General features: G+C 42.4%; 1 protein-coding gene and 1 pseudogene across 7 annotated transcripts; one reads left to right on the top strand and one right to left on the bottom strand.

Annotated features, from left to right (window-relative positions):
• The first annotated feature begins 29,979 nt into the window (after positions 1–29,979).
• LOC106738217 (von Willebrand factor D and EGF domain-containing protein-like) lies at positions 29,980–43,474 on the top strand (annotated as a pseudogene).
• A 5,207-nt stretch (positions 43,475–48,681) lies between these two features.
• VWDE (von Willebrand factor D and EGF domains) lies at positions 48,682–117,790 on the bottom strand. 7 transcript variants are annotated; one of them, XM_019497987.2, is made up of 31 exons: positions 117,645–117,790; positions 108,942–109,126; positions 104,243–104,474; positions 98,767–98,832; positions 97,354–97,613; positions 95,804–95,893; positions 94,487–94,631; positions 92,346–92,560; positions 91,782–91,855; positions 88,814–89,087; positions 83,917–84,125; positions 82,495–83,471; positions 80,330–80,466; positions 74,433–74,588; positions 74,192–74,296; positions 72,459–72,573; positions 69,280–69,530; positions 68,951–69,170; positions 67,749–67,886; positions 66,476–66,604; positions 60,987–61,667; positions 60,550–60,645; positions 60,345–60,467; positions 59,039–59,134; positions 57,502–57,597; positions 57,047–57,142; positions 56,276–56,371; positions 56,090–56,185; positions 54,214–54,309; positions 53,697–53,800; positions 48,682–51,510 (listed from the first exon to the last, which is right to left on the bottom strand). In XM_019497987.2, the coding sequence occupies exons 1-31, from the start codon at positions 117,724–117,726 to the stop codon at positions 51,490–51,492; spliced, it is 5,661 nt and encodes a 1,886-aa protein (XP_019353532.1). In that variant the 5' UTR covers positions 117,727–117,790; the 3' UTR covers positions 48,682–51,489. The 7 variants fall into 7 exon arrangements, with proteins under 7 accessions (XP_019353532.1, XP_019353534.1, XP_019353533.1 ...); XM_019497989.2 differs by having other exon boundaries at positions 66,542–66,604; positions 117,645–117,788; XM_019497988.2 differs by having other exon boundaries at positions 60,372–60,467; positions 117,645–117,787.
• Positions 117,791–144,179: the final 26,389 nt, after the last annotated feature.

Below are 144,179 nucleotides of genomic sequence, written 5' to 3'. Positions count from 1 at the left end.
AGCATGGGAATGCACTGAGTTAAAGTGCCTTTAAAAAAAAATTGTCTGTAAGTACCCACCAGCAAAAAACAAAGTTGGTGCCTATGGAAGGCATGCCCCACTGAGAACTTAAAACTTCATGAGAGAAGCAGAAGAGGAAGCAAGCTGTGGGCTGAACAAACTGGTAAGTGAATGGAGAGGCTAGGCTGTTGTACTGAGGCCAGAGCCAAAGGGGTCCCCCTCCCAGTGTTTGGGACAGGATAGCTGGATTTTCTTTTGCTTGTTTAAAAGACTGTGTCTTATTTGGATAGGCTAGCTGAGATGCTTCTCAGGGAACAAAGCTCATTTGCAGATGCCAGCAGACTAAACAACCTGCTTATCCATGGTAGAGAATGCAGGCCATCCCAGCTAGCAACTGAAATGGATACCCAAGACTTGTTGAAATGTTATAAAATCCCTGTTGAGGCTATACCAGAAACAAGTTGTCCAGCACCTCCACCTTAAACAGCAACATTTTCAACAGAAAGTTCAAGAGCACAGCAGCACTTTGTTTCAGCTACTGAACTAGGTGAAGCCCGGTATGCAGGTGAGTACTACTCTCCTAGCCCAAACAGAAGGGGACAGAGCTGTTATGAAAATGGGGCCAGAAAATTATCTCGAGGCTTTTCTGGAGACTTTTGGGTGGGTGGCCAAAATGTACTACTGGCCCTGAAAGCTGCAGGCCACTAAACTGGCACCTTACATGATGAGGCAACTCAGGCAGCATACCGGGCCCTGGGAAATGAGCCTGCATGGGAGTATGACATCCTCAAGGCCACTGTCTTAAACCATGTGGGTCATATACAAGTGGTATACTGGCACCATGTCAGGGAAGAGGGGTTTAAGTTGGGTTCCTGGCCCCAACAGGTTGGCCAGCAGGTCAAGGGTACGTGTATGAAATGGCTGAAACCTGAATCTTGCTCAGCCAGAGGCAATGAAGTTGGTAGTCCTGGACCAATTTTGCCAGCTATCGCCTGCAGGACCCTGGGAGTAGGTTTGCAGACACTGGGTTGGTGATCTCAAGGAGGCAGTCAGCCTTGTTGAGAACTTTCTTGAGGCCAAATTAGATTATGGGATGTACCTTGCTGGACCAAATGGACATATATAGCAGAGCATGAACTCGAAATGAGAAGGGGCTCCTCCAGCTAGAAGGTGTTTGGATGGAGATTTTGCACCCGAATTGGGAGTCCTGCCCTAATATCCAAAGAAACAAGGGTGGGCTCAACAGTATCAGATCATAGATTTGACAATAGAAGAGAATCCCCTTGTGGAAAGGTGAACTCTTGGTTTGCTTTATGTGTGGATATCCAGGCTACTGGCACAGGGATTGCCCAGAAGGATTGCAACTATATGCAGACCTGGGGTCTTTGATGTATACATAGAGGCCTCAGAGGCAGAGAAGCTGATGTCCCAGTCAAGGTGAGGGATACCCACATCCAGGGTTTAGTGGATTCCAGTCTATGTAAGCATTCATTTGTGAGACGCTTGTGGACCCTGCTCAATTACTGATCATGGAATGCGTATATGTGACCTGCATCCATAGGAACATTAGCCCCTATCTGAACATGAAGGTACAGCTGTTGGCTGGGTGCCAGACTGCAGAGCTGACAGCGGCAGTGGCTAGCTACTTCTTCTACTTGGTAGTGATGGGTTGGCAAGATGCTGACCAAGTTGTTCCACCTGGTAGTGAAACATAGGCAAGCTCTAGGCACTCAAGATCAGTCTGAGGACTAGCTAGAGGAAATATTTGCCTGAGGTGGAAATTGTGCCCATGGAAGAGATGCCTGACTTCATGCAAAGACAGAGGGAGGACCCATTTTTTGCCCCACTGTGGCTGGCCAGCCCAGGTGAATGACTCTGTGATACATCTTTAACTAGCTTCCCAGGATCCCCACTTTGAACAGTAAGGGGTGTCCTGATAACAGTCTCTTGAGACAAGATGGCCAGAACCTGTAAGTTTCAATTATTGGTGCCAAAATTACACCACAATCAGGTCTTGAAATTTTGTCCATGACATACCACTTGGGCAGACCATCTGGGAGTAAAAACAAACAAACAAACAAAAAGAAACCAAAGTGTATTCACCAGGACCTTTTGGCTTGGGCTTTATCAAAACATTAAAGACTATTGTGCCAGGTACCCTGAGTATTAATTGGTGACTCCACACACAAGGCATCAGGAGCCCCTGTTGCTTTGGCCCTTGGCAGGGATTCTTTTTGAATAGGATCAGATAAACGTAGTCAGGCCCTTAGAACTGAGCATAAGTGGGTACCATTTAATCTTTGTGCTCATGGATTATGCCACCTAGTACCCAGAGGCAGTAGCAATTCTAAAAGCCTCAGCCCAAAAAGTGGCCACAGAACTATTAAAAAGTCTTCTCACGTGTGGGCTGTTGAAAAATATTAACAGACCAGGGCATGGTCTTTATGTCCCAATTCCTACTAGAAGCATGAGTGCTTTTGAAAATCCACCGAGTCATATTCTAAATCTACCTCCCCCAAACAGGTGTTCTGGGAAATAGATTCAGTCAGACTCTGAAAGGGATGTTGAAAGAGTTTGTGGCAGGTGAACACCAGAAATGCAACATGCTTCTACTGTCTGATCCAGTTCTCCATGGGATTCTATTTGAATTTCTATAGGGGCGGCAACCCTAAAGTATAGTACACCTCCTTCATGAGACATGGCAGGCTCAGGGCTTTAAGTCACAGAATGTCATCTGGTATGTTTTTAGCCTACAGAAATGCCAGAGTCTCTAGTGGGAGAATTCACCAAGGATAATTTCAGGGCTGCTTATCAGACCCAAGAACAGCATTATAATAAAAATGTATGACTCCAGGTCCATTGACCTAGGGATAGGGTCCTGTTGTTCCTCCGCTCAGCAGAGAGCAAATTGGTGGCTAAGTGGCAGGGACCCATTGAGATCCTAAGGTGAACTGGGGATGTATACACAACCCAGCCAGAAAAGACCACCCTAATTAATCATGGGATAATCCTGAAACTAGGGTGCCCTGGCCAAATGACATTCTCCCAAACACCTGAGCCACTACAGGAAACAGCAAAGAGGGAAGTGTGGATTATACTAGTCACAGAAGTAATTGAGGAGTCATCAAGTGAATGGTGAATCCCAAGTTTGCATTGAACACAGTGTTGAAGTTTGACACCTACCTGATACTCCCGGTCAATTAATTATTGCGACAGCTGAGGAAGGCCAAATTTATATATTAACCTTGGATTTAACAAAAGGATACTGGCAAATCCCCCTTGCTCTCTAGTCCAGAGAGCTAATAGTGTTCACAATGCCTTGGGAGCTTTACCAGGTTAGAACAGTCACCTTCAGTCTTCATGGTGCTCCTGCCACATCCTGGTGGCTGATGGATAAGGTATTGGCAGGTGCATGGACAATGTGGTAGTGTTTAGAAGTACCTGGAAGGAACATCTTCATTGGGTCAGGGCAGTGCTACAGTCACTTTGAGCTGCAGGCACAACCACATATCCAGCAAAATGCCAGCTTAGTTGTCAGAAAACCAAGGACAGTACTTGGGGTTTGCACCAAGCAATGGAGGGATCAGACCCCTCATGGACAAAGTAAAGAGTGATAGAGTTGAAGTAAAGAGTGATTGATATCCAAGACAAAATGAAAGCTAAAATCCTTCCTGGGTTGACAAGTTATTAGCAGAACTTTATACCATAGGTCTCATCAATGACCACCCCACTAAAATATAAATTGTGGAGGTTGGCACCCAGAGCAATGAAGCATATTCTGAGGCCTTTGAAAAGAGAAAAAAAATGCTGTGCATTATCTCAGTGCTGTGCAGCCCAAACTTTAGCCTCAATTTTATTTTACAAACAGATCTTTCAGAGTGGAAGGAAAGTACCCAGTTCTGTATATGAGGTGAAAGCTCCTTCTCTGAGAGCAGAAATACTCTGTAATCAAGGAGGACTACCTCATCGTTAAAGTGAGTGATTGAGGCCCTATAACCCTACTCCTTGGACATCCACGACAGGCTGGTAGCTGCACATGCCAATGCTGACTTCTCACAGGAAGGAGTGGGGTTAGATTTGAAAGACTGCATCACAGATTCCACTCTTGGGGGTCAGAGGGCAAGATGTGTAACCAGGTAGACTGTCCTTTTAAGAGGGAACCATCAACCCTGTTGAGAGAGACTAGTTGCAAGGTCTCATTAGGGAGTCTCCTAATGGGTGCTTTTTACCCTATGGGAGAAAACAGAAGAGGAAGCAAGTTGTGGGCTGAAGGGGAGGGGCCAGACTGCTGTGCTGGGGCCAGAGCCAAAAGGGTTCCCCTCATTGTCTGGGGCAGGACAGCAGAATTTTGTTTTATTTGTTTAAAAGTCTGTGTTTTACTTGGGAGAACTCCCTGAGGAGCTCCTGAAGGAGTAAATCCTGCCTGCAGAAGCCAGCAGGCTAGATAATGCATTTACACCATGCTTTCATCCAACACATTTTCCACCCCTGTATTCAGGGCTCTGTGTGTGTGTGTGTGCATTTCCAAACTAATCTTGCTGGTGGCAGGTTACATTAATTGCTTAGTATGAAGGGCATCCCAGTCTCTGGATTTTATCTAAAGATCATTTCAGGCTTAGACCTTGTATCCTTAAAGGAAATTAAAATGGTTCAACATCCTTTTGTTTGATCATGTTTAATCTAAACGAATCTCTGGTTTCCACTCAGGAATGCATATGCACAAAGACTGCATATGCTAAGACTACAAAGACCATTTAATTGATCCTATTCACAAATCAGAACATAAAAACTGAGACTCATAAGGATTGACATACGATTTGACATGATGATTAAATATGCTCCTTTTGTTTTAGAATGACTTTTTCCTCCTCTCAAATTTAACTGAAAATATAATAGTCTTTCAGTTCAACACAGATTCACAAGCTGCCTTTGTCCCTTCACAGTCATCCACTGACTCTTTGTAAAGCCCAACAACGAATCACAGTCTTAATGGATAGTCCCCCTGTGCTGTGGGGTAAGAGAAAAGGAATAACATGAATTACTTATAAAGTTCACTGAGATACAGCCACTGACAAAAAGACTGATGACTAGCTCCTAGGCTGAACTACTCTATTTTTTCCCCCTCACATACAGGCTTTCATTATCAAACCACAAAGGTGTAAATGGGCTGAAAGTGTTTCCGATGTTCCCAAATTCAAAGTGATGGAAAAGCTATCAAATGATGTGGGACATTGTACATTTTTCATAGCACCATGCTTTATTTTTAAAATCAGAAATATCATCTACTGTAGAAGATTGACCTATAGTGTGCCATAACAGAGCTGTCTGCTTGCATTTGTTTTGACAAGCCCGCTGTTTTATAAGGTTAGGCCTGCTTGTGTTGAAATTAGGGGCAAAATATCCATGGCAAACATTACCAGATCCAGTCTTAATAACTTGGTAAAAGTTTTTTCATATAATAAAAACAAATGGTGGTAGACTTACTGGTAGATAAGGGTGAGAGTCTGTGCTGAGATTTTGAGACATTACAGAGCTTGCAGCCTAGAGAAAGAGAAGCCATGGTAGAGGTAAGAAACATTGGCCCCTTGAGCAATTCAGGATTGGGAAGGCATAAGGGAGCTCGGACACAATGTTGACAGATCTGAGAACCCCTGTAAATCGTGGTAGTTTGACCCCCAGGCTGCCATGTGGGTAGTCATGTGTCCCAGAATCTCTGCAGTGCTCCTTGTTAGGACTTTACCACTGATTCTCCTCTTTTGCACTCTTAACCACACTCCTGTGAACTCTTCTGTTCAGAATATAACCTGGGGGCAGCATTATACATAGACTCCTGGCAGCCCTGGGCAAACTTTTAGTATTGGGCCCCCCTTTTCCAGAGATGATGATGATGATGATGATGATTAAAATTTTGGGGCCCCTTGATGTCTTGGCCCTCTGCGGCCACCTGGTTTGTCCATGCCTGTGTCAGGCCCTGCCTGGGGGGATGGGTAAGCAGGGCACCATCCCCTGGTTCCAACATAGCAAGGTTGCCAGAATCGTCCCTATCCTCTGAGCCCTTTCAGGAGAATCAGCCCCATGGTATTCCTCTTGCAGCAGCAGCCAGGTGCATAGACACCATGCTGCTGGTGTAGGAGAAACAACCATTGCAGGCAGACCACGCTGCAGCTGCAGTGATGGCAATAGCTGGAGACTGTTTTTGAGCTCTTGGTGTAGGTAAGACTGCCAAACCTTACCCCTCTGATGCTCATGATCACCTCCCCGCTCATTACACCTCTGCTTCTGTCCTTCTGAGAGCAGTTTGCTGCTGTGATTTTTCTAAATAGTCCCTAACCTGTTCTTCTACCACTGCTGGCTGCTCACCTCCTCCCCAAACTGTGCTGCCAGGTGCAGTAGTCTGGGACCTGACCTTGCCTGTGAAGACTGATGAGTATGTGTAGATGAAATGGGGGCCCTAAACTGAAGCAGTGGGTTTTAAAAAACACCGCTTCAATTCAGAACTGATTAGACCTCCCTCCCCCATGTCATGCACACACCCTGCTGACTTACCTACCCCTCTGGTGGGGAGGGGAGGGCGACCTGCCAGTGGGCAGAGTGGTCCCTGGGCTGCAGGGGTGGGGGCTGGTGCTTTCCTCCATGGCAGTAGTGCAAGCCCCCCCACCGGGCAGCACGCACCCGCAGGCACCTGGCTTGGGCGGTCCTGGGGGGGGGGAACCACAGCTGCGGAGGGAAGCACCAGGTCCCCACACATCTCAGGAAGGCAGGCAGGCTCCAATGTGGGGGTGGCGGGGAATCAGGCTTCCCACTTTTCTTGGATAGAACCTGCTTTCCTGGGCTGTTGCTAGGCTGCCTGCAGGGCTTCCTGCAGAGCCCCTCAGCTGCATAGAGCCTGGTGCTTCACTCCACAGCTGTAGGGGCAGCAAACTAAAACTCCTCAAAGAAGTTTTAGTTTGCTGAGCCTCAAGTCATTTAAGGTACATTATGCTGCTGAATTTTCTACAGTGGCTGGAATTAATGTGCAATACACATGGAAACACTGACACCATTAAAGCAGTGCAAAGCATTTAGCCTGCTTTAAAGTGTCATGTACACATGCCTCCCTTTCCATCTACACACGGCCACATGAGGTGAACAAGGCATGGAGTACTTCAGTCTTTTCTGCATCCTCTGTCACAAGGTTCTCTTCCCATTCAGTAAGGGACCCACACTTTCTCTGAGCTTCCTCTTGCTACCAACATACTTATAGAAACCCTCCTTTTGCTACCCTTCAGATCCCTTGCTTGCTGCAACTCCAATTGTGCTTTGGCTTTCCTGACTTCATCCTTGCATGCCCGGGCAATGCTCTTATATTCTTCCCTAGTTATTTGTCCACATTTCTTCTTCTTATAAGTTTCCTTTTTGTGATTTACTTTACTAAACAGTTCCCTGCTAAGCCAAGATGGTCTTCCACCATACTTGCTAGTCTTCCTGCACATCAGGATGGCTTGTTTCTGTACTCTCAGTAAGGCTTCTTTAAAGGACAGCCTCTCCCACTCAGACTGACTTCCCAGGGGATCCTGCCCATGAGTTTCCTGAGCAAGTCAAAGTCTGTTTTTCTGAAGTCCAGGGTCCTTACACTGCTGGTCTCTATGCTTCCTTTCCTCAGGATCCTGAACTCAATCATCTCATGGTTACTGCTGCCCAAGTTGCCATCTGCATTCTCCACCAATTCTTCCCTGTTTGTGAACAGTAGGTCAAGAAGAGCATGGCTCCTAGTTGACCACTTCAGCATATGCACCAGGAAGTTGTCCCCAACACTCTCCAAAAACTTTCTGGATTGTCTGTGTACTGCTGTATTGCCCTCTCTGCAGATGTCAGGGTGATTGGGTGAGAACCATGGCTTGTGATTGGGGAAATTCTACTAGCTGTTTGAAGAAAGCCTCATCCACCACTTCCTCCTGGTCTGGTGGTCTATAGCAGACCCCCACCAGGACATCACCTTTATTGTTCTCTCCTCTGACCCTAACCCAGAGACTTTCGAAAGGCCTATCTCCAGTTTCATACTTACCTCATGGCTTTGGTCTTCATCTCCTGGTGATCCTAGTTTAAAGCTCTTCTTCACTAGTTATGGAAAGCTGTAATTGGAGGTAGGGCATGTGTGTATATGTCTGTGTCTGAGTCTGTTGCAGATGGTGAGTAAGAAGGGAAGTTATTCATAGAGCTTAAAAGCTAAGGAGACCATTATGATCATTTCATTTAACTTCTGCATCATTCAGGCACAGAATTTTTCCCAATGTTTACTGTAAATCAGCCAAGTAACTTTGAGCTAAATAAGAGAATATGTCTTAAAAAACAATATAATCTTGATGTAGTTTACAAGTTCTCTGGGGAAGACGTGCTGTCTTTTTGCTCTCTATAACAAGTAGTTCAGTGAAGAGCCTTGTCTATGACTAGGGCTGCTATGTGCTATGGAAATAGGGTGGCCATCATAGAGCACAGTCCGGTTGTCCTCTGTCCTCTATTGAGAAAAATAGATGACATAAAGGCATTGGGTTTTGTATCAATAGAGGACCAAGGATAGAGTAGCAAAAAACTGGAATGTCCTCTATGACGGCCACCCTACATGGAAATAAGATAATTCATATATGCAGGCAGTAGCTGGAGATGATTGACTTGAAGACTTATTGCAATGGAGAATCCATAGCTTCCCTTTGTAAGTTATTCAGTACTTAATTATTACACAGTTAAAAACTTGCACTTTATTTCTTGCAGATGTTTGAACGTGTTTAAACTGAACTTGCTTAAATTTCCTGTGGTTGGGTCCTTTTCATGTCTTTTCCCTATTATGTTTAAAGATAATTGATTATCTGGACATTATTCTCAGTGAAGGGGAAATTTTTTTTTATCAATAAAAAGATAACTTTGAAGCATTTATTAAAAGTGGTCAAACTCTGGGGTTTGTGTAACATTTTCTGAGTTTCACAGCCAGGTCCTCTTAACTGAGAATGGCTTGTCTTTAGCATTTTGCATGCCTTATTCTGAGTTTCTCACACAAGAACAGCTATTTACCACAACTCTTTGGGTCTGCTGTATAGGAGTAATTTAACTCAATGAATTATTGCTCCAGCTTGGTGGTCAAGAAGTACAAAATGATGTACTGTGTTGAAAGCTGACAAATATTTTATATGTTGAACTGAAGCCAATGACTCATGTGTACATTAGAAAAAGCTGGAGAGCCCATATCTCTGAGTCAGTGAGCACTATTAACTCTAGTTTTCTTCAGCAGGATTTGATATTGCTCCAGGCATCCTTTGATGTACAGGATTGGGCTCTTGTTAAGATTTTGCTTGTTCTCTTTTCAGATCTTGTTATCCTGAATAATGTGTGCTTAAAACAATCTGAAAGTTATCTATTGCATATAAAATTACTATATTTTAACTTGTCTTTGTGGAAGGCAAATAGTTTACATTTTCATATGCTAGGTATCAATGAAGAACAATCTTGAGGTGGATAGTTTACAAATTTGTTGAATTGTTGCCTCCAAAACATCATATGAAGTGTTTGAAGCTGTTTCTATTTTAGCTTATAAATGCTTGTTATGACTTTATTCCTCATTTCTCTGTTTCTTATTCAGGTTTTATTTTAATGATTAGTGTCTTTGTGATGGCTTACCCACTGTAAAACATGTAACAATTGATTAATGTGATGTTCTTCTAAAAAGGTTATAACTATATCTGCTGTCTGGATGAGGTTACAGATTGTAACCCTGATTTTAGGGAGGGGGCTTAAGTGGAATATTTGTCATTATGTACATATGTTGAGAATTGAAGGGAGGGATATATACTGCAACAAGGCTTTCTGTCTTGCCTTTATTATCAGACTTATTGCTTAGACAATAAAGCTGAGATATTTGATTCTTCTCCTGGCTAGTATACTCTCTCCCTTTTCCAAATGATGTCAAACCACAGGGTGCTTCTCATATTTGTCAGAATAATAAAGAAAAATGTGCTTTGAACATACTTGCCTCCTATTTAATCTGAAGTAAAGTGCACAGTCTGAACTATAACATTTTAAAACTGGACAGTAGTATTTGGAGAAAAGCATATTGCCCTCACTGACATAGAAAAAATACAAATATCCATATAAATTCTAAATCTAATGCAAATGATTCAAGGTGTTCCCCTATTGTGATTCTCTTTCTTATATCCTATTAATTTGAATTGATTAATAGGAGATAACCTTATGTGCATATTATTGTGATATCCTTACATGTATAGATATTACTGTCTATATAGCCATAAAAAGTAGAATGTACATATACTTATTAAAATAAATCCAATATTGTTTTTATGTATTTTATTATAAAAGTGCAATATACTTTGAAGTATAATTACACTGTTGGCTGCCCACTCTTTCTTGTTTTTATTTTGAAAAATTTCTGGGTTAGTAATGGGTCCAAACTGGAACCTATTATCTGTATTCTCTTCCTTGCCCAAATCCTGAATTTGGTAGCCTGGGTAAAGTAGAACTTAAATCTTAACTATTTGCATTACGCAGCCCCAAATTCACTTTCATTTATTTAATTTTGAATAATTAAGGGTGTTGCTTTCCTATGGGAAGTTTGAAGTAAAAGGTGGTGGAGGAGGAGTTGAATCTCCTTACCCTTGTCTTGGAAGATAAGTATTAGACTCTTGTTAGAAGGTTGCTCATACTTTTGTATGCCAACCTGCATTGAAATAGGAGGAGATAAAGCTTCTGACTGATGTGGAGAGAACAGCAACAGATGGCAGACAGTTCTTTGCTTGCAGCAATTTGGAAAGTGGAGATAATGGAGTCAGAAATGGGAAATAATGGGGATTACAGGTATCCCCAGATCACTTCATAGCAGATTTGTCCTTTACCCTCTCCTTATGAACTGGGCTCTAATTCCCACTCTTGCACACCCCAACCAGAGCCTCCTCATGGTTCCCCCCCCCAAGTCCTGACTGAGAATAGTTTCTCACAACATAGACATGGAGCCTTTCTCTCTGCAAACTCCATGTTGAGGGAGCTTGAGCTGATAAATTCACAAAGTTTTCATTTAATTTTAGTAATGAAAAGGAGGGAGGATATTTTTTTTTAAGCCCCTGTTGCATTTTGTTCAGAATTTTTGCACCTGATAAGTCTAATAATTTTCCTACAGGTGCTTTAATTGTTGCAGTCAATTTTCTGGTTACTAACTAAACATGAAGAATCCAAAGAAGTTGATAAATGAAGACATTGCATTTCAGAGGGGAAAATCGCTTTTTGGAAAAAGCAAGTCACCATTAATAAATAAATGGCAGGAAGTTATACTTCACATAGAACTATAATAACAGTAATGACACAGTAAAACAAAAGCTAATAGCTGTGTAGGCATTCTGCTGGGAGCAAGTAATTGAGAGACACAGAAAGCAGTTTGGGAATGCCATAAAATGCATCACAGTTGACTACATGATGAGACATGTCAAAATGCTATAGTTAGCTGAAACCTAGCCAACATTTTAACAATAAAATATTGTAGCAGCTTGGCCAATATTCCACAAGTGACCCTGAAGACCTGGGCCCTGGAATGGCATTCACAAGGTAGATTTTTAGGCATTTAGACTGCATCATGAATCTGTTGTCAGCAGTTCAGATCTGAAAATATATTGCACTCAAGTGATAAAAAGTGATATACTAAATGAGCTATTTGCTGTGTTTCACAACCTGCTGTACTACAAATGTTTTGTAATAGCCAGGCACCAAATGTTATGGTTGCAAAGGAGACCAAAAACTCTAAGAGTCTCATAATGATTCCACTTGCTGCCTTGGTTTTTATTTGTTAGTGACTTTTTTATATTCTACTAGCTGTCTAGAAAGGAAATAGAGGAAAATGACTGTGAATTATGGTGACCCTTTATAGGGTTTCTCATTCTGGAATTTGGAAGTGTAAAATTTCCTCCTTCATTATTTTTCCTCCTACTGTAAGACAAGACAAAAGAACAAAATTAACCCTTTAAAATATATACTTTTAGAAGTTTATTTTGTCCCTTTAGAATAATTTTTTCCTTGCTTTTGGCCAAATCCTGTTCATTTCTGCTACATACATAGGCCCCATTGCAATTAACAGCTCAAGAAAGTAAGTTGCATAACCAGGCCTAATGTTAGTAATAGGACAAATACTTATTGTTTGGGGGTTAGTGATTTTATATAGGAAAGGTGAGGATGATTTGGCTTTTTACAGTTGTTAGCTTTCTAAATAAACTATCCTTCAAAAGTGCAACAGAAATAACCCTCTGAATAGTCAATAAAGCTCCACTGAAAGAAAATGTGACATAAATCATTCTTGTAGAGCTATTTATAGATGAAGCAATGGCTGTGTTTTTTGGAATCCTCCAGATTATTTTATATTATCCTAGTAGTGCCACAAAGAAGAGAGAGAAATGGAAGGTTGTATGATCTTCAGATGGAGCAGAAATGTTTTGCTACTCTCTTCCTTGGAAAGATCTATTGATTTCTATCTGTCTGGCAGTTGGCAGTCATTTTCTTACCATAAGCATACAAGGTCAAATGCCAAATTTATCAATGCTGATACTCAAAGTGAAGATTTGGGGGGGAAGGAAGGAATGGGAAGTATGCCCCTCACTTCCTCCCATTACTTTGAGAAGCCCTGTGTTTAAAACAAAACAAAAAACCTGCAAACATTTGTGACAGTGCAAAGCGTGAACGTGTCACCCACAAAAAAAACAACAGTTGATCATCTGCCTACAAGGAGTTTTTTTTAAATAGTGTCATGGAATATTTGTTTATACAGAATGGTTCTGTAAAAAAAAAAATTGCCAAGTATATTTCAAATAAAATATTTTTTTAAACTACTTTCACCACTTAACACAGGATATTTTAAAGTAAACTATAGGCTGCCAAGACAGGCAAATAAATGTAACGGAGAAATGCGGCAAAGCAGTTCTTACATACACCAGTATATAGTGCCTTGAAAGTTTCTGGTGCTAAATATTATGAATGGTATGTTTGTTATTAGTTGTCACTACAGTGCAATACAATTATTGATTGGAGGTGATTTTTATAAATTGAATCTGTTGCCAGTGGGAATAACTTTAAAGTGAGAAAAAAATCAGGTGCTATAATCTGACAGCATTAAATAAATCAAATTTGTGGTGTTTCTCTAAGTGTTGGCTTAGAAAAATTGCTGAATTCAAGTTTTGTGGAAGGACTATATTAAAAAAACTGGGTTGTGGTGGGGGGGAGTTTCCAAATGAGTTAGGGGGGAGATGATCTGGCATTGCATGCACACCCTAAATGCACAATTAAGTGAAAAGTGACATTTGATAATACAGGGTCTTGACTTTTGTTTTGTTTTTTAATTGAACTCACTAAAATTGAAAGTGTTCAACATAAAGCTAATGTCAAGAAAGGCATATTGCTATTATCACTTGATGTGTAGATGATGTCTTCATAGTGTTCTTTCCCAGTATTTATACTTTCTTTTCTACAGGCTAGTCTACATTACACACCATTAGCCCTCAGAAGTTCATTTGGAAACAAGAAACAATTTTGTAAGTAATGAGTGCAAGCTGAGCATCTGAAGCTGCTAAGCATCTGGATTTTTTATTACACTTAGTTTTTATCAAGTGTATGCAGTCAAGTTCATTTTGTCAAACTTTTTGTTTTTAATTGTCTGAAACATTTGTTGCAGGGCTGAAATCTTGTATGCCAAGTTTGACCCAGAACGATTTTTACACAAAACTCATGAAGCCACATAAAGCAGGATTTGAAGTTCTGTATAAGTGATACTTCAATTATAACAGTAAAATTGGGCTCTATATATGAAACATGCATCCAATACTAGGCCACTTACTTTTTTGCCTGCATATGGATAATTCATAATTCAGTTATAAGGTTACTTTCTGTTGGAGGCTATTGCTTCATAAAAGGGGTTACCCCAAGACAGAACCTTATAGTATAAGCCTAGAGATAATGGCACTGGGGTAACTGCATGAACAGCTGGCTTGGGAAGAAACTATACTGGATTGAATTAAGGCAAAATTTCTTGAGTTTGGGCAGAATTACCCTGGTGTAAGGAGCTGCATTACACAGTTGCAGCTTCCTTTCTCCAGACAGCCGAGTGATTTCTCTGCGCACAGGAAGTACGCTTCCTTGTGTGACTAGCTTTGTGATACTTTTCGTCCCAGGTTCTGCGTACTTGAGCCCCATAGAAGCACATCATTCTTGTTTAGATTTAGAGGACAATGAACTGCATTAGATGTACTAGTCTAGAGATTACTTGAATGTTTCCTGGCGTTTTTGTTACTGTGGTTTAAATCGGCTTTGAGAGATTTTTTTTCAGTGCGATCATGGCAGAGGTCTACATGTGCTAGTACTTCCAAATGTTGATTGCACTTGTATTGTAACAGCAGGAAACTTTTCAGTGCAGACTGCATCAGGGAAGGTTGGTAAAACATTAATTTCAATGCTAGAACAGGGGCCGGCAATGTTTTTGGGCCGAGTGCCAAAAACACCCACAACCTCAACTTTTAAGATGTTGGCATGCCAGAGGCAGACGATGGAGGAGTCTCAAGGGCCTGATCCTTGTTGTGGCAACACAGCCTGACCCCTTGCCTGCTGTCCACCTCGAGGCACACGTGCCAAGCAAAATGTCTTCACGTGCCATGCTCTGGCACCTGTTCTGGGGCTTGCCTAGCCCTGTGCTAGAAGGTATTTACTCAGGTTTTTCCCTTCAGATGGGATATTTGATTTGGGAAATAGAGTTGTTATGGTTTGGAAAGTATTATTCTCCATTCTTTTGGATTTACATTATGCATATACAGATTGCCTTCATCTTTGAGGTCCTTGAAGGAGAGTTGGGTTTTTTGCTTGGTTTTTTAATAAATACATTCATATGCTCAAAGGTTATAATAAGTAAACTTTATAAAATATAACATTTCCAACTCTGTCTCATGAGTTGGAATCTAAAAACTTAAAATTAACATAAAGTTACTTTTTAAATAGTTGGACTCCTTATCTGCTTCCTTATCTGGATGTACTGTTTGTAAGTAAAGCCATTAAGGTATAAAACTTTTTTTAAAGAATGAGAACTGAAGTTTTTAATGCAATCACAAGACTTTGGGAGTTTGACAAGCACAGATACGTGAAAATCACAGGAGATGGCAACACTGTAAATATTTAATATTTAGCAGATGGCGCTTAAATGCCAAGGTGATGATTCTTAGAAATCCAGATTATAGGCAGGAGAAACACTTTTTAAAGTCCACCCCAATCAAGGGGTTACACTTAAATTAAAACATAGAGTATAAAAGCAGATTGAGAGCTGCAATGACCCACTAGAGATGGGACATTTAATCAGAAACAGATGACTGAATAGGTACTGCCTTTTCTGCAAATTTTAACATCTTTACTCCTGTAGTTATTAATTTCCTTCACCTGTTATCCAAATAATATGCGATTCAGAGGCCTGCAGATCAAATTGGTGTCTAACTACCAAATAATGCTTTTAGCAAGTCTGTGTGTTTGTGGTTCTGGAACCTGTAGAGGCACTAATCTTATGTTACTGGAAAAGGGCCATTAGCATTCTGTTATTGGCAGGCTGTGATATTAATGGTTTCTGTTTGGTCATGTACAGTATTGTATTTGTGTTAATTTATTTTCATGGTACTAAAGTAATTGTTCAAAGGTTGCTTTGTTTTTAGCTGCCAACATGAGTTTGAATTCAATGATGACTCATTGCAATTTAAGCCTTATACCTGACATTTCATCTTCAGTGTCTTGGATTTAGCTTTCTATAGATATGTATATATGTTTTTTATAATGTGCTTGTGCCTTATTCGCATGCAGTTCAGCAAGACAATGTCTAAGCAATGAACATTAGGATGACTTTTCTTAGTGGTGTCCCACAAAGAATTGGCACCTGAGACAAACCCTGCAGGGGAGTGGGGAGAGGGTGCACAGAGTTTTGAAAGCAGGAGGGAGAGCGTGTGGGGAGTGAGAGGGGAAGGCAGGGGGGGGCCCAGCAGTCTTCTGTGTGCCAGGTACTCTTAAATAGTACCTGTCTGAACAATTCCTGCAATCACTTCATGCTCTTTGTGCCCCAGCTATTGGTTTTAAAACAGTGGTGACAGCAGCTGGGGACTGTTTTGGAGCTCCTGGCTTGGCAAAACTGCCAGGGTGCAAGGGCTGCATAGATGAGGGGCAGTTTTGGCACCCCTCCTATCTTGACACCCGGGGTGGGTGCCCATCTTGCCCACATTTAGTTAAGCTACTGATTTTTCTGCAGTAATTTGATTTACCCACTAGAATTCTCTCTTATTTTTCAACCATAATATAGTCTTATCCCTGACCAGATCATTCAGATCCTTTTATTGCCCAAACTCTTATTGACTTCAGTGTGACTCAGATTAAGACTTATTTATTTAAGGGTAGTTTTTAAAAGATAAGCATGGGTCCAGATACTCAAGAATACGTCCTTGAGACTGAGAACATGTGTATTTGGTAATTGTGTTGGTCTGCATTTCTTTATGTTCTCAGTCTGGCTCTCACATGAACTCTAGTTCTGCTGTAAGCACAGAGAAGTCAGTTGCCTCAGTTACCCTGTCCATAAAATGGAGATGATGATTATCTCTCTAAAAGCCCAGAAAGATAACTAAGGCAATGTTTATATTAAAAAACTATAATTTGAAAAGTGCTACATATATGCAAATTTGTATTTGCTATGAATTTGATCCATCTTCCTTCCTAAAATTGGACACGCACTTTTCAATTTTGTGAGATGGTATGTAGAAAATTTGATTTGATAGATTTGAAAAAGATCACGAAAAATAAAATAATTTTTCAGATTGCCAAATAAAAGCCTTCATTACTTGTGAATAGTAAATTTATGGATAGCGATCAAGCCTTGTGTAAGAGGACCACTTCTGCTACTGCTGCTGAAATTCCAGCATGAGTAAGGCCTTCTGATCATTATTAGATATGACATTTTTCTTCTTTTTTTGTCTTAGACTGCTTTATAGTGTTGCTGTCCACTGCTAAACAATCACAACATTCATCCTAAAGTTTACAACATTTTTGTGATAGGCCAAGTGGCTCTTAAATGTAGCACTTATATAGGATGGTTCTACACACACATTCATATACAGGCACATGTTCTCACATACCCCTGGACACCAGTTTTACTTTGGGGCAACTTAAGTGACTTCAGGGGAGTAACTCCTGATTTACATCAGTATGAGTGAGTAGCATATGTGGCCTAGAGTCTCTAATTCATTTGAGATTAAATTAGCTGCATACGCTATTAAGAATGTGGTAGTATTTACTGGGTGATGGGAATGGATTTAACTAACAGAACAATAGGAATTGACTATCTGATCCTGAAAAACTATAGTCACAAAAGCAGTTTTTACTCTCTTGAATGTTCCCCTGGAATTTATGCAATGAATAATGTGAATATGGACTTTTTGCTTGAGTAAATTTATACAGGATTAGACTGTAGGTATTTATGCTATGTTCATCTCTGTGTTATCTGAGTGCTCCACAAAAATTACATCAAGTGCTATTTAATTATTCTTTTCATTGTTTATTATGCCAAACTTCTTTGAGGACAAAAGATAAGATTCAGTGACCAAAGAAAATGGTTTATTTATGAGGGACACAGTTGAGAGCCCTCGAGTAGTGAGATTAAATTCTTTTCAGCTGTTTGCATGCCAACTTCTGCAGCTCAGCAGTGTGATGTACAAAAAGAAAAGCGAGAAAGATAAGAGACCTCAGGTGGGTCTTGGTGATTCTGAGCAATCTGAATTCGCATTTAAATCAGATTACTTGGCACCGCACAAAGTCCTGCCCTTGAGTTGCAGGGAATTATGGCCTGATACTGCACCCTTTAAATCGGTCATAGTTTTTCCAGCCCTTTAAGCGGAGCAGGATTCAGTTCGTCATTCAGTTCTTCAAAGGTATGTAGGCACCTATTACTATCTGAACCCTAGTTCTTGGGAGTTCTGCCCGGATAAATGGTACAGAATTGGATTCTGCTGAAACTGAAGGGGCCACAGGGAACTCTGGACATCTTACAAAGTGCTCAGGAAATTCTCAATGTTGGGGTTGACCATAAGGGCAGTAAGGTCAGTGCAAAACTGCTGTTGGCTTCAGGTCAAGTTGCTAGGCACAATTATGTCAAACAATGCTTGCTCACTTTTGGTCCTATCCTATTCCCAGTGGCCAAGCATAGCGGTTTCAGAAGTGCAGGCATCAGGGCCTTTCTTTACACTATACCAAAATGAATTACACAGTTTCACAACTTTAAAGCTAGAATAAGAGTCTGTTTTCTACCTGGAAATTGAAGGGTTTTTAATTTGGTTGTTACCAAATGCTTCTGAAAGAGTAGAGCCTAGAACCTGAATTACTAGCTGTTTAGAATCACCAGAAAATAACTTGTGCTTCAGCCTTTAGTACATTAATCTTTTAATATTTAAAATAAACATTTAGATCTTTCATTTAAATTATCAGAATTCAGAAGCATTTCTGAAGTCATTTTGATTGGCTGGACTGTGACGTGCAAAAAACAGAAGCAGCATCAGAAGGCACTGAATTTTTTTCCATGGAGCTTTGTTGTTATGCATTAGTTGTATTGTGGTGGTACCTACGGGCTCCCCCAAGCACAGATCAATATCCCATTGTGTGAGCAATGTATACACATCTAACAATACACTGTATCTAACTACAGTGATTATTAACACCTTCAAGGGGTGAGTGAGTATTTTCCTTTTTTTTTTTTTTTAAAAGGCTAATTCTGAAATACATAACTAACACATTATTTGGTTAACATTATATGGGACAGGTAGCAAAGAAAATACTATATTGCTCTTGCATCTGAATCAAGAGGTACAGGAAGAGTTGTCTGAAACCTACCCACCTCTGTATGCTTTTTGCAGCTCTGACTGTGTCAGGAAAGAAGTGAGCTGGATAGGCCAAGGGTCACAAAATATTCATTTTGCTGGACCTAGTGTTATGTAGCATAACAAAAATGTACAAGACTGACTCTATCTAGTAACTAAAATAAATCCTGTGAATAGTAGATATTCAGATAACATTAGTCTTACTAACCTAACACCCAGGACAAACTGTTTGTTAGGATGTTCACAAAGATTTCCATTTCACAATTGTAGTCTAAGAGTTACAAAGTCTGACCTTGTCTTTCTTTCTGTCTGATATTTCTGCCACAGAGAAATTTAACAGCAAAGAGTACAAAATCTGATGTGTTTGAGTTGGGCTGTGTATGTAAATATAACTATGAGGGTATAAATATCCTTCTTCTGAACATGTGCATAAATGGTTTGAGTACACTTAACATTGTTACATCTGGGATATATATATATATACACACACACACACACACACACACACACACACACACACACACACACACACAAATTGGTTGCACATGTTATATTTGTAGTTGCTTACTTAAGTCTCATGTGAAAATATGGGCCCAAGAGCAGATCTAAGATTTTGAAAAAGGGGCTGTGGCAGATACAATTGGTGGTGGAGACTGGCAGTGGAAAGCTCACTGTGCATGCAGTAAGACAGTTGAAGGAGGATGCAACTGCACCACCACAGCCATTCTCTTGGATCTGCCCCATATAGGCCTATATTTCATTTTAGTTACTTTAGTAGAATAGCAGTAACATTATTTAATATATTTCAAGTGAAGTTTCTGTCTAGTTGCATTAAAAATTCAACTGTTTTAGATTGTTGCCAATCTAGACTGATATTAGCCCTAACTCCATAGTGTCTGAAAGCCTTGTCATGGTCTTCATTTGGAAAATGATCATGATCAGGCCTGCTGAACTGCATAATTTCCCATTGAGTGACATGATATATCATGGGTAAAGCAGTAATCAGACTCAGTTGCCAAGTATTTAAACATATGACTTCTAGTCTGAACAGGTTGTATAGTTCTGTTAATAGGTTAGACAATGGATTTGTTATAGGATGGCTTGGAGAGGAATGATCCTGCCTCATGCAGAAGGTTTGACTAGAAGAGGCTTGGAGGTCTCTTCAGCCCTGCTTATCTATTATTCCAGTCTGACTGCGGGCTGATTTACAAAAAAAAATGATAAGAAGATGCTCCAATTTGTTTGTTTTTAAGCAAGATCACTTTGTAACTTCCTTTTGTTACTCTGTTTTTACATTTTCTATAGAAGTTTAACATTTCCTGAAAACCAGCATTTTGCCCTTGGGGACCAGTACCATGGTCTGTTGTCTTGAGAGCCTGTAGAGGCTGTACAGCATTGGGGCTGGCCAGAAAGTATGAATTCTATTACTTACGACATTTTGAGGTTTTAATATTCGGTTTTGTTTCATATCTGAATGTAACCTAGGTATTTTGAAATGTGAGAGACACCTGTACACATGGGCATGCTCCCCAGAACGGTTAATAACGAGTGGTTTGTGGATTCACTTGGCATGTGTGGAGGGCCAAGTTCAAGTCCTCTGATGTGAAGCAATGCCTTGAACATAGGTCTTACTTATCTCAAGTATTATGAATGTCCTCTTTACTGCCATATAAGGTGCAGACAGAAATGACAGTTTCTCCCAATCTGGCCCCTGAAAGCACTCTACAGTCATGACCAAACATATGTGCACAGCTACAGAGCACTTTAAATGGGCCCAGTCCCATGACAATCTGAACTGTCATTGCTTGAGGGTCCCGATGAAGACGCTACAAAATAGAGAACCTTCAGTAACTTGTATCTGCGCATGCCAGGCTGGACTGATGCAGCTCAGCCCTGCACCTGGCACTGTCTTCAGAATGGAAGGAGGGGAAGGGAGTGGAGGGAGTTTGGTCTAGGGTTTTTCAGCTGGTGCTGGAGGGGTGGGGTGGGTGGATTGGAGCTCACCCTCCACCACTGGCTGGGCAACCCCCAGAATGAGCTCCCCCCATTCCCTTTCCCCTGTTCCATTCTGAGAACAGCACCAGGGCTGGGAGGTGGAAGTGGGGTTGGTAGGGGAGAGCAGTTGCAGGCTTGTGGCTGCTCTAAACAGCAGCTCAATTCCTCAACCCCAGGACCCAACAGTGAACATCTGTTGGGTCCAAGGGAACGTTGTAACTCATGGCACTTCCTGCAAAGCACCACAAATTGCAATGGGGACCTGCTTTTCTGTCTGCGCCTATAGAATCAATTGTCTTTCTCTGACCCTAGTACAGTTTACTTTCTACAGTTGGTGGTGTTGGGTAGGGAGTTGGGATGAAGTAGTGTTGATGTTTCACCTCCTCACCTCTACCCACCTATTCAGTATGAGAACATACAGACGATGCATGTAGCCAGCACCATGTAGTAAAAGGTTGACTTGCACTGATATATTACACTGTATTGGAGCATTAGTGGGCTAAAATCAGGCTTCGAGTAACCTGGGTCACATGACTGGTAATGAAACACTGTTTTTATTTCACAATTCGCAAATAAATGCCAAATGTAACTACTGGTACAAAAATGTGCAAGTTTTCTCTCTCTGCTTACACAACCCTGTTCAGCAGCTCCCAGTAACTGTCATTTGTTGTTCAGTCAGAGGTGTAATGTGAGAAGAGTGTACCCAGGATAGTCTTCTCTTGCCCTTCCCTGATTGTACAGCATGCAAGAGCAGCAGCAAACAGAGGGGCAGGCAATGTGGGTCATGGATTGCAAGGTATTTTGGTAATTGTAGGTCTCTAGAGTGGCAGCAGACTTTGCTGCTGCTGGGTGGAACTTTCATCCCATTTTTTTTTTTTTTTTGCTGCCAAAGCGCGTGTCAAAAGGGCAAATAAATTGCTGATTTCAGCAACAAAAATGCAATCAATTCTCCCCCCCAGCAGCAGCGAACTCCATTGTCTCTCTATAAAGCTATGCTTTCATACCTTGCACCCTGTGTGACAGCTGAAAATTGTGTCTAAGGTGCTTGCTGAATGCTGTGAAAATTAGACTAAATGTTTTTCTGTCATTTGTTCAGATATTAACCTATATGTTGTTGTTAAGAGCCTAATTAAAGTCAAAGAGTAATGAGGCCTAGTAAATTTAGCAAGACCTTGTAGAAGTAGTGATAGGCCCTCTGGTGTAGTAAAAAATTAACCTTATCAAAAGAATGCAAGGCTTGTACTGCTATTGGTCAGTCCTAAGGAAAGTTTGCAGTGGGAGAATCTGGATGGCTGTGAGTTATCAGCATAGCTCAGATGGTATAAATTGGCTAGCACATCCAGAAATCATTTAGAAGGAAGACGCAGATCTGTAAAAGAAACTACTGATTTAAAATTAGCTGCTAACCTGGATTTGTGGACTAGTAGATCTTGAGGAGCCCAAGGACTAAATACCAGGGTCCTTCCCAGTACCCCGTGGACAGCGCTGATCGGGGACACCTGACTTCACTGAGCTTTGAGGTGAGAAACTTGTCATATATCAGGCATCAGAGGGCGCTGCCGATAAGTTGCCAATGCAAATTATTATTGTCTGTCATTGTAGCATTATTTTTTATGCGTAGTTGTGTGTTTGTTAAGTCAATACACCTTTCTTCCCTTTCTACCCCCAATCACACTCTCAATCCCGAACCCTCTTCAGGCAGCTAGGACAACCCTGTAACACAAATTGTCTGTACTGCTGCAGTGCACAACTAGGAAGTGCATGCTGAGTAGTTAATGGAAAAGTGAGACACCCCCTTTCTTTCTAGCACCCCTCCTCTTAGGTAGTACCTGGAGCAGGTGCCTCACTTGCCTACCCCGCATTAAGTGTTCATAGATTCATAGAAGTAGGGCCAGAGGGAACCTGAGCAGATCATCTAGTCAGACCCCCTGCCCTGGGCAGGAATGAATACAGGGCTCTCATGAACCCTACTTATTTTCAGCTCAAATGATTCCAGCTAGGGAGTTATCAAGCCTCCTTTTAAAGACCCCTAAAGTAGGAGCCAGCACCACTTCCCTTGGAAGCTGGTTCCAGATCCCAGCTGCTTTGACTGTGAAGTAGTGTCTCCTGATGTTTAGCCTGTACCTACTCTCAATCAACTTGTGGCCGTTGTTCCTTGTTACTCCAGGAGGTGCTCGGGGGAACAGGGTGTCACCCAATCCCCTCTGGTCCCCCCTAGTAAGTTTATAGACAGCCACTAGATCCCCTTTCAGCCTTCTCTTGTGAAGGGGTGGGATCCTCTGGACCCTTCTCTGGACCCTCTCGATGCTGGCCTCATCCCTCCTGAAGTGTGGCGCCTAGAACTAGGCACAGTACTCCAACTGTGGCCTGATCAGCGTCGCATAGAGGGGGAGGATCACCTCCTTGGACCTGCTCATGATGCATCTGTGGATACATGACAAGGTGCGGTTAGCCTTGCTGTCCGTATCCTCACATTGGTGGCCCATGTTCAGTTTTAATTTTTCAGACAAAAGTGTCTTGTTATGTATTTCTGTTTTAAATGATCACGTATAACCTCTGTGCAGTTTGATATAAGTCACTTGATATGCAGAAATGCACTCTACAAATTTGATAAATTCTTCTGTGAATTTAAACAGAGATGTTGAGGCATTGTAATTCCCCAATATTGAATATAATGTTAAAACAATTTATTTCATTCACTTAGTCAAACTTAATTAATACACTCATTGCATCTAATTAGACCCACTGAAGGAATATTTGCTATATTTCAAGATTACTGTCTTTCATATAAATTCTTTCCAGTTCCTCAAAAGAAACTCAGGGAAGTAAGAAAAGCTGCTTGATTAGCCTAGACCAGCCTAGACCTTTTGGCCCTGCAGAGCTGGGCCAATCCACAGGCCAATCAAGTCCTGTGTACCAGGATTGGGTCCTGGGGTTTGGCACCACCCCCTCCCACTCCAGCATGCCAGGATTGAGTTTCAGGAGCCTAGTGCTGCCCTTACCCAGTCCTTCATGTGGGGATCAGGTGCCCAATTTAGCATGCAGAGGCTGGAAATTTAGCAGTGGGGGAGCAGTGCCACCACCCTCCCACCATCACATTTCTAAACCTACGTGGGGAGCCCTGTGGACTGGATAGGGCTGCAAGCTTGATCTGGCCCGCAGCCTGGGGTTTGAACACCCGTGGCCTAGACTGCCAGAAATTCTCTTTCTAAGAGAGGTAAAAATCACTGCATGAAAAATACATAAAAATTTAGAAACTAGAATTTGTAAAGGAATTATTTACAATAAATGTGTTGGTAGAGCCATTAAAACTTACAAAGAATAAGTCATGACTGAGTTGCTTCAAGGTGGTATGGTGTCATAAAGATGGATGGTTATATATTAAGTTCTGTTACTGTATAGTGTGTCATGAGGAGGGGACAAAATGGAAGAATGAAAAATTAGTTCTGTGATGATTGAATTTGGCCATATAAATTTGACAATAGCCAAAGAATTACAAAATTACAATCTACCTTTTGCAAGGGCTGGCACAAAGCCCAGAGAACAGAGACTGAATCCGTGCTGTGCTCTTTTTGCTGTAGGTGAGTATCGAGGGGGGGGGAGGGAAGTACTTAATTCCTTTTTGTGATGCAGCTTATTGTGATATGCCTAGCCAACAGCTCTGGTCGCTAAACAGGGCACTGTGCCAGCATTCCCCTCACTTCTCATTCTTGTTTTCTTGCTTGCAGGAGGGGATAATACATTCTCTCCGGAACAGTCAGAATCACAACAGAAGCAGAACTGAGTAAGGTAAAGTGTACTGTACTGCACAAAAAAATAAGGGCTGTGACAATACACTGCAAAGAATTCAGCCATCACTTTCCTGTGGCATTCATGTTTCAAACTTCCAGTGCACTATACAGCTAGGAACTCGCATAGATGTACACGTGATGGAGTTACATAACAACCTATACTGAAATGGGTGCATGAGGAAGGGAGAATTTTACCCATTATATGCACAAAATTACAGGTGCACCAATATATCAGTCACATATTGGATCAGCACTGATGAAAGGAACATTAACATTATTGGCAATTGGCTTTTTTGGCTGGTGTAGCCAGTAATTTTATTGATAAATCCTTGCGTGCATGCACATAGCCAGGAACACAGCCTTGGAGAGCAGCTTCCTGCTGGTAAGTCTGTGGAGGGGGAAGGGGCAGGGCTGGGCAGGGCAAGGGGCAGATCAAAGCTCCCATAGTGAGGGAGGGAGTGGGGCAGGGGCAAGGGCAGGTTCTGCCCAGCCAGGACATGGCACAAGACACTCGCAGGTGGCTCGGGGATGAGGGGAGGCACAGAGGGGGGGTCACTCCTCACCACTGCGCACACCTCCAGGGCATGTGCCCCTCTGGATTTGTGAGCGCAGTGAGAGTGGTCTACAGGGTTGGGGCCAGGGGCTACGCCAGCCTCTTCCTGGTGGGGGTGCTGGGTAGAGGTGGGGCAGGCAGTGCTGGGAGGGCTGGCTGCAGGGTGGGAAAATTCGCCACAGCCACCCCTCCCAGCACCAGCACTGCCACCTGCCCCACCCAAAGCACAGCCCCAGCCCAGCCCCACCACCCACCAGGAAGAGACTGGCAGCACATGCCCCTCATGCCTCCCCTGGGCGTGTGCGCAGCTGAGGGGAGCTGCCCCCCCCAACCTCTCCTGCAGACCCCTGGATGTGCCACCCATGGGTCCATCTCATGACCTGCACTGGCTGGGAAGCACCTGCCCTTGCCCCTCCCCCACCCCATCCCTCACCATGGGAGCCTTGATTTGCCTCTTCTGCCCCTTCCCTCCTCCATGTCCCTCCCCCCCCCACAGACTTATAATTTTTTAAGCATTTGTTAGCAAATTTATAAAAATTTAGAAGCCAACCTCTTAAAAAAATAGAATGAATCTTAGCCTTGAAACCATAAACCTGAACCTGCCCTGTGAAATATTTTAAATGGTAGAAAATTATCTATTAAAAATGTAGGAATAATAATAAAAAAGTGAGATGTTTTCTGATCACCTATTTTTGTTCTCCTGTAACTGAAAATATTTAAATCTTTCTGAACGAAATTGAGTCCTATAATATAGCTTGTTTAGAGCAGCGTTTATCTACCTGTGGGTCATGACCCCAAAGTGGGTCACAATAATATGAAAGGGTCACAAACTTTAAAAATGGATTTTCCTTTAAAGGAGGAAAACGGCAAGTTTCCCCTTGCAGGCCAGCAGAGTTCCAGGCAGCATGGAGAACAGCTCCTGCAGCTCCCCAAAGGTAAATCTATGGGGTAGGAGGGCATAGAAAATACAGCAGGAGTGTGGGGGGGGGCACAGGTGACATGTTAGGAGAGTATGGGGTGACACCTGCCCCCCCCAGATTTGTGTACCCACGATGGGCATGGGGCTGCAGCCTGGCCAGACTAGTGTGGGCAGAAGTCACCTCTGTGGCCCAGCAGGCAGAACCCAACATTGGAGGGCAGAGTGGGACAGTGAAACTTGCTGCTGTTGCCAGGACCCCTGTGCCAGCTGCACCATGAACAGTGAGAGGAGTAATGACTGGGGGGATGAGGCGGCCATACTGTTCTTACTTCCTCCACTGCTGGCCACTTGTACTCTAGAGCCACTGTGTCTCTACCCTGCCATCATGGCCTGGCCACTGCTGCCACTCCCCTCAGACTGTGGCTCTATCCCAGAAGAGAGGTGGCAGTGCGAGCGGCCTGGGAGGAGCGGCAGCAGTGGCTGGGCCATGGTAGTGGAGTAGAGCTGTGGCCCAGAGCCTGAGTGACTGGCAGCAGGAGGAGGTGAAGGCAGCGCAGCCCTCCCCCATCTGTTACTCTTTGTGCTGCTGGTGCCTGGGGTGGGGGGCAGCAGGTTGGGAGTGAGTGAGTGGCACCAGCAGGTCTGGGAGGGCTGCGGGTTGGGAGTGAGGGGCACTGGTAGGGCCAGGGGGATGTTTTCTACTTAAACTATTTATTGGTTCGGGACTGCCCAACTATGTTTACAAATGGTACAAAAAAGCTTGAGAACCATTTCTTTAGAGTATTATCCCAGTGCATTAGGCTAAGAAACAGTGTGCTTTTTTAGATACATCACTTAATTTCTCTGCTTGTTTTCCCATTTGCAAAATGGTAATAATGATAATTGCTTTCTTTGGAAAGGCACATTAAAAACTGGATGAAGAAGTGATAATCAGTGAAAGCATTTAATTATTAACACCTTTGGGTAGAAGAAATGACCATGCTGTGGGTTGGGCAGGCACCACATGGAGACTGGTGGTTTTAACTGGTGCATTTAATTTGTAAGGGGTCATGAGAGTTGGCTGTATTGGTTGGTCATGGAGAGGTCATTATGGAAGTTGGCTGTATTTTCTTTGGCTAGAGATTGACTTTTTCTCAGTAATACCAGTATAAATGCGTATGATGTTAGCCAAAAATTGTTCTGCTAAAAACTTTGTCCAGCCCTATTGATGTTAGTGGTTCAACACAGAATATAATTCCAGACAGAATTTACTCTGTGCAGCTCTGAAACACGCAAACAGCATTTTACCAACATCTTTATCACTGTTGATTTATTCAAAGCAAGGTCTGTCACTCTGAAAAACTGCCATTATCCAAACTGCCATGGGAATTTCCTGCACATTGGGTTTTCATTATAGGGTTTCTTTTTACCCATTCCTCTCCCATATGAAGTACATTATTAGTTTGATTCAAGAAGCACAACATTTCATGTCACATTGCTAAGGAAGCAGTTTAATCTTTGTCTCTTTCTCAAACTCTGCAAATAGTAAGTCTCATAACACCCATCTGTGATTATTCAAACTACTTTACAAATTAAAGCAAAGAGAAATTAAGCACCCTTTCAAAATCATGGAGAGTCAGTATAATAAATGATTTGGGAAAAGGTATAAAATCATTTGTAAAGTATGCAAATAAAGCAAAAAATGGTGTGCGGTAAATGGTAAGGAAATATCAATTATATATAGGCTGACCATATGGAAATCCCAGAAATCTGGGACATTGCTGCCCTGCCCCCTGTACTCTCACAAGTCAGTGGCTGTAAGGCTGCGGGCCAGTCAGGCAGCGGTGTCTGCATGCCCACCTGCAAGGCACTGTGCTGCTTCAACTTCTGGCCAGACTATACCCCATCCCCCTGCATTTCTGGGGTGCACATTATAATCCCCAACAACCAGCTGGGACCAGCCGTTGAAATTCAAGACTGTCCCTGCTAAACTAGGACATATGGTCATCCTACTTGTATCGTGCCCTGGATTGCATTATAAACTAGGTTCACTTGACCAACATGCAAATTAGTACAGATTCAAGTTAATAAGCACAGACATCCTGGAACAAAGAATGTAGTTCAGTTATAGGAAAGGGAGAATGGTGATTTGAGGGTCATGTGCTTAAATAACTGAACATGAGCTCCCAGGGTGATGTGTTGGCAGAACAAACCATTTAATGCAGGAGAATAACAAGAAGTAGGAAGGGATTTATTCTCGTATATACTGCAATTAATACTAGAATGCACATGGGAGAGGATCCAGAGAAGAGCTACAAGAATGATTCAAGATCTAGAAAACCTGTTACACAATCACAGACTAGAAAAGATGACTAGAGGCAATGTAAGAGGTAATTTGCTCACTCTATAAATCCCTTTATAAGGAGAAGGATTTTGGCGTTGAGGTCTGTATAACATAAAAAGACGAAGCTTGAATAAAAATGCTAGATCAATTCAGACTAGAAATAATGTGCATATTTTTAACTCTCTGTTAAAAGTATGCACTTTATTTCTAGTCTGAATTAAGCATTAAAACAATTTGCCTAGTGTGATAATAGATTCTCTCACTTGAAGTCTTTATACTATGAATAGATATGTCTGTAAAGTAGTCCTAGTTGAGATTAAAACATTTAGGGCCTGTTAGTAACCAATTAGTGAAATCCTGTGGTCTGATTTATGCAGGTCAGACTAGATAGCCCAGACTACAAATTTAGGAGCCCTGCAGTTTCTTATCCCTGTAAACCTAATTCACCACTAATTTCCTGGAAATTTTCCTTAGGCTTTAAGTGACAGACAGGTTCAGATGGGAGGCATATAGAACCATGTTACCTGTCTGCTGAAGTAATTCCTCTTCCCTAGCTGGAGTTTGGTTCCTACTCTTTACAATTGTTCATATTTGTTGTTTTTTGTTTGTTTGTTTGTTTGGTTTTTTACAAAGGCTAAATTGAGGTGGGGGGAAGAGTGCAGATTGCATGTAGTGACAGGCTCAACTAACTGCAATTGGGATGATCAGAGCCTGTGCACAGGCAGCTTTACCCCACCATTTTAAGTCAGGAGTTCTTGTAGGACCTTGGCTAAACCACTGGTCCAAAGCCCACTGAAGAGAAGCGCTTCAATGAGTTCTGGATGAGGGTTAGGGTTGCCAACCCTCTAGGCTTGCCCTGGAGTCTCCAGGAATTAGACATAAATCTCCAGGAGCCTGTTGAGAGTCACCTGGCAGATAAATGATAGGACATTCATTAAAATAAATATTAAATATTGAATCCAATATATATAGTAGTCCAGCGGGTTTTTAAAATGCACCAGTGACGTGCATTTGCCTTCCTGGCATAAAGTCTATGCACCATTATCCATAACTGATGCACGTGGGCACGTTCAGTGTTGTGTGTCGTGGGCACATTGGCATTCCCAAAACCTCATGGAATAGACTCAGAGTTGGCAACCCTAATGTGAGGCAGCACAGTCACTTGTGCAGGCTTCCTTGTTTTCTACCCAGTTGAGTAGGCTTCCCAGATTCCTATAAAATGAGGCTGGAAACTTGAACTAATTCTGTGTCAGTAAATCTAGAATTCAAGATGTGAAGCAGGGAGCACTGGCATTTCCAAACAGAGGTTCCCTTGTCTTTACCTTGGCACAGGCTTGAAACGCATCAGCCAGGGCTGGGGTGGAGTCATTTACTCCCTGGTGTTGGAGCTCTGAAGGTGAAGGTGGGGGGCAGGCTTTGTCTCGTGTTTTGCAGGGAGGCAGAAAGGGGGTGGCTGAGCTGGGGGTGGCATGGAGAGAGGCTGAGGGGGAGCACAGGTCGTGATGCAGATGCTGGGGTGGCTGGTGCTGGTACTGGGGGCAGCCAGCTCAGAACTGGGCACAGGGCAGCCCGAGGCGGCATGGGGGGTGGCAGTGCCATTCATCTTTGACCCACACACCACATGCTGCCCAGCCTGCCACTACAGCAGCCTCTGCATCTGCAACAGCACCTGCTTCTATGCCATGGGTTATGAGGGCCAGCTGTGCCAGTAGGATAAAGGGCTCTAGCAGTATGGCCCTGCTGCGGGCACGGGCCGCAGCTGCAGGGCGTGGCGCCCTTCACTGGAGGGGGTTGGCACCATCACCCCAGGAGGGCTCAGCCATCAGCAGGTACCATGCAGAAGATGTCCAGCCCCTGCAGGAGGAAAGGGCCCTACCCAGGTGCTCTCTACAATGCGGGGATCAGGGCTTCCAGGTTTGGTCACCTGTGGGGAGCCACAAGTTTGAGTTCCCTGCCAAGGCCTGGGTGCTGGGGAGCTAACAGTGCAGGGATGGATGATCAATCTCCATTGGCAACACATAGGGGGTGCATGTGCACCCTCTGAGATTGGCAGCACCGCCGCTGCTGTTATGGGCGGTTGCTGATTGCTGCTGGCCACTGCTGACACTGCTGGCAGCATCTGCAGGTGGTTGCCGACTGCTGGTCAGCACTCAACACCCCACCGCCGCCACTGCCACCAGTGGGCAGTCGCCGTGCCTCCCCCCCACCCCTCCAGCCTCTGGGGGAATGTGTCGTTCATGTCCATCCCTATTTAGTAGTAAGCTCAAATGCCTTTAGATCAGTGGTCTCCAACCTCTTTAAGAAGGAGATCACTTTTGGCATTTAAAAGGAACCCAAGATCTACTATGTGCTGCTGCCACCCCCTCTTCCCTCCTCCCAGCAGGTAAGTCTGTGGGGAGGGAGGGGGGGTGGGCAGATCAAGGCAGAGGGAGAAAAAATTATTTGGGGGAGCACCTCCCTGGCAGGTAAGTCCCACCTGGCGGAGGCCCCTGCTACTGCCTCTGCATCGCTGTGGGGCCTTGATCTAGCCCCCCCGCTTCCCTCCCTCACAGACCAACCTGCTGGGCCAGAGCATGTGTGCGCATGCACGCAGGCACTCGGCCTCCCACCTCAGCCTCGGATCTACTCCATGAGGCTCCGAGATCTACTGGTGGATCAAGATCCACTGGTCGGTGATCACTGCTTTAGAAAGAGACTCCTCTGGTGGTCACAGTAATAATTAGGCTTCTTTGGCGATTTGAGAAGTATGGGGGGTATTCTTTCTTTACTTGTTCATAGGGACAAAACTGCCTAGAATTTTGAAGGAGAATCAATGCAGCCTTCTCTGAGAAAGTTATCTGTGCAGATGAAGTTCTAGATAAGTAAATTCCTTCATATCATGTCCCATCAAAAAGACTCATTGAGATCAGTTACTTTTCTCCTTTTCCAGACAAGAGCTGTTTAAGGGTATGCCTATTATTTTGTCTCCTTTTCACCTGAGGCATCATTGTCATGGTCTAGTCAATAAAAAGATTCTTCTTTGGCATTCCTAGCATTTTCAGGGTGCTGGAAAGGTTGAATGTAGAGGAAGAAATTGTGCTTGGTAGTGAAAGGAGACAACAAACCTGTCATGTTACTTGTGACTACTATGAAAACTTTTGTTATGAATGTAATTAGATGTTTGTATGAGCCGTTGATTGATTTTTCCACCCTTCTTCCTCCCTCCCCCCCCCCCCATATTACATCTATTCAATTTCCAACCAGAATAGGCCCGAGAGTGCTTGCTGGAGTAAACTGGTGGACTGAATAAATGCTATCTGTTTCCACTGTCTTGTGCTAAAAACTGATGTGACAGGGTGATGAAGTCTGGAGAGTTTTTGTTGTATACCATGAAGTGAACCCCTTTTTCCCTGATGGAAACTATTCACAGAATGGCATTTTCAACCTCTTCCTCTTTGTGTTAATTGCTCTGAGAGAAGCATCAACCCTGCTTGTCTCCAAGGGTATGTGACATTCAGGAGATTGAATTTATGAGCTGTTTCCCAAGGCCAGTGTCACAAAGGGAATGCTGATCAGTTGAAAGAATTTCTTTTAAAAATGTTTTTTTTGTTCAAATTGAGAGAGGATTGCTTGCAGTTAGAGCAACACTCCATAACATCTGAACCCTAAGTAGCCTGTAAATATTGTTGTAGTGGTATTACAAAATGCTTAAGCAATTGCCTAAGGTATTGTTATTAATTGTGGCTTTTAAAACGGGGTTTACTTTTTAGTCAGATAATTTAAGCTGCAGACAGCTACTTTCCAGCTAGCTGGAACTATTGTATTTCTTGCTTAAGAAAAAACAAAAAATCCAGGGGCACACATTTTGACAAAGAGGATGGCAAGAAGCTGGACTTCAATCTGGAGTTGCCTATAGTCTTCGAAATAGAAAGGCAAAGGTCTTCCTTAAAAAATGTTTGGAGTCTTTTCTATGCTTTGTTTCTCTCCATTAACATTGGTTTCTAATCCCAATGTTATAAAAGTTCTTTAAATATTCTAAAGCATTGCTTCCTTCAGGGACCTCCTTATAATCCATCCACTTCTATCACAGGAAACTGGCCAAGCAATAATAGATAAATGCAACAGGCTGAGAGTAGTTGCTATTACTTGTTGTAAAACAAAACCTTTTAAGTAATTGGGATCAAAGTATCAAGTTCCCAACAAACCTGTCCTTGGGGATCTCATTGCTGTTCTCTTGGTTTTCTTTACCGTTTTCCCTGCTACCTATTTGATATACTCATTTCATGCATTCTCTGGCATGTTTTACTATATATGGTCTTCAAGGTGGATTCTCTTAGAATATGTGTGTAGTGTCTAGCTAAATACATTCCTATTTTGGATACTGCTGCAGTACAAAACTTAGTATAAATAAGGAAAATTTAAAAATGTGTGGAACTGGTACTATAACTTTCTTTAAATTTACCACTTTGGGTCTGATTCTGCAGAGTATGAATGGAGTGGAGCTGATCAAATACCTTGCTTGTGTGACCCTGGGCACGACACTACACGTGTCCTCACCTAAATTGTGGGATCCTGGGGTACCCAGTAGCCCTGCCCAGCCCCCCTGGGAAGCTGCTGCAGTGCCCCCGAGCGGAGAGCCTCCCCTTACAATCACGCACCCTCGCAGACAGTTCTCAAACTATTTACAAGGTTTAATTATTTACAAAATAACAAGTAACCAATAAATAAACACATTGATATACCAACTAATAAACCCTCAAGAACTTATTTACAGTCTCTCACTTGCACATGGTGTACTGGGGATCCTGTGTGCACTGCCCTGGCAGGGTGTCTCAGGAAGCAGCACTGTCTGTGTCCCTGCATGTGGTCTGTGGGCGCTCCCTGGTGCTGGTGTCCCTCTCTGTGCTCCAGAGGTCTCTGGGCAGCAGGTGGTGGCTTCTCCTCTGCAGTCCCTGCAAGACAGCCTCCCCCTGCTTCTGCCCCCGCTTCCCTGGCTCAGCAGGGAGCAGTGTCTGGGCTGCAGGCTGTAGCAGCTCTCATGACCCGCACAGCCTCACAGCCCCGGCAAACGCAGCCCCTCCCAGGGCCTTGCCTGCCCCGGGGCCCCTCACCCACCAGGGAAAACAGGGCAGTCTCCAGCAGTCTCCCCCTGGCTACGCTGTGCTCGTCCAGCCACACCAGGCTGCAGGCGGGTCTTCCCAGGCTCGGAGTCTCCACACAAGCAGCCCCTCTCTGGTCCTGCCACTGCAGTGCTCCCCAGCAGAGAGAGAAACTAGATACTGTATCACTCCCGGTGCAGCCTCTGCTGCTGCTTCTGCAGGGCTCTGCCAGGGGCTCTCCGAGGGACCACTGTGCTGAGACTCTCTCCCGTCTCCAGCCTGCCCCTCTCTCTCTCTCTCTCATTCCCCTCCCCTGGCAGGAAAACTGCTTCCCCTTTTATCCAAGCCTCTCAGCCTATCCCAGGCCAGGGCCCTTCCGGGGCTTTTGCTAAGGGCTCTATTTCAAAACTTTGCTGGGGTTACGTCGCCCCTCCCACTTCCAACAGGGCTGCCTCCAAACAGCTTCACTTGCCCTCAGAGCCTACAGTGTCCCTGCTGGGACAAATTCTGTCTCTCTGCAGGGCAGCCCTTCCCATTCTTTCAGGTGGGTCCATTTTTTTAATGCTGCTACACTTGCATAGCTGAATTCTTAATAGCTCTTTGGTTTACTTTTTGCTAAATGTGAACAGTTGTAGAAATAAGGTTTTGCTCACATCAGTATTTGGGAAGTGGCCATTCTTATATTGAATACCTGTTTTCACAGTGACTGAGTGTATTTAGGTGTAAACATGAAATTATTAAGGGATTGTTTGCTTTTCCATTTCAGATTTCTCAGCCATTCAAACAGAGGGTAGAAACAATAGCATGTGATTTAGGAGAACCAATCCTACACAAGCACCAATGAATTGCAAAGAGCAAAAATGAAAACCGCACATGCTATAGTCTGAATCTGGTGAATGGCAAATATATTAATAGACATCTATATTAATAGACATCAGGATCAATTCATGAAAGATTTATAAGTAAAGACAAGAGCTAAATTTGTCAAATAATTTATTTGCAGTGAATAATCTAACCAGCTATACTCAGACCCTTGCAAGATAGGGGGTTTTCATTTGTCTCATGCTGCACATATTTTGGCTGTCAGCAAAAAAAAAAGAGCCAATGAAATACAGGAAGAGTCTCCTGAACAGATGCATCAAAAGTTTTATCATAAACCACTTTAATCTAAAATGCAGCTAAGATGGAACAATCCCATGCACTGGTACAGGCTGGGGACTGACTGGCTAAGCAGCAGCTCTGCAGAAAAGGCTTAAGCTGAATATGAGCTGACAGTGTGAACCTGTTGCCAAGAAGGCTAGTGGCATACTGGGCGGCATTAGTAGGAGCGTTGCTGGCAGATCGAAGGAAGAGCTTATTCCCCTCTATTTCACACTGGTAAAGCTACACGTGTGTTCAGTTTTGGGTGCCCCACTACAAAAGATAGGCAGCCAAATTGGAGATAGTCCAGTGAAGGGCAATGAAAATAGTTTGAGGACTGTGGAACATGACTTATGAGGAGAGGTTGAGGGAACTGGGCTTATTTAGTCTGGAGAAGAGTAGATTGAGAGGGCATTTAATAGCAGCCTTCAAGGACCTGAAGGGTGCTTACAAAGAAGATGGAGCTAGATTGTTCTCAGTGGTGGCAGATGAGAGAACAAGAAGCAATGGTCTCAAGTTGCAGCAAAAGGAGGTTTAGGTTAGATATTAGGAAACACTCTCTCACAAGGAGGGTAGTAAAGCACTGGAACAGGATACCCAGAGAGGTTGTGGAATCTCCTTCCTTGGTGGTTTTTAAGACCCCAGGATGATCCTACTTTGAGCAGGAGGTTGGGCTAGATGACTTCCTGAGGTCTTTTCCAAACGTAATTGCATTTTAAGAAGGCCATTTGAGAAGAAAATTGAGGATGGAGCGGGAAATGAGAGGGTGGCAAGAGAACCAGAAGGTGCTAATGATGTCAATACATGTCTTAACCACACCCACCCTACTCTCTTCTGTTTCCTGAACTTACTTTTTTCTTTTCCTCTATCTTTGACCTAAATTGTCAAAAGCATCTATTGAGGTTTAGTACATTGCTAGACATCTGTTTTGTGACACTCTTGCATCTGTCTTGCATGTAGATCTAAAATATTCTCTATCCCTTTTCTTACTATGAAGTTTGAAAATATAAAATCTTATCTGTGATGTTTTACATTTTCTGTGCTGTGAACCTCCTTCCACCTACTCACACTCCATCCATTTGGTAATATAGGATAGCAAGCTGTTTGTGATCATGATTCTTGTTCATGAACTCCTGATTTGACAAATTCTGGTTTAAGTCAGCTTTGTGAATTCCTCCCTAGCCTTCTCTGATCTTATATACCTGGTTTATTTTATTAGAAAATATTAAAAAGCATGCCTGTTGACATGGCTTTGTAGAACTAGAAGAAAATATATAACTCCATCGTAATCTGTTCCATGGGTTACAGGCCTATATCAATTGCTAGTTTTTTGTCAATAGTTCTGGGTTGGAAGCACAAAAAAATAAAGTAAATTGAAAAAAATCTAAAGTTAAAAGTTTGTGGAAGGTATCTGCACTTATACAAGAATTTAAAAATACAATAGCATCCTTTTTGCTTTCTTGGGTTTAATCTTAAGAATGAATTAGTGTGTATTTATAGGCCTCCTACTCAGAAGTATTTTTCAGAAGTGTCTGTGAACATAGGGGTATTTAATTAGGCCATGTCCCTTGTCTTGCTGCAACTTGTTATCCAAAATGTAAAAATGGCAGGGAGTGTCTCTGACCTGGCAAATGCAGAGGCCCACCTGGCTCTGGAGGAAGATACTGTCATAAAGGTGAGTTAAATCAAGAAATATTTCAGATTAGAAAAACAGCTGGCGTTTGGGAAATAGGAATAGGGAGAATGTAGTTGAGACTTATCTAGGGCCTGCTCTAATACCCATTAAAATAATTGGGAAATCTGCATTGATTTCACTGGGAGTTGGATCTGCCCCTAATTCCTTTACCATCTGTTCTTGTTTAAGATCCATATCCATAGCAATTTTGCACATGCAGGGGGAAATGGAATATCTGAGCTGAGATCTGTCATGTGGATTTAAGACAATTTTGCCCTCAGGATAGACACAAATATATTCTGTACTTTGGGGTCGTTGAGCTAAATGAAGATGTTTTCTCAGCTATTTCTTAATGAGTTGACTTCTTGCTGTTCTCAGATAGATGTGTGTGTGTGTGTGTGTGTGTGTGTGTGTATATATATATATATATATATATATATATAGGGATCCAATTAATAATTTTGCATTCATTTGTGGAACCTCTATAAATTATTTATATGAATAGTAATGCTTTGGAAAACAGCTTACAAATGTTTTCAGCTGTTAAGCCATTGATAAGTTTTTGGAGATTTATGAAGAAGAAAGATGCATCTTTACTACTGGCTTAGTATTAAGCCTTATGATCATCCATGCAGGAGTGGCAGGAGAAATAAAAAAAAAATTACATATTCTAATTTTCAGATAAAATATTTGTCTAGGGCAGCCCCCAAACTGGTGAGGATGGGATAGGCAGCATGGTCCCCCACAGCCTTGGGTGAGAGAGAAGAGGACAAAGCAATTTAATTTTTCTGTAGAGAGAAATAACTCAGCTTGGTAAAGCAGACCTCCCAGGTCTGGACACACACCTTTCCATGATGCTGAAAGATAGGCTGTTAGCAGTTTGCTGAGACAAAGAACTTCCCAGCGCATTAGGCTTTCATCTCCCTTAATCAGTATTCTCTGTAATTCAGCTCAGACCCTAGCTAGTTATGCTTCATAGGAATTAATCTGTACTTATACTCTGCTTGATATTCGCCTTGTGGATTTTTCTACCCTGTGTCAAGTGCATGCACGGCTTGAATTTAACCTAGTCTTTCTCAAAACCTAGGATATGTTCTGCGGAAGGGACAGGTCTGGACAGATTTGCAATCATTAAAAAATGTATGTAATGATCTAGATGATGTTTTGTAATGAAAACATGATCTGAATGTAATTGATGTAGTAACATTTGCTTGAGTTTGCAGAGAACTTGAAAAGTTGGCCAGAGGGTGTGCATTAACTTAGCCATTCTAAAGGATGCTTAATTCAAATGTCAATGATAATACATTAATGTTGACTATGATTATTTTTTTATTCTCATCAAAAATATAAGAATAAAGAAGAGCCACAGAATGCAGGTTTACTACATGATTGGAATATGTATCTTTGCAATGTATTCAGAATGAGTATATCACAAGAGATGGCTGAGGGGGGACTCCTGTGGCACTATACAAATTCATTGGGGGGTGGCGGGAGGGAGACTCAGTTTTCCAACATTTGGGAGACGTCTTGATGGAAGGTGCTAAGCCAGGCTGGGGCATCTTGGGATGGAGGACCAGGAATCTATTGAGAACAGGCTGTCTTTGGTAATTGTGTCTTAAACTACGATAGTATCTGAGCAATTATCGTTCATATTTATTCTCACATTACTCCTGTGAGCCAGGGAAATACGACTCTCACCATGCAACAGAAGGACTGGGGACATGCCTATGCTGCAAGCATACCATGCGGGACAGTCATGTCCTGATATATGCTGCCGTGTTCCAGGTGGGTGTCCTGAACTGGAAATGGTATAGCTGTGTTGGAGTTGTGCAGCAGGCAGGCTAATTAACATTGTTTATTAGCTCATCTGTGGCAATGCACAAATGTGAGTATACTGTTTCTGATTTAGGAGGCAGCCCAGAAGAAACAGCATAGTGTGTCTGACTGTCTGTACAGTATGCTTGCAGTGTACACATATCATAAGTGACTTTCTGAACATCATCCAGGCATCTGAAACAGAGCAAAGATCTGAACCTCTCTCTTCCATGTTCCAACTAATTGTCTAACAACTGGAATATCCTTCTTTTCTATAGCAAAGCTGTTGAGTGGAGTAATCACCACTGTTATGTTAGGATGTTCATGTGGCTGCACAGATTGCATGTCACCCCACATTTGAAAAGTGGTTTTGGGGAGCACAGGTTGCTTTAGCAGTCAGCTGTGCAGAAGCTGGTTTAGGCTCCACTGAACCAAGATTTAATAAGTGTAGTCAATGTTGTCTGAAAGTAGTACCTCAGAATCCTTGAGATCCTGTTTAAGCAAACAGTTAAACATATAGATTTCATAGACATTAGGGCTGGAAGGGACCTGGCAAAATCATCAGGTCCAGCCCCCTGCCCAAGGGGCAGGAAGTCAGCTGGGGTCAAATGATCCCAGCAAGATAGGCATCCAAGTGTTTCTTGAAAGTGTCCAGGGTAGGTTCATGTACCACCTCTGGGGGGAGTTTATTCCAGGCCCTGAGGACTCAGACAGTGAAGAAGTTTCTTCCTTATGTCCAGCCTAAAACGGTCTTCCAGGAGTTTGTGACCATTGTCTTCCGTTGGGGTGCCCTGGTGAACAGATGTTCTCCCAGTTCCTGATGCACACCCCTTATGTACTTATAGGCTGACACCAAGTCACCCCTGAGCCTATGCTTTTCCAGGCTGAAGAGTCCCATGTCTCTGAGTCTCTCCTCCTAAAACCTGCTCTTTCGTCCTCTAATCATGTGCGGGGCTCTCCTCTGGATTCTTTCAAGCTTCTCCACATCCTTTCTGAATTGTGGAGCCCAGAACTGAATGCAGTACTCCAGCTGCGGCCTCACCAAGGCCAAGTACAACCAGAGGATGATCTCCTGGGTCTTGCTTGAAATGTATCGGTAGATGCAAGCCACAATTTTGTTTTCTTTCGCAGCTGCAGCATCACATTGGTGGTTTATGTTCATATTGTGGTCAATCATGACCCCCAAATCTCTTTCAGTCGTGGTGCTAGTGAGTGTAGCACTGCTGAGCCTATAAGTGTGATGCAAGTTTTTTCTTCCAAGGTGGAGCATCTTCCATTTCTCTGTGTTGAATGCCATCAGGTTTTGATCCACCCACCTTGCAAACCTGTCAAGGTCAGCCTGGATCACCAGCCTATCCTCTAGGGTGACCACACTTTCCCATCGTTTGGTGTTGTCAGTGAGCATAACCAGTCTGCTTCTGACACCAGAGTCCAGATCATTTATAAATAAACTATAGAGTACAGGTCTGAGAACGAAGCCTCAGGGGATGCCACTGGTCACCATGCACCATGTTGATTCGGTTTCATCGACTATCATATGTCAAGCAAGGTAGATAGATGCACACTTGACTAGGGTGCTTTTGGCAGGGATGATCCTGCCTTGAGAAGTGGTTGGACTAGATTGGCCTCTGGGCCCTACCAAACCTGCTTTTCTGTGATTTCCTGACATGTAAGATTATGCTTAATATTAAGTACCTGCTTAAGCATTTTGCTATGTCAGGATCTAAGGACTTGATTATCTTTACTCATGCTGTTTTTCTGTGTCTGCTACATGTAAAGAGAGCAGGATTAGACCCTGCACTAAATTGCATACAACATTTACAACAGTTGAGAGAAATTAGTGTTAAAACATAATAACAGCCTCTATTTTACTAATAGGTTGCAGTCAGAAACTTTATTAATAATGAAGTTGACTAAAATGGCAGTCTATCAACCGCTTCAGACTTGTTCTATCATGTGTAGTTGAGGGCAGATGAACGATTCATGACTTTTATCTGTTGCATGTGTACTACACTTTTGCAGTAAGCTGTGAAGGAGGGTGTCAGAATGGTGGGAGTGCATCTCTGTCAATGGGATTGTGAAGTGTCTTTGTGCTTCTGGCTGGACTGGGCTAAGGTGCCAGGAAGGTAAGTGCTGATATCTGTACTTTGTTTGTACCCACGGTAACTCAAATGCTAACAGTGCCTGGGGACTGTAAACATGTCCAGATGGCAGCCTAATGAGAGATCTGTGGAAACAACATCTTTTGCCAGATATGTGACTGCAGTCTGCTCCGTTTTTCATTACTATTTGCTGAATGTATAAAACCAAGTTGGGAGCAGACTTCCCATTCATGTGCCAGAAAAGCTATTTAATTTGAGGAAACTGTCTTTCGCTTCATTGAAATGGCAGCTTTGCTCTTCTATTAGGATAATAAAGTAGAAGTACATTATATATACAGTATATAGTGGCTGAAAAAATAAGATATTTTGCATGGATTTGAAGCATTTGCAATACTAACAAAAGCATTTAAAAAGGATTAAGAACTGATAATTATGCAGAGTTTACAGAACTGCTATGAAAGTGGGGGAGTCATTCAATCACTAGTGATGTTAATTTCAAAGTAAATGCAGTGAAATTACTTTTGAGCTAAAGTGTTATAAATCTATTAAGAATTTCATTGTGATCCTTTATCCAGTAAGGGTAGCTTACTGAAAATTTAAGTGAATGGTAGCTATAGGAATGCACTTATCTTTTAAGTGAAGCTGATAAGCATGCAGGCCAGAACATTGATTGATAGAAATGGGCATAACTATATTATGGGCCTATGCTGTTTTACACCAGCTAACAATCTGACTCAATCTCGTCTGTTTATAGCCTGCATAAGTGTAGTAGGGAACTGCTTATTTTATCTACTCTTTTTTTCTTTCCAGCAATTTATCCTCAGGGATGTCAGAACAATGGAGCTTGTGTGGCCCCTGGAATCTGCAGCTGCTGAGCTGGAGGCATTGGTGGAGATTGCCATCTAGGTAAACTACACTGATATTTATTTTTCATTATTGTATGTGCATATTTGAATAACTAATTGATGGTTCAAATCACCAATGCCTGGCTAAGCTCCAAATAAAGGACCTCATACTAGTATTTGTCATGGTTACATTTGGTAGGGACTGGCTTATGAGTACAGGGAGATAGAGCCATCGTGCACCTCTGAATATCTAGTTACATTCCAAGCTTTGGGTGGTCACCAAAACTATTATTTAATGCCGTTTGTGAATCTATGTGAAACAAGTTTTGTGGATTCAGGTCAGCAGTTAGTATGAAGATATTTGTCGCCCAAAACCTCGTCAAGGTTGGCACTAGTTGGTAGTCTTAGAGAGCCTAAGGACTTTATGGGCATGATAAATGAAATTCCCTCTCACTTCGGAAGCGTTCCCTCTGGAAGTTTCACAGGATGGTTGCCTGTTTCCTTTGTCTAGAGAGTAAATAAAAGGCTGTAGTAAACAGCTGTCTTAATCCTGCTAAGTAAGATAAGAGCCACACACTTCCAAAACACTGATACCCAGTTAGGAGAGGAAGGAGCATATCATTTTTGATCCAAACATGCCTTTCCCCTTTTTGCATTACCTTTCCTTCCCATACAGCTACCCCATGTGTTACCACAATGCTGTTTCATTTCTGGAAGCAGAGGCATTATATTAGGAAGAGCAGACTTTCTTCCTGCCATCCTGGAGACTGAAGATTGCTTTCTGGAGATTGCCCTTGAACTGGGTCTCCTCAATGCTGCTGCTCTAGACTCTGGATTAATCCCCTGGACTAATCCTTTTGAAATGAATAATTTGGTGGAAAAGGACTATCTTTGAAATACCAGTCATATGGACCTTGGATTCCAAGCACTGTAGAAACATTAATGCAGCTGATGATGTCAAGCAGCCCTTGCAAATAAATGCTATAATCTACTCTCTTGTAGCAGCAACACCACAAATCACATCTCTGATGAAACAGCTTATCCCTTGTTCTTTCTAATGCAAAAAGACAGGAGTGCAGGGGTTGCCCTGAGGTTCAAGGGTAGATGTCAGAAGAAATTAGAAAGCCCCAGGTCCCACAGTGTTTAGTTAATGAAAATCTTGTGGAACAGTGATTGAAGCGTTTGGGGTCTTCACATCCCGTTTAATTTGGCATTGCCTCAGTTATGGCACTAGCGATCAGTTTAGGAATACCAGTTGCCACATTTTGATTTTATTTTGAAATTCTCATGCAGGGCCTGTGAAACTAACAATTAACTTGCATTTGCAACCTTATATGTAACGCTGGTGTGGAGCCAAGGCCCTGCCTATTCATTGTCTCCCTTCCTCCTCATGCCTCCCAACTCCAGCCCGTATGCTCTGGGAGAAGTAGTGTGCGTACAACAAACACTGACTACACCTCTGTATCCAAACCCCAGTTTTAGTTAGCCCCTAGAAAGTATGGAAATAGGAATTCTTATGTCCTTTATGCAAGAAGCAAGGATTATTGTGACTGATATCTTTTATTGGACCAACTGCATGGTTGAGGTAAGCTCAAATAAGCTTTCAAATGCAATAGTTTTCCTCAGGTGTGAGGGAAAAAGCAGGTGCAGGGGTGATTTAAAAGTATGGAGGACTGTGAACTTAGAGAAGAAAGAAATTCCCAGGGGTAGCAAACAGTTAACATTATCAGGAATGTACTCCAAGTCACAGTACAGCCTTTATCAAGAGAACAGATCCAGTTGTTTTAAAGGTGAAACAGAATGTGGGTGAACTTATGTACGTTACCACGGGACCTGAATAAAGGACATCAGGCTATAATTCAAGGAGTTTTTGCTTACATTATTTCCATTATGCTTTTATTGATATTGTCCCCAGAACTGTCATTGGGGAACGATTCTACTATACAGTGAGTCATACAAGAAACATTATACTCTTTTGTCTGAAAAAATGTACCATATATTTGGTGTCTCTCCCATTTCAGCTGTTTGTAAGCTGCCTTGTCAACATGGAGGGAAATATATAGCTCCAAACATGTGCCATTCTCTGGTTTACAATGTACGAAGAAAGGAATGAAACCTCTTCTGCTGAAGGAGTGTTACATTGTCTTATCAAGCAAATATGGGAGACAGGGAGGGAGGCTTTATTATTTTTTTTATCATACTTAATTGATTTATAAATATTTTTTCTTCCAAATATCTTAAAGAAAAGCTCTTCTGTGAGAGAGAGCAAGTATTTGGAAAAAATATTCCAGACAGTAACAAAGCCATTGAAATATATGTGAGTACTTCTGTGTGTTTTTAATGAGCAGAACAATTTTGTTTCTCTGTAAATGCAATTGACATTGAATATATCTTTTTTAAATAAAGCATTTCAGAATGGATGCCTGGTTTTCTTTCTCATTTCTCACTGATGATCATTAATAGAAGAACGGTCCCTCATGAAAAAAAGCTTCATACATTAATAGCTGATTATAACAAACATTTGCACTATTAAAACATCTTATTTAATCTTACTGTCAAAAGGGCATTTTAATGATTGTGCCTTCAGTAAAATCATCTGGGTCCAAATGGGGGGGAGCTTTTTCATATACCATATTAGGATTTGTTACTTAAGAAATAGATCTTAGAAAGGGATAGTAGAAATAATTTCCATTCCTTTAGGAACATCAAGCTGCTAAGCATAGTGTGGAAAACAAGGCTAAATCCTAATTCTTCTTCGACATAAGTAAAAATTGAAATGATGGTTCATTCTAGCTTGGAGGGGTGGGGGAGAAATTGGGAACACATAGGGCATATCTACATGAGATGCTTTACTGCTCAGTAGACCAATTTACTATGCAGTAAGCATCTACACGTGCAGATGCTTACTGCACAGTAAATTGGTCTACTCTGTCGTTAATTTGCTACCTACAAAAGTAGGTAGTAAATTTAACTGCAGAGTAGTTACTACGCAGTAATGCATGTGTAGATGGCTGATGTGGAGCTCCCCTTGGCTGCTGCAAAGGGGGTGGGAGCAGCTCTGCTCCCAAGAGGGAGCACATCCCCAATAGGCTTACTGAGCAGTATTTATTACTGTGCAGTAAACCTACTTTGAATTAAGTGCACGTGTAGGCATGCCCACCGACCACAAACTTACTATGTCCAGCAGTGATGCTTTCAAATGTTCAACAGCTCTCTGCATAATACTGTCTTAATTAGCCTGCCCTTGACATCATTCAGACAAAACTACTCTGCTTCCAGTATGAGCAATAGCTACACAGAACACTTGAGGGCACTGCTGCCAAACATGGTAAACTTGTAATCTAGAGCTGGCCACAATCTCCTTTTTCAAATTTAGTACCTGCTGTCTAAACCCTTTATTTATACCTGAAGCCTTTTTTTGTGTACTGATATGGCTTTCATCACCATCATATCTGGGCACTTCAGTCTTCCATCTATTCATCCCACGATATCCCTGTTATGTAGGGAGTTTTGCTGTTATGTCCATTTTGGAGAATCAATGCAGATAAATTATACTATTTACTCAGACAGAAAAGCAGTGACAAAGCAGGCTAATTAATCTAGGGTTCCCAAGTCCCAGTTTTGCACCATATCTGCTGGTCAGTCCCTCTTTTAGGACTGTTCCCTTGTAATAGAAGTATGGTGTGTTGGAGGGAGGGGTTATCTTACCAGGGACCAGAGAACGCCCTCAGAAACTATGGGATAAGGAAGAGAAGGAGCACCAGAGTCCTGCTAAAACCAGTGAGTAGAATCAGTAACTGCCACCAGAATATTTAAAAAAATCTCACCCAAATGTTTCATGGCAGATTTTAGGGGACATTCTTTTGAGGATATATATTTTACTATTTTTTAAAAATCAGCTCTGCTAGTGAGCACAAAGAGGCAGTTATCCTGTAGAAAGCCAATGTTGGGGGCTGGACTTCTTCCTCTAAATAATGCTTCAAGATTGCTTTCCTGTTGAGCAGCAAAAAGGTCTCACTCCCTCAGAATACGTTAGCTCTAAGTCATACAGTAGCTGCAATGGAAGGAATATTTCACCTGCTTTTCATTGCCACTAAACTTTGGCCAGATGCAGATGAAGCAAAGGGAGTCAAAGGTTCTTATTCTGAGATTCTTCATGCTTTTGGAGGAAGGACAAATGAAAGATATTCATATAATCTATTACATTTTGCAGCTTGTCTTCTGGTTACTGTACTTTCAAATGGAGAGAGCTCCCTCTCCCTGCCACAGAGACTGCTGCCTTGTGTTCAGATGCTGCTTTCAACCAAGGAGAAACACATACTCTGTCTCAGAGGCTTTGCTTGGGGCATTTCTTACTTAGATACAGACAGGTTTTGTGTGCTGAACTTCTGTTCTGTTATAGGTACAGACTGGTTTCTGATCACCTATACCAGTAAAAGTGTAATGCCTGTACCTGGCCTTTAAGTTAGGCAAATTCTTTCTGCTGTGCCCTTCTGTGATCTGTTTTTAAATAGATTGTGTTTAACTATTGCTAAAATTTTAAATACTTACTTTTTTTAGTAGTTACTTAAAAACAGTAGATTTGGGAATAACTTCAGAATTTTAAATTAATTTCAAAATTAGTCTTTTTAACCAACATGGCCAAAAGCAGAGCTTGATGTTAATTAGAAGTTTGTGAGTTATCAAAAGCAATAAAAATATGGGACAGATAAAAATGAGCATAGTGAGGTCATTTACATTTCGAGTCAGACCATGGAGGATGTCAGCCTACTAGCATTCCATTCAGAAGCGATTTCAAGTTAGGTAAGCAGTAGTGTGGCTACAAAAGGTCTTGATTTTTTTTTTTTTTTAATTTGAGCTGGGATTGGGATTTGAATTGGTTGGGATTGTTTAGATAATGTTTCATTTGCTAGAAGATTCTTTAAAACGTTATTTGTAATTTGTCTCAAGTTTTTAACATGCTGAAAATAGAAGTGGTTGTATTTTTTTTTAAAATACAGCTGCAATGTAGCACCATCTACTGGCTAAAGTGGCTTTCACTCATCACCAAAAAAAAGGTAAACCATTTTTTTTATCCTTGAATTTCAGTTTAAATTAATGATTTAGTACTGTGTTTATACAGCATTAATATTGTAGTGTATGGCAGGATATGTAGTATATTATATAGTAAATGGCAGTTCATGCCCCAAATATATATTTTTTTCTGAGTACTTCATGTTGCTGCTACAATAAGTCCATGTTTGTTTCTGGCTTTTCGCTGGAAGATTTAACACATTCTATTTTCTGAATATAATTCTTTGGACATGGGTATATCTCCCTATTCAGAACTGTGGAAAGATACTTACGTATATGTTTATCACATGAAGAAGTTTATCATCTGTGTCTAGAAAATATTATTTGAGACAGCTTGGCAGTACACCCCACATGTATTATGACTTTCTGTATCTTTGAGGTCCAGTGAAATATGTTTGTTCCAGGAAAAATGGTAAGGAGACTGTGGTAGCTGTATTTCTGATCGGCTGTCACTTTTCCCCCGGTTATCTTCTAACAATGAGATTTAACTCATCCTCATGCCTCCTCCAAAGTCAGTGGCTATAGCAAATTCAGCCACTATTTTTGCCTGCAGTATAACTTCTATGTTACCAGACTTATAAAATCATTTTCCCATGCCAAACTGCTGGTGTATATTGTTTGTTGATTGCACTAATTATATTTTTTTACTGAAAGGCATTACAGAGTACTTCTTATAGATTAACCTCATTGGTCAGTAGTAAAATTTGCTAACCTTTTCTGCTTTTTTTCATTGTCTGTGCTCACAATATTTTTAGTGTGAATTTAAACTTGAAATTTGAAAATACAGGGATGAATTATGAATTTAGTAAATTCAAGTAATGAGTAACTTAAGGTGTTGTAACACTTTAGATTGCACTGAGTAAAGCAGTTAGGATGCCAACCTTTTTGGGAAATGTATTGTAAATTAGCTTCACCCCTCCCTGAGTGCCATTTCCATCATCTTCCCAGGCTTGATCAGCTGCTTTTTCTGTTCCCTGCCTTGTTCCCCTACCCCATTAGCTGCTCCCTACCCTGTGTTCCCAGTCTGCTTTGTTTCTCTATTTTCTGCTCCCTGCCTTATCTTGCTTGTGTTGTCTGTCCCCTCCCTGGTCTGCTGCATGCCACATACAGAAGCTGCCTGTGCCACATATCCACATACCCCTGGATTAAATGATTCTTCAAGGGTTTGTGTTGTGCTGGACTGAACTGTTATATTATCATTTATGTTGAGCCATTATTATACATAATAGATTTGTCTGAAAACAAATCAGATTAGGACAGGGCACATGTGAAAAGCTACATAATTAAGATAGAAATGTAAGAAAGCTATTCATTCTGTCCTTCATTTGGTGGTTCATGTGTGAAAGGTGACTTTTTTTTTTCCTTCCAGACATATTCAAAATTCTACATGACATTATCTGATCTTGTGTGATCTTAGTTAGAAATCCATCTTGTTTGTGGCCTATTTCAGTTTGACTAAATACGGAGGAATGCTGCTCTCAGCCCAGTTTCATTTGGAATATGGTACAGAGGATATTCAGGATTCAGAGAAACAGTATCTCAAATACAGCTATCACATATCTAGGGATCTACCTAAGTCATGGTGAGATAAAGAGATTTTCGCAGGCTGCTCATGATGCATGAAGCTGATTTTGTGGCCTTTTCATGGCAAGCCTGCCCTTGCTGCTGATTGGCAGAAGGGCCCCAATGGCTCCGCCCCTTGCTGCTGATTGGCTGAGGGCTGTCCATTTTGTGGCCCTGCCTCTCACTGCTGACTGGACAGGGGTGGTGCTGCACAATGGGCAACCCTGTCAGCCAATCAGTGATGAGGGTTGGGGGGCAGCTGTGAGGCTGGACTGCAGCAACCATGAGGACTGTGGGCTTTCCCAGGGGGAGCCAGCATTTTATTTTTAATAAGGTTTTTTGTTTGTTTGTTTGTGGGTTTTTTTAGATTTCGTGGACAATGCCTGATTTCTTGGACGATTAGGTTTTGGACCACAGAAAGAAAGCCAGAGAGACTGTCCTAAAAATGCAGATACTGCTGTCTGTCCCATGAACTGTGAGTCTATAGTTGTGCAGAAAATCTTTCTTTGCTACAGAAGTGATCTGTGTTGGGGTGCCTTCAATACAGAAACAAGAACTCTTTTTATCTCTAATTCAAATCATATTAAACAACCTTTGGACAACTCCCTTAGCCCTACTGACCTTATCACACTCTATAATATAACTATTTACATTAGCTTGCTTCCTCATTAAAATGATAAACTGTACACTTACCACACCATTGTATAATACCTTTTAACCCTTTACAAAGTCAATTTCTAGCATATCCACTGATATACCAGGAAGTCATGAATGTCAATATCATCCATAGGAAAACAGACACTTTTGAGATTTTCCACTTGTTTTCCACACTTTTTAAATTTCTGGAGTGGCAACAACCTCTGGAAACATATTTTCAGCCTTGCAATGTAAATTAAGAACAAAAGTCTAGAAAGATAATAAACAGCATTTATTTCATGTACGTGATTTACAATCTGGAGAATAAAATACTACACAAATACCATACCATAAAGCTCTGCAAGTCTTACTTTAGGTAGATACCAAATATTTAGTTTGCTTTATTGCATTTGCAGAAATACAGAATTGCTTCACAGTGTTCTCTCCTTTAGATTTTAACTAATATAGGCCAATTTTAGCTCTGCTGATTGCAGTTTCTTTTCCAGATACTTTAGAAAAGAAATGTATAGTGCGGTTAGTGACAATAACTTGGCAATTCTAATAAGATATGATTCTGAAAATGCATCTTTCTACGGGTTAATTTGGTACGAATCTGACAGACTCATTAATTTGTGAGTGAAGGGATGTGCGAGCTTGTTAACAAACAAATCTTAACACTAAGTCACTGACAATATTATACATTCCCTTTCATTATTAGAATGCTGCCATGATAACATGCCACTTGGAACAGGTTGTTTCAAGTTTGGTTCGTGCAACATTAGTACATCAATTTAAAAAATGTTTTAAAAATCCTGTGCGTTTGTAGGACACTCCTGTTGGCTCCAACAGTTTCCAGGATAGTGGATGGTGGTAGAATATAGCTTTTTCTCACATGATTCATCTGAATTGATTTTAAATATGAGACAAATTACTTCCAGCAAATTTGGCTATCTGCCAGTTAGATGCTGGTATTTAAGGAAGCTGTTGAAAAGCAGACACAGCAGTTTGTCTGCAACTTAAAATGCAAGTGGGAAATTGAAAAGGCTTCTGAAATACCCTACAGTAATATGCTCAGAAATCCAACAGTATTGTGCTGGGAGGAGGCTGAGTTCAGAAAATGTCAACCAAGGCTATTAAGAGAAATCTATTCAGGGAATGGCCGAACGGCTATCATGAAGGTAACAGCTCTAGCCTGGTATTTGCATGGCAGCATCAAGGCAATTGGCTAAATCCTACCAGTTCCAAACCGGTGGAAATGCCAGCTATATAGACTCTGCATCAACCAGCTGAACTGGAAATTGTAAGGCTTCTTTATGGTAAACACATAATTAAGAACTGCAAATGCAATTACCATATTTCACAGTATATACGTTGACATGATATAAAAGTTGACCCCATTTTTCTGATTAAAAATATTAGGGATTTCGTAGATCTGGTGTATATGTTGACCTAACTTTTTGGATCAGAAATATAGGGTTACCTTATACCAGTCCCTGCGTGCCCTCACTGTGGGCCAGGAACCTGTGGGGTGGATGTGTGCTGCAGCACCACTTGCCAGGGCTAGGCCTGTGCTTGGCCCTCAGCTGGCGCAGCCCCAACCCCTGTGAGTGGCGCTGCCTGGTCTGCATCAACCAAGGGCCAAGCCCAGTGCCACTTGCAGGGGATGGGGCTGCACGAGCCAAGCACCGAGCCCAGCTGTGCCAGCCAAGTGCCGAACTTGGCACTGCTTGCAGGGGGCAGGGCTGGGTTTGGTGGCACTACTCGTAGCAAACAAGATCAGGACTGGCACTTGATTGGTGCAGGACCATTCCTTGCAAAATTGAACTTCAAAACTGAACTTATACACTGTGAACTATGGTATCTAGATAAGGGGAAATCTGCATCACTTCCAAGCCATCTGTTGGTTGCTTTATGCACAGAAATGACCTTTCACACTTGGCTGAGGCCCCAGTGCCCAGAAAGCCTCAGGACAGAGAGGTAGTAACCTTTGAATTTTGCTGCCAGGAGTTGTTGACAGTTACTTGAACCAATGGGTGACAGAAGAAAGAAGTCCTGTAGTTTTCTACAGACATTTGTAAACTACTAATTTTGGTGATTATATTACTTTCTTCTAAGGAAGCAGATGAAGCATCTACTACTTCTTTAAAGACACCAACCCTTTCTCTCTTTCAGCACTCTTCTGCTTTTTCAAGGACCATCTGGGAACATCTCTGGATAAAAACATTCTCATGCCTTTATGACAGATTCAGGAACTGAAAGAATGTTCCCCAGTCCCCCAAATCCCACCCATCAGTGGGATGGGACAGATGAAATATACTTCAAGAACAGCACAGTGTAGGAATGGTCTCTTATAACTTCACACTGACATGAGTCCCAAATTACCAACAGAGAAGGTGACGATAGTTCTCACTGCTGGATTAATCCAGGACTGTTCTGTATCTGATTATGGATGGTACATGTGATTATTGGTACCTCATCCCTATCTTTTTAGGATTATGCTCATTAGGTCTTACAAGTTATTCACTATAACACAGACCAAGGATGATCATAACTAAGCAAACTAGATTAAAAAGCAGTCCTGATTTCCCTCAGAAATCGGACACACAAGATGCGCTCTTTTCAATAAGTGTGTGAAAACAAAACACAGGATTTCATGGGCTGTTTCTGCAATTTGCTCTTTGCAGATGCTCAGCAGCTGGTACGAATGGGCCTTTAGAAAGGGTATTCATTATAGATCTGAGTTCCACTGACTGCTTCTCCAGGCTCCAGCATACTTGAGATCTGCAATATTTCCTAACTTTAATGTTCAATAGGAAGTTGGATGCTGTAATTTGATTGTGAGGTAGCCAGAGGATCCGGAAAAATAGTAGATTAGATGTCTGTTATTAGCATGTGATTGTACTGCAGCTTTTACAAAACGTATGTCTTTGGTTTTTAAATCATAATGAATATTTTAAACGCATACTACAGGACATTGCTCCCTTTATTTCAATAAACTTAATTATTGCCTTCAAAGACTCTCTCTGATTTCAAGAGTCTCTTGGTCCATCCAGCATGGTCCTGGAATTCATGTAATTGATTTTCTTCAACTGTGATGTTTTTGTACCTTGGTGAAGAAGAAATAAGGGAGAGATTTAGTGTACTCAGAACAATTTGTACCACGAAATTACAGAACAACTTCCAATGTATCTTTACTTTCCTGATAGCTTCAGAAATGCAACATTCATAATGAAAATTGATGATTTGCCCTTTCAGTTATTTTATTTTTTGGTAAAATTAAATAGGCTATTTTTCTAAAAAATAAAAGTAGGGGTGTGCATACACATACTAACTTTCTGAAAGTTAAGCTGACTTGATTTTAAGTCAACTTAATTGTCAGAGTGTACAAATGTATATGGAGAAGAGGTTACTTAAATGTTGTTAAGATAATACACCTCCTCCCTTAGCTTGCAAGATGGCTGCCATTGTATCAAGTGTATGCTCTGACATGGCTTAACTTAAGTCAACTTACTTAAGTTGACTTTGTTAGGTCACTTTAGTACATGTGTACGCACCCTAGAATACAAGGTAGAAAGCAGTTTTTCAGTGGCATATGTTGATACTGATTGGAAGCAAAATGTCAGTGTTAATTGGACCAAATTATCTACCTGAAATGTTTAACATTTTAAGAATAGGTTAAAATATTCAGAATCAACTTAGTTTGACCTTAAAATCAAAATTATTTTTTGAGCACCCAATTTTATAATTTGCGCTGATATATAAACTAAGTTCCTCTTGAAAACCCAACTTACTGATATTGCAATCCAACACATTATCTTGATATTAAAAAAAATAGTTACAACAGAGCTTTACATTTTAAAAAAATGGCATGAGCATTAATTAATCCTTTCATTAATTGATAAATACCTGGGTCGTCTTTAATAATTATCTCACAATGAACATCTTAAATTACAATGTTTGGTTAAAATGGATTGTGGGTCTTAACTGCCAGTATTTACTTGAAAAACTCAAGATAGGTTGAACTTAAATCACTGAAGTTCTGTCATTTTTTCCCTGTTTATTCTGAAGCTTTATGGAAAGATGGCAGTTACTGAAAGAGACTATACAAAAAGGCATAATACCAAACTAGCTCAACGCAACAGGAAAGACTAGAAGCATAATAAAAGCTTATTATTGCTAAATCAGGGTTCTGAAAGAACCTGACAATGAAAACAGAATTGTACAAAAAGTGGATAGAAGACTGCATGACTTAAGGTTACATGAATCAGCATAAGAAAATAATGCAGCAATGCAGAGATAAAATCAGAAAGGGTGATTTATGATTAGCAAAGGAAGCGAAAAGTAATAGGAAAAGATTATTTCTGCATATTAGAAGAGAAAGACAACGGAAAATTCATTTCTTAAAAAGGAAAGAATAAATAAACAATGCAGAAAAGACTGAAGTATTCAAAGCCATCTTTACTTCACGCTTCAGAAAAAGGTTAACTTTGATTTAAATACATTGCTATATTCCTTTTAGAAGGGTTGTAAATACTCTGGAGGACAAGATTGGAAAAGTGGTACAAAATCATCAAGATTAAGTTCAATAAATGAAAGTGGTAAGTGCTACACTTAGGAAAGAAAAAAATTAATGTGTAATTACAAAATGGGAAATAACTGGCTATGCAGCTTCATGGCAAAAAAGGAACTGTGGTGTATAAGTGGATTATACAAACTCAATTATGAAAAATGTCATGCTTTTTTAAACACAAATCTCATTCTGGGATGTATTAACAGAAGAAGTCATTCAATTCTACTTGATGCTGGTGTGGTCTCGGCTGTGTTACTGTGCTTTGGGCACCACCATGTTAAGAAACATATATACAAATCAGAAAGAGCCCAGAGGAAGGCAGCAAAAAAGAAGAAAACAGGGCCTGTGAGAATAATTTGAATGAAATTATTCTGTTTAGTCCAGAAAAGAGAACATTAACAGTTTTATATATTGTTATAAAGAAGATAGTGATTAATTATTATCCATACGTATTGAAGGAAGGACAAGAATAAAACACCTAATTTGCAATAAATGTTAATTTGCTCGTTTGGGTATTTCTAACTGTTAGGGTTGTAAAACAGCTACCTAATATGACTGGAATGTCCTTCATTGGAAGTTTTAAAGTACCCACTAAGTCAACATCTGTTGGGGTGGTCTAGATATACATAATCCTGCCTTATTGCTGTTGGTTGAGCTAGATGATTTCTGGATGTCCCTTTCAGCTTTCCATTACTATAGGTGTGTACCCTTACTATAATTACCTGCATTTTCTTTCCACAGAAGACTCCAGTATAACCAGGACGACAAGAACACGTGTTAGGTCGCACACACCTGCCTCCAAACAGGCATTTCTGACTGCACACAGCTGAAATGGACAAAGGTATTTGTCTTTAATCACAAAAGCAACATCAACTTCTTTGTAAATCAGATGTCCCCAGTGCTGGGTTAGCCATAATCTTTGTGTACTGGCTCTGTGGGGATAGAGGGATCATAAGCCTTCCATATGGGCACGTGCTAGAACCGTTGCTGAGAAAAAGACGAGGGCTATGATATGTGACCTAACTGCTCTGGGCTACTGCAATGGCCCTCAGGTCTGTTGTTGTAGTACATGAGTTAGAACAGGCCACTGAGACTGAATACCCCCTTGGTTGTCTCCAAATTCTGACAGATTGCAGAAGTGTTACACAATAGTCATGGGTACTATATATGTCTGCAAACTTGAAATTTGTTAACTTTGCTGAAGACATACATTTATAGTAAAGATCACATCAGACTTACGTGTTTGACACTGAACTCCTTCCCACTGTGGAGGGCAATGACACATGCTTGGTCCAATACATTCCCCGCCATTCTTACATTCCTGAAGACAGATGGCTGTGCAAAAATCCCCACCAAATACACATTACATCTCTGATTTTTAGGAGAGTTGTTAGCTACACTCCTCCAGCCCATATGGCGTGAGTACAGTTCAGAAGCACAAAGGAAAATACAGGAAACGGTAAGGGAGAAACCATTTTAATGTGTATTATATACTAGTTCTTAAATATTTTCTGCCATTGCTAAAATAAATACAGCCCTTCTCCTACATACTTGTCTGTCCTTCAATCTCTCTTTCTCAATTGAGCAATTGAATTAATTTTTGTGGTTTCATAGGAGGTACAGCAATTCTTATCTGTTGCTCTCTGGCAGAAGCTACAGCCATGGAGGTACTGAATCTCTGCACCTGGCCTGGCCTTTGGAGTCTGTCTTGGTGGTCTGAGGGGGCAGGGGGGGAGGAAGGGGATGGTAGGTCTTAAGCAGCCTCCACTTTTCCATGCTCTAGGCATATGTGCCAAAGGTCTGGGTGACTAGACCTCTTACACACACCGTGATCCAGAGGATAGCCAGTTACCTACTACTACATAAGAGGAAAACACAGTGGCTTTATAGCTCATTTTGAAAAGGTTGTTCTCTGTGTAGGTGGCAACATGATGGAAGACACCCAGGCAATAATTATGGATGCACAGAAGTGGGCAAACAAGTCTGGCACCATTAGGAATGAGGTATATTCAATAAGATATGTAATCTCTAGGTTTTAAAGTATAAAACAAGTTATAGCCCAGCTTTTAAAAACTTAAAAAAAAAAAACAAAAAATCTTTGTCAGGACTTCAGGTAAGCAGAGGAAGTGATGTGACAGCAATTAAAAGTATATGAGGCAGAGTAGTGACCACCCTAGAAGGTGAGGACAAAAACCTTGAAAGCTGACAAGGTTCAGGAAAAGGACATAGCACAGGGATGTGAAGTGGTTATTACATGACCAGAACAATGGGTGAAGAGAATGCATATAACTGAGTGACAGGAAAGGGAGTCAACTGGGTGCCAGGACAGGGCATGTTGCAGTTCTAAAGATTTGATATAAGGCGGTTTTAGAAAGGAGCTTTAACTGTCTGGGGGGAGGGAGGGGGAATCTTTTTGTTTGTTTATTTTTTAACTAGATACATTGGCCAATGCAACAAACATATTTTTGGGTTAAAATCTACAACTGCTTGATCCTATCAAACATTGAATATGTTGCAAAAATATAGCTATGGATTGAGATTAGTGTAATACTTCTAAAAATGAAAATACTGAGAGAATTATTTAGGAGTGCCTGTATTTATTTAATGGAGAGGCATTTGGGGAACTTATTTTGATTTCAGAGCAGTATCACTTTATTAATTCAAATGAAGTAATTTCTGATTTATAATGTGAATTCTGTATTAGGACCTTGAGATGGGTGTGCTGAACAGTTTCTAACAGACAAGATGCTGTCAATGAACACTAGAAATTTAGATGGCTTTTTATTTAGATAACAACTGAGAGATAAGACAAATATTATGTGTTACCCTGGATTAGAAAGTACTGCATGCTGTGTTCTCATGGTCAAACTGGAAGCTCCCTGGCTTTGTTTCAGTGGTACAGATATGACATCTTGTGTTTTGATGTAAATATGTACTCAGAGGAAAACTGGTCTTTCTTTTGTTTTTGTTTCTTTGTTTTTGTGTCATCCTAATTTCTTTTGTTTGGACAGAAAATCAGACTTCTGTTACATTATTTATCTAAAAGTTGCATTACAACTAAATGGGTATTTATTTATTTTAATGGCTTTATGCACATTAGGTATAAGATCCTTACGTGTATTACATGCGTTTCCTCTCCACCCTGAGGGACAAGAACAAATGTTCGGTCCTACACATCTTCCTCCATTCATGCAAACTGGGTCACAGATACCTTAAAATAAACAACATTTGCTGATTACTACCAGTGCTCTAAATTCACCTGTTGCTTCTAAATATTGGAAGCAATTTTATATTGTCTTACTTTTTTCACATCTTCTGCCAGTGTATCCATCCAAACAGGTGCAAACATTATTTCTTATACAATGGCCGCCATTCTTACACGGAGGATTACAGATAGCTTAAAAAAATGCATTAGACACGGTTTATTTTTGTTGTTGCATATTATTCCAGGGAAACAAGATTGATAATTGATTTCTGAATTGTTGTAATCTTATGTTATTTATATTCAGCCAAATCATGCCTGTCTGGTAGAAATTATATTGACAAGGAAAGATACCTACCTGCAATAAGTGGATGAACCATCTTGTCAGCATAGGGGAGAATGGAACAGATTACCCAAAAAGGTTGTGGAATCTCCATCCCTGGAGGTGTTTAAGTCCTAGCTAGACAAGGCCTTGGCTGGGATGATCTAGTTGGGTCCCTTCCACCCCTAATTTTCTATGATTCTATGAATGGCTAAAGGGTGACAGCTGCATTGCACTCTAGTATTTCAAGTAGCAGTGTACCTATAAGCTCCTTATGGCCCAGTTATAGTCAACAGACTATGACCAACTTCTGCACAAGAGTACCGGTGAAGACATGGTGGGGATCAGATGAAGCTGTGTTCATGCAACAAACCGGTCCAGTATAAGCAATTGCATCTTAAAGAAGGTGTGATTTCTGTCTTGCACTATGTTATATCTGTGTTTAGCTCAGAATTTTTGAAGTCATAAGGTTTTGTCCTTTTAGAGAAGCTGTTTTCCCAGTGGCCATCTCATCAAGACAGCGGGAGAGGGAGAGGGAGAATTATTACCATTCTGACACTGGGGACCAAAGAATCCATATGGACAGAGACAGACGCTTGGCTTAGTACAGGAGCCACCATTGAGGCATACTGGGTTACACATGGCTGCAGAGTGGAAGAAAAGAAAAAAAAATCCCAATAAATCCAAATGTAAATTCATAAGCTACATGGGGGATTAAATGGCTTGTTTTGACTGAAGTTACAGGGCTTAAATAATTATGCACAGTATGAAAAACAACAAAGCAGGTAAAATAGCTGAAGGTGCCATTCAATTACATACCTTATTATCTAGTGCTAACAAGTGAGTTAATAACTGGAGGTACAAAGGGTAACTAAGGTTCCGCAGCAGTAACACTAGAGACTGGCCCTTTCTTGAGCTAAAAGGTGCCTAATTTTGAGGTCTGGGAGTTCCTTTGGCTTCTACCAGTCCATAAGCATAGATCCCAAGCAATTCCCAATTTTACCTGTACTGCAGGTTGGTCCATACCAACCAGCTTTACACTGGCAGGTATCTGGAGCAAGACATTCACCGCCATTTTCACAGTGTCTGTTGCAAACCACTATAATCCAGGAAGTTAGAAGAAAACACAAAATAAGAAGATAGTAAAATAATTCATTATAATTTGTTGCACTGTAATCCAGTGGGGGGCAACCTTTTTGGCAGGCATGCCACAAAATAACCCCCTCCCCCACAAATGCCACTCAGATTCCCTTTCTCTGCGCTATCTGCTAGTCTGCTTTCTGCTCCCTACTCTGTGCTCCCTGACCAATCTCCTGCTCTGTGTTCTGCTTCCTGTACTATCTGCTACTGTGCTTTGTGTCCCCTCCCTGATCTGTTACAGGCCACACAGAGAGGCTGCCCATAGCACTTGTGCTGCAGTTTGGCCACCCCTGCCTAAACCTATCACTTGAGGAAGGTCATAGGTTTAGATAGGATTTATCTCAGTGGCATAATTAAGCATGTTGCAAGATTAAAAACTGTCAAAGAAAAGTTGTACTTAAGAAATGTTTCCAGTCTAGTTCTATAAGGCAACCATCTATTCAAGTACCTTTCTAGAAAAGGGAAAATTTAAAGATGGAACAACAAATGGAACCCTAACATCAAGTGATTAATGTGCTCAGCTTCAGGACATTTCATTCCATTCTCCTTCCCTCTTTGTTCCTCAGAATTGATTCCTGATGAGATCTGTGACTATCTGGCAAGGAGGAAGCTTTTAGGAGCACTCCTGGCTGTGGAGAACCATGAGTCAGTTCTTCAAGAAACCCCATTCCATATGGATTTTACAATATACTTCAAAGCCATATTCATATTTCATGACAACTGAAAACAAAAGAGCCTACAAAGGCAAGGATGTTAAGAGTAACAAAGAGAGTAAAACAGAATTGCTGTAAAAACTGATTTTTTTTTTTTTTTATATACAGACTTGTCAGTTACTAATGGTTAAGACTGCTATGAGAATTATTCCAAAACTGGGGTGAAGTAGCTGGAGTATATAAAGTCAGATGAAATGGAAAACATCCATGGGACTAAACCTGTTCAACATGTCCAGCTATGATACCCATTTTGCATGCCAGATCAAGGAAAATGTCCATGAACGTGTTTTTTAATTTCAGGCAGTCTTATTAATTACTGATTTGTTATTTGCTAATATTAGCTTCTAAATGAAGACCATCCCCTCATCAACCAATCAATTTAAGGAAAAGTCAAAAGAAACAGTAACCAAATGCCAAAAAATTGCACTTGTTTTGGGTATAATATCCCACCCTCAATAATAATTTCATCTACCTACATGGCAAATAATAATACTATGTAGTATTTCACCCATTCAGCAGTCTGTATAAACATTTAGTTGATGCCCCAGTTATGTAACCTTCGTGTATTTCTTTATTTACTAACAGTAAACAAAGGGTATCAAAAATTTAAAGCATGACCTTTTTTTTTACTACATCTGTAGGGGAATACATATCATATTCTTGATTTCTCCTTATTTATATGCTTACTTGTTTCACACCGTGGTCCTACAAAACCATAAGGGCAAGTGCAGAGATTCCTGGCCAAGCATGTGCCTCCATGTTGACATGGTGGGATACAATGTGCTGCAGATATAGAATTATGATGTCAAGAAGTCAGCTCTAAAAAGATCCATTGCACTAGTTATTTTAAAACAGCAGGTAAGGGTACCTATTGTTAATCAGCTAATGATTATATGCAAAAAACCTGGAATTAAAATGAAGATGTGGCAACTCTTATAGGAGCAAATACAAGAAAGGGTCCAATTCTATCAGATGCACACACAACTTTGCATTGATCAAATTCCCCATTGGAGAAGTGTACCGACCGCAGCATTTCCACTGAAATCAATGTAGCTGCACTTGTGTGTATCAGCAATTAATATTGCCTATTGTCCTCAATATGCAACTGAAGGCAAAATTTGACTCAAAGGGACTACTCTTCATTTTATCAAGAGTTTCTAAGAATGCATAGTAGGGAGAGGGTAAACCTAAGAAAAATGTCAAATTTCAAACAGAAAACAATAAAAATGGTTTGTAGTATTGGAACTTTTTTAGTCACAGCCAGGGGTTGAAGTGCCCATCAATGAATAGCTTACTGAACTGACTATCTTGAGGAGATGAAAGAATGAGATTAAAACTATACTCAAAGCAAATACAAATCCCTAATTATGTGAATATGTGTATAAATATACATATATATGGTAGGCAGACAAGGTTCCTTGGGTGAATTTGATATCTTTTATTAGACCAACCCAAATGGTTGGAGAATAGTTATTAAGCAAGCTTTCGGGTTCAAAAACCCTTCGTCAGGCTAAGGAAGCTGCAGCAGTTGGTGTAAACAACTTAGCCTGATGAAGGGTTTTTGAACCCGAAAGCTTGCTTAATAACTATTCTCCAACCATTTGGGTTGGTCTAATAAAAGATATCAAATTCACCCAAGGAACCTTGTCTGCATATATATGGTATGCACTGTACTGATGCATTGTATTAGTAGTAGTAGTAATATGCAGCTTTCACTAAAACAAGACAGTTTATGATGCTATAGATAAAATAAAACACAATTGTTTTTATTGTTATATACTGTATCACTAAATTTAAATATATATCACTTGAGCTTATTAATAAATTTAAGCACAAGTAATGTTCAGTTTCAATAACATTAAAGAAAGCTTTATTGCATAGTTTATATCTCCATTTTATTTGACAAGTTGTGTAAATAAACAGATATCTCACCCCTGTCAAGATGGATATTCAAAATTGTGATTGCCGTATCAGACACTTCTTGGGGACTTACTATATTTGAAACAGATGATGCCTTTACCTTCATCACAGGTTGAGCCACTGTAACCCGGTGGGCATTCACAAATATTTGGCTTAATGCACTTTCCACGGTTTTTACAATCAGGTCGACAAAAAGCTGGGTAAAACCAACAATTATTTTAGATGCATTCTTTAGTACACGCTACTTAGATGGGATAAATCCAACGCATTGTACTCACCAGTCTGACAGCTGTAACCAGAGTAACCAGGTTTGCATTTGCAAATATTAGGTGCCACACACTCCATGTTTTTGCCACATGAGTGCCTACATATTGCTGCAGGGCAATAAGAAAAAAAACCAGCAGAGGAATAAGGAGAACAACAGCAGAATTTTGTCCTAATTAAGTCTTGCTTAGCATGATAAATCTATCACATAGAATCAGTTAAGGTCCTTGCCCTTAAGCATGGAAACTTGCAGACACTGAAAAAATCCTGTTTTTTAAATATGTATTCACGCAATTAAAAGAATTGGTGAGAACATTCAAGCTGTACCTATAATAATAATTAAAAAAAAGTCAAGTTGGAGTTGTTTTAATTTTAGATGCTATATTTTGAAATTTTAAAAATATCATACGATACTTTGTTGTAAAGTATTCAATATAATTATTTGCGATACCTCTGCAAGTGACACCATCTCCATAATATCCATAAGGACAGTGACCACATCGGAAGCTTCCATTTTGGCTTGATTTACAAGGGACCCCAGGAAAACAGAGTAAATCAGCACAAGTTAATACTTTAGCCATTGTTAATGCATCTGATTCCTGATCTGTGTCAAATACTTTTGGTGGGATAGTGATTCCAGTGAAAACAGATGGTAAATGGCTATCCTTTTGCTTGAGTGATGGGTGTTCAACTTCGTGGCTATTTTCTCTTTCTGAAACTTTGCTTGCTCGAGAAGTCACATTGCTGACATTTATTTTGTTCCTAAGCAATGAGTCTTTGCTAGTATCTAAATGGCTAGTTTCAGCTTCTATCTGTGTTCTCTTCTCAGGTAATACAGGATTGTTTCTTGAAGATTTGCTCATCACAGTGTTTGCTGAAGAGCTTTCTTCCATGCCAACCAGGTGACCATTAATGCCACTAAAGGTATGGTCAGTATTTCTGTCAGAAGCAGATTGCAGAAAAGTAGTTCTTTGAGTATTAAATGATTCCCAAGTTGGTTTTGTTTTTACTGTGGAAGCTGATGGGGTGCTACTGTTTATTTCCATAGCAATATAGTTTTTGGGACTACCAGTGGGACCAGGTATATTGCTTGTGGCATTAGGAACTCTGCTGATGGACAACAGTTGAAAACCTATAGAACATCAGAGAGAAGTTAAAGGGTGTAGAAACAGTGGCGACGCATAGGGAGTGCATGGGAGGGCATGTGTACCCCTTTAGAGTGCTGGTGCACCCCCTGACTCGCTGTGCTCCTTGCTTAAGTGATGGGCAAGGGGTGCAGGTGGGAGACCCGGTGCCCCCTCTGTGAGTGCCAGCTGGGGAGTGGGAGCACTGGATGAAGCGCCAGGCTGTGGGGGGACCCCCCCTCCCCCCCTGGTCAACGAGATTGGCCAAAAGGGAACCCCCCTCCCCCCCCCCCCCAGTCACTGACTGGTTGCTGAGGGGGGCACATTCCCCCCTTCCCCCCTGCGACTAAGGTGGCACCAGTTGCCCATGTATAGAAATATTACAAAACTTATTTTCTTCTGGGTATTTTTTACTAGACAAAATACATCCTGTCTGTAGGATATAGCAGTCTGTGTTTCTGGATTTTTTTATTCATACTTAAAAATATGCTCTATAGAATGTAAGCATGCTAAGCCTAAATAATGGCCTCTCAGAAGGTAAGTTCAGCTTATCACAAGGTCTCTCACAGCTCTGGAGCCAGAATAAGATGTTCTCTTTCCACTGTTCCCCTTACAAACACTCATATCAATATTGTTAAATGAGGAAACCAAGAAGAAAGCTATAGTATAACTGTTGTTGTGTATTTAATGTTCAAAAATTAATCAAGGTTATATTTTTGCTTTTTCTTCTACTTTGCTATTCTATTATACCAACTGGTCTGTGTCTTTGTCTGTATATTATTTGCTAGATTTGCAATATAAAATTGTCTCAGCATACCAATTATTTTTATAACCCATCAGAAACTTTAACAAGACCTATTGCAAAGCAACTGAATCTGGATATTGACTTAACTGAGGCAAAGTCCCATATAAGATTATATTTTTATCAGCAAGATTTAAATCTAAGAGGCAGAGCTATCACTTTAGCTTACAGATCTCTATAGCAGGCAGGTCTTGGTGTTATATTCATTAATGATTCAATCCACCAGGGTCTTGGTTATTGGCAGTAACACTATACACAGATGTTTTAAAATAGATTGCTGAACTAAATGAGTCCATCTGACTAAAATTGTTTGTGTGCTCCAATTTTGTATTTATATGCGTTTGTCTGTACGGTGACAAGGGTTTGTTAGATTCAAAATGACACTGAATAAGTTCTTTGCTTGTCTCACTAAGGCTAAAAACAGATGTCATCCTTAGAGTAGAATCAGCTGTGCCAGGATGTGTCCTGGCACAGCTGATTTGGTTCACTGGGTTGCCTATTGTCCTGAGTTGGTGTGCAGCAACATGTTAGGTATGCCAAGGAATCCCTGCTAGGGGATTCCCAGGGGTAGCTCTGTAAGATACCTGGTCAGGCACTTCCAGGGCTTCAGAGGCCTGATCCTGCAGAGGAAGTCCCTGGGCATGCAGGATCAGACCCCTGAAGCTCCAGGAATGCTTGCCCAGGGTAGCTGGAGAGTGTTGGCAGCTCTGGGCTGCCTGCACTCTCCCACCATAAAGCAAACAGATGTCAGCTGCAAAAAGCAGTACAAATATTTACCACCTGTTGTGGCCACAATTTTGGGCACTTGTTGTGCAACAATAGGCATGAACATCTGTTTGCTTCACCTTTGTGCCGCCATAAAAAATTTTTATGGCGGCACAAAGTCAACATCTGTTTCCTGTAATAGGTTTTCTGGGATGTGTCAATTGTTCTCTGTGGACTTTCAAAGCCCTTCAGTTAAATGAGATTACAGTTAAATTGCCCTAATGATTGAATATATATGTATATAATTATGTGTGTATACATACATACATGATATGTTATAAGACATTAATTTTAATATGGTATAAGAAAAGGATATATAAGTATTGCAAATTGAACCGTTTGTTCAAGGATTTAAATAATGTAGCTTGTGACATATCGTGTAATCCTGTATGTATACATACAATTTTGGTACTAAAATGGACTAAAATGGATAATCACAGAATTCCTGCAAAGACTTTTTAGTAACCATTTCACGTGTTTATAATGTGAGTCAGGGGTCGGCAACCTCTGGCATGCGTGCTGAGTGTGGCACGGGAAGCTGCTGCCAGTGACGGAGCCTGGGGCTGCTCCGAGCAGGGCTTGCAGTGTCCCAGCTGCCTGCTGGGAGCAGCCCTGGATCCTGGCTGGCAGCAGCTCCCCAGAGCTGGGGCTGCTGCAACCGAGAGGCTCCAAACAGCTGTGCCGGGCTCTGGCACCAGCTCTGCACCGGCACGTGCAGGTGCGCCTCGGAGCGGGTGGTGGGGGTGGGGCCTGAGGCAGCATAGCCCCGGTCTCTCTTCTGCTTCCGGCATGGAGGTGATGAGCCCGGAGCCCCCCACCCAAAGCCTCTGCCCCCCAGCCCAGGCTCTGTAGCTGCTGAAGCCCGGGCTGCTCTGAGCAGGACTTGCAGCGTCCCAGCTGCCTGCTGGAAGCAGCCCGGGATCCTGGCTGGCAGCAGCTCCATCCTGCCATGTACCCCTTGCCCTCATTTTGTTTTTCTGCCATGCCGGCACTCCGGCACCTTCCGAGGTAGGCATTATGGTGTTTTTCGGCACTCTGACCAAAAAACGTTGCCTACCCCTGATGTAAGTGTACATAAAGGCCTAGAACCTCAGCCACTCTGAGGGCTGTGCAACATGAATGGAAAGCCACCTTCTCAGCATCCACTGGCACCCTCTCTTTCTATCTCATCTGACAAGAAAAGTGACAGAAATATAATCATGGACATGCCTCTGTCTATAGACTGCAAGGTAGATTTTAGGGCTGTACGAAGCTTCGGTCCCTGATTCAATTCGGCAGAGATACGGCCCAATTCGGTGGCTGAATCTCCGAATCTGAATTGAATCAGAGGAACCTTTAATCTCTCTGCATTGAATCTGAACCCTTCGAATCAATTCAGAGACATTCAGAAAGATTTGGACATAGACACAGCTTTCAATGTTTTTTCTACATACCTCGAGGTAGCAGGTGGCTTGTGAATGATGCGATGCTGGGGTGCATGGAATGTCGCACAGAAGTGGGGGGTGCTCCCCAGTGTGCTTGGCAGCAGACCCATAAGTGGACCAGAAGCACTTCCAGTCCACTTCCGGGTCCGCCGGAGAGTGCACAGGGGGGGCTCAGTGACTGGTGCCTCCTGGTTTTGTTGTGGGGGGAGGGTCTAGCGCACTCCCCGGCCGATGCAGAAGTGGATCAGAAGTACTTTCAGTTCACTTCTGGGTCTGCTACCAAGCACATGGAGGGCCCCCCTGCACTCCTGTGGGATGCTCCATCTGCCCCAGCATCGAAGCAATCATAAGATGGGCTGGTACCTCAAGGTATGTAGAAAAAACATTTAAAGCTGTGTTTATGTCCGAATTGCTGATTCTCTGAATCAGCATTGAATCGGGGACAGTGATCCAAATCAATTAATCAAATCACTGTCCACGATTCAGGCCAAATCAGAATTGAATAGGGCCTGCCTCACACAGCCCTAGTAGATTTGCACTGTATAGACTAACTGTAGCAGATTACACCCCCCCCCCCACACACACTAATCTACCCTGCCTTCTGCTTGACTTCAGACTAACACAGCTAGCAATGACTCTTATGTCTATAAACATGTACAGTAATACAGGGGCTCTGCTGACAGATAAATTTCATCTAGTTATGCCTGTTACAAGCAGATCTAAACTGCAAATAAGGCAGTGTAGATGGCCTGGGTTTATGTCTGACTAAAGATGTATGCCTACACTTGGCTATCTAGGTTTGGAGACCCCAAACATGGTACTAGGTAGCGCGTTCAGGGCCATTCAGGTATACCCCTAAATCAGGGATGGGCAAAATCTGGCCTGCAGGCTGGATGCGGCCCACCAAGCCATTCTGCCTGGCCTGCAGGGCCCCTAAAAATTTTAGAAAATAAATATTAATCTGCCCCTGGCTGCCTGTCATGCAGCCCTTGATGGATTGCCAAAACCCAGTAAGTGGCCCGCCACCCAAAATAATTGCCCGCCCCTGCCATAAACTGTCTATTATGCTTCATTTGCAAATGTGGACACATGTGCAGCACATAGGGGTGGGCATGCAAGACGTATCTTTTGCCAGTACTCCTAGGCTCACTCCATGAACATATGGGCAGAGTCTATCTGTCAGAACAGTACTGAGCTAGCTCTGTCTTATTGTAGGGACTCTCCAGAAGTATAAAAATGCAGCTCAGCCAGCCCTAAGAATCTGGCCTGAATTCTTGTAGAGTAAATACACTGTAATTATTAAATTTCAACTGCTGAAATACAATTTCATGAAGAATTCTCTGGGTTTTTTTTATTTCTTTGACAGAGAGCATTTCTTCTTTCCCAGAACATTTTAGAACAATAAAGACATTAAAGGGAAATTTCATGAGAATGCAGACTGAATAGATACACAGTAACAAATGCCAGAGAGTTTTTGAGATTGGAATTTGAGGTTTGTGCATAATATTCTTCATCTATCTATTAAGCTTAATGGCACTAAAATGGTCCTCAGTATAATGCCATAAGCCCTGGCTTATCTCACAAAACAGATGTCCCTAGTCCCATGTTACCTATTTTATGGCAGTCATAAATACAAAATCCAACAAAAATATCACTTGTCACAATACCAGTGAGGTGCCTTCACTAACTTAAGAGATGGGTTTATACTGCCATTTTGGTGTGTTTTGGGGGGTCATGGATAAGTGTAGCTCAAATAATGAATACACTGAGTTTTCTTTTAAAAATTAATATGAGTTTCATAAAACTGAGTGTAATCTTTACTTGCCAGTTATGTTCTCATCAGCATGTTCATTAGAAATTCTATTTTCTTCATGAAATATATACTCTTCACCTTCACTCCTTCCAGTTTCTTCAATGTCATCCTTTCTTTCATTATAAATGTCTTCAAAGCCTTCTGGAATGAAAAGATATGAAAAATCTATCACTTGCTAGTTTTATTTCATTTGCAAATGAAACATTAGCAGAATTAAAATTTTAGTAAACTCAAAAGATGGGCAGCTCAGATAAATGGTAATATATATATAACCTGAGCTTGAATATCAAAGTTTGAATGATAAAATACTTGCATAAGAGCATACCAAATTTCTTTGCCAGTACCTTAGCAAATAGCCCTTTTGATTTTATTAGATATTATTGGATTGTTTTGAAAAGTATTAGGGCATTTTGCCAAAAAATGCACATGGTAACAAAACCATTACATGCTTATGGTAACTATCTATCCTAGTTCTATAATACTAAATATCTGCCAAATATTGACAGATTCATAGATTCATAAATGTTAGGGGCTCGAAGGGACCTCACGAGATCATCAGGTGCAGCCCCCGCTGCACTTGTGCAGGAAAGACTGCTGGGGTCAGATGACCCCAGCAAGGTGCATCTCAAGTCGTTTTTTAAAGATCTCCAAGGTAGATGATAGTACCACCTCTGGTGGGAGTCTGTTCCAGATCCTAGGCACTCAAATCATAAAGACTTTTCTCCGTATGTCCAATCTGAAGTGATCTTCAAGTAGTTTGTGTCCTTTGTTTCTTGTCTTCCCCTGAGGTGCCTTGGTGAACATATGCTCCCCCAGGTCCTGCTATACGCCCCTTATATACTTATAGGCTGCCACCAAGTCCCCTCTAAGTCATCTTTTCTCCAGAGTGAACATTCCCCCAAATCTTTTATCCTCTCCTCATATGACCTTTTTTCTATAAATCTTTAGATATATAGATTTATACAGATCTATCTTTCTATAGATCCTTTTTTCTATACATATGAGGAAATGTACAGTTCAGATCTTCAGCTGGTATAAACTACTATAGTTTCAGTGCCATCTATGGAGCTACTTCAATTTGCACCAAGGACCTGTTGTCTATGGTCATATAACAGCAAATGAAATATAACTCTCTGCTTGCTCTATGACTAATAACCATGCATTTTGATGAAAATGCAGGAAAGTAGAAAAGACTTATTTTTACAGTTCTCTTTAAGTTACTGTCAGAAATCTAATCTGAATTAAAGCCAGGTGATTACAGCCTGATGGAAAAATATAATGTTACCATAACATATCTTCCCATCTCCTTGTAGACCTTTCGGGCATGGAGCACAATTAAAGGAACCAAAGGTATTGTAGCAAAATACTCCAGGGAAACAAGGGTTGGATGCACATTCATTCACATCTTCTTGGCAATTTCTACCTAATTTGAAACACAGATGTTTACAGTTCATGCTACTTTAACATTGGTTGCAAATTTATAAAAATGAAGTAGATTTATATGGACAGTAAACTCCAAAACAAATTCCATATATGTGTGTGTGTGTGTGTGTGTGTGTGTGTGTGTAAGCATAAACTATATAAACTCTATGGGCCTATCATTAACAATTTTTCCATAGTTTACTGAATATTTTCCTTATTCCAGGAATTGAAAAGGAAGGAGATTTGTGGGCTACACTCTAGCAAAGTACTCAAGCATGTGCTTGTTTTAAAGCATAGCATACGAGTCATGCTCCTCTGTTTAACAGTATTGTTGAACTGAAGTCTCAGAAAGAAAATACATGAAGTTTGCTTTTAACAGATGTTATCTGTCTGAGCAAGGATCTACATTCTCTGTTTATCAAAAAGGAAAAGAAAAATGTTTTATTTGACAAATAGAAAAAAAGAACAAAAGATAAACAAAAATATATTCCCAAATGTTCTGCTGATCCTTTTTAAAGAGGGATAGGAGGGAGGTGATTCCAAGCATAGCCACAGGCCTTGCTCCATGGATTTAACTGCAAAGCTAAAGAACACCTCTCCCTACAGAGGCACTGAGGGTCCTTGAACCATGGAATTTTAGCACCAGTTGAAATGCAATTGCTCTACTCATTCAGGGGCTTCTGTGGCTCCTAGGTTCTCTTAAATCCTTTCATTTCCTGTGTTGTTGATGCTCAGGTGATGAGTATGCTGGTTTCAGGCCAAACTCTACCCTCAGTTACAATCATGCTATCCCACTGACTTCAGTGAGCTTCTGTAGGTTTAAATGAGGGAAGAATCCAGCACTTAATATTTGGAAAACATGATAGCAACTGAGGCAGAGAAGGAAATGCAAATCCAGTATTTATTGTCTTCAGTCTGAAGTAGCCTGCAAACAATTACTGATGTAAAAACATTATGTTTTGGAATTGTAAAATGAATTAACTAGGATAAGAGATAATAGTTCTAAAGATGGAAAGAAAATTAGAAATGGTAATTTACCACTTAATGAGTAAAATAATAATTTACCCTGTAGCTCAGGTGTGCATTCACAGTGATAGCTGTTTATTCCATCAACGCATCTCCCAATACCACATGGATTAGATTTACAGTCATCAATGTTCACTTGGCACAGATTACCTTCGAACCCAGGCAGACACGCACACACATATTTCCCACTTCCAGGTGGGAAATTAATGTTTGTTACACATGAACCATCATTTAAGCAATCACATGATTTCACATTGACCTACAAGATAAACCAAATAAAGCTAATTATCACTTGGCAACTAGTAATGACTTTTGCAAGATGTAATTTACTGGTTATGAATTAGTGGGGGTAATTTGACTGTCAATACCTCTATTATCACTTTAGTCTTAGCATTGCAATCATCCGTCAAAGCAAGTGTAAATTTCTGTGGAATCTTTGCTGCAACTTTCCAGATAAGGAGTCCCGAAGGGGATAGGTTGGCACCATCAGGGCCAGAATCCAATGTGAAAAGGACAGCAGAGCCTTCTGGATCTGAAGCCAAAAACTGGTACACAAAATTCTCCCCATAAAACGTTTGCAGCATACCTTGCATAGTTTGAAGTTGAGGAGGCTGGTTGTCTGCAAAAAAAACAGACATTTAGTCTTTTTACAAATATGAAAAAGATAAGTCTTTATTAAAGAGTCTATTCCTTTATGATGAATACAATGGATTAATCTAAACTTCAATGACACTTAAATGGCACTGCAAAGAAAAAATCCTTTTATATTCATAACTTTATAGATTTCATAGACATTAGGGCTGGAAAGGACCTTGGAAGATCATTGAGTCCAGCCCCCCACCCCAGGGGCAGGAAGTCAGCTGGGGTCATAGGATCCCATCAAGATAAGCATCCAATTTTCTCTTAAAGGTGTTCAAAGTAGGTGCTTGAACCACCTCCAATGGCAGGCTATTCCAGACTGTGGGGGCTTGGACAGTAAAGAAATTCTTCCTTATGTCCAGCCTGAAACCATCTTGCAGGAGTTTATAAACATTCGACCTTGTTGTCCCTTGGGGCACTCTGGTGAACAAACATTCCCCCAGATACTGGTGGTCACCCCTGATAAACTTATAGGTGCCCAGCAGATCACCCCTAAGCCTGCACTTTTCCAGGCTGAAGAGTCCCATAGCTCTCAGCCTGTTGTCATAAGGTCTGTTTTCCTGACCTCTGATCATGCGTGTGGCTCTTCTCTGGACTCTCTCAAACTTCTCCACATCCTTTTTGAATTGTGGAGCCCAAAACTGGGCGCAGTACTCCAGCTGCGGCCTCACCAAGGCCGAGTACAATGGGAGAATGACGTCCTGGGATTTGCTTGAGAAGCATCTATGGATGCAAGCCAGAGTTATGCTCGCTTTACTAGCCGCAGCATCACATTGAAGGCTCATGTTCATCTTGTGGTCAATCATGACCCCCAAGTCCCTTTCATCCGTAGTGTTAGCTAGTGTAGCACTGCTGAGCCTATAAGGATGCTGCAGTTTTTTCCTCCCAAGGTGGAGAACCTTGCATTTTTTGGTGTTAAACACCATCAGGTTCTCATCCGCCGATTTCCTGAGCCTGTTGAGGTCAGCCTGGATCACTCTCCTGTCCTTAGGTGCGGATGCTTTACCCCAAAGTTTGGTATCATCGGCGAACTTGGCCAGTCCGCTTCTGACTCCAATGTCTACATCATTAATGAAGATGTTGAATAATACAGGTCCAAGGACAGAGCCTTGGGGGACCCCACTGGTCACAGGGCACCAGCATGATTGACTTCCATCAACCATCACCCTCTGAGTCTGACCACAAAGCCAATTCCCAAGCCAGCAGATCTTGATGGACCTGAGGCTGCAGTTGGCCAGTTTTGCCAAGAGGTGATCATGGGATACCAGATCAAAGGCTTTTTTAAAGTCAAGATATACGACATCCATCTCCTCTCCCTTGTTCAGGTGATAGGTCACCTGGTCATAAAAGGAAATAAGATTGGTCAAGCAAGACCTACCCGCAACAAACCCATGCTTGTTATCCCTCAGGATGTTGCCATCAGCCAGTCTGTTAAGAATGGCCTCTTTGATAATCTTTTCTAAGACCTTGCCCAGGATAGAGGTCAGGCTGATGGGCCTGTAGTTTGCCAGGTCCACTTTCCTCCCTTTCTTGAAGATAGGCACCACACTGGCCTTCTTCCAGTCTTCGGGCACTTCACCAGAGCACCAGGAGTTCTCCAAGATATGTGCCAGGGGCTGAGCTATGATGCTAGCCAGATCCTTGAGTGCCCTGGGGTGCAAATTGTCAGGGCCGGCTGACTTGAAGGTGTTCAAGTCCTTCATGAGGTCAGCACTGATGGAGGGCAAGGAATCTCCCTCACTCGGGCCTCCCTGTCCTGTGATGGGCATAGGTGTCCTGTGGGACTGGTGAAAGACCGATCCAAAGTACCCATTTAGTAGATTGGCTTTTTCCTGGGCGGCAGTCATCAGTTGTCCCATCTGGTTTAGCAGGGGTCCAAAGTTGCCCTTGCTTTTCCTCCGGTTTAGAAGAACTCACTGAGGCTGCGTGCACAAATGCAACTAATCTGGGAAAATTCTCCTAGGTTTGTTATCCTGGTAAAGAAATTTATCCAGTGACTCATGTACAGACATTTGAATGCTAAGGCCCTGAAGAGTGGAAAGCTTGCAGTGCTGACATCATGCAGCCGGGGAGGACAGGGGGACAGGGGAATGGAGGTAGCTGTGCATACATCTCCATATGTTCTGCAGGCTCCCTTGGTGTACCTGGCAACAGATGACAGCAGTGTATAGGGTATCTATGATTGGCTGACCCACACTGCCTATGGTCAGCCTGCGTTTCCAAACAGCACAATGTGGGAATTGTGAAGGGGGGGGTGTTTGCTCCCTGCTGGACCAGTAGAACTGAGTAAGTGACATAAGGCATTTTAGACGTGTGTGATGCAGTGCTGGGCACTTGTGAAAGCACCTGGTGCTGTCTCATGCATTTACATAAATGGCAAAATGCATATCAGCACTGAGAAAATGGCAGCGGTGTGCTTTTGAACTAACACACCAAAGGTGCCCATAGTGTTTCCCAGGGTGGGGGGAGAGGATAAAGGGGTGCTGGAAGGCCATGTTCTCTTCTGAAAGAAGCTACAGTATTACAGACATTTGCTGTCCCCAGAGAAACTCTCCTGGGAATGATTAAACCCTGGTTGTTCCAAAGTTTTTTTTCTCCTGGAATAGCCTTTTTCACTTGAGGAGAAAAAGCCTGAACTTCTGTATGGCCATGGTTCTCCTGGGACAGTAGTGATACTCCCAGAAGAAACTGAATGTCTGTAAAAGGCCTGTATTACTACATAAAAAAATCCCAAAGCTACTAGGCCACCTGGAAATAGGTTATGATTCTGTCTGAGTGCATGCATACGTGATATATATTTGAATGTGTGTGATATGTGTTTGAATGCAGTACTCAGATAAAATTGATACTGGGTATTGGGTTGTAAAGTCATTTTTATAAGGAGGCTCTGGAACTAATTGGAACTTACTTTCAGCAACTGACCAAGTTAACTTTGAAATGTCAGGTCTGCAGAGTAAGCAGGGGCTGGTAGGATTTGTATCTCCTTCTCCAAAACAAAGTCCATCTATGTTGCATGTTTTTTCCTTAAGAGAGACAACAATGTAATTCTTCAAAGCTTTAGAATTTTCTCTCAGTTTTCAAACAATAGAACTTTATGTACTATTAAAATGTCAGTTAAAACATGACCGGCTCTACTCAATCTGTGTTTTATAGATAATTTACTTACTAGTATTCTAGTTTTTTGGTGGGAATGATATTGAGAATAAAGTTTTCAAATCTGCCTCAACCAAGCCTCTAAGCTTTTGCTCATGGTTTTTGTGCATGCAAAAGGTCAGGAAATATGACTTACAAGGCAAATTTGAAAGAACTAGAATTGTTTAGTCTGGAGAAAAGAAAGCAAAGGATGATCTGATAACAAGCTTCAAGTACCTGAAGAATGATTATAAAGAAGATAGACAGAGACTATTCACTGTGGCTGCAGGGAACAAGACAAAAAGCAATGGTCTGAAACTGCAGCCAGGGAAATTTACAGTGGATATTGGGCAGAATTTTCTTATTACAAAGGTAGCTAGCCAACAGGGCTATGCAAAACAACACCATTCTGCTTCGACATCTGTTTCGATGGAATAGTGTTTTGTTTTGAGTTCAGTTTAGTTTCAAAAGCACTGTTCCGTTCCGTTTCATTTAGTTGAAACACTTTTGCTGTTTTGCCCACTGGCTATAATGGGGAAGCACAAAACTGGAGGAGGAGCAGCCTCCTGTGATTGCAGGCAGATCGGGGCCTGCACCCCAGGGAGAAGTCTGGCAGAGCCCTGCAGCCCTCCTGGAGGTGCAGGCGGAAGGCTGCCTCCTGGGACTGGTGCTGGGAGCTGATCTGGTGGAGGGAGGCAGAGCACAGTCCTGGTGCTGCGCTCCACTTCTCCCCCAGCGGGATCAGTTCCACAAGGCTACAAGTGCCTGGAAACGGAGCCCAGTGGAGCAGAGGGAGTGGAGGCCTGCGGCTGTGCCCCGCCTCCCTCCACCAGGCTTGGTTCCCAGGTGCTTGCAGCCCAGTGGAGGGGGGCAGGGTGAAGCCCTGGGGCTGCTCCCCCCGCCTCCACTGGGTTCGGTTCCCAGGTGCTTGTAGCCGGGCGGAGGGAGGCAGGGTGTAGCTCCAGGGATGCACTCCACTCGCCTCCACCAGGCTGTTCCCAGGCGCTTCCAGCCTTGAAACTGCTTGAGCCCCCCCAGAAACTTTCGAAACATTTCGACTGGCCTTATTTCATTTCGAGGCTGTTTTGAAGCCCTTCATTTTGTTTCAGTTTTGCTGTTTTGAGCTCGAAATGAGTTGAAACTGCGTCGAAATGAAACAGCCGGTGAAGGTTCGCACAGTCCTAGTAGCCAATGGAACAGGCTACTAAGAGAGATTGTGGCATCTCTCTCTGTGCAAGTTTTTAAAGCAGGTTAGGCAGACACTTGACTGGAATGGTTCAGACAGGAATGATGCAGCTTTGAGCAGTGGGTTGGACCAGATGACCTCCTGAGGGCCCTACTTTTCTATTATTCTATGAAAATGCCCACTGGATACAAGAAAAGCAGGCTATACACTCTAACAGGCCACATAAGTAAAATTATTGATTACCAAGAATTCAGACAATCTTCATATTATTACCCAAAGATGCACATTTTCAATATAAAAATAATTAATAAAGAAACAGATACCTTTAATGTACATAACCCATCTGTCCTCAGGTCACATATTTGACAAGCTCCATCAAATAATGTCATTATTTTTGGGTTGCTATAAGTGAATCCATCATTAGAAATCTGTAAATGTATAGTAGTAGTGCAGTAAGTTATAAGATATTTTTGGTAAAGGATTCTGTTTGCACATGGCAGCATATAAAACAATTTTCATAATAATTATTTCTTTAAGTTTAATGTTAAAAAGTGTTGTGGGTACCTTAATCTGCCACCTTGCAATGGGTTTCTCATTAACCAGATCCATGACATCAGATCGCTGACCATCAGTTGGTAGTTGGCAAACAACAGTCCCCGTGTTTTGGAAGGCAGCTGGCATAAATACAGGGTCTCCAAAGATCCATTTGCTATGGCTGTACTAAATTAAAGGAGGAAAAATCCAGTTTCAGTTCAAGGTATTCTGAAAACACCCTTATAATGGAGAAAATATGTATTGTATGCTATGGTATAAAGAACTCTAAAACATCTTTTATGAGCTACTTTGGAATGTACCATGTTTTATAATTTACTTAAGAATATAGTTCAGCTGAACTCTTTTATGCCTAATTAGAAGTGCTAATTTGGAACTGTAGGCACAAACTCATCCCTGCAGTGTAGTCATTTTACACTGCATTGCCAAAGGATAATGGCCCTAAACCTGGGGTAACTGGCCATGAGAAGATCATGCTAGCAGGGGGCATTCTCTAGTCGATATACTGGGTGTGGGGGGGGAGGGGTAATACATATGAAGATTCTTACAACTAGATTAACAGGTGTCTTATAACATATCATGTATGTATGTATATATACACACACAATTATATACATATATATTCATTAGATACATTACAGGACTTTATATATGTATATCTAATTAGGTAAACTGAAAAAGATGACCCATGGTATATCCAAATTACTCTAAAGGTTTTCTTTCCTTTTCCAGGGGAGAAGACCTTTTTTTTTTGTTTCTGTTCTCACAATAATATTAGAATCCCATAAAAATGTAATCTTTTATCAAATATAATTTCACTATTTAGGCAGCCATGCTTTTTCTGCCAAGACTGTCTATGTAAACATCAAATGGAAGTTAAATTGATCTGGTAATTTTTTAACTGCCTATTTTCACATGTGAATAGTTTTGGTTCAGATATTAAGAATTTCTTTTTCTTTCTTCTCTTCCTTTAAAAAAAAACAAAAACTAAATGAGCAAGAAGGTATTTACCTATAATTGTATTGAAGGAAAAATCAATGGAAATATTGATTTGAATATAATATTCATAATATTTAACCTCAGAACCTGTGAAACGTGAAACAGCCATTTTCCCTAGTAGTCTTTTGTTACTAACCTTGGGGATTTCCAGGTATTCATGTCTTATAGAAACATACTGAAATTTAAAAAAAATGATAATTAAAAGGTCAAGTGTCTAGGGCTTTGCAAAGTTTCGATAGCTGATTTGACTTGGAGGAGATTCAGCCTGATTCGGTGACTGAATCTCTGAATCTAAATTGAATCAGGAAACAAATTAAAAGCTCTGAATCATATCAGAAGCCTCCAAATCAATTCAGAAAAGATTCGGCCCAATTCAGAGATCTGGCCATAAACTAAACAGGCAGCAGTCCTCATCAGGCTGGAAACAGCTGCCTCCAGCTGGTAAGTCTGTGGTGGGCAGAGGGGGGAGGGAAAGGGTGTGGGGGAGAGAGGGATTTGGGGCTGGGACAAATTGCCCAGCCGGGGTGTGGGTCACGGGATTCGGAGAGGTGGGACACAACAGATTTGGCAGCTGTGTCCAGTGTGGTGTGAACTGCTGCCCATTTTTAGTCTGTGGACAAATCTCTGAAGCAGCACTGAATCTTCGGATCTGATTCGGCCAGACTGAATCAGGACAGTGATTTGAATCTCCAAGTCAAATCACTGTCCCTCTAAACTAGTCCAATCCAAATCTGAAGCGAATACTTGCCACTTTGTACAGGCCTACTATTCAGACAAAGCATTTTCCAAACATTGCATGAATGCATGTGCAGCTATGTACAAACCTGACTGAATCTTCTTCTGTATTTGGCTTCATTTGGCTAAACTTTTTCATCTCCCACATAATCTGAATAGATTTTGCTATTCAATCTGTGTAATGATAGACTTGCTGGCCATGTTTGCCACCCTCACAACTCCTGGGCCAAAGTAAAGGCTGATGCCTTCCCAGAAGTGCCCTGCTGGGGCTTGGCGTGTGGAATGTTCTATTGTATATATTTTCCATTAAAAACTGTCTCCTAAAATGATCCTTCTCTGATGCATGGAGTGAAGAGATCTGTCCCAAGCCACTTCAGGGCTGAATCTAATGTACGAGTTTTACACAGCTGTAATTCTTCTTACATTAGTGTGTTAGCCTTGATTTACAGCAGTGTAATTATAAGTAACATACATCTCTAAAAGTAAAACATTTCAGTACTTGATATTTTCTGCTTCCTCATCGAATTCTGTCCTGTGCAGATAGTAACAGTGCTACTCATTTTCTGACTTGGCTCCATTCAGTGATAGGATTGTCAATAAAAGTGATTTACCATAAAGTTTTTGTAGTTGGTAACCAAGTGTGCAACCACAGCGAGTGTTATAACAGAAAACCTTGCCAAGAGATGAAAGCGAGACATTTCAAACTGTGATAAGCGAACTCCCAATAATTGCATCACTGGAAGCTTGATCTGTAGGGCTTTTAACCTAATGGAGTATAAATTTACTCTCAACTTTCTCATTTCAACCCAACTTGCAGATGTGTGGATCCATGTTGTGCACAAGAAAAATCAATAGCCTGCATTGTCTAATCTGTCAAAATAATCTTAGCAACTGCAGGAACTAGTCGAGTAAAGGTTTCTTGCCTCAATAATGAAAGTTTCCTGCTGAACGCACTACAAACAAAAACCTACATAAATAAAAAGGAATTTTACTTTGGGGCTTAGTTTTTTATCCAAGGTCAAGAGGCTAATTCTTAATTGCATCTTAAATTATTTAGGGTTTTCAATATCTGTAAATTAATCAGCTCTTTTAGACAAAGGCCAGCCTGGGTAACTGTACCTAAATTCTGTCTAAATTCCTTCCATCGCTGTATTAGTTTATGGGACATAATTCTCAATTTCCAATCCTGAGTTACTTGTGGAATGGAAAAAGACACTGCCGTTGTGCCACCATAAACATTTCTGAGAGGTCTGGTCCTATTCAGGCAGTTGGTCTCAGGGCCCAATGCAGGATTGCCCCCCCCCCACCCCACCCCCACCCCACCCTACAGGAATTCTTGTGAAGAATTGAGTTCCTGATCCCTAGGAGTGCTTGCCTGGCTTTCTTCACTTAGAGAGAAATATCCTCTATATATATCCTCTATATATCCTAGCGAATTGGCTAGAGGGTCGCACCCAGAGAGTCGTGGTGGATGGGTCGGTTTTGACCTGGAAGGGTGTGGGCAGTGGGGTCCCGCAGGGCTCAGTCCTTGGACCAATACTCTTTAATGTCTTCATCAGCGACTTGGACGAGGGAGTGAAATGTACTCTGTCCAAGTTTGCAGATGCCACAAAGCTATGGGGGGAAGTGGACACGCCGGAGGGCAGGGAACAGCTGCAAGCAGACCTGGACAGGTTAGACAAGTGGGCAGAAAACAACAGAATGCAATTCAACAAGGAGAAATGCAAAGTGCTGCACCTAGGGAGGAAAAATGTCCAGCACACCTACAGCCTAGGGAATGACCTGCTGGGTGGCACGGAAGTGGAAAGGGATCTTGGAGTCCTAGTGGACTCTAAGATGAACATGAGTTGGCAGTGTGACGAAGCCATCAGAAAAGCCAATGGCACTTTATCGTGCATCAGCAGATGCATGACGAATAGGTCCAAGGAGGTGATACTTCCCCTCTATCAGGCGCTGGTCAGACCGCAGTTGGAGTACTGCGTGCAATTCTGGGCGCCGCACTTCAAGCGGGATGTGGATAACCTGGAGAGGGTCCAGAGAAGGGCCACTCGTATGGTTAAGGGCCTGCAGACCAAGCCCTACAAGGAGAGACTAGAGAAAGTGGACCTTTTCAGTCTCCGCAAGAGAAGGTTGAGAGGCGACCTTGTGGCTGCCTATAAGTTCATCACGGAGGCACCGAAGGGAATTGGTGAGTATTTATTCACCAAGGTGCCCCCGGGGGTTACAAGAAATAATGGCCACAAACTAGCAGAGAGCAGATTTAGATTGGACATTAGGAAGAACTTCTTCACAGTTAGAGTGGCCAGGGTCTGGAACGGGCTCCCAAGGGAGGTGGTTCTCTTCCCTACCCTGGGGGTCTTCAAGAGCAGGTTAGATAAGCATCTAGATGGGGTCATCTAGACCCAGCACTCTGTCCTGCCTATGCAGGGGGTCAGACTTGATGATCTGTTGAGGTCCCTTCCAACCCTAACATCTATGAATCCTGGAGAATATCAGGGCATGGGTCTGTAAACAGGGAAAGCTGGGGATTCCCACTTGCAGAGATGTGCCACTAGGATCTCAGGGGCACATCTCAAACGGGGAAAGTCTGAAGTTCCCTGCTTACAGAGACGTGTCCTGAGTTCCCCAAGGAACCTCTTTGTAAGAGCAGATAGACAGGCAGGCATAAGCGGATTAACGGATGGGCCAGCTGGGCCTAGGACAGGGGCCACTACCAATGCAGGGCCCCTGGGATCCTCATCAGCAAGGTAGTAAAAGCCAGTTTTAAACTTGGTCTGGGTTTTGTCTCCCAGCAGGGAGACAAAAACTGCCAAGTTTAAAAATGTGGTTTTTGCATTTGCTTCCTTGCAAGCTGGGAGCAGGGCCCCTTCACCAATGGGGTGAGAGGGCAGGACTGGGGCCAGGCCAGGCTGGGAGTGCCATGTTGCACCTCTATGGGCACTTGGGGGGTCTTGGGGAGCTATGGCTACCCCAAAATTCATCTTGGCTCTCCCTAGCCAAACCTCCTAGCGCTGCTGCCCACCCACAGAGACACAGCACTCCTGGCTCAACCCAGCTGGGCCCTGTGCATCTGTGCAGCAGCACAGGACACAGCCAGGCAGCAGCTCCCTCCAGGTAAGTCTAATAGGGGCCAGGTGGGGAACTAGACAGAGCTGTGGGCAGCTCATAGTGGGGTGGGGGCTCCCTCAGAGTGATCGAGAGTGGGGGAGGGGGGCGGTCCAGTGAGGGGAAGGTGTGCGTCTGGGTGTGAATGTCTCTGCCTGTCTGTGTTTGCGCGTATGTGACCTGTTGGCATGTCTCTGTTCATGGTAGGGAAAGTGTCTGTGTGTCCATGTTTGTGTCTTTGTCCATGTGCAGAAAGTGAGTGAGAATAGAGTGAGCACCTGTTAGTGTGCACGCTTGTGTGTGTGTACATTTGGCCGTAGGGGGGAAGGGAGTGTGGAGAGCAGGGAGACACAGGCATATGCTTCCCCACCCCCCAGCCTAGCAGGGCCCACCCTGCAGCCCAGCTCCCATGGGGAAGAAGGCCTCCAATTTTGTGTTTGTGTTGCACCTTAATCCGCCTTTGCAGGCAGGTGTTCCCAGGGCTTGAGGGGCCTCATTTTGTGCAGGAATTCCAGAGCATGAAGCATAAGGCCCCTCATGTCCCAAGAGAATACACTGCCTTTTCTCCTTAGCATCAATGGGTGTGACAAAAGGTAATATGCATTTCATCCAATGAAATGGACCAGCTGTGCTGGGACACATCCCAGTACGGCTGATCCACTTTGTTTGACAAAGTCCATTTCTAGTCATAGCAGACTTAAAGAATCACTGCCTTTTCCTCCAAATAATGGATCTTCAGTCCCTATAAGCACCTTTCTTTATGACCATCTTTAGGGTTGTGCTTGTATAGGATCCTATCTCAGCATGCTGGTTTGATAACTGACTGTTGTGCATTGTTAGCTCCTCTCTCAGCCTTTTATGCTTTGCTTTTCTCTTCCATTGAGAAAATGGCAAACTTGCAAGGAGATGAGTGCTTGCTGTGAAGCGCTGAGTGCCTTTTCTTTCAGCTAGTGCAGGGGATGAACCATACACGCATTAAAAGAAATGTCTTGTATTTTGAGCACACGATGAGAAATTAACCACAGCACTTTGGAAAACTTAAATCTGGTGTTGGTGTCCAACTGATCTACCTGCAATTTGATAATTTCACATTTCAGACTTGTTGACTCTCTGAATCCCTGGCCAAAAGCTCTCACAGATGTGCAGTCATACTGTCGAATGTCACACAATCCATCATTCTCCAGCTCTGTGATTTCTGGAATTTGATCTTTGAAGTAAAGGTTGGAAAAAGTTAGAAAATGTAAGTTGACAAATTATCATTCTTTAAAATTATATAATGGATATATATCTATAGCTGTCTCTTTATATCTTAGAAGAAAAATGAAATGATATTGTCCGGCATGGTATGTCTTCAGTATCTGAAATTTTCATTTTGTTTTTCAAAATAGTTTGGAGAGACTTCAGATACAATTTTTAAAAGACCATAATACTGTCATATAGCAGATACTGGAGAGAGATACATAAATACAGTACATCTGCTAGATGAAAGTTACTAGTCCAGCCAGAGAAAGCAGCTAACTGGAACACTTCATGATGTTAAAATTTAAAACTTCTCAGATTAGTTATACTTTAGAAAATACAGTTGGGGAGAGGAGGACAATTCACGTTACTAAAATGTAGCTGAAAATATATTAGGTTTGATCTAGTTAGATCACTTTTTTATAGTAGTCTAGCAGCATAAAATATAAATGAGAATAATGACTTAAATGGTACAACTAGGCTAGGAACAATTTGTTCCAGGACAATTTGTGCCTGTGTTTGTCCTAGAACAAAATATCTCAGGATTAGCGTGTACACACATTGCCCTTCTAATCAGAGTTTTGTGAGTGGCAGAATACACAGATACTTTTTTTGTTGTTGATTCAATTATGAAATCCTGGGATAATCTTTTACATACACTTTACAATGTCCCATGATAAACCGATAGTACTTATTATCCTTTGAATGTTTTTAGAATTTATCCTGGGACAAAAAACATAGCTATCTGAACAATTTCACTATCCTGAATAAAATGATTTATCTTGGGACAAATGCAGTTTCTGCTTTTAGCCCTAGAAAGAATGGAAGTAGAAAGGAGTCTATAGCTAGAGTTGTTTGGATAATGTTTGATAGCTGAAACAAATATTGTAAGAAAATGTTTCATCTTAAAATGGAAACTTTTTTGATGAAGAAAATCTCCTTCCCTCCCTCCCAATTTATTTTAAGGTCATTTGAAATGTTTTGTTCAAATCTGCAGCTCTTGCTTGTAACAGAATATGTATTTGACCTGAAATGACACATTTCATTTTTTGAGGTTTTACTTTTTAAGTATAGGTGAATTTTTAAATAAAATAAATTAACTGAAAATAAAATAAAATATATTTTTATTCCTCATGAAAAAGATTTGGCCAACATTATCTGTAGCCCATTCTACCATTCCAATCTACTTGTTTTCTTTCTAATATAGACTTGGTCCTAAATGGTTTGCATTTATGGAAGTAGCAAATTAATATTTGATGCAAGAATTCTTTACAGACCTTTTAGGAAATAAAGAATAGGAATGGATGTATAAGATGGCTCTCTCTTTAACAGGAGACACTATACAATATATATTATATAAAACATGCTAGCGGTGTGCACTATAAATTCACTGAGTGGTAAGTGTTTTTAAATCGAACATATCAGAAGCTGACCCTAAGGGCAAAGATACACTTAGACCATACTAAATCTGTAGAATGTTAAGCAGTGTTAAAGTTAGAACATACTGTGAGCAGTCGCATGTTAATACAGTTTCTTGCTGGCATGGCTTTGACTTGCCACTAGAGGACACCTGGCTTCTATCCTTGCTCTGAGTTGGAGGGGAGGAGGAGGGGCTGGGAACAGTGCATCGGAGGATGCTGGAGGTCTGCAAATTGCTTGTTTTATCTCCATGGGGCATACTGATGTTACCCTAACATAAGCTAGATAAAATCAGAGTTAAATCTCACTTGAAGTGGCGTAACGTTTAGATGCTCAGAGGCTCTTAGTATGAGTTAGAGCTTTAATGTGTGGATGCTTAATATGCTACAAGTGTAATATATAACTTCACGCTAAGGCTTGTCCTTGGGAAACAAGAATAGATAACAAATATATGTGTTTTAATTAGGAAAAAAAGCTGATGGACAATGACTAGCAACAGTATAGGGATACAAACTGACAAGGCAAAAGAAAAACAAGAATCCTGCTTAAATAGATTGTATTGCACAGTCCTACTTACCAGACAAAAAGCTGCAATCATAGGAGCTAAAGCCTTGGAAACATGCACAGCCCCATTCTACACATTCTCCATTACCGCTGCAGAGATTGGGGCATTTTAATGCTAAGAGAAGGTCCTCAACTGACTCCTGAAATTCTTGTGTGTTGTAATTTATTTCTTCCAAAACCCTCTTTTCACATTCGTTCTCCAACAAGGCCACACCTGCTTCTGCCCAGCTGAGATCATCCTTCAGCAATAAATCTTTTACACACATATCTACTGTATCTTCTATCCTCCTGTCAAGAAGAGCAGCACAAGATCTTCCTATGCTGGAGTTAGCTATTGTTTGCTGGCACAACTCCAAAGCACTGGATTCAGTGAGGCCAGAAGGTGTGGGCCAAGAAGGCAAAAAATGTTGGCGCGTGTTAGTTGTGTGATCTTCTGGAAAAAAATAGCTAAAACCTTCTATTTCCATTTGGCTAAGACTCTGGTATGGGAATACTGGAAGGTGTTCGTAATAATGCTGACGCTTCCATCTACTTCCAACAGATTGTCTGTTGTACACTTGGCTGCTAAATGCCTGTGTGTGTCTTTGAGTTCCCAAGTTCGATACTCCTTGTTTTTCTTCCTTTACATTTGTAGAGACTACTTCTTCTGCTATAGGTGCTATTTGAAATTTGGTTTGAAATTGATCCTCTCCTAACAGAAGTTCCAAAGAAGCTTTTTCATGTGCAAATATATGTCTGCTTAAGCCCCTGAGAAGATCAGCAGGGCCAGCATACTCAGCAGTGACATCTAGTCCTGGTATCAAAGAGAGAAACCTGACATTTTCATTTTCTTTGCAAGATGAAGCAAATTCTGCTTGAGAAACAGAATTCAACCTATTCATTGATTGATATAAATCACTATCATCAACTGTACAACTACAGAAAGGCATTTTTTTGGATGAAGTTAAAGAAGCCGGTATTTTGTCAAAAAAACTGTCCCCCGGCAGAATTCTATAAAAGAAAAAGAGAAACGAAAACATTTCAAATTGTTATATTTTAGTTCTTTTAGTTTTCTCTAGAATTTCACAGTGTTGTTGTCTATACCCCTGATTTTAATACTTTAAATCAATCTTGTAAAGATTTGAGTGTCCTACATAAATTACAAAACCATGAGAATAAATTACAGCTATAGAATTGAAATACATGAACAAATGTATTGGTTTATGTTCACCTGATTAGCATGTTAAATACCCTTTAAGCAAATATTAAATAGCAACTAATAATCAGTTATTAATTTATCATTTTAATTCGCCACAAAATAAGTTGCATTTGTTCCTTTCTTTAACTGAATATCAACTAAGTAAGACAAGTTTTACATGTAGGGGAAACACTGAACTGAAAATGAATAAATGTCTTGAAGAGATTGGTATTTAATTGAAATAAATGTACTTGTTACCTCCATTCATTAATAAAGGTAAGATGAGCATTAGAGTCCTTTTTGATTTCCATTCCATTTCGAGTGTGGTAGTCGTTCTCTGCATATCCATCAAATGTGCCACAAAGCCCCATGGTATATTTATAGTCTGAACTGGGTGCCCTGAGAGTCATGCTCATCCCCCATTCACTCACATCAGCCCGAATGAAAGCTCCAGAAGAAAATGAGATCTAAAAAAAAATTTATACTGTTACTGTATTAAAAAGATATGGTTAATAATTAGTATAAAATTAAAAAAAACAAGGGAAACAAATACATAAGTGCCAGGTATATTAAGAATTCCAATTAAACTCTACAGGTGCATCCACACACGCAGGCACATGTGTTTGCAGCAGCTCAAATAGAAGTGGCACAAATTTGAGCTGAGGATTTTTGCCTTAGCACACATGCCCGGTCATAAACTTTGGTGTGGGACAAGTTGTGCCACTTGGAGCAAAATAACCCTGCCCAGCTCCTCCTGGATCTGCAGCCAGAGGGATCTAGAGCCTGGAGCCAGCACCTGTGCTAGATCCAGCAGTATAAAAAACAGCCCTGTGCTGGCCCCAGCAGTATAAAAAAGCTGCCCTGGCGAGCAGCTTAGGGCTACTTGCTCTCAGGAGCTTCTGGGGCCCAGCCAATTGGTATCTGCGGACACTACCCCTTGTGCCAGCTGGACTGCTAAAGCAGCTCTGAGAGTTTCCTGCACCTTCTATCCACTGCAGCAGTCTGGCAGTGGGGGCTGCTGCCTGGCTGGCTATGACCTACTGCCATCTGCGACAGCACGTGGGCCCATGGCTGTGTGCTTGCCAGATCTGGATGGGGACTGCACGGCCTCAACAGAGGCATCTCCATCTCTGGGCCAGCTGCCACTGGGCTGTGACTGACCAGTTGGCCTTTGTGCGGCACTACTGCCACACGTGCTACTGCCTAGCCATCTGGGCAGCTATTGCCTGGAAGATTTTCTCAGTGTGGTGGCCTGCTTTGAACTGTCAAAGCATGTCCTCTTAGCCCCAAGTGTCCAGGAGGTCAGCCACCTCTTTTGCCTGCCAGTTAGCTCCCGAGTGCCAGCCCTGAGCAGGTTCCTCTGCCTGGGTCCTGCCACTTGCCTCACTAGCAGGAATTCTTGTGTTCCCTATTTAAAAACTGCAAAATCCCTGATAAAATATCCCAATAGCTCAAAATGAAGTCTTACTGTTGTATATTGTGGGTGATTGTGGGAGGGTATGGGGTTTGTGGATGTGTGTGGGGGGGTGTGGGAAAGGGTGTGGGGGTGTGGGGAAGGTGTTGGGGGTATGTGGGGGTGGGTATGGGGTTTGTGGGGAGTTGTGAGATGTGTGGAGGAGGAGGATTGCTGGGGGATGTGTGGGTGTGCATATGTGGTGGAGTATTTGTGTGTAGCAGTGAGCGGGGCTCCCCCTAGAGGCACGTGGGTGTATGTATGGGGGGTGTTGGATTTGTTGGGAGGTGTAGGTGTATGCAGTGTTTGTGGGGTGTGATTGTGTGGGGGAGAATATGGCTGTGGGGTTTATGGGGGGGGTTTGAGGGTATGGTGGGGTGTGCATGGGAGCCCCCCAAAACTGGTCAGCCCTTTCCCCACCCCATAACAGCCTGGTGCCCATGCACCCTGTGGCACCTCCCCACCACCGCCAACAGCACACCGCCCCAGCCCGTCATGCACGAGTCCATACCATCCAGCCACAGTGCATCTTGCTGCCCCCTGGTCAAGTAGCAGGGCTGGGGTGGCTCTGCAGCAGAACTGCCTCTAGGCAGCTCAGGCAGTGGCAGTTCCTTCCAGCTGCCATCACTGCTGGCCACAGCCCTGTAGTACTGGTGGGGACCTGTGCCACAGCCCCAACCTGATGTGCCCTGCGCTTGCTCCGGACTTACTGTCCAGGCTCAGCACTAGCAGCACTGCCAGTGCCAGGCAGAAACTGTTGCTCAGCACAGGGGAAAATCAGCCCATCCCCTTTGCCACTCCTGGGCGTTCTTGATGCAGCCACCCAAAGCCCGTACTGTGCCGGGCTGCCCTGCAGTTCTGCCACCATCACAGATGCCTCTGGGCTGCCCAGAGCGTCAGTGATGACAGCGCAGAGCAGCTGCAGGGCAGGTCGGCATGGCGTGGGATCTGGGAGGTTGTACTAAGAACTGCCTAGCAGTGGCGAGGGGGTGGGGCTGCTTTCACCTATGCCAAACAACACTTTCTGCCTGGCTGCTACTGCCACCGAGTCTGGATGGGTGAGTCTGGAGCAGTTGCAGGGTGCGCTGGATTGGGGCTTTGTGTGCAAGTCCCCGCTGGTACCACAGGGCTGGGGCCAGTGACAGCAGCAGCCAGAAGGAGACATTGCTGCCTGGACTGCCTAGAAAGGCAGTCCAGCTGCGGAGCTGCCCCAGCCCCACTGCATGCCAACGGGGCAGGTGGGACCTGCCACGGACTGGACAAAGCCCCTGTGGGCCACATCTGGCCCGTGGGCCACATTTTGTTGACCTACATGCTAAGGAGAATGTCTATAGGTACCAATAATAGCTCTTAAATATTCTTGGGAAATATTCTTAAACATTTAAGCTCAGCTTCTCAGGTAGTGAAGATAACAGATAAGGAAATGTTAATAATACATGTCAATACTGCCTGCAGGTTGGCAGTAGGGGGACATGTAATAAAGGTATCACATGTTCAACGTGTAGCTTGCTGTGTGTACATTATATGCTGGTTATATCACACAAAATTATCTTTACTACCTGAGAACCAGAGCCTATATGTTTAAGAATACTTCCCAAGAATCTTTAAGAGCTATTATTGGTGCCTATAGACATGCTCCTTAGCATTCTAATTAGAATGCTCAGCGTCGCCTCAGCAGCATGGGTATTAAGCCCACCACATTTCAAAATGACCACGAGGGTGCTTTAACTAAAGCTCGTTGAATGACCTTTAGTTAAAGCACCCCCAACTGCCATTTTGAAATGTGTGTGTGTGGGGGGGTCCTTAATATGGATGATGGTGAGCCATTTTAATCAGAGTATTAGAGTAGTTGTCTGGGAGCCATTTTAATCAAAATGCCACCCCTGCCTCCCCCCACCTCCAAGCATGTGCATAGGCAGCCTATATTTTTAGTTCAAGCATCTTTGTCATTTATATGAAAAATGAAGTGTCATGTATTTTAAGAATGAATATTTCTGGATAGATGTAATTACACATTTGAGTAGACAGTTTTTTATTTGAAAAAATGACATTTTACCCACATTTTTTGCAGCTCTGAACACTTTATCTGCTGATTTAAACTGGAAATGGTGTGTTAGAAAATTAAGGTGATAATTAAATTGTAGCAAGCATGTAAAGGATATAATCATATTATGTTAAACCCATTTATGTTTTGTAAGCTCTATACACGTGAAAAAGAGAAATTTTGCAAGCATACTGTAAAAAACAAACAAACAAACAAAAAGAACCCAAGTCTTACTCTTCTGAGAAACAATGATTGAAGAGGTTAGTGTCCAGAGGAAGTCATGACTGATTCATTGTCCACATTAGAGCAAATGACAGGAATGAGTGGAAAACTCAAGTCACATAACTTGTCTGTGCTTCTGTTTTCTTAACTGCAAAATGATACCTGTCTTGGTGTGCACCTAATTAACATTTGGGCTTCTGATATAAGTGCTAAGCATTTAAGGAGTTTTGATGTTGGTTACCACAGCCAGTTAAAAAGATGTGTTTGTTTTTATGCTTGTCTTTCAGACTAAGAGAGTGATTTAAGAGGGCAGGGTTTACCATTCAATTTTTATGCTAGCGAATTGCCCATCAAGAAGGATTTGAGGGCAGGGGGGATGGCAAGTGGGGATGGAGTGTCACCACCCACTGCACCACACCACCACTGCCTCCCAGGAGCAAGGGGGGGAAGCTTGCCCCTCCATCCACCTTTGCCAGCACCCTGCATTGCTGCTGCCTCCAGCACCACTGGCCTCCACCCCCCCAGCCCTGTTTCTCGGAGGCAGCAGAGTGCTCGCCCCCCCCCCTGCTCCGTCCCTGCCATCATGGCGGTGCTCCGCACTCTGATTGGTTGTTTCACTAATCAATCAGAGTGCTCCAAGAGCATTACAGACAGATGGACTAAGCCCTTTATTATATAAGAATTCTGCTACTTTCGGGCTTGCTGTACCCTTACTAGCATTCAATACACAAAGAAAAAAGCTTCAGAAAAATTAAATAAATGATTTTTAAGTTGTATATTTAGGGAAAAATCCTCTAAACATTTTTAGTTTAGTTTCTAATTCATAATTTGGCATGCCTAGTTGACCACATGAACACTTCTTGTATGGCACTGCATGTATAAATCAGTGTGTAGACATCAGACATGAGATTTTGGAAAATTAGGCCCCTCATTAGGCTCTATATAGGACCTACATAAATGTTTTTTCTGATACTTTAGCATGCTAGACACCCCATGATCATAGTAAAGTTAAGGGGAGATCCAGAGCTCAGCCTTTTGAAAACCAAAATAATTTTAGTTAGGCATATCCTATAGATAATTTACAACTTTATTTGAAAATATCGGTCTCAGTCCCTAATTTATTAAAACAGTTATCTTGCCAAACTATTTGAAATGTTAATAATGAATTGTAAATATTTTTTGGCCTGCACACATTTTCTAGGAACGGTAGTAGGAATTATACATGTGTTCTGTGAGGAAAGTATGCTCCTTTGATTCAATGGGATTATATTTGTAAAACATGTTTTAATTTGTTTTTTAACTTAAAGAAATACTACAGGCCCTGCGTCTGCAATTAGCAGGAAGAGGCAGAAGTGCTTGCTAAAATAAATAAGGCAAGAGCAAATAACATTACATAACAAATAAGGCAAGAGCAAATAACATAACAAACTACATACCGTGACTTTCCTTCCTAGATAGGATTCTGTGATCCTGACATTTCTTCTTCTTTTGTCTCTACTTTTTACAAATAAATGTGGCTGAGACTCATGTAGCTGACCATTGCACATGTCAAATGCAATTATGTCACTTTCTTCTCTAGCAACAAAACCACAATTACATGATGCTGGGTAGTGAAGGCTTCCACAGTCCCACTGGCGCACATGAACTTCAAAATCCCGAGATGTACTCTTATAGAGCACAAATGTTCCTGTTTTAAAATTATCATACTGTCTGGAATAAAAATAAAATTGTGTGATATTATCATCATCTCAAATTATAATAAAAAGGAGTAACATACTGTATTATCAGCTTTTCTCAGTTGAATACAAAATTTTATAATATTTTATTGGCATGTGGTATATTCTTTTTTTTCAGTTGCACTAAGAAAGGCAAATGTTATTGTTAAACTCCCCCGCCTCCAAAATAATCTTCTTAATCTAGACAATCAGCATCTTCACTTATTACCTTGTGAGAGCTGCAAATCAGAGCATGTAGAAAAAAGAAAAAGGATGAATCTATGAGGAGTGGAACAACTTCCTGTAAGAAAGTAGGATGGAAAGCAGAATTGGAGTGGGGGATGGGGTGTGTGTGTGTGTGTGTGTGTGTGTGTGTGTGTGTGTGTGTGTAAAAGAGTCAAGAAGACATGAGTAGGTGACAGCAGAAGATGGCAATGCCGACAAACACTTTTAACTCTTTAATATGGGAACATTCAGCATGCCTCTAAAGGGTTAAATATACACAGGTGAAATAGCAGGAGGCTGAATCAGAAATTCAATAATCACCACCCCTCCATCAGACTCTGTCTTAAATACTCCAGCACCAACATTTACTTTTTAGACACTATGATCACTATCCAGAATGGTAAAATACAAACCACCACATACAAGAAACCCACAGACCAACATACATATCTGCACAGAACCAGCAATCACCCTAAACGCAACAAGAAAGCTGTAATCTACAGCCAACCCCTGACCTTTGATACCACCAAATTTGCACAGAGGAGAACACCTGTGATCATCACCTCACAAATCGCAAAAGAGCTTTCACTCACAAGGACATGCCTCTAGAGAGAGGATCAGACTTTTGAAAGAGCCACCCAGATACCACATGAAGAATTGCTGCAATACAGAAAGAAAATCCCCGGTAATCGCACACCATTAGTCATGACGTATCATCCCTCCCTGGAACCTATATGGAAAATCCTCAAACAATAGCAACCCATACTAGAAGAATATACAATGTTTAAAGAGACCTTCCCAGAACCACCCATCCTAGCCTTTAAACGAGCACTGAACCTCACCAACCACATCACTAGAAGCAAACTTCCTATGGTCCAAAACACACCAAATGGATGCAGACCATTTGATGACAAGAAATGTAAAACCTGCCAACATTTCTCCACCACTCCTACAATAAATACACCTCACAACAGAACCATCAGCATTCCTGAATCTTACATCTGCACCTCCAGAAATGTAATGCATCTCATCCAGTGTGCTAAATGCCGTGATGGAAAATACATAGAAGAAACCAAACAAGAAGTGCATACTAGAATGAACTCACGCGGAAAATCTGTCAAAGACAAGAATGCCCAATTACCTGTGGGGGCACACTTCTCACTAGACAATCACTCCCTCTGATCTCTCAGTTCTAATCCTCAAAGGGAATTTACAAAGCACCTTTTGCAGATGAGCCTACGAACTTCACTTCATCAACCTACTGGATACAAAAAATCATGGACTAATAGACATTGGATTTATGGCACATTATAACCTGCCTAACATCTGATACCCCAGATAACCTCTCACTATTTACCAGCTACATCTTATCACCAGGTCTACATTCCTTTCCCCACCACCACCTGTTTTTTACCCACTGACTGCCTCAATTTGCTTTTTCACTGACTGGCATTCTTGCATACTGGCCTCTAGCTTCTATTCTATTCTAGTCCATCCAGGAGGAGCACAGAGCAACTGCAGAGTGGGGCTGTGCAAAATTTTGATAGGTGTTTCATTTCAAAGCTGTTTTGACACATTTCAAGCTCAAAACAATGAAATTGAAACGAAACAAAAGGCTTCAGCACAGCTTCAAAACAAAATGAGGGCACTCGAAAGGTTTTGAAAGTTTAAAAACGTTTCGAGTTTCAAAGCAGCCCAGTGGCCGGAGGTGGGGGAGAGCCAGGGCTATGCTCGGAGAGGCTCCGCCAGCCTCAAGGAGCTCAGCCCAGCAGCAGGAGGTGGCAGGAGAGCCAGCGGTGGAGCCGCTCCAAGCGCAGCCTGGTGGCGGGAGGCTCCGCAGCCCCATGGAGCTGAGCCTGGCAGTGAGAAGCAGCGGATAGCCAGTGGTGGAGCTGCTCCGAGTGCAGCCCTGGCTCCAAGCGCAGCCCTAGGCAGTGGCTCTCTGCCTCGCCAGGCTCAACTCCATGGGGCTGTGGAGCCTCCTGCTGCTGAGCTGTGTAGGTGTGCTGCCAGTGACTGATCATTTTATGCAGGCAGCAGGTTATATAGCCAGTCTTTCTCTCTTGGACCTGCTCCACAGCCTCATTTCAGGAGAAAAGAACCCATATGCTTTATTCTGTTGCCATAAAGCAAAACAGTCTTTTGCCACTAGAACTATAAATATAAACAGCAAGCAAGACCTGAGGAAGGGTACCGATGCCCAAAAGCTTGTCTCTGTCTATCACAACTAGAGAGTTAATCTAATAGAAGAAACTATCCACAAAAATTCTTTCCTCTTGCATATTTCCTGAACCGTCAGGCAACAACATCACTTCAACACCATCAATAACAAGCATGTTATTTGAAACATATTTCCTCAGTATGCATGGAGTAGAAAGGGAAAAGGCACAACAAGCAGCTTAACTGTGTTATTAATGTAAGGTCATGAAGTCACTTAAAATTAAAGTATTAAACCAATAATTACCTTCCATCAAATGTCACTATGTGTGGGTCAGTAAATGAGTAGCAGTAAGCAGAGGGCAGATCCTTTACCATGATCTTCAGAGCAAAGGGATACAAAGTAACAGTTATCAGATCAAGCAATAAATATCACTTGTTATTTACTTATCTTAAAATATTTTAATGTCATCCTGAAATATTTTGAATACTTTATAATCAATCCATTCATCTTATCATAGAATCATAGAAAATGAGGGTTGGAAGGGACCTCAGGAAGTCATCTAGCCCAACCCCCTGCTCAAAGCAAGACCATCCCCAACTAGATCATCCCAACCAAAGCTTTGTCTCTTTTCAAGTGTCATTTTATGTTTTTCACTGATGATATTAACTTTAAAATATTATCAGTATATATATCTTTCAATTAAAAAAAATGGTTGCACTTAGATGAAAAAATTAAGTTGACAAAATACTCTTTCAGTTATTTTGGTGTGAATCACTACAGATCAACTGAAGAAATGAAGCTTCATTTAATACCATCTAAGATTCTGGTCATCTCTTTTTATAAAGTTTTTACATGATGATTTTCAACCTGTATGCTTTCAGGAGTGTACCCGTTCCACAGGAAATTGTCACTAGATACAGGTTCCACCACAATCTGGGTAAGTATGTCTCCATCTTGCACAAAATCTGTCACAGCAGTAAAATAAATTACAGCTTGGCCACAGGTTCTGTTATGGCAGGGTTTCTGGAGAAGATCCACATGACAAGAAGAAAGAGCCAAGTTCAAGCCTTTCTGCTCTTTACCTGTTTCAATGAAAACAGATCATTAGTCAGTCAGAGAAAAAGTCACATTAGAGGATTTTTTCCATACTGTTTGCTTAAGGAACAAATAAAGATTTTGCTGATGAATAAGAGCAAAAGCCTTCTACTTTTTAGATATTTTAGTATACAGAAAATTTGGCTATTTATTAGAAGTGCACCAATACATCGGGCCAATCTCATAGTATCGTAGTGCTTAGGGTTGGAAGGGACCTAAACAGATCATCAGATCCGACCCCCTGCCCTAGGCAGGAACGGGTGCTGGGGCCATATCACCACAGCCAAATATCTGTCCAGGCTCCTCTTGAAGACCCCCAAAGTAGGAGAGAGCACCACCTCACTTGGAGCCCATTCCAGAGCCTGGCAGCCCTAACTGTAAAGTAATGTCTCCTAATGTCCAGCCTGAACCTTCTCTCTAACCATTTGTGGCTATTATTCCTAGTAACCCCAGCTGGTGCCCAGGGGAACAGACCCTCCCTTGATTCCTGCTGGTCCCCTCTGGTGAGTTTGTAAACAGCCACCAGATCCCCCCTCAGCCTTCTCTTGTGGAAGCTGAATAGGTTCAGGCCCTTTAGCCTCTCTTCATATAGCCTGCCCCAGTGCCCCTTGGCCATGCCAGTGGCCCTCCTCTGGACCCTCTCAATACTAGCCACATCCCTCCTGAAGTGCGGCACCCAGAACTGGACGCAGTACTCCAACTGTACCAATATGAAGAAAAATGGCTTTATTGGATATCCGGCTGATAAATGCCCATGCTGCACGCACCTGCCATGCAGCACTCAGGCAGCAAGGAGCATAGCTGGTAGCGTGGAGAACTGCCTCCAGCTGGTAAGTCTGGTGTGGTGGAAGGGGAGGGGGAATGGAACGGGCGTGGGAGGATAGATCAATGCCTCCTGCAGTAAGGGAGAGGTCAGAGGCAGGGGCAGGCGCTGCCCAAGCAGGGTGGCAGGGGAGTGGAGCCACGACTCGTGGTGTGGGGAGGTGGCCTGTGCTGCTGCTTGCACCCTGGGAGGGTATTTGCCCCCCAGATCTGCATGGGACAGGGCGGGTTGCAGCCAGGGCTAAGCAGGGCTCTTCTTGGCAAGGGCTGGGCTCAGAGTAGGCACTGGTAGCATTGGGAGGATGCTGCATCCACCCCAAATTTCACCACTGCTCTGCTCCCAGCACTGCTGCTGCCAGCTGCCCAGTGCAGCCCCAGCTCTTCCTGGCACATGGATGGAGGTGCGGTGTTGAGCTGGGGCTTCATTGGACAGCTGACGATGGTGGTGATGGGGGCAGCGGGGTGGCGAAATTTGGGGTGGATGCAGCATCCTCCTAGCACCGCTGGCACCTGCTCTGAGCCCAGCCCCTGCCAAGAAGAGCCTCATGCAACCCTGATTGCAGCCCATTCTGCCCTGCAAAGATCTGGGGGGGGGAACCCCCCCTCCCCTCCTGGGGTACAAGCAGTGGTGGGAGTTGCCTTCCTGCACCACAAGCCATGGCTCTGCTCCCCCCCCCACCCCACCTGGGCAGTGCCTGCCCCTGACCCCTCCCTCACTGCAGGGGGCATTGATCTGTCCCTCCCATGCTGCTTCCCTCCCCCCTCCATCACACTAGACTTAACAGCTGGAGGCAGCTGTATCAGAAATCATATCGATATCAGCTGATATGCCTCCTTAAATAGGCAGGTGGCCTAATGAAATGTCCACAGAAGGTAACAGAAAGTTTCCTATTTACTTTTAACTGGTGTGGGTTCTAGCCTCTGAGTCTCAGTACTTTAGATGGCAGTAGATACAGTCTCTGACCATAGATATATTATACCATATCTTGTACATACCATCACATTTCCTCTCAAAAAGACTCCTAAAACAACCTCCCACCCAAGTTTAGAGGAAATTCTCAGAAATGCACAAAAATTAGGACAATAATTACCTTGTTCAATAGTTTTTAATTTTAATGAGATTTTGCAGTCATTTTCAAGTTGGCTAAATTGAGGACATGGAATAGGAACTGTACTTTCTATTGTTAATCTGTATTCTTTCCCGTCTTCAGATATATCAAGTGCCTCAGGCTGCATCTAACATAAAAGGTTATACTGAGAATGTAATTCATTTTTCTCCAATTGTGTGAACTATATTAATAAGAAAAAAGCTGCATTTTCTGGATAACTTTTGAAAAGTTAAAATACAAACAACTTTTTATAGCTGTAAAAAGTGATTTATAAAGCTATCTTCTCTTAAAAGCAGTATCCCCCCCAAAAACAAAACATAATATTTCTCCTTCAACCAGTTTCTATTGGGCTAAATTTAGAGAGACCTTAAACTAGCTCTGAAAGGGGGTTGCAATTTTGCGTATAAAATCATAATGAGAAAAGAAAAATGATGTGTTCACATTTTATAAAGCACAATGCAGAATTTAAACACATGTGGCATTCCTAAGGCATCTTGAACCTGAAGGGTATTTATGTGGGTGTGCTTTTATACACTACAGTCCCACTGAAGTCAATGAAAATAGTAAAAGGGCATAAAAATAAGCAGAACAGACTGTAGCGGGGCAATTCTAGCTCACAGATATGAGATCAGCCACTGGCCTGCTTCAACCTATGCCAGTGACTGATTCAATCATTCTCGACTTTCAATATTTGAAGGGACATGAAAATAATTTTGACTTCACATCGGGTGTGTCTACACATGCCCTCCCCCCAGTTGTTGACTCCATCATCATTTAATACTTGCTTTAGGAAGTACTAAATGATAATGCAGTAACAGCCATTATTGCTCCATCCCAGCAGCACACAGTTATTTTTAGCAGGTACATTGCCCTAGTGATGCACTATAGCTATGGTGACATAGTGTTGGCATCACAGTTTGTGCCCACCAACGATACATTGACATAGCTCATTGCTACAGAGACATAGCTTCTCATGTAGATGTGCCCACCATCTCCTAAATCTAAACCCAGTGCAGCTGAAGAATGTGCTCTATTAGTTTACAATCAATTCACTTTGTGTGTTCCCTGCTCATAAACTTTTTTGTTGCTCACCTTCCCAGCATTATGACTTGTTAGCTATTGTGACTGAAGTGAAACAATGGAAAACAAAAAAAGTAATAACATTTAAATGAGGAATTTTTTTATTAAACAAAAAACCCCTATAGAATACCTCGTCTACTTCTATAGCTGTAATTAACAACCATAATCAGAAAGGCATCTATTGTGATACAGTAAAATATTGTTTTCTTTCCTGAGTACCTTTATGCCAGCAAAAAATTCCTTGCTCTCAACAGGTGAGCTTTGTATATCTGGTTTCTCCAAGAAAAAAGCAGAACTGCTACAATAGATCTGTAAACAAGAGTAATATAGCAGTAAAATACATATTATTTTTTACATGGTGGTTCATTTAGGATTGGCAGCTTATTAAATAAATCAGTACCTAAACAACTGATTTTCTGATTGGCTACCAGTGCAATGTCACCTACAAACAGCCCTGAAAATATGGTTGTCAGTCACATGAAGAAATATTCCTGCATCTGTTTGAGAAGGGCTGAAATGGGAACCTTAGCTCTTATTTTAGCATTTATGAATGACAGGAATTTTGCTTATTAGGGCTCAATACTTCTATTCTTTTCAAAAGCACCAGGTGATCTTAGGACTTGATCCTGCTCCCACGGAAGTCAAAGACAAAACTTCTACTGTTTTTTAAAATGCAGAATAAAGCCTAGAGACTAAGTAGAGATAGTCAAAAAGCCCTAGGCTGAATTGACTCATCTTCACAGATCAGTCTAAGCTGCATAGATTGAACTGATAAGCAAATGAACAAACATGCTTCTGTGCCTCCTGCTTTGAGCAGCCCCTCCGCCCCCCCCAACTCTTACCTCCCTCCCTTTCCTCCCTGCCTGCCTTTCTCCCATGCTCCAAGACTGTGAGGATTCCTGGCCTTTTCTCTGCTTGCCAGTAAGTTGTTGGGTTTTTTTTTCCATTTGTTTGTTTCAGGGAACCCACCAAAATCATGGAGCCCCCTGCTTGGGGATGGTCCAAAACTACAGTTTAATTACCCTGATTAAGCCTAGGGAAGCCATTCATCCACACTTAATAACACATGGATGAATGGCTTCCCTGGACTTAACCAGGGTAATTAAGCCACAGTTACAGGCCATGTGGCAATCTGTAGGGAGGGGTGGGACTGCCGGGGGTGGCCCTGCTGCACACCAGCCTGCAAAAAGGGCAGCCAGCCCTGGAATTTGCCAGTGAAATCAGCTGGCTGCCTCAAGTTTGGTATACCCCCTAGTAATCAGGCATTTAAGTTTTATGTCTCACCCAAAAGACAGAACCTATAACCACCTAGTGCTCAGAATACCATATTAATGGAGTGGTTTGCTACTGGTAGGTGTTACAGGCTATTATTGAAGTGCCAATCCACATCAAAACTAGTTACTTTACAGGATCAGACAAGACCACAGTTGAAAGTAAAAAGGTGTAGGATCAAGCTTGAATTATACACTTGCTAGTGGGAGTGTTACAGACACAGTACTTAAAAGCCCCAAGACCTTGATGGCAATAATTGCTTCTGATGTATTCATGAGGTTTCTGCACTCTTATTGGCAACAGTGATATAAACAACTGGAAGTGTAGTATTGCTGCCAAGAAAAATTATATAGAAAGGTGCTGTGACTCTGCCTCTAATGTTTAGTGTTGCTCTCAGCTGAATATATATGAAATGATAGGTGGGTAGATAAAATGGGCACTGAGGAAAATAACATTTTTACAAAAAAACAGAAAGATTATAATTTTTTTAAACATACCTTGTCTCCAAGTCTGAGGTTTATGCCATCCAGTTCTAAGTGTGAAAATGTCTGAACTGTTGTTTCTTGTTTCAATTCCTCCTTAAGGCCTGTAGAAGAAAGCCTGGACCAAGCAACAATAAACCCCACTGAGCTGTTTGCAAGAGGAAAGTCAAAGTTGCACCTTAAATAAACACTGGCTTCCACAGTCTCTGCCACAACTTCAGGGGTAGCTGGAGGTAGTGGTGGAAGAGATGGGGAGGATGAATGAGGAAGTTTGCCTAGACAGATAAAAATGTAAGTTGATTATTTCATTTTGAGGCAACTCAAAAATGACTTATCTTGACTAACCTGCATTGAGGAAGTTTAAATATCAATTATAAAAAGAGAAGCATTATTCTTTCCACATATATACTATGTATACTTTATGGCTAGGTACAGACATTGAATAAGCCCAACATGGAATTGATTTTAGTTAGGCAGTTTTCTGTAAGTGGCGTAATTTACATTGGTAAGAAACAGAACACACATTTTCCCTCTGGTGGGGTGGGGTTCAGTTGGGTTCAGCCATTTTTAAACCAGTCTACGTTTAGAAGTTCTGTTCTGTTATGGGTACAGACTGGTTTTGTGTGCTAAACTTCTGTTCTGTTATGGCTATAGACAAGTTTCTGATCGCTTATAAAAGCGTAATGTCTGGACGTGGCCTTACATTTTACAAAGTGTGTGAATAACAAAAATATATAATTTTCTTTTAATTATAAAAATGAGAAAAGTTTTTTTTCAGACATCTGTGTTATCTTTGTCTATGGGGCTGGATAAAAAATAAAAGCAGATTTTCTATGTTTGTTTTATGAAAATCTGAATATCAATTTTTTTATTTATTTTTAGAAATGGGGGCAGGTAAAAGGGCAATGAAGTAAGACAGATGTCTGCTAGAGAGCCGAAAGTAATAGGCACAGTTTCCTAGCCTGTGAACAGAGATGCTAGTGGTTGAGGTGTGATGGAGAAGCAGGCAACACACATGATACTCATAGAAGTATCAACTGATTCTGCAAATCAGAGTGCCTTGTCATTCCATGCTATTAACGTAGATTTTATTTATTTAACATTTTTATCTACCATTTAAGGTGCACAGCATTTTATACCGTAAAGATATGATTTCAACTCTGAGAAGGCTATAACCCGCAACTATGACTTACTGGGTAATACCCCTGATACTAAGAACTTACTTTTTAAATCATGATAATGTTGATTTCTCTTGATATTTACTGAGTCTCAAGCTGTTTATGATCATTAGCAGCGTTATCTTAATGTCTTTTAGGCAGAAGGGCAAGTTAATTCATTTAACAAAAAAGGTAAATAAATTAATAAATAGATTAAAGCATTGGATTATGTCAGTAAAGAAAACATTGAAAGTCAGAACAAAATGCTTACTGTTACAGATGCCTTGATTTTCCATTTTACCAGGATCACACAGCTGTGGCTTTGTATCTGCAACAACTATAGAGATTTTTCTTTAGTAGTATATCCATATAGAGATAGATTAATTATACACCAAGTTTCCTAAAATACTGACCCATGTTCAGTAAATTAAAAGCCATATCCTGGTACCTGCAATCTGCCTCAGATACTATTATGAAAAGTCAGTACCAAAACTAAAGATGCACAGCTCAAGTAAATTGGTTGCATCCAAGAGAAAGACACAGACCACCTGTAGCGTACAACTCTTCTGCTTAGTATGGGTGTACATTGTTTGCCATTGAGCCATTGCTTGTGAGCTTTGCCTACTGAGCTAAAATGCTCTCTTAAATGAAAATCTTTCTCTGCAGCAAAACTTAAATACTGTGTGAATTAACTGGTCCCTAAGATTCAACCAAGTTCCACAGAGATCTGTTTTGAAAAGTAATTGCTCATATGATGGCCTAACTCAAAGCATTTATGTAATAGCCACTGCCTGCAAAGAACAGATTGCAGTAGTTGATACTTGTTTAAATACAAATATATTAATACATTTGGAACAATTTTAAAAAGAGGTGGGCCAGCTACAAGTTAAGAGAAAAAAAATGGGACCCAACTACATTGAAAAAAATCAAACTAGCAAGAGCAGATTGCCCAATGTTACAAAGTTTGTATTTTTCAACTCGTACAAGTTGTGACAGTTGGAAAACTTGCATTTTACAGCTATCAAGTGTTAAAGAGGAAACACAGTGTGTGCAGTAGACAAGACAGAAGGGAAAAGCACAAAAATTAAAAAGAATCTGCTCATATGAACATATGCTACAAACAAAGGAAATGAAGAAAGGGATCCTTGCCCCCCCCCAAAATTCTTCAGGTTCGGAGTGCCTGAAGCAGGTATCCCTTGATAACCACTGCAGCTAGTTTCCTACATCAGATCTGGGCAGTAAATTTGGGTCCACTGTTGTCACACCATCTTTCCTGCCTACATTAAGGTGCTATCTGCAGCAAAGACAACATGTAAAGTTGTATCTCATAGGTTCTCCACTGCTTTAGCTCCTCACACCATGTAAATACAGCTGCTCTGCTGTTTTTGCCTTGAAGGCATGCCACCAGTAGAGAGGCTTAAGTGGTTAATATGTACTGTAAAGTCAGGGGTTGTTTTTCTCTTGGCCTCAAGGAAATAATATCAGATCCATAGAGCCAAACTCTTTTATTCTTATTTATATTGGGACAAATTTGTTGCCTGATGAAGTCAATGGAAAGATTTGCATGTATTCTACTAGACACTGGATCCAGCCCATAATGATTTTAATGTGAATACCTACAAAGTAAGTGCTATGACAGGAGTAAAAGTATCAGAATCTGATCAACAAGAGATACTACAGAAACAGCATCAAACTTTTATTTATTACACTATTGCCCCACCTGCCTCAACACATGGTACACAGAATTATCATGTGGAAGGCTAAGAAAAATCTACCCTAAATTATGAGTGTCGCAGGGCACCTCGGTACCCCTGCTCCTAGAGAAACTGCCAGGGAGCGAGTGAGCAGGCCCTGGCCTGACATGACGAGCCCAGCTGAGGCTGGCTCAGGTAATGAGCGCAGCTGCGGGTTGCCGGAGCAACCAAGGGGAACCAGCTGCCTGTAGGGGGCAGGGCCTGGCCCTTATAAAGCCCAGGGCCAAAGCCAGGCTGGCAGTTCTCTGCCAGCAGTCGGAGAGGCAGGAGCTCCCTCGGCTGAGAGATGGGAAGGAGCCTGAGTAGCAAGTACAGTTCATGATAGCCCTGGAGGCTTGAGCTATGATGATGAGTTATGGCCATGCGGCTTGCATTTGTGTTACAGCCTAGGGGCTTGTGGTTTTGCGTTGTGTTATTACACCCGGAGGCTTGGGTGGGGCTGTAGGGGTTGGAGGAGGCCTCAATTACTCGCACGCCAGTGTATGAACACCTGGCGGCGAGGAGCACGGCCAGTAGGTCGCAGGCGCAACCCGTAGGTTGCAGACGGGGACCTAGACCCCGGATTGCGTGTGGGGGAACATAAACCCCGAAGGCGCAGCTTGCACGCCACTGCACGAGCAGCTGGCGGCGAGGAGCGCGGCCAGTGGGTCGCAGGCGCAACCCGTAGGTTGCGGACGGGGACTTAGACCCCGGATTGCATGTGGGGGAACGTAGCCCCCGGCCCCAGGAAAGGGGCGGTATTACTGAGTAGCCCAGTGTGGGCGCGACGAGCCCCCAGAGAGGGGGAACGCCATTGTGTTTTATTGAGTAGCCCAGTGTGGGCGTGGCGAGCCCCAGAGAGGGGGAACGCCCTTGTGTACTATTGAGTAGCCTAGTGTGGGCGCATGGGCATAGCGAGCCCGGCCGCAGGCTAGTGCGGCAATCCCCCTCAGACCAAGGCAGGGCACTGCGGTTGCCCCTGAGAAGACAGGGAGTAGCAGAGCAGGGAGCCAGAGTCAGGGAGGGTATCCGTGCGGTTGGCCCATAAGACCGGAGGCCCGCTGGAGAGTCCCGGAGCGGAACCACACCGGCAGGGGAGGCCCAGAGTGGGCCAGGCGAGAGTCCCAGCAAGAGGCTGGGCATGAGAGAGGAGGCCCGGGAAGCGGGTGTATAGACCGAACAATGTCCATTACATCTGCGAGGCTTGGGGCGTGGAATTAGGGGCTGGTAGGAGCCACGCATAGCCCATAAGGCTAGGGCGCTTGGGCAGCTCCACGACGGGTCCAGGAGCTGACAGGCCCGAGGAAACACAAGGCAGCCTCCCTATTACATATATTCCATCAAGACGTGGTGGGCGAGAATGGAGGGTGCCCTCGGGCTGGAGTAGCACGGTGAGAGGGCCTCAAGGAGATCACGGCCCTCCGCGAGGACCCCGCTGTGACAATGAGCTATACAATGGGAGCCTTGTTAATAGCTGCAGTGGGTACTCTTAAATCGCTGGTATGTTTTAAGTCCCTGTACCTATCTTCAGTCACTTGTACATACAGATCAAGCAAATTTGGCGATGTATAACTGTTGCAATTATCTTACTGTTTACAGGCACTGAGATGTGCATTTGATACAAATACTTAAAAAAATAACACAAAGCTCATTATTAATGATAAAACTAGTAAACCTGCATAAAAAAAGAAAAACTTAATATATGAAGTTGTGGTCCTTTTTGAAAACAGCATTAAACATTCAAGGTAAATTTACTTATGTTTTTGGGATGGGGTGTTTATTTCAGTTTATTATTTTCAGTTTAAGAAAGAAATTTGCTCTGAGTTTAATACAGTGATGAAAATATTTTTTACTAGTTAACAATAAAAATAAATTTATTATACGATAAACATGAAGCAATTGTTTGGGTAGGGTCAGTAAATAAGCTGCAAAGGCTAATGAAAAATTCTTATGCATGCAATAGTTTCTCTCCTATTTTATTAAAAAAGCTGTTAATTAAATTGCAATAATTATTTTGCCTCTCATATATATATCATTACAAATAAATACATTATGGTTTATTACAAAATTAGAATATTTCATCTCTTGATAATGACAGATTTACATACATTCTTTAACTAAAATGCTAGAAAACAACTTTTTGAAAATAATTGTTTATCCTTATCACTTTGATTCCAGTAGAACCATATTAGTACCAATATTTTTATAGAATCAGACCCAGGAAGGGACCTTAGTGGTCATGTAATGCAGTTCCCTGAACAGAAGCAGAATTTGCTATCCCTAAGCCATCTCAGTCAGAGGTTTGTTCAGCCTCTTCTTGAAATCCTCCAATGAAAGAAATTCACAACACCCCGACACAGATTGTTCTTCTGTCCTAATGCACTTACAGGTAAAAAGAGTTTTTCCTGAGAATTTATATAAATCTTCTTTGCTGAAGTTCAAATCCATTGCAATATGTTCTAAGTCTCTATGGAAGAAAAATATTTATCCATCTCCTTTACTGCAGTCTAACAAATATTTGAAGACTGCTATCCTGTTCATCCTTAGGGTACATACAGATATTTGGGGAGGCTAAGGGGGGGTTAGGTCATGTTAAAAATGGCCACCTGATCTACCTTAGTTTACCCAGGTGTGGACCTTAAACTCAGATCTATAGTTAGGTTGATCTAAGTGTAAACTGTAAAGAAATTCAGGAAGGTTAGATCGGTCTAAAGAAGGCCAACCCAATTTAAGTTAAGTGTACACCTGAGGTAATCTAACTTAGATCAGGTTGGGCAACACTGATTTAACTGAACAGTTCCTAGTACACTTGCTGGCCCCAGTCCTCAGCCTGCACTTTCCTTACCTGTCTCCCTAGCACTGGGTTATTTTTAGTTCCCCAGCCCCTCCTCCCACCCCCAGATAGATTGAAACCAGCCATTAAATAAGCAAAATGTTACAATTAAATAAAATTGCAAATACAAATTTGGCTTGGTCTCAATTTAAGTACTTGTGTAAGATATTTTTTTTTTTTTCTGATTTTGGGCCCTATACATTATCTAATGGAGCTCTGCATTGGTGTAGGGTTCTACACTTAATCTAATTACCGGATCAAGATCTAAGAACCTATTTTTGAAAACTTGGTACTTAGAATTTCTCATAAAACCAAGCAGATTTTTTTAGAAGGCATTTTAGAACTATACTTTTCCAATTCTTTTGCATCTCATCAAGACTAATTCCCATCCCATCCAGACTTAATAGTAAGAAATTTTAATAATGTCACGTATGTATAGTTTAATTCCTTGTTTGAGGCACTAAGTAATTGATCAAAACTTACTCTGACACAATTTTGCCTTGCTACAATATCTTGGTAAATTATTTTCCTACACTATTAGTATTACAAGTACAAGTGACCCCCCCCTCCCTGCCCCCAGTTGCCAATCAGCCACCGGAGGACTCCTTCCTTCTTGACCAGCCACCGGGGGTACACTGACCCAAAAAGCTTAAAAACCCTCTGATTATAGGAAAACTTTCAACTATATGTTTTTATTTTAAAATGTTTACATTTCACAAATTGCCAGATCAAGTGTTGAGTGAAAACACAAGAAAAATAATGATCAATTGGAAAAAATGATTAAAGTTATGATTTGGGTATGTAGGCAGACAAGGTTCTTTGGGTAAACATGATATCTTTTATTAGACCAATTAAACAGTTGGGGAAAATGTTCTTTGCAAGCTTTTGGGTAATAACACCCTTCTTTAGGCATAGGGAGAGTTTGTTGTTGCTGTGTGTGTGCTCTTACTCCACCCAGGAGAGCGCACACGGTGCCATGGGGTGCCACACAATATCGGCACTTTTAGATATGAAAACACTTGCACATGATTTATAAAATAAACTCAGAAGTTTCAAGTAGAAATTCAGTGTCAAAGACCACAACAGGTCGGAATGGTTTTCTCAGATCTTTGCAAGAGAAAAACTGGTCTATTCTACACTAATGAAACACATTTTATAAGATTATAAACACGTTTTCTCACCTTCTGCACAGTACCCCATGCACCCCTGGGTAGGCTGTAGTAAGTAGATGAAGAAATTGCCACAGTTCCTCACGTTTACAGGGATTCGGAAAAGACAGCAATCTTTTGTGGCACTGAAGAAAAACTGCCATGTTGCACAAGCTGTTAATTGTTTGATCTCACCAGGCTGAGGCATGGATTCTGACTCCCTCAGAGATAACCAAACAGGAGCTTGAGTTCCACAGTGGTTCATCTTTAGCACAAAACAAAAATTAGCAGAAATACTATGTTATAGAGTTTAATGAAAGATGCTTATGTTTTCAATTATTTTAGTGCACAAGCAGGTACTTACATGCATTTACTAGGCCAAGCACTCAGATTAAAAGATTCCTTCATATAAACTGTGTGTTGCAGAATGCTATCAGAGAAGGAATCTATTTAAAGCAGGGGTCAGCAACCTAGTCTGTCAGTCGGACTCAGCCTACAAAAGGATTTAATCCTGCCTGCAAAGTCAAGGTACTGGCAGGAGTTCAGTAGCAGCAGAGTTTGTCAACAATTGAGTGAACACAGGTTGCGAGCATGGCAAAGGCAAGTGGGTCAGTGGTGACAGAGGGACTCCATGGTAAGGGAGGTGGTAGAAGCTGCCCAATTTGAGACTGAACTCCATTTTTTTGGCCCATTGGTGCCAAAAGGTTATCAACACCTGATTTTAAAGAGTTAGTATATTATTCTTCCAGTCATTTTATCAGTAACTTGGAGAACATATCATGCTGCTGAAGATTGTAGAGTGCTATTAAAGCTAGGAGGTAAAAACAATCAAAACTCTGAACCTGAAGTTTTGAGATTTGCATGAAGTTTGGAAAAGTCTCAGTACAGTTATCCAATTCATATGTCACAGGGTGAAATAGCTCTGCTGAAAGATTTTAGGTACAGATTTAGCTATGTCTACCTTAACTTTGAGATCACAGAAACAAAAGTGCAGAAAGCATGTGACTGAGGGTCAAGCCTACTGGAATATAGAAAGAACAGCCTGAAAGAGAGCTGGCAGAGAAGCACTGTAGTAGGATCTGCTCCAGTAACTGGAGAAAGACTAGAGATGGGTTCCTGCTGAAAGGGATCTAATGTGGAGAGCTGAAATAGGTTGCTGAAGAAACTCTTTCATAGCCAAATGGACAAATATTTGGGATGGAGCAAGAGAACATACTTATAACCTAGTTATAGAAGGATTCCCTGGGAAGGAAACTGAGGCACAGACATCTAAATGCCAGCATAGGTAAGTGGCCTGATTATACATAACCAGTTATATTTTTCAGAATCTGTTTTTATGGATGTACTTGTCGCGGCTTCTTTGCTACAGTCAAGTTCCAATCTGCACTTAAAGCAAGAATTCAACCTCTGTTACGTAATGAAAATGCAATGCATCCTTCCAAAAGAGAATTTATTCTCTCAGAACAGAATATGTGGTATGAGAATTTATGAGTAATTGGTTAATTAGCTTGAATTTAAATTAATATAAAAATGTGACCTTTACGAATTTAGGCACTGGGTCAGTTTTGTCTTTGCTCTAACTCATTTTAACGGAATAATTCAGACCCTTCAAACACACTCCATGCAGTTAATACAGAGTAAAATATCATGCAAAGGTTATAACTAAAGAAATTTGGCCGTCATGGAGGATTACTGTATCTAATTGTTATGGTTGCATAAGCTACAAAAAGAGCAAGGATGACAACTCTGGTAACTCTTAAGTGAAGCATGGTGATATCAGAGATCTCTTAAAAGGCACAATGGGATCTGATTCACGATCCCAACAATAGCACCTCCTGCATGCCACAGGTGCATGGCAGAAGGCATGACTGGGATCAAGGATTTAACCCAATGCACCCTATTGCTGGTGCAGGGGGAGCTTAGGATCATGATTCCTGGATCCCCCTATACTAGCAAGTAGCAAGTCAAGTACACAGTGTGCACAAGGCTGGGGCTGCCTGTCCATTGATGGGCACTCCCAGCCTTCAGAGCACACCAAAGCCTTGAAATGCTCTGGTACCCTCTTGAGGCTGGGAGTGACCATCAGTGTTGACACTTGAGTGCCAAGGCTCCAATGTGTCTCCAATGCTGAGGCATTCCCCATCAGCAAACTGGCACTCACAAGGTTGGGAGTGCACTGGCCAGATATTCAATTTAAGGTGCAATGGGAACCAACCACAAAATTATTATTCATATTCTGTGCAACAATTTTATGGCTTATCCCTCATTTTATTGTGTCATTAACTGCATAAATATGTGACCACAATGCTACTTCAGATATGATTAATTGGTTAATCATGTCTTAAGGGTAACACCTGCCAAAGGCAGAGATAACAACCACTAGAGATATGCTCCAGTCAATATCCTGGTAACCTTTCTACCAGTCATGATGAAGCAGTGATACAAAGAAAAATGGACATGTATCAATAGGTGCCTAGGCTCATCAGTTCCTTTTGGGTTCTATAGATGCGTCCTTGAAAAGCACTCCTGGTAGGAACTGAAACAGCAGCATGCTGTGGGGTTGGGGAGCTGGGGGTGAAGAATGGCTTAACCAACAGATGCATCAGGAATCAGGAATACAAGCTGAGTTTTCCTTTCCCCTTTTTCAATATGATGCTAGTGTCTGCAGTATAGCTCTCTAAATCCTTAGAGGATTGCAAATTAAGGGTTCAGAGTAAACTTCATCACCTTTGCACTGCTCTGAAGATACAAAACAGCTGTAAACCCTATTTAACTAGCCAGTGTGCTTTAATTGTTCTATGTTCATTTATTGTACTGATGAAATGACTCTTAAAATATTGATATTGATACTCTTAAAATATTGTCTAGCCTCAGGCTAGACATCAGGAGGCGCTACTTCACTGTCAGGGTGGCTAGGACCTGGAACCAACTTCCAAGAGAAGTGGTGCTGGCTCCTACCCTGGGGGTCTTTAAGAGGAGGCTGGATGAATACCTTGCTGGGGTCGTTTGACCCCAGTGCTCTTTTCTGCCATGGCAGGGGGTCGGACTTGATGATCTGCTCAGGTCCCTTCTGATCCTACCAACTATGAAACTATGAAAAATATCATAAAATTCTGTAAAGTATTATAGAAATATAAGAGGACTGAAATATCTTTTCTTTTTCACAATAAAATTTTTCATTAAAAAACACAGAACTTTTAAAACAGAACTATATTAAGGCAGTGTTAAGGCTGAGAGCACATGTCACTTAAGGGTATAAACATTTCAGAAATGTACTAGTTCCAAAATCAAGCGCTGCAACCACAGGAAATTCAAGGATCACTCTTGAATCTGACATGATTTTTAGAGGTCAGATGCAAAATAATCTTAGCTCTAACTAATTTAAGGTAGAACTCCTTTAATTCAAGATATTTTAGAATTAATTTACCTCTTTTCTCTCTAAAGTGTATATTTTAAAATCATGCCTTTATGAGGGGAATCTTTGGCTAAAGACCTATATATCACTTTATAATATTTTTAGTAAAGTGCTATTCTTTTATTTATGTTTGAAACTATTTATTTGATTTATATGCTGCCTTTCCCAACACAGGCTCAGGACAGCTAACAGGAAGAGAACAAAATACCTTATAACAGTATTAAAATAGAATATAACATACCAAATTAGAAGCTTCTGCCAGAAGATGTCCAGGCTTAGGATATGACAGGCTTAAAGGGGAAAGAGTTCCTGAGTGCAAGAGCAAACTGCTGAGAATGGCCATGTGTTTTTGCTAAGCAAACTTGGCATAATGATAATACTCGTGGAAAGTTGCTTTTGGCTGATCTCAATGGGGCATAAGGGAGAAGGAAGTCCTTTAGGTTAGGGGTGCACCAATAAAGATTTTCTTGGCCAATACCGATAGCCAATTATTCACCAGGCATATCGCCCACTAACAATCCAATAAACAATTTACAGGAGTGAAGCAGGGCAGCATGGAGAGCAGCGCCCTGCAGGTAAGTCCGTGGAGGGGAAGGGACATGGAGGGGGCAGATCAAGGCACCCACAGTGATGGAAGGAGTGAGGCAGAGCAGTGAATGGGACCCTGGGGCCAGGGCGGAGAGTGGAACGGAGCTGTGGGTGGCTTGTCCAGGAGATTGGCATCCTGGCACTTAAAAATGGCGGAAGAGGCACTTAAACTAAAGCTCAAAGAATGAGATTTAGTTCAAGCACCATTGCCACCATTTTTAAGTGCTGGGACATTTTTAGGAGTGGAGCTGCGTGAAGCTAGGTTGGAGGTTTCCCTCTGTGGGCTCAGGGCTCTTTGCCTTGCTGCCTTTGCCCTGGGAGCTGTAAACTGTCCGCACTGAATCCCGTCTAATCTGGATTCAGTTTCATTTGGTTAACCTGCATGCAATTCCCACGTATGGCAAAGCACTGAACTAGTATAAACAAAACCTTCATAACAGTGATTATAAATACTGGTTGGTTAAATGCTACAAAATTAACCTAAATAACCTAACCCCGACGTTTAGCTTTTGAGATGATGTAATATTCATGACATAATATTCCTGTACTTGTGAGTCTCATATTTCAGCTGACTTTGTGCATAAATTTCTACCTGGAGCATATCACGTGCCTCAATTCTTCTGTTTAGTTAATATTCTTGGCTCCCTTTGGTGGGAACCAATCCTGTTATGAAAGCTTAAAGCAGAAGAATGTGTAATTTTTCACAGATAAAAGAATGTGCACCAATACCTCTACGCACTTGGTTGGCATCTCAGCTGGCTTATCAAATATTAGAAAGCGGTACCATCCTGATGTTAGTGAATGATCACATATTAAATCCTGTATAGCTGATTGTTGAAGCTGTGATGAATCAAAATCAACACTTCGGTAAGGGCTCTGAAGGATCTGATGTCCACCAGGATAACATTCAAGAACTGCATAAATAAGAATATATAAAATATAATCTGCCTATCAAAGATCTGAATGTATAGGTGTAAAATCCTCTTAACTGGAAGGTGCTACAGAATTGTGAATCATTTTCTTCTGCAGTTGGATTAAGACCCAGAACTCTGATTTCTTTAGTGCTATACTAAGTTACAATAAGAGACGGCAGGGTTTGCTTCTCTATAAGAACTTGTGCTAGCAAGGATAACTTGGGTTAACAAAAGCTTCTCCTCTCTCTATGTATCTTATTTAGTCTGTAAATGTGCTGATTTCAGACTAACATGGCTAGCTACCTCTTTCTGAGCAAGGCTATTGCCACAGTTAATGTTTTTCATGTTATACTAGCTCTTTTCATGCCTGTGTAAACAAACATAATTTGAAAACCATAAGAGGCTTTAGCTACAAAAGGGGAGGCATCCTTTGTAAAATACTGAATATGCATTTTTATTCCCAGCTTTAACCTTGTTGTTTTACTTTACAATTTGGAGCAATGCAAAATATTGCAGAAAAATCTTGTTTCAAATGGATTAAGGCAGGGTGGGCAAAATACAGCCCATGGGCCAGATACAGCCTGCCAATGGATTTTGTTTGGCCTGCAGCAAGCCCTTCAATCCCACCCAGCCCAGAAGCTGGGGGGAAGCCTAGGCTGTGGCGCATGGAGCCAGACTCATCACCCCTGGGTGTGTAGCAGGGCTGCAGTGGTGCAGCAGCCATACTCACTTCTTGGCAACCCTGGCAGCAGTAGAAGTTCTTTTCAGCTGCTGCTGCTGCCAGACCTGGCCCTTCTGCCTGGGCACCCCAGCCCATCTGCCCCAGGGTCACTGCTGGGGTCAGGACGGGCACGGGCAAGGTGCATGGCTGGGCAGATGGGATAAAGCTGTGGACGGGTGGGGAATGGGGTCCGGGAGTGGAGTTTGACAGAGGGGCTGTGACAGCGTGGGGCTGGAGCCTGGAGCAGAGCCACAGAGAGAGCATCTGCTCCCTGCATATCCCTGCAACGGGCTCCAGTACTGCAGGCAGAGGCATGTGGATAATGGATTGTGGCTGTGCCCCAAACCCTGGCCCCACACTGTCACCACCCTGCAATCTCAATCCCAGCCCTGACCCCACCCATCCATCCTGCTCCTATATGCCACTTCCCACCTGCCTGGCCGTGCCCCCTGCCTGTGCTGGTCCCAGCTGGTCTCCACACAGACCCCAGAATCATGGAGTGGTGACAGAATGGGGCCAGGAACAGGCCTGTCACAGGGGTGTGCAGGGAGTGGATCACGGCTCTATCCCAGGCCCCAGCCCCAAGCTGTCACAGCCCATTGATCTCAGCCCTAGCCCCATCCATGCTCCCACTCCTGGATGCTGCTTCCTGCCCACTTGCAGCTCTATCCCAGCTATCTGGCCAAGCATGGGACAGAGCCACTTAGGGAGTTTCAGTGATCTGCTGGGGGAGGGGTGTGCTGTCCCAATCCGTGACAGCTTGCCAAAACTCTCTACGTGGCCCTCTCAACCCAATAATTGCCCACTCCTGGACTAAGGACTCTCCAAAGGTCCCTTGTATATGAATTATTACTTCAGAAGGATAATAACTGAAAACAGAAATGATACATAAGATGCAGAATTCCCCAACTCCAAAGGGAGATGGAAGTCTTGTAAACATTGCATGTGCACACTGGCACATCTTATACCTTCAGGCAGTTAACACAATTGAATTCGGAAGCGATTAAACATTTAACTATACATAATAATGAGTGCTTACCTGTCTGCATCACGCGCTTATTTGTAGTAAGTGTAAATACAACTATGGATACACATTTAGGGACACATTTTTACATGTCAGTGATGAACCAGTCGCAACACTGTAGTTGCTAAATTCAATTAACTGTATATGAAGGAAGTTTTAAATGTGGTTCCAATTTCTTAATGAATGGCTGCTCTTTCTTAGGAATAAAGGCTAGCTCATGGAATTATCTTAGCTTTAAGAAAAAAAACCTTCCCCCAAGCTGTTTATTTAGAATGCTAAATTAATACTGGCTATGATCTCTCTGAGGATGGAATTTAGGAAAAATCTTTAGTAATAAGAGGATGGTGCTGTCAGCAGGCATAATTAATCATTGTCTTTTGCAAAAATCTAACATAGGCACCAGTTAGTGCTTGTTGTGAAAGTGTTTTCTGTTATATAGGCTTGGACATTTAATCTTGATTTCTACTTTTGAGGAATAACAGAACACACTCCACCATATCAAGAAGTAGAACTATAAAGCAAACAGACTATGGCTCCCATGATATTGGAATATTAATAGCATAAACTAAAGGTGCACCAATACATCAGTCCCATATCGGATCAGCACCGATATAAGGGAAATTGACAGTATCGGCAATCAGCTTATTTTGGCTGATGTGGCTGATAATGTTTCTGATAAATGCTGCGTGCATGCACACAGCTGCAGTGCAGCGCGCAGAAGGCCAGGAGCATAGCCCAGCAGCCTGGAGAGCAGCTGAGATCAGCTGGTAAGTCTATTGTAAGGGAAGAGGCTTGGGAGGCAGATCAAGGACCCACTGGTGAGAAAGAGAGTGGGGTGGGGCTGGGACAGGGGCAGGCACTGCATAGCCGGGGAGAAGCATGGGATGGAGCTGTGAGCAGCTCATCCAATGGGTGTGGGGGGGAGGGAGGGGCTCCCACTACTGCATGCACCCCAGGAGGACATGGGGGTGGGGCGTGTGCCTCTGGATCTGCACACAGAGCAAGGGCGGGCTGCTGCTGCGAGCTGGAGCCAGGGTGGTGCCAAGCTCTTGCAGGTGGGGGGGCTGAGCCGGGCTGCACTTGGGGTGGGCAGAGGTGGTGTTGGAAGAGGCACTATGGGGAGGGCTGCAGCCACACCAAAATTCATCATAGCCCCCCTCCCAGCAGCACATGCCCCCCATGCCCTCCTAGGGTGCATGTAGCAGAAGAAGCCATCTCCCACTGCATCCCTTGAATGAGCTGCTCACAGCTCTGTCCCACGCCCTGTCCCAGCTGTGCTGTGCAGTGCCTGCCCCTGCCCATGCCCTAGCTCCAGCCCCAGCACCACTTCCTCCCTCACCATAGGGCCTCAATCTGCCCCCCACCATGCCCTTACCCTCCCCCCTCACCCCTTCCCCCACAACAGACTTACCAGCTGGATGCTGCTCTCCAGCTGCCCAGCCACATATTGGCAATCGGATCGGTATTGGCCAATATGGCTCATTAAAAATTGACCATCGGAATCGACCCAAAAAATCTCTGTCAGTGCACCCCTAGCATAAACTTCAATTATTTCTTGATGTCTGAGAAAAGTAGCTCATACTGAATAAAAATGTTTATTGGATGAAATAATGTATCTATTTCATTCACTTCGGAACTAGTAATAACATTTGTTTTACCATAGTTGCCATAATTGTATTTGTGAAACAGTCTTCAAAATCAGGAAACCCCCTCTTCCTAAAGAAGAAAATTACTTAGTGGAGCAACATACCTCATCTTTTTTAAAGAGATTATAAGGATCTTTCAAAGTCTGGAGATTTAATCTGCTATGGCATTAGGCAACTAAAGCAGGTAACAATTGCTTTATCTTCTACTGCCTACATGCAGATGGAAATTAATGTGACTGACTATGCCACTGGTATGCTTTTTTGCATTGGCTGTAATAGCCTCTAGGGCTAGACTGTTCATGTCCATACAGGTTGAGTATTTATCTCTCATTGGAATTTGTAGAAAACCCTCACACAAATCAAAGGTCAGTCGTGTGTGTTATTGAAATGTTCTCTAAACAGGTTTCAGTGCAAGCTGTTCATGAACCATCTTCTATTTTTATAGGGTTTCATCCTTTTATTGAATGTGGCAGCATCTTTTAGGGGTTTAGGTTGTAGCCGTGTTGGTCTAAGGATGTAGGCAGACAAGGTTCCTTGGGTGAATTTGATCTCTTTTATTAGACCAACCTAAACCATTTAGGTTGGTCTAATAAAAGAGATCAAATTCACCCAAGGAACCTTGTCTGCAGCATCTTTTATAGATTCATAGATGTTAGGGTCGGAAGGGACCTCAATAGATCATCGAGTCCGACCCCCTGCATAAGCAGGAAAGAGTGCTGGGTCTAGATGACCCCAGCTAGATACTCATCTAACCTCCTCTTGAAGACCCCCAGGGTAGGGGAGAGCACCACCTCCCTTGGGAGCCCATTCCAGACCTTGGCCACTCGAACTGTGAAGAAGTTCTTCCTAATGTCCAATCTAAATCTGCTCTCTGCTAGCTTGTGGCCACTGTTTCTTGTAACCCCCGGGGGCGCCTTGGTGAATAAATACTCACCAATTCCCTTCTGTGCCCCCGTGATGAACTTATAGGCAGCCACAAGGTCGCCTCTCAACCTTCTCTTGAGGAGGCTGAAAAGGTCCAGGTTCTCTAGTCTCTCCTCATAGGGCCTGGTCTGCAGGCCCTTGACCATACGAGTGGCCCTTCTCTGGACCCTCTCCAGGTTATCCGCATCCTTCTTGAAGTGTGGCGCCCAGAATTGCACGCAGTACTCCAACTGCGGTCTGACCAGTGCCCGATAGAGGGGAAGTATCACCTCCTTGGACCTATTCGTCATGCATCTGCTGATGCACGATAAAGTGCCATTGGCTTTTTTGATGGCTTCGTCACACTGCCGGCTCATGTTCATCTTGGAGTCCACTAGGACTCCAAGATCCCTTTCCACCTCTGTGCCACCCAGCAGGTCATTCCCTAGGCTGTAGGTGTGCTAGACATTTTTCCTCCCTAGGTGCAGCACTTTGCAATTCTCCTTGTTGAACTGCATCCTGTTGTTTTCTGCCCACTTGTCCAACCTGTCCAGGTCTGCCTGCAGCTGTTCCCTGCCCTCCGGCGTGTCCACTTTTCCCCATAGCTTTGTGTCATCTGCAAACTTGGACAGAGTACACTTCACTCCCTCGTCCAAGTCACTGATGAAGACATTAAAGAGTATCGGTCCAAGGACTGAGCCCTGCGGGACCCCACTGCCCACACCCTTCCAGGTCGAAACCGACCCATCTACCACGACTCTCTGGGTGCGACCCTCCAGCCAATTCACCACCCACCGGACTGTGTAGTCATCCACGTCACAGCCTCTTAACTTGTTCACCAGTATGGGGTGGGATACCGTATCGAAGGCCTTCCTGAAGTCTAAGTATACGACATCCACCCCTCCTCCTGTGATCTCTCCTATAACCCATTAGTACCAGTTATGTTTTCAACAGCAATATTTTAGTCAAATTTACTTTATTCTTACTTCGTTTTAGCAAAGTATCATTTATTGTACATATAACATTAAGGATGAAGGTGCCACTTGTAACTTTTAGTATATTGTCAGAGCAATTAAAACCCATATTTTTCCATTAAATTATCTCATATTGTCTGCTCTTTAATTTTGTAGATTTTTAGTTTCCAGTATTTTGCCTATAACTTGTGAATGTGACCTGGCTGTTCATTCATTTTTTGAAACTGTGAGTAGAATGTTGTAACTTCTGTTTGCTTTTTTTTTTCCCCTGGCCCACTCTGAAAAATGGCTGCAGTGCTAAAAATAATCAATAGTATTAATTAAATCTTCTTGTTCTTGCAGTCTGGCTGGTTTCTTATAACAAATTCTTCTCCATGGAAATGAATACTTTTTGTTTTTAAATAGTGAATGCTAAGAAACTCTACATAGAATATTTATGCTCTAGAGTCTAGAATGTCACTCAACCTGAAGAGAGAGAGAGTTATTCTCATCTATGCAGCAAGCCAGAATGAAGTTTATGCATTAAAGGCTAGAGGCTGTTTTATATTTCCATCAAAACGATTTATTAATGGATTTTTTTTTTTTTAATAAAGCGTCTTATTTCTGAGGAGAAGCGAGATATTTTGTCAAAAACTTTTGGCTGAAATCTAAGAATTTTTAAGGTTTGGCTAGAAGTTCAGTTTTCCAATGAACCTTTGCAATTTCAGTAGAAATGTTTTTCAACACGATATAACAAAGCATTCAAGCTTTCAAAGTATGGCTTAAGTGGCACTACCATCATTCATAGTCTTGTGCTGCTCCTTTGCATAGCCAAATTTTTATCTGTAAGAGTTTCAAACTAAGGATGGGATTTTTCAAAGTTTAAACCTGCCTTTTAAGCACATAGTCTACTTGGAACCTGAGAACCCAGCTGGACAGACAATCACTTAAGTGCCTCAGGTACTTACCAATTTATATTCTCTAGCTAAAGACAGGATTTGTCAAACAACTATACATAATAAATGTTTATTATTACAAGTGAAATCCTGAGCTTGAATAAATTCTTGTTGCACTTACTGAACTCAAAGAAACATCAATATCCAAGACCAAATATTGATACTACTTTAAATAGTAGTTACTCCCGTGAATCAGCTTATATTGTAGCCAAAAGACAGGAAAACATTTGCAGGCCCTCATTTATATTAGGGGCCCTTAATACTTTCAAGTCAAGGTCCCTTTGTGCAGGTAGGATGATGTAAAAAGGGATTAGTGTATATGCAAATCACACCTATTTAAAAAATAAAGGGGCTTTTAACAGAAGAATGCATGTACATACTTTTGATTTGTCTTTCTGTATTTAGAAAAAATAACCACAAATAAATGGTTTTGGAAAAGCTGCATCAAGAAATTATGTGCTCTAACAGCTTTCATTCTTTAAACCAAAAATGTACTCTGTATCTTTAAACCCAGAATGTACCCTACATATTTTATGCTTGAGGATTGAGGTATATAAGCTAGAATGCTACAGCTCATTAGCCATGACAACACCGTTTTACAAGAGAGCAGAAATAATTCCTACATTCCTAAAATTAGCTTAATTCATCAATGTTAGGAGTGAACTACATAAAAAAACAAACAAACCCTACATAAATTTCACTAATTCAATGGATGTTAGAACTCTTGAGATTTACCATGTTAAAAACTCAAGTTTTTAAAGTTCCTAAAGACATAAGACACTTTAAGAAGTGTATAAATATATAATGTATATAATACAATGTAAAGGTGCAGCATATAACGCAATCTTGCATCATCTGTTTATGTGGATTCCTCCCCCCCACCCAAGAAATTAAAACAAAGAAAAAATTAACATTTAAGAACATTTTAGAACACAGTCAGAACAAGCTTTAACTTAGGGATTTATGCCTTGGTTTTAGTGAAGGTCTCAGGCCAGGGTCTGACAATTTACAGCGTGTGTGCTGCAGTTTATAAGGCAAGTTTAAGAGAATAAGAGGAGTTAAGAATTTAAAGCTTGATTTTGCTTTTAAATGATCAATGTCCTCGTTAGATGTTATTGGCGATAGCAATGTAATATTGAAAGGATATAGGCTGTAGCTGTGTTGGTCTAAGGACACAGGCAGACAAAGTTCTTTGGGCAAATCTGATATTTTTTATTAGACCAACTCAAATAGTTGGGAAAAAAAAAATTTGGCTTATTCATATAAAAAAAATAGTTGTGTTCCAATCCAGTGGGATTTATAGCTAAGGATCAGGCTTGAAATATAAATTTGTTGCGAACAAAGGGGAGATGCTGTTGATGCTTAGCAGGTTCTCACTGCTAAGGAACAAGTGGCTCATTTTGGAGATTTGGGGGGGGGGGGTGTTTTTATGTATCCCAGGCCAAATTAGCCAAAACTAATTCCAAATCCAAGAGTCCAAAACCATAAGTGGCCCTACTACTGGCAAACATCCCCCATCTGGGGCTTCAGATGTTCCCAAAACTTTTGGTGGGCATCCTACTTGCAGGCCCAAGTCCAGAGGCTTGGGGTTTGGATGCCCGGGACTTTTGCTTGCCCTCAGCCGTAAGGCCCCGGGGCAAGCCAGAGAGAAGTCTCCCATTTCATAAGGTGGGCTTAAAGCCAAGACCTTCCTACTCCAGCAGCTAAGTGGGAGGCTTACTATATACATTACCTTAGCAGGTACTATCCCCATGCCTGGAGAGCGGCATGCCGTGTGGCTATGAAGACCACCTCTGTGGTCATGGTGCTTCTCTTGCCAGGCAAGCATAGACTACGCTTGATCTGAGCCCTCATTTTAGAAATGGATCTGGCATTACTTTGACCCTGCTGAAGTTAAGGAGAAGACTTGGATCTAGTCCTCAGCAGACTGCGGCTGAGGGACCCGTGGGTATCCTCATCCTCATTCTCATCTGGAAGCCCACCTCACCTCACCCTTGGCTACCCAGCAATCCCCCTCCTACATCCCAGCAGTCTGCGATGATGAGGGGAGCTAAGAAGTAGGTCAGCACCATGGCAGAACAGCTGAAGGAGAAGCAGCATCGCCTACAGGTCCGGAGTTGATCCCAGCATGGAAGCAGAGACCTCTCCTTCCCTGCCAGAGGAGGCCCCCGATGCCTGCACGCTGGTGGAGGTGAAGGAGACCCCGCACAGCCCGCGCGAGTCCGGGCTCAGCCTGGGCATCGCTGCAGGCGGCCGGTCGGTGCTGCGGGGAGCCCGGGCAAGCTGAGCCCGTCCCCGCGCCCGTCCCCGCTTACCTGGCTGGCAGCGCGCGGCCCCGAGGCACAGCAGCGCCGCGCAGAGCGGCACGGGCCAGCCCGCCCCCGTTCCCGGCCGCATCGCTCCTTCGCCGGCTCTGCCGGGCCCGGGGTCTTCCGCCGCCCGCCCCGCCCCGCCCCGCCGCGCCGCGCCGCGCCGCGCCGCGCTCAGGGGCCGGGCCGCCGCCTCCCGCCAGCTCCTGAGGCTGGAGCGGATGCAGCGGAGCCGCAGGGCAGGGGCGCGGGGCGGCAGCTCCCGCTAGCGCTCGGCCCGCGGCAGCGCTCCAGGTGCCCGCAGGCGGCGCGGGCTGGGCAGCCCGGCCCGCCCTTCCACACGGGCAGCACATGGCTCCCCGCAGGGCTGTGGCCGTGCCCGCCGCGGCAGCCCCGGGCCTGGCAGCTCGCTGTTTCGCTGAAAGGCTAGGCAAGCGGAGGGAGTCCAGCGTGCTCGGCTCAGTGATTTGTACCCCCTGCGTTTCCACTGGACCTATATGTGTTCCCCCTGGTGTTTCATCCCAAAATAAAACAGCAGTGGGGTAACGAATGTGCCTTTGAACTGGAGAGCTGCATGTAGGCCCTTGCCAAGATGTAGGGGGTGCACATGCACCCCCTGAGATGGGCGGTGCGCCCCCCTGCAGAAAGGTGCCCTTGGCAGTGCCGGCGACGCCTGCAGGTGGTGGCTGCTTGCCGCCCTCTCCCCCCGCCAGGCCCCATGGACGGCGGGTGCCCCCGGCAGCTGGCGGCGCAGTGGCGGCGGAGCGCAGCTGCGGCAAGCGGGGGAGCTCCCGCAGATGCCGCCGGCGCTATCGGCCGTCGAGCGCCAGCCAGGGGTCGGCGACCACCCCCACGCAGCGTCGGCAGCGGCCAGCGGCTATCAGGGGCCGCCCGCAGATGCCACCGACACACACCGCACCGGGTGGCGAGCAGCGGCCGCCCGTGACAACACCTTTTTGTAGGGGTGCGCGTGCACCCTGTGCGCATCGCCCCTGCCGCGTGTCTGCGGGCAGTGCCCAGTCACCGCCGGTCGGCGCTCACCACCCGCGCCCCGCCGCTCCCAGCGCCGCGGCAGCCTACAGGAGCCTCCTGCTTGCCACTGCCATGCTCCTGCCGCCGACAGCGCCACCGCTGCCTGTGGGAGTCTGCCATGCACCCCCCGCCTCCGGGAGCACGCAGCGTTCATGATGTAGGCTCTCTCCTTATTTGTGCAACCTAAAATTTTTGGGGGGAAATAAGCCTTTTTCCCCACTCTGCAAAACTGAAATTTCGCAGGGAAGACGCTCTGTTTCCCTAGCAAGAAAAACATAAAGAAACCGAATCACCGAATAGAATCATCCTGAGCTGTGTTGGTCACCACATTTAAGCGTTAGCTTAAAGTTAAGTCTGAGATGAAGTGGTTGACAAAACAGAGACTCGCGCAGTAATGCTACATGCGCATTAATGCACTGTGGTTATGGCACATTAATACCTGCAATAGTTACTAACTAAATCAGTGTTTCCCAAGCAGTGTGCCACAGCACAAAAATGTGCCATCAGAAATTAACAGGTGTGCCACCAAATTTTGCCATGACAATGACCTGCAGTAGGTATGAGGATGGGGTATGCCTTAACAGGTGTGCCATGGAAAATTTGTATTAATGTAAGCGTGCCTTATATTAATTGCTGCTGCACAATAATAACGCCACTGCACACCTTTTAAGTCACTGAATCTCAACCTTTTTTTGTACCAGGACCCATTTGTAAACATCAATGGCCAGTCCTGACCCAGTGCCCCTCACTCACTCCCACCCCCAGCCCCAAGTGTGTGAGGCAGAGGGTGGGTGTGTGGAGGGGACGTGGGGCATGAGGGGCTCCAAGCAGCCCAGCTCAGACTGGAACTCTGCCAGCCTGCAAGGGGAAAGCTGTGGTTTCCAACATTTTTCTCCTTTAAAAGAGAATCCATTTTTATTGATCCATTTTTAAGGTTTGTTCATGACGCTTTCATATATTCTTGCAATCTGCTTTTGGGTCATGACCCACAGGTTGAGAAACACTGTTTTAAGAGATGCTAATGCACAGTAGACTAATTCCACTGTGCGTTAGCTTTATAGCATGGCTTTTGCTGTGACGCACAAATGCGCAGTGGAATTAGTTTACTAAGCATTTAGCATCTTGTGTAGATGCCCTAGGAAGACTCCTGTGCCTGTATGATCTGCTGAACTGGGCTGACAGGCACTTCTTTAGAAAGGAGATGCGAAAAGATCAGCTACTTAGAAGCTGCCTTAGAGGGAGCTGAGATAAACTTCAGAGAAGTGTCGCAGGGCACTAGGGTGTCCTGCTCCTTTTAGGGGCTGGAGCTGCTAGGGAGAGAGCCCTAGCTGTCAGTTGGGAGCCCCAGCTGCTGGTTCCCAGGGCAGCCAGAACGAGTTAGTTGGCCCACACCTGCCAGCGGTCAGCTGACCGGAAGGGGCAGGGCCTGGCTCATATATAAAGCCCAGGGCTGAGGCCAGGAAGGCAGTTCCCTGTTAGCAGCCAGAGGGGGAGGAGCCTCTAGGGAGGAAGTGTTCAGTGACACTGCAACTACCTGGTATGCTGCACCTAGGGCTAAGGGAGCTCCACAGGTACCCTTGCCTACTAGACATTTAGTGCCAGGGACAAAACCTGATCCTTTTAAAGGGTCAGAGCACACCCTGATCTTTTACATTATGTTATAGCTCAGGGGCTTATGGTTTTGTTTGCTGTTTATAACACCGGTGGTTTGGGTGAGGCTATTTGGGGAAGGAGGAAGCCTCACTTGGGGGCCCACTGCAGCGTGGGTACCCCAGTGCTAGAGAAGGCATGGCTTTTGGGGGGGGGCACAGACCCTGGCACCAGAGAGGGTACAGCACTTTGCGGGGCACAGAGCCCGGTGCCAAGGAGCACAGAGATGGGGCTATGGAGAGCCCAGTGAGGCCAAGGGGCCAAATTTATAATGAGACCTAGGCAAGACAACACCAGTACCATCTGCGAGGCTTGGGGCATGGCAAAGGGGTGGTTAGAACCACACATAACTCATAAGGCTAGGGTGACCCTGAAACACCCATTGTGAAATAGGACCTACAAGGGGTCCGGGAACCCATGAGGTTCAGAGAGTCCATCAAACTGTGTCCAGGAGGAGAGGACTTAAAGGCAGCCTCCCTATTTTTATATCTTTTGTCAAAGACGTAGCAGTTGAGAACTGAGGTTGCCCATTGAGTCAAATTGGCATGGTTGAGGGGCCTTGGGAGATCACGGCCATCCTTGAGGACCCATCCCATGACAAGAAGCACAGACAGAAAACAGAGGTGTTGGCTGAAAAGGTGTAGGTAGTGTTGGGGATGAGTTGTTGCAGAGGTATTGGGGTACAGATAAGGGACTATGTGCAAAGACATGCTTGTCTGGCCTTTCTTCAAGTGCAACAGTCATTTGGGCAACAAAACCACACAGGTTCTGCTGAGCAAATGTGGAAAAACATTTCAGCCCTGCTCTCTTGAGATGACTGAGTGGGTAGGGTCTGAGTTAAGGTGACATTTTAACCAGTGACTCTTATCTTCTCCCATACCTTTTTATGGGAGATTGTCTCCTTTAGTGTCTCAGCAGTCAACATCATTACATAAATGATGTGTCTACACGTCACCCTATGGTGATGTAGCAATATGCTATATTGCCATATAGCATGCTACAGTGACATACAGATCATGTGGGTCCACACATGATGGTCAGCTAGGTTGCTGTAGTGGCATGTTCTCCTGGTCTAACGCACCATTATGACAATATCATGGCACATGCCATGTGCCGCACACACGGGGGGTAACCACCTGTACTTCGCTGTGCTTTAATACTTCCAAAAGGAAGTGGTAAGGAACAGCAATGTGTAAATGCACCCAAAGTGTGGCAGCTGAGATGCCAGTTTATATATGACATAACTTGCAAATGAGATGTTGTGCTATTTGAGGAATTACTGCTTAAAATAGATAATTACAGGTAGCTGTTGAATTTATTTAATGGCAGCTTCTGTATGCATTTTGGTATATGTTGAATATGCTAGTAGCTAGTACAGACCCTCTAAGCACCTTCCTTGAGCATAACTTACCTCTCCTGTAGACTTCTGCAGAAGAGAGAACTCAAGTGAGTGCAAGAATTGTAGCTATGTTATTTCTGAGCTTGGTGTGCAATACAAGAGAAACATATTACCACTCCCCTGTTTTGCAAACCCACATCGTGACTATCAATTCCTTAATGTTTGTATTAAAATTGGAAAAGTAATTTATTTAACTGTGCCAGTTTGTGTTTCAGGCTTCAAGTGAAAAATATCATTTTTAAACACTTAAACGTTGGCAATATCTGTAGAGCCGATTTCTATCTTTAAAACCAATTATCAGCTATCCATGCAAATTTTGCGTTATGGCTTTTTAACTTTTTCTGGGTTCATTTTAGTTAAAGGCATATTTTAGAAGTCCTAAGCAGAGCCAGTGTTCTTGAACCTACCCTTGAAAGCATGAGCTCTGTCAAGTTGCAGGGCAGAATCATGAGAGTCATGGATCCTAGATCGCATTTCAATACCCACTATGGATTTAAAAAAAAAAGTAGCCTAATTCATAATTATAGGCATCCATTTGTTTGTCACTTTCTGACTTACTTTACACCACCACGAGAGGTTAAATTTGCTAATATTTATTCCACTCCCTGGCTTTACGGAAAACTGTATGACTTTTGAGTGGTATTTGTTTTTCAAAATGCTTTTAACATTTGCGCAGAGAACTTTAAAAATGTACTCGTTGTTGACACACTGTTTAACTCACACTAAACATGTCATCATTTATACATTTTAGCTCCTAATTCTCTTTCAGATTTGACCTCTTGTTTACTCTATATTTGACTTGCGTACTGAAGAGACTTCAGTGTAGGAATCTAAAGTAATTTGACTTGGGTTAGCAATGCAAGTTTTAATCTAAATTTTAGAATACATATCTGTGCTACTTATGGACTAATTTGGAGCCAAAGAAACTTAATGGCAGTTTCTCCTTTAATTTCAATGGTTTTTAGATCAGGCCTTTAATGTTTTATGGCTCTTAAGTAGTTTTATATTTACTATAGAATGATTTGAAGGTCTATAAACTGTACTATATAATGATTTGAAAGTACTTGGAATGTGCCAAGTTATTTTGAAGTGTGGAAACATAGAACCCTTTGGTTTATGGATTTCTTATTTTTACATTTTTTACACATACAGTAGTATGTGTGACACATGGTATACTCTAACATATTACATTTCTCTATTTATATAGAGAAGGGAAGTTTTTCTAAATGCTTTCATTAAGTACTGAATTATGTTTTGCACTTTAATGACTCCATTGGAACCTTAAACTTGTGATTTTTAAAATTAAGCCTGTTCTTAATTAAGCTCTGTATATAAATAGGGAAGTTTTTCTAAATGAAGGCCAAGCTTTCAGTAAGATTGCTCACTTGAGTAGTATGCTAGGATTGGTCCCATAGCCTTGATCTTGCAAATAGTTGTGCAGAGTTTTAACTTTATGGATATGAGTAGTCCCAATGCTAAGTTCGTATTTGAGGGATTGAACCCTATGCTAGTGCTCATTGCTTTAATATATATATCAAAGTTAATTAAATGTCACTGAATAAAATATCTTGGCTGCTTCTAAAATTAGCTAAGGGTGCATCTATGGTATCTCAATACCAGTCTGGAGCTATACTATAAAGTACACACCATACACTCGCTCCTGCTCTGGACTTTCCAAGTGTCCCAAAATAAGGTCTTTTTGAGCACTGTTGAGCTCCTGACAGAACAGCTCATAGGCTCTCTGCATCAGGTATTTATCTTAGTGCACACTGAGCTTTACCATATTTTGGCTACATTGCCTCACTTCCAAGATTTGCTGTGCATGGTGCTGGAGCAAGTGGGTGTAATGTTTTTTTCATGGTGTCACTCATGGCAGTAGCACTGAGTTAGCATGAACATACCCTTACTCATGGCATTCTGCTGTTTACATGTTTTGGTCGAACATGTGAGGAAAAGGTATTTTGTTATAAAATATGTATGTTACATCTGCTGACTTAATGAACAAATAATAACATTTGACCTTCAAATTCTGCAGTTGCCTCTATTAAAGCCATAGTCCTTGATCCTATCAGGGTTTATGCATGCACTTAATTTTAAGTATGTAAATATGTAGTCTCCTTTGAATACAACAGCGCTATGCACATGATTCAGGTTACTTGCATATGCAAATCTCTTCCAGAAAATCTACTGGAAGATCATTTTTTTTTTTTTCCCTTCAAATCTAAAATGTAAACCATGTAAGACATGTATAAGTTAGACTTCTTCCAGATTTTAGTCATCTGGAAACATCCCATTGTCAACCATATTAAATACAGTAGAAAAAAATCCAGCAAAATGTCTTGGTTCTTTCCCAGCTACTCCTTCCTACATGACATTTTGGAACTCTGAATCCTTCTGCTATTTCCAAGTGCCCTAAGGATTCTCTTGTTTCTATATGATTCCTTGCTACCCTTCTGCTTAAGGTACCTGATCCACCTGGTGACTAACTGCAATTTCTTTGTAATGTATGTCTCTATTCCTGACCACACCTCTTTCAGTTAGCATTGAATCTCTCATCGATGGATGCCTCCATCATACGTGCAAAGGGCTCTTAAAAAATAGAGTACACAACATATGTTCTAGTAACAGAATGAAAGCTGATTTTTCTTTCCTCCTATTTTCCTATAAAGAATCAGTTTTTAGGTGAATGTGGCTTACCAGACTAGTACCTAGATGTCATTTGTGTGTAATTGAATGACAGTTCTGCAGTTCTTATGATCAAATATTGATTATAAACAATTATTCATAGCATCGTCTATGACTATCAGATGATGGATCAATTGATTGTACCTAGATACAGGCTTCTCTGCATCTAGGCTGCTTCTGGAAAACATAGTAATTATCACATTTTTCTCTCTTCCATGAGATGTGACTCACTTTGGAGGTTGAAGGGCTGTGGTTTAAATCCTAGATATGCACTGGTTTTGGAGCATTCATATATCCTTAATCTTCTTCAGGAAATCCAACAAGAACCAGTTTTGTTTTGTTTTTGCATGGAGGGATCTGAAGACTAGATTAACAAGAATTTAGTTTAAGTGAGCTTTATACAACCAAATCTAAATGAAGATCCTTTTATCTCTGCCACTTAATCCAGAAAGTGATAAATTTCCTGGATGCTTAAGTTTCTACTAGTAAAACTCTTGAGGCACCTAAAATCCTGTTGCTAGCAAGCAAAGTACCTCTCGTGTCCTGACAGCACCAAATTTACAGTTTAGCCAAATTAAGATTGACAAGCCAGGTGTTCCTTTGCCTATCTTACCTGCTGGGCCCAACCCACTTGGTATTCTTAAAGGTCCCCTACAAAACATAAGCAGAGGAAGGTTCATATTCTTTTTTTATGAAATAACCAGAATTTATTGCTCACACCTGGATTGTGAAACACTTGCTTAGTCAGTGGTCCAGAAAGAGGAATAGCCATATAGTCCAGTGTTTTAGTATAATTCTTGAAGAGGAGACATATACATTCTCTCATTCCTACTCTAACAAATATTTAAATATTTTATATAAATTAGAACAGTTTCAACAAGAGAGGTTTGAGGAGCTCCACCACAGAATAGCTCCTATTCTGGTGTTTAAGACAACCCTTTCAGGTGTAAAATGTCGGTTTGAGTCCCCTCAGGCAAAAGAGGAATGTGAACACAAATTTCCCACATCCCATCTGATTGCTCCAGGCAGGCACTAAACTATTGAGTAAAAAGAGGGAGACAGCACCTCATTATTAATAACAAATGAGTTCCTCATCACTGACTCCACCACTTGTTCCTTTTGTTTTGATTTATCACCTTGCATATGAGCCCTGCTGAATATGTTCATCACTGGCCAAGAACGTTGCATCACAGACAAATCAATGTGAAAACCAAAGCTGTGGCTTGGCCTAATACAGATAATGATGCAGGTTGTTGATGAACATCCCCTGTCTAGACCCTAATGATGTTGAGTGTATTCAATGTAGCAAATAAAGAAGCTACAGTCTGGCTTGGCAAGATAAACATTCTCTGAGAAGAGAACACACTTTATTTTGTGAGAAATGGCTGAAATTACTTGGATGTCTAACTCCAGGAAAAGACTCACTGTTGAGAATCCCAGCTGGAGGGAGATGCCTTACTCCTTTAGAGTGGGTTGGGTTTAAGTCATACTCATCCTGAGGCACCTAATCTTTCCCACAAAGAGTTATATATTTCACTGGACTGAAGTTAATGGTATACTTAGAACTTAAGTAAGGGCACTTAAAATGCAAGCATCCACATGTTAAAGAGTGTTAACTCGTTTTAAGTGTCTTTTGAACACCTCAAAGTTATCTCACTTCAGGTGAGAGTTATCTCTGGACTGTGACTAACTTATGTCAGGGTAACCTCCATCTGTTCCATGAGATAAAATGAGCAATTTGTAGTCCTCCAGCATCCCAGTATGCACCACTTCCAGATGCCTCCACCCCCCCCCCTTCAAAGGAGGGATGGAGCACGGGTGTCCTGGCTTCTAGCCATGCCCTGCTCACCAGCCTTCTAGTAGCAAGTCAGAGCTGTGCAGGCAAGAAATGGTATTAACCCTTAACATGTGACTGCTTACAGCGCATTCTAACTTTAACACACTTAACACTCCCCAGATTTAATATGGTCTAAGTGTAACGTATAACTTCACCCTAGGTAACAGGATATGAGAAGGCTGAGGTTTGTGATGGTTAAGTTCCTGTGTGAAACTAGCCCCTGGATGCTGTAGAGACTGGGAATAGTATAAAGATAAGATAAACAGTGCAACATGCAGCTACATAGAAGCAGGAGTTTCTAGCATAGAGGGTTCACAGGTTGAAGAATACGCAAAGGAGGAATACTCAACCAAAATATCATCCAGAAGATTGTACTTTGTCAGAATTCTTTGAAGATTATGAAATTGTGAGATGAGTGACTATTTGACTAAAGATTTTGGGAACTGGTTTGTTAACGATGCTTAGAACTAGAGCTAGGCTTAAATGTTTTCCTGTCTTGTAACATTTAATGTGATTTCAAAGATCTCCCTGTTCCACATGAGAATGTGGTTGAGTCTTTGACAAAGATGCACACAGATACCTTGGAACAATAAAAAGGCCTGGTGTTTAAAGGTATGTGAGACACTCCAATCTTTTCTCTGAAACAGGCAGAGCAGGGACTATAACCTGCACTGCCCAAATTCAGGGTAGGTGCCTACAACACCAGGCTACTTGCTTTTGTAGTGGCTCTTGCTCTCTTTGATATTGACCTCAAAATTCTATATGAGACATGACAACCCTTTCTTGATTAAAGTTGCATTGAAATCAGTTCATTTCTTTTAAAAGTTCCAGTTTGAATAACATCTTTTGATGAAAAATATTTCAGCAAATTACTGATTAGCTCTACATAGAATATTTATAGTACTTCTCCTGCATTCATCAAAGCCAATGGTAATTTATCTTCCTAATCAGTGGTATGACTGTAATAACAGATATACTCTAAAGAGACAAAGGACCATATCCTCATCTCTTGTTAGCTGAATGGAGTTTCACTAATTTATGCCAGCTATGGGTCTGACGCATTCCTGGTTTTTGCAGATCTTCCTAATAAAAAACCTGTTGAATTAATGAAAATAAAGCCAATTATAAGAGTAAAGTATATTGTGTTCCATTTTCCTTCTTTAAGCAGTAATTTGAAAATAAACATAGAATTTCCCTATTTTATACTACTTCATGTGGGAAGAAGAAAAGTTTTGTACACTCCCTAGACAAAATTAAATTATTTATAAATTATTTTTCTTGGATTAACTTAAGACTTCTGACTGCATGTAGCACTTTTTGGCAAAGTGGAGCATGTGTAGATTTTTTGGCATCACTGAAACATCCTTGTTTACGTAAGAACATGGAATTTAGCACACACTTAATCTAAAGTGCTGTCATTAATAAAACACTCCAGAGGTATTTTATAAAACGGAACAAAGCCACAACAGATTTTGGGGTTTTTAAAAGTCAAATATTTAAAAAATCTTTTACAGTGTTAAATCAACTGCATTGTACCATGGTTGTGACTTGCTTCTGTTTAAACAAATTAAATATATATTTCTGTTGTTATCTTTGTGCCCAGAAGCCCCAGGTAATATTGAGGATCAATTGCATGAGCTTTTTGTAAAACAATTTAGTAAGAGAAACCCTTGAGTTCATTGGGCTTCCCCATGTGTATAGAATTATGCATGTATGGATGTGTTTCATGAATGTCTGGTGCCTCCCACGACTGGGGGGACACCATGCTGGCGACTGGTGAGCGGGGACTGCCCGCAGCCACTGCTGACGGTGTTGGCAGTGACAAGCCATGAGCAGGGGCTGCTCACAGCCGCCACTGTCAGTGCTTGCCACCCCCTCCTCTCCTGCCAGTGAGAGGCATGAGTGGGGACCGTCTGCACTGCCAGCGGCAGCGTCAACAGTGGGGGCAGGGGGAGGAAGTGCAAGTGGTGACTGCCCACAATAGCCAGTGGTGGCTTTGGCCACAGCTAATCTCAGGGGGAACATGTGTCCCCATATGGCACTCCTATGCATCACCTATGATGTTTTCTGACGAAGGTTCGTTATGGTATTCACAATGTTTTGTTGTTTTTTTTTAAACTTTAGATGGTGTTTTCTAAATCATTCTTTTTTTAAAATGCTATTTTTGCTCCAGAATTATTATAAAGAAAGTGCCAATAATATTCTAGTTCTCCTTTCTCAGTATGTCTGACTGTTGTTTAATGTTCTTTGTACTGTGAAAATTCTCTTGGCTCTAACTAGGTCCCGTTGTGGTAGGAATTGTACAGACACATAATAAAAATATGGTCTCTGTCCTAAAGAGTTCACAAACAGGTTTCCCTTGCTTTATGTGGGTTCTATATGTGCAAATTTGCTCATATGCGATGACCCTTTTTATACCTAAAATTCATTATATGCAAGGTAAATTCATTCTTATGCAATCAGTATGGTGAAAGCCCGCAGCCAGCTACTTTGTGCGGTGCATTGTGGGAGTGACACACACCAAAATATAGTCTCCTGTGTGGATCTGTACTCCTCGCTCATTCTCTGCGACACATGTTTCTGTACTTGCCATCCCCATTATGATAGTGCTCTGTACTTGTATGTACTGTCTGTTGGTGAGCACCAAAACTGTCTTGTAAAATTGGTAGAAATGGGTCTTGGGGTCAGTACAGTTGAAGTCTTGGAATGTATCCCTATTTGTTACATTGTAAAGTGGGTTCCCTTTATGTGAATTTGAGTTATGCGCCATTTTCCAGGAATGCATGTACAGAATAAAACAAGGGCAATCTGTACAAAAAGTATAAAAAAAGGGACCAACAGCAGATACGCAAGAGAGAAATGCAGTATAACAAAAAAACTAGCATGATAAAAGCACATCTAGCAAGCTTTGACAGGTCTACACAGTGTCAGAACTCTTGTCTCTTCTACTGTTTGCAGGTATTATAAGAATTTTTAGTTCAGATTCATGGCAATAATTTGAAGAAAAATGCTCATTGTGTCTGGAAAGTCAAACTTGGTTGGACTTTAGCTAATGTGGATAAGTCATCCATAACTCTATTCATCTTCAGGGTGGAGCATAGCACAAGGAACTTCACAACACTAGGTGCTTTTGCAGTGCATTACTATAACTTGCTCTAACAATCTCTTATTTTAGAGCTACACCTGAAACAGCTTTGCTCTAAGTACTTCATCCAAAGTGCTTGCATTTCTCAAGACACAGCTGCATCTCTCCACCAACATACAACAATTTCTTATGTCAGAAACACAACTTCTCTGGCAAGTCAGGCAGAGACACCCAAAAGCACTTTGGTTTAGAGGTCATTAGGTCTGTATCTGTGGTCCTGACAATAAGATTTGTATCTGAGGGGGAAAAGGTAAGCCAGTTGTTAACAAATGGCTAACTTCTGTGCTCAAATGCCTCAAGCAGAGTCATTACCCCAACTTGTTTAGACAACTTGAATTATTCTGCAATGGCCTTTTATGTTTAGCTTGTTCAGGAGGCCTTGCCACAAGTACTTATGGGTTATGGTATTTATACTGTGGCTGCTTTACAAAAAGAGATGAAAAGGACTGTCTCAACGAATCTATGACTTTTTTTTTTTCTAATATTGAGAGCTAGGAGGAGAGTATTATTTAAATAAAGCTATTGTTTGACACCTTTTAGTATATTTATTATGGCATAGATTCACAAGGATGGCTGTGTTACGTTTCCTCTTGTAATGCTACTGACTTAAACTCCTGTTTCTTAAGTCCCCTCCTAATTTTCCAGACCTGGGGAAGCTCAGAGTCTGGGCTTAGTTGCGGAGATAGCAACTTTTTCTGTTTACATGCTAAATAAAAATGCTTTGGACAAGTTCTCAAAATTTATGGTACTTCAACATTCCCACAGCTTTGACTTGTTTGTGCTTCTCCTCTCAGTAATGTGAAGGTTATGCAGGGTATGTATTAGTGGGGTGTTTGGGTTTTTGTAAGCCTCTGATGTACCTCAGATTTCCCTTTTTTTTTGAGCTTAAGTAAACTTAATTAATCACTGTTAAAGTGAGTTGAGCTCCTGTTATAGAAATCTTATGTGTTTATCAACTGGAGGGCCACAATCTAACATATGTATTCTAAGTGCTTCCAGTTCCACTTTTTGTTTTTTTGAGTCCTACCTCAAAAATATGAAACAAATAAATTTATCTTTCTGTTAATCATCTTCTGATCTTTAGCACACTGTTAAACTAGCAAATACCATGTGGTACAGGTCAAAGACCACCCACAGGTTTAGGGAATGCTTTGAGCAACTTGCTGTTTAAACTGCCAGCTTAGCTCAGTGTAAAGGACACCAGGCAGGGTGCAATCAATGACATGGTGCTGGTATAAGCTGGCCCATGGTGTAGGATATATGGGCCTCTTACCTAGCAAAGGTTACAGAAAGTCTGACTTTAAATGACATGCAGTGTTGGGACCTTTGAATAAGAAGTCTGTAAGGCAAAGTAAACAGGAAGAGGGCTGCACTTGACTGGCTGTAGTAATATTATCACTATCTTCTATTAAACAGAAGCATCTAGTTTTTTTTTGTTTTAATCTAATTTTGAAAACTTTTGTTTAGTATAGCTAATAATGGTGGAACCACAAGAAAGCTGCAAGCTCATCAATAGCTTGAAGGAAATCTTGTCTGCAGATGATGCCCATTATATGGTGTATTTTAAGCAACAAAGGCTTTTATTTCTGTTTGTGTTCATGTCTTTAATTTGACCTAAAAGATACAACACATGACTAGCCCAGAGTCTATCATCAATTAATTATACTATCTATAGCTTCCATTTAGATTTTACTCCTATCATTACTTGCATAATGTAGTCTGTTGAGAAGAAAAAAATGCACTTCAGCATTTTCAAACTACTTGTTAAAAAATGAGCTTTGCAGTAGTCCCTAAAATTAGACCAAATAAATAAATAAAGTTCAGGGCTTTTGGAATAAGTATGTGGGCTGTCAGCACTAAAATCTTAATCTTTAACTAAAATTGAATATATCCTGTAAGTCATAAAACACTTGTCATGAACTCTAGAAATATTCTAGGCTGCTGTGTCTTATACTGTCTTTCTATAGTGATATTATGATAATTTATCCCAATAGTCAGTAGATAGTTAGCTGTGTTATTCTGAAGCAAACAGCAGGCAGGGCAGGGTGTCGTCTAGAAGTATTTTTACATATGCTACAAGGTGGGGGCTGTTTTAATTAGAGTGGCTCTTGGGAGCCACTCTAATTAAAACATCCACAGTGTCTTGTGTATTCAGCATCTTGCACTTCAAAATGGTGGCAGGGGTGCTTTAACTAAAGCTTGTTTGAGCCCCTGCCACCATTTTGAAGTGTGCGGATGCCAAATACATGAGATGCTACAGCACGCTAAAGGATGCTGAAACATTCTGATTGGAATGCTCCAGCAGATTTGATTAATTGAGGCTGCTCCATCACATTCTGATCACAGCATGTGTACAGGTGCCCTTCAAAACTCATTCAGAGAGGCATTAGCTCTTGGAGGCAACTGCCTATTTCATCAGATGCTACCATCTATACTTGCTACCAGTTGCAGGTGTCTATGTATCTGATTAAGTAGGCTCTTGTCTCCAAAAGCTAATGTTTCTCTGAATAAGTTAGTCTCTAACGCACCACCCTGCCCTGCCTTCTGCATAAATCAAATCAATTTCTCCCTTTTCTTCTCTTCCTTGATATGTAATATTATTTTGCACTTTACTTGGCTCTTCCTTCCTGGCCCCTTCTTAACACCTAGCCAAAGGAAAATACTACTTGGCTCTAAAGTGAAGACCTGGAAGTATTCCTTATGAACAAAATATCTAAATGGCGGGGTGAGAGCGTCTCTAGTCAGCACTTTGTATTATGTGCATGTTCCTTTCAGGAAATAGAACCATTACACAGAGTCATAGAAAACTAGGGTTGGAAGGGACCTAAGGAAGTCATCTAATCCAAACCCCCTACTCAAAGCAGGACCATCCCCAACTAGGTCATCACAGCCAAAGCATTGGCTAGCCAGGTCTTGAAAAATCTCTGAGGATGGGGATTACTACCTCTCTGAGTAATCTTTTCCAATGTTTTACTACCCTCCTAGTGAGACAATTCTTCCTAATATCTAACCTAAACTTCCTTTGCAACTTGTGACCATTGCTCCTTGTTCTGTCATCTGTCACCACTGGAAACAGTCTAGCTCTGTCTGCTTTGGAACCACCCTTCAGGTAGTTGAAGGCTGCTATTCAATCCCCCCTCAGTCTTCACTTAGCCAGCTAAATAAGCCTGGTTCCCTCAGTCTGTCCTCATAAATCATGTGCAGCAGCCCCCTTGCCATTTTTGTTGCCCTCCACTGGACTCTCTCCAATTTGTCCACATCCTTTCTGTAGTGGGGGGGGGGGGGGGGGCAAAATTGAACACAGTACTCCAGATGTGGCCTCACCAGTACTGAGTAGAGGGGAATAATCACTTCTCTTGATGAAAGTGGTGCAAACATGTGTACAAATGACCTGTAGTCTTTGCTTTAATCAGACAAAAGCAGAGCCCCAGCAGTAGAAGTTCACACTCTGCCATAGCTTTATTGAGCCAGTACATTTGAGTTTCAATTGGGGTGGATTGTCTCAGTGGGAGAGAAGGGTTTAATTCTAAATGGCCCTTTCCTAACCCTTGCAATGTGAAATTATTCACCAATTTCCATTATGAAGAGCAAATATTTCTAACTTTTTCCCTAAATTCCCAGTTCGCTCTCCCTTTCAGCATCTATTCTCTGCCACTGACGCAGGATGCTGAGCAAGATGGACCTATGGTCTGACCCAGTAAATGATAGTCTTTATGTTCTTATGGTCTGCTTTGACTTGATAAGGCCCACTTGCATAAAATGCTATATTATGAAGCCAAATGCAAAGCTACATCCAGGAAGAAGCACATGCAAATCCAAGATCATGGCAAGGGGTGTGTGGCCACACCCCTTTTTTGCTTTGTGCTACATGCTACCTGAGCTCCCTGTGCAGGCATCACACTGAAGGGGTTCATATTGCCCACATGATGGTTGAATGGATGCTTCAAAGTATTTGAACTACACTCAACAAGCTATATTTCAGAAATGATGGTTCTTCAGAGCCATTCCTATTTCATCTAGAGAGATTTCTATATCCACTTTGGGTCAATTTGTAGCACTAAGGAACTGTTGATATTCTGTTCACTCCTTGAAGTGCTATTAAAATGCTTAAAATGTGACACATTTTCCCGTGCCCTGAAATAGAAACCAGTGGCGGGACAGTAGTAATTTAGAAAAGAGATAATGAGAGGTATATGAGATGATGAAAACAAATTCAAACTTCCTTTGTAGGAAAATGTGAGAAGTAGAATTGGACTCTGATTATATAGAAATAAGCTGCATTTGGTTAAATGCAATGTATAAAGTCCAGATGCAATAGAAATTGTGGGGGATTGAATCTATGCCGAAGAGCACTGGAAGAGCTCATCAGTGAAAACTGCTATTTCAGCAACCTCTGTAACAAAATAGGTAGGTACTGTTACTAGTTTATAATGAGTGGGAGTTGTTTAGTGTTTCATATTTGCTAGCTAACTCTAGCTTTAGAGAGAGAAGGCAAAGAGAAAGAAAAAGAAGCTCTGCGTGGAGGATCAAAGTGTGAAGATATAGATAAATATATTACATCAAATGTGAAACTGGATACAGGAGACCTGGAATGGCTTAAGGGAGTAGGCAGATAGAGGTCAAAAAGTTGAACTAGATATAGTTGGAAAGCAGTCATGAGGAAAAGTGTTGGATGAGAAACTGGAGAGGTAGTGTGGAAAAGAGAGGCAAAGGTGATGCCCAGTTGAGTGGGTGAATGTAAGCTTAGAAAACAAAGCTGGAATGAATCTTCTGGGATGGTTCAGTATAAATGAGGACAGAATTGGAGTTGGACTGGAGTGGCAAGGGGGCCAGGGCAGGTAAGAGAGGACAGATAATAACTGGTAGGTCTTTCTCAGTAGAAAATCGCTAACATTGTAGGCCAACCTTAGAGAAAATCTCTAACATTCCAAACCTTTTCCTCAGCATTACCCTATTTAAAAATTAGAATTTTTTTGTGACCCCCAAAATGATGTAGACAAGATTAACAAGGACCCAAAAATGATGGAGACAAGTTCAACACAGAAAGATTCCTCAAATATCCACTTTCGTGTCTTGCTCTCCTTTAGTTTCTTGTTCTCATCCTTGTCATTAGTTTTACTGCTAGAGCTCAAAGCAGAAATTTTTCAGAGAAAACCATCCAGGTTAGACTTCTGTCATCCATGTTATATCTCAGCCAACTGGTATCAACATACTGATTTTTATGTCAGCTTCCAGTAACACACAAGTGCCTTGCATCAGAGCTGCAGCCAATATGTATAGGCAAATAACTGCTGTGCATGAGAGTTGCATATTGATAAACAGGAAGGAAGCATATTCATCATAATCGGCTAACACTGTTGAGCATCTTTGTCACCCCATTTTTTTAAACGTTGTGACTCAAAGGTTGGGAACTGCTGTTCTAGGTGGAAGAGTTTAAGAAATATCTGAAAGAAGGTGACACAATCAACAGATGGAAAATGAATAAAGCTCATATCTTGCTCAATACTTTGAGTGATAATTTAATAGGTACCCTGATATGAGGGCAAAATGTTAAAAAAATTAGTTCCAAATTATGAACTTAATCCATTACCTTTTGAAAATGGCATTTTACATGAAATTTATGAACTCTTTATTTGTGAACTCTTCAGCAGTTAAGTAAAGGATATTCATTATTGCCAAGATATTTGATTGTACAGTTACTTTTTGGAATTGTTAATGTGAAATACGGCAGATGTATTACCCATATGAAGCTAAATATGAAGTCTAAAGATCCAGAGGCCTTTTTGAGCCAGGATTTCAGTTGGATGTTTTAGATGCTTTATAATATAGGAAATCATTGCAGCTGCATTTCCATCTGTTTAGAACATTTTGCCATGATCCAGCTTTCTAACTCTAATCTGATTGGAATTGTGTATGTTATACTCACTCATCCCAGTGGATTTTGGAGTTAGTATGCTCAACTCCCATGAAAATCCCTTGGCTAAAGTGGTAACAGAAATGTAGGCTGCACTTCAAGAATTAAATCAATGGTTCTCAATCTTTTGGCCCTACGGGCCAGATGAGACATGGAGCTGGCCTGTGGGCCAGAATGAGCCCTGGGAGCCATAATAGGACTCTGGGAGTTGGCACTGGCCCCACCCTGCCCCCACATGGAACTGTGCACCAGGGACCCAGTGTCATCCTCTTCTGCCCCCACATGCTGGGATTGGGCCCTGGAGACTGGGCCCTGGGGCCTGGCACCACCCCTGGCAATCCTGCAAACTGGGATTGGGGACCCAATCCAGTGTGCAGGACCCAGGCTTCCCCATGGTTCTGGAAATCTGGCAGCCACTGCTTCTCCACTTCCAAATTTCTGGACCTGTGGGGAGCCCTGCTGGCTGGATGATATAGCATGCAGGCTGATTCTGGCCTGGGGGTTAGGGGTTGAACACCCCTAAACCGGATCATTGGGACTGGTCTTCCTGGAGCTGATGCAGGTTTTAGTAAAAAAAAATCTTATCTATCTTAAGGTGAAAATTAGATCGGTCCTATGGCTATTTTAGATTGCGCAGGTCGCTAGTGAACTACACATGTCTGCCAATTCTGGGGCTAAACTTTTTATCCCAAAGTGGTGGCTTTAGGAGCCAGCTTGATTCTGCATTATGTGCATTCTCTCACTGTGAAAAGAAACAGTTAAGATGTCTCTACAGCTGGTCCGCTTTTGGTCATCTTGATCAGGGCTTGTCAACTGGGAGTATGCATACCCCTGGGGTACTTGAGAAGGACCTAGGGAGTATGTGTGGGCGGGCAGGGATGGAATACTTCCACACACTGTCCCACAGTGCCAAACAGGTGCTACCCAACTCGCTGGATCCGGGAGGTGGGGGAAGCTCGCACATGGCGCCTGCTGCAGCTCTGTTTGGCCGCTCCCCCCTGCTCCACATCCAGACATGTCCCCCTCCCCCCCCAGCACTCCACTCTGCATCTGGTGGCCAGGGGGTACACTGATCCAAAAAGGTTGAAAATCCCTGATCTAGATCAAAGCAGCTGTAGCAGGGTACCAGGATCTAGTTCTGGTTCTAAGCTACTTGGAAAGTGGGAGGAAATTATGCTGACCTGGTGACTATGCAAAAAGGGCCTAATTCCCACATTGGTTTCCCCAGAATTACCTTAAAACGACTCCAGGTGTAAGTAGTTTCGACTTAATTTTTGTAACACTGACAAATGTGGCTCACTGGGTGTTAATTTTCATCTGTTGAACCTTCATGTTGGCCCCTTCTACCCCCAAAATAATGGATGGCACAGATATGGCAACATTGCAGCCAAATAAGACAGAAAAAAAAATCTCACTAACAGAGCAATATTCTGCTTTTTGTATCATCATTGGATGCTACTATCTGAAATGGAAAGGTTTCCAAAGAAAAGTTTTGTGTTTTCCCCTTCATTGCTCAGAAAGCTTTGGCTTCATCACAGTGACAAACTGAAGGATTCATCACAAGTAGAAGAAGACCACTTGGTTTGAGGCAAGTGTGTACTTGCTAGAAAAGAGAGGCCTCTGCTTCATAAGATGCTTGTTTCCTTTTATCTGGCCACACACACATTTCCTCTAAGCCTGCATTTTTAATTTCTTATACATAATCCCCCAAAATGACTATAAGCTGTAGAGTGCTGTTTTGGCTGCTGCTTTATGATTGCATGTTGTATAGATCATCAGAACTCTTCCTTTCCCCCTGCTGAAAATTTTCCTGACAAGAGATATGCTGTATAAATATCAGTCATACATACAATACTGGGTATTTTTCAAGAGAATCAAGAGGAAAATGGCATGGGAGCTTGGTTCTCTAGTTTCGAGAACTTTACTTTTTGCATGACGTTAAGATTGATTTCACTATCTTGTTTTAGGGCAGAAATAAAATGGAGATAATAAGACAATCATAATTTCAATGCCTTTCAAATTGTTTTTGGTGAAAAATCCTACATGTATCTGAGTAACTGTATATACTATTAAGCAGTCTAGATCTGGGTTTGGAGTGGGTTGCTGCTCTTAATTTACCTGAGATAATCTGAGAAGCTTGATTTGTTGCAGAAGGTTCAGTACAAGCTCAAAGTCCTTATTATAGATAATTAAGTGGTGACAAAAGCTAATAACCTAAAAGAAATGAAGTGGTATTGAGAAACCCTTTCTAATGATTAGCGAAGTTTCACTAAAAAGCAGAATGTATCTTATTTTGATGTCTGGAGATATAAATTGTGGAAATACAAAAACTAGTATAACCCAGAAAGTATTTCGGTGCGAAATATGTTATTCTTCATTTTCTTCTGTTCCTCATTTCACCCTTTTTAGTTCTAATTTTACATATTAGTTTTCCTGCATGTCAGATCAATTCACTGGACCTTTCCCTTTCAGTCATGGATATTGTGTAGGCACCCCTAGTTATTATAATTTGAACATGTGCTCTGGGATGGGTTGAAGGAGGGGGGGTCATTTTAATTAGAGCGGCTCTCTGGAGCTGTAGTGTCTTGTATTCAGTGTCCTGTGTTTCAGAATGGTGGTGGGGACACTTTAACTAAAGCTCACACTCTTAGGTCATTGAATACATAAGACACTGCAGCACACTGGAGTGTTGTAACCAGAATTCCCCCTGCTCACTCCCTGTCTCCTTTTGACCTTCTTGAGCTCCCACTTGCCCTTATTTTTCATCTCCCTGTCCTCATTTATTTCTCCCTTTCTCTCATTATCATCACAGCCTTACTGGAGGGTTAGCTTTTTAGTCAAAGCAGAACAAAGCAATGAATTCTTCCAAAGGAACTAAAACAGGGGTTGTCAAGCAGGGGTATGCATACCCCTGGGGGTACTTGAGAAGATCCTAGGGGGTATGTGTGGATGGGTGGGGACAGAATGCCGCCACCTGCCATCCCGCACTGCTATGCAGGCACCGCCCACCTGGCTGGACATGGGAGGCGGAGAAAGTTCGCATGCAGCGGCTGCTGCCGTTCCCTATTCAGCCACATACCACCTCCCCCCTACTCTGCATCTGGTTGCATGTGCCCCCCGCCCCTGCCGCGCCAACCACAGCCCCCTCCACATCTAGCTGCCAAGGGTACACTGTTCCAAAATGGTTGCCCCGAACTAAAACATTGAAAGGTTTTACAATAATTTCAAGGATATAATCATCTTTTTCCCCTAAGAAATCTAGTCTCCTTCTATGACCAGGTTACAAAACGCCTGGACACAGGAGGAGGGGTGGATGTCATATACTTAGACTTCAGGAAGGCCTTCGATACGGTATCCCACCCCATACTGGTGAACAAGTTAAGAGGCTGTGATGTGGATGACTACACAGTCCGGTGGGTGGCGAATTGGCTAGAGGGTCGCACCCAAAGAGTCGTGGTGGATGGGTCGGTCTCGACCTGTAAGGGTGTGGGCAGTGGGGTCCCGCAGGGCTCAGTCCTTGGACCGATACTCTTTAATGTCTTCATCAGTGACTTGGACGAGGGAGTGAAATGTACTCTGTCCAAGTTTGCAGATGACACAAAGCTATGGGGAGAAGTGGACACTCCGGAGGGCAGGGAACAGCTGCAAGCAGACCTGGACAGGTTGGACAAGTGGGCAGAAAACAACAGGATGCAGTTCAACAAGGAGAAATGCAAAGTGCTGCACCTAGGGAGGAAGAATGTCCAGCACACCTACAGCCTAGGGAATGACTGCTGGGTGGCACAGAGGTGGAAAGGGATCTTGGAGTCCTAGTGGACTCCAAGATGAACATGAGCCGGCAGTGTGACGAAGCCATCAAAAAAGCTAATGGCACTTTATCGTGCATCAGTAGATGCATGACGAATAGGTCCAAGGAGGTGATACTTCCCCTCTATAGGGCGCTGATCAGACCGCAGTTGGAGTACTGCGTGCAATTCTGGGCGCCACACTTCAAGAAGGATGCGGAAAACCTGGAGAGGGTCCAGAGAAGGGCAACTCGTATGGTCAAGGGCCTGCAGACCAAGCCCTGTGAGGAGAGACTAGAGAAACTGGACCTTTTCAGCCTCCGCAAGAGAAGGTTGAGAGGTGACCTTGTGGCTGCCTATAAGTTCATCACGGGGGCACAGAAGGGAGTTGGTGAGTATTTATTCACCAAGGCACCTCCGGGGGTTACAAGAAACAATGGCCACAAGCTAGCAGAGAGCAGATTTAGATTGGACATTAGGAAGAACTTCTTCACAGTTCGAGTGGCCAGGGTCTGGAATGGGCTCCCAAGGGAGGTGGTGCTCTCCCCTACCCTGGGGGTCTTGAAGAGGAGGTTAGATGAGTATCTAGCTGGGGTCATCTAGACCCAGCACTCTTTCCTGCTTATGCAGGGGGTCGGACTCAATGATCTATTGAGGTCCCTTCCGACCCTAACATCTATGAAATCAAACATTTTGATTACAAAATTAGATGCCAGTCAATGGCTTTAATCATGGACAACAATATGTCAATCTCTCATGGTATAATCCTACTTCCTAATCATAGTTCCATGAAGAAAGCCAAATACTGCAAAGCACAGACCAATAGACACTGTCTCATGAAGTTTTTGTGACTGTAAGTAATCTACAAGCCCTAAAGGAGCCAATTACCTAATAGAAGTTGTCAAACTTGCTTAAAGAAATATTTCTCATCTAACAGAGCAACCAGTTTCTGAGCAGCAGTTCAGTTCAGTACTCATATGTGCTCTTCTGACCTTGGCTCCACATTAGCTTTACGTTTTTTAAATGTGACCACTTGCTGCTCTGAACAAAATGAAGACATTCCAGACTACTACTATAACTCTTCAGGACTGCTGTGGCTTGGGAGTATGTATGCGTTTACTTCATTGTTAGTTCTGATGGGGTTGTTTGTAATGGGACTTCCATAAAGTTCTCACTATAAAATTTGAAGCCTGTAAAGAAAGACCTGTTGAAAGCTGTTGAAACTGATTTATTCTAGGAAATGCAAATATCTTTTTTTTAACTGTATTATCAAGAGTTTTTCACCCACATGTTTCAAAAAACATCTGGATGTATGCCATTGCTCATAGCAATATGATAATGAAAAAAAGCTACACGTTATAAATAAGATTGTTTTCTTCTCCTTGAGAGATGAAGGACGTCTTTTTTTTTTTAATTGGTATCCTGACTAGAAAAGTTAGTTGCCTATTCAAATATTCATAACATAGCAAAAAGGCTATATTTTAACACCTTACTTTGAGTAACACCCTTTTAGGCTCAGATCCTGTAAAAATATAAGCACACCAAATTTTACACATGTGCATTTCTCTGGGGACAACTAGCAGCAGCACAAATATATGCCACTACTAGTTGTCCCCAGGCATACCCCTGCATGTGCACTCTGGCACATGGCAAATTGCCCCAGGTGGGGTAGGGGAGGCTGGGATCAGCTCCTGGTTCTTCCTTGTAGGCTTTCTGTTTTATGACCAATATCTTTTTTAAGATGGTTATTCATCCTGGTAAAACTGGAGCTCTTTCCTATAAGTCTTTTCCCTCTGTTAGGAATGCAGATTTCTGATAGTTTCAGATGTTTAACTTGGAAAAAACAAACCAAGCTTTTCTAAGTCCTTAAGGTCCTCAGTCATAGAATCATAGAAAATTAGGGTTGGAAGGGATCTCAGGAGGTCATCTAGTCCAACCCTCTACTCAAAGCAAATCCATCCTCAACTAGATCATTCCAGCCAGCGTTTTGTCAAGGCAGGCCTTAAATCTCTGAGGATGGAGATTCCACCACCTCTCTAGGTAACTTGTTCCAATGCTTCACCATCCTACTAGTGAGGTGTTTTTTTTTCCTAATATGCAACCTATATCTGCCTTGCTGCAACTTGAGACCACTGTTCTTTATTCTGTCATCTGTCACCACTATGAAAAGTCTAGCTCCATCCTCTTAGGGTCAGGGAAGACCAAGTTAGGGAGCTTCTGGAGGGGCTGGATGTGTTCAAATCATCAGATCCAGATGCTCTCCATCCCAGGGTTACGAGCGAATTGGCAGGGGTTATTGAGCAGCCCCTGGCACGGCTTTACGAGTACTCATGGTACTCTGGCCAGGTGCTAAATGACTGGAAGAAGGCCAATGTGGTCCCCATTTTCAAAAAAGGGAGGAGGGAGGACCCAGGCAACTATAGGCCTGTTAGCCTTACTTTGATCCTGGGGAAGCTCTTTGAGAATTATCCAGAAGCACATCTGGGAAGGACCAGCAGGGGAGATGATGCTCAGGAGCAACCAGCATGGGTTCATTAGGGGCAGGTCCTGTCAGACCAACCTGATTGCCTTCTGTGAGGTGGGCATGCTGGAAGGGAGGGATAGAATCCAGCTAGATCTAGACAAATTACAGAGGTGGGCGGATGAGAAAAGGATGGAATTCAACGCAGACAAGTGCAGGGTACTGCTTCTAGGGAGAAAGAACCAGCAACACACCTATAGGCTGGGGAACACCCTTCTTGTCAACACAGTGGCAGAAAGGGATCTTGGAGTCATTGTTGACTCCAGAATGAACATGAGCCACCAATGCGAGGAAGCAGTCAGTAAGGCTAACCGCACCTTGTCGTGCATCTACAGATGCATCACAAGCAGGTCCAGGGAGGTGATCCTTCCCCTCTGTGGTGTTGGTCAGGCTACAGTTGGAGTACTGTGTCCAGTTCTAGGCTCCACACTTCAAGAGGGATGTGGCTAGCATTGAGAGGGTCCCGAGAAGGGCACGGTCAAGGGGCAGCAGGGCAGGCCCTATGAGGAGAGGCTAAAGGGCCTGAATCTATTCAGCCTCCACAACAGAAGGCTGAGAGGGGATCTGGTGGCTGTTTACAAACTCACCAGGGTGGACCAGCGGGAAGTGGAGAAGGAGGCTCTGTTTCCCTGGGCATCACCTAGGGTTACTAGGAATACCAGCTACAAACTGTTAGAGAAGGTTCAGGCTAAACATCAGGAGATGTTACTTTACAGTTAGGGCTACTAGGCTCTGGAATGGGCTCCCAAGTGAGGTGGTACTCTCTCCTACCTTGGGGGGGTCTTCAAGAGGAGGCTGGACAGATATTTGGCTGGGGTCATATGATCCTGGCACCCATTCCTGCCCAGGGCAGGGGGTTGGACCTGATGATCTCTTTAGGTCCCTTCCGATCCTGACATCTGTAGCTGGCCAGTGACTGTGATCTTTCCCCGAGTCCCCTTCCAATCGCAGTGCTCTGGGGGAGGGACAGAAACAGGATATAAGCCTCTGTCTGCAGCCTTTCGGTCCCTTTTTGTGAGCTGTTTCTGCCTGAGCAACAGTGTCTGAAAGGTACTACTGGACTGGCTTGGCTTCCTAGTCAGTCTCCTGCTAGTCTCTCTTCTTGGAAAGGATACAGCTTACTAATTACCCTTGCCTAGAATACCTCTACTTATCCCTAAACAATCTGTTTCTTTCAACTTATTCTTCCACCCCAAAATCTTTTTTTGTTCTTGTTATTTTTTTTTCCCCCCCAGACTTTTTAAAAAGAAAGCTCTGTTTTGCCTGACTGTGTGATCCATCATGCAGGAAAGCACATACATTACACACACTCGCACACATATAGTAAACAGACAAGAGGCTATTACAGTTGCGCGCGCACACGCACACACACACATATTTTCCAGCAGAGCAAACATTATGAAGTGTGCTGGAAAGGCAGGCACCAGGTCTTCTGGCAGGGGAGGGAGAGGGACTAGAGGGGGTAGGAGGAGAGCTGCAAGTTCTGTCCCCCCCAGATATAGATGCATCCTCTTTCCTGGCAGCAATGAGTCTTCTGCCAGTGGGAGTAAAGAGGTGGGAGCAGTACCTGTCCCTGCACCTGCAACACCTCCCCTAACACCGGAAATAGCCACCAGCACCAGCCTGACAGTCTCCTCCACCACAATTTCATCTCCCAGCATGAGCCTCCCAGTGCCAGAGGAGCTGGATCTGGAAGCAGAGGACCTAAGCGCCTAGCAAAAGAAATTCTGGGAAATGAGGGGGAATCTGAGTTTCTGCTCCATACTCCTCATAGTTCCACTAGAGCCAGGTCTCCTTCTCCAGAAGGCACCTCAGAGGAGGTTGTTGAGGCAGGTAGCTCAGCTTCCCCTGTTGTTGTGCCTTTGCCTGCTGAGGAGGGAGATAAGGCAGGATATCCCCACCCTCAACCCAGAAATGGAGGGGTGGAGGGGAGGATAGTGTAGTGTGGGATCACTTTGAGGTGGTAGATGATCCCAAGTATGCTATCTGCCAGTACTGCTGAAGGCAGATCCTCCAGGGCAAGGAGGTGAAACACTTCACCATGGTGATGCTGCTGCATCTCAGGAGGCAGCACCCCCTTGTCCTTGTTCCTCCTCAGCCTGGCACCAGTGGGAGCGAGCCCACAAAGAAGTCCCTGTCTTACTCCAAAGCCCCTATCTCCACCAAGCAGAGGCAGGCTACCCTAGAGCAGTGGGGGAAAGTGGCAGACAAAGAGGGGTGTGTTGCAAAGGCAAGCAAGGTCACCCAGAGCATTGGGGAGATGCTTGTTCTGGATGGCCAGCCCTTCTCCTTAGTTGAGCAGCCAGGGTTCAGGTGGCTCACAGCCCCATACTACTAAGTGCCTGCATGTACCACCTTTAGCAGAATGGTGATGCCTTCCCTGCATGAGGCATGCAGGAAGTACTTAAAGGAGGAGCTGTACAAGGCAGGTCTGCTGGTAGCTCTGCACTTCACCTTGGACATCTGGAGCAGCCAGGGTGGAGATCATGCCTACCTCTCTCCCACAGGGCACTGGTGTGATCAGTCAGACCATTGGTGGGCTCTCCTTCAAACGGAGGTGATGGATCAGTCCC

Source organism: Alligator mississippiensis, chromosome 5 (assembly GCF_030867095.1).
Source record: "Alligator mississippiensis isolate rAllMis1 chromosome 5, rAllMis1, whole genome shotgun sequence".
Classification (NCBI taxonomy): domain Eukaryota; kingdom Metazoa; phylum Chordata; order Crocodylia; family Alligatoridae; genus Alligator; species Alligator mississippiensis.
This window is presented reverse-complemented; position numbering and strand designations above follow the sequence as displayed.

Coding starts and splice junctions, on each gene's coding strand:
- VWDE (XM_019497987.2), bottom strand. CDS start 117,726: ATGCGGCCGGGAACGGGGGCGGGCTGGCCCGTGCCGCTCTGCGCGGCG. Junction 91,856..92,345: donor ACACTCCTGAAAGCATACAG/GTTGAAAATCAT, acceptor TTTGCTCTGAAG/ATCATGGTAAAGGATCTGCC. Junction 54,310..56,089: donor AGGAAACGCATGTAATACAC/GTAAGGATCTTA, acceptor ATTTTTGCACAG/CCATCTGTCTTCAGGAATGT.